Source organism: Adiantum capillus-veneris, chromosome 4 (genome assembly GCF_014529385.1).
Source record: "Adiantum capillus-veneris isolate H3 chromosome 4, ASM1452938v2, whole genome shotgun sequence".
NCBI lineage: Eukaryota > Viridiplantae > Streptophyta > Polypodiopsida > Polypodiales > Pteridaceae > Adiantum > Adiantum capillus-veneris.
The window spans coordinates 46,616,510-46,760,688 of NC_140934.1; the positions used below are offsets into that span (position 1 = coordinate 46,616,510).

At 43.3% G+C, this 144,179-nt stretch overlaps 1 protein-coding gene across 1 annotated transcript; it reads right to left on the minus strand.

Annotated features, from left to right (window-relative positions):
- Nucleotides 1-13,189: 13,189 nt before the first annotated feature.
- Nucleotides 13,190-103,616, minus strand: LOC147459092 (MICOS complex subunit). Its single transcript, XM_086510432.1, has 11 exons — nt 103,374-103,616; nt 69,864-70,712; nt 69,625-69,765; nt 69,373-69,525; nt 69,172-69,249; nt 34,628-34,720; nt 34,390-34,509; nt 34,076-34,153; nt 33,814-33,993; nt 32,648-32,749; nt 13,190-13,919 (listed from the first exon to the last, which is right to left on the minus strand). Exons 1-11 carry the CDS (start codon nt 103,512-103,514, stop codon nt 13,680-13,682), a joined length of 2,175 nt encoding a protein of 724 aa, XP_086366558.1. The 5' UTR covers nt 103,515-103,616; the 3' UTR covers nt 13,190-13,679.
- Between the last annotated feature and the right edge of the window lie 40,563 nt (nt 103,617-144,179).

Below are 144,179 nucleotides of genomic sequence, written 5' to 3' on the forward strand. Positions count from 1 at the left end.
CCTAATCAGTTATCCTAAAGTAATGTAGCCTGCACCTATAAAAGAACACTGAGAGGTCACTAGCGAGACAACACTTGGCAGCACTTGGGATCCAGCACTTGAGAAGGAAACCATGCACACACCCTGACTCCAAGGGTCGCCACACACAAGAGTAGAATCTCCGTCTATATAGGATTTGCCCTACTATAGGTTCTCTCTCTCTCTCTCTCTCTCTCTCTCTCTCTCTCTCTCTCTCTCTCTCTCTCTCTCTCTCTCTCTCTCTCTCTCTCTCTCTCTCTCTCTCTATGGTGTGCAGTATTAGTATTATCTTCATCACTATTTTTGTGTCCTAGTCGTCCAAAGCTAGGTGGTGCCCCCTATTTATTTTCCCATGACGAGTTTGGTGTGCACGGTCCTGGCGGTGAGGCCGTCGGGGTCCGTTTTGCGCTTGCGCTTGCGCTTGTCATTTGGTGCATGCCGTCGACCATGGACAAGTGGTTGCGAGAATTCTCCAATTAGAGAAGGGGGGAGGAAGAAATTGAAGAAGCATTGATCGCCTTCATCAAAGTGCTGCGGTCGGAAAACACTGTCGTCAAGATCCAGGAAGTAAGTCCTCCACCTCGCATCTCTCGCTCTAACCGCAAATCAAGAGCCACGCGAGGGAGGCTGCAGGCTGCTCTCATTGTCGTCATCCACCGTACTCTATCAATGAGTGCCGCAATGCATGACCCCCAAGGAAGAAGAAACACCTGGCCACGCGAGTGCTTCAAGTTCGGAAAGCAGAATCGTGCCTAGGCTGCCAAAAACAAAGGTCATCTGTCATAATAACTAATATCTAATTCTCCTAAATGATTTTCTCATGTTAAAGTGATCATTTGATATGGGGAAGTGCTAGGGGAGAAAAAGCTAGAATATTGGTCAAGCTGGCAGATTGGCCACAATAGGGATCCAAAGGAGGGAAAATAGGGATCCAAAGGAGGGGCCATCTACAAAAGAGCAATGTGCAACAATGGGCTTTAAAGACCCTAAGGTTCAGCCCATTAAGACTTCCAAAATGCTAAGGTTCCAAAATTTAGAGGTTGTGTCCAATGGTCAAAGCTTAATAAAATTGGATGCTTTGTGTGTGTACAAAAAGGCTTCAAAGGTTCCTACATAGGAGGGGGCGAGCCCTGGAAGTAGGGGATGAGAGAGAAACACACACACACACACACACTCAAAAGCTTCCTTTACATAAAGGGAATGGGGGACACATGTCAGCTCCCTAGCCCAGATGCCCACAAGGTGCACTCAAATCCTATTGGATAGCCATGGAGGTGGATTGATAAGAATTAGGCTAGAGTAAATCTAGTTTAATTCATTTAAAAACACTTAATAAAATAACCAATGAGAATTAAGCTCTTTAGAAGACTATTGGACAGTCTCCCAAGGGGTCCAATGAGCATTCAGCAGCCCAATGGCTTGCCTGATTCCTATTGGCCAGGAGACAAAGGGGTCCAATGAGAGTTTAGTTGCATTAATTAATTACCTAAAGCTCTCACAAAAGGGGAAAGGGATACACGTGTCAGAAGGCTATCACTTATGCCTCTGAATTTTCATTGGCTAAGCGTGGAGAGGTCCAATGAGGTGCTAGCAAGAGTAATTAGCAAGAGGGGTCGACCAAGAGAGGGGGGGGGCTGAATTTTACAAGGCATTATTCCACACACACTCACACTAGCTCATGTGTGAAGCAAGAAGACTCTCTCTCTCCTTCTCAAGCTTTAATGGAAAGCTTATCACCTACTCCAAGCTTGTGAGAAGGGAGACCTACACCAACAACTCTTGGCTTTGTGATGAAAATCCAACCAAGAGCCAAGCTTCAATGCATGCTCATCTTCTCTACCATGCTAATTACTAAGCTATGCTATGCTAATGTGAGTAATTATGTGAGGAGATGTACATCTTTCTCGTAAGACTACTCCTTCTTCCTCTCAATCTACTCTCATACCCCGCTAGCTCTCACCATCTTCGAAGGTGTATGAGGTCTTGGGTCTGAGACCGTGAGGGAATTGATGTTGTGTTTTATAATTGTTTTGTCTACTGCTTGAAGCTTCCATCTTCATTGCACTAGCTAGTTATTGAAGGAAAAAGAATCGTATTGTAAAACATCTCCCTTGATGGGGGAAACCTATAATACAAAGCCTTTTCGAGGGGGGACCGGCTCCATGAAAATCCGGTCCTCAATTGTTGTCAATAGCTTAATTTCTCTCTCTTTTGAAGTATTGTTCATGCTTATCTAACTAGGTGTTATGCTTTTTGTTGCTCTCTCCACCCAAACACTCTTGCTATGCTCACTAGAAATCTATTCTAATGAAATGCTCATTATGTTCATGCTATTTTCCGCTACACACAAGTTACTAGGCCATTAAATGTTACATCATCCGAAGCAAAGCAAATTGCCTATCAATTCACGCGACGCATGCGAGTGCTGCTAGCTCACTTCGACAACCCCGAAGCAGAGGTGGTAAGGAGGTTCCCATGTCCTAGAGAGGAGTGGTTTGGCTATTGTCCTTGCTGCTTTGGAGGGCGAGTAGAGGGCCTTTCTCCTCTCCCCGTACAACAGCTCATCATGAAGAAACTGTCTACCACGTGTGAAACCTAGTGGGCCAGAGACAAGCTATAGTCAAATGGTGTGGAGTTCATGCAACGAGCCAACTACGGTAATTACTTGCAACTGCTGCTAGCTAAAAGGCTAGGAGTGATCAAACGCATCACCATCACTTCATACGTGCTAAGCAATGAAAGGAAGGTGGAGCCTATGAAGGGTTATGACCTCCTGTGGATGTGCCGACTTGTCAACACCGGCACGGTAAGGGTGTAAGTAAGTACTCTAGACTCTGTGCATCATGGATAACGAACCAACCACTTTTTTGTTTAGGTTTCTGCAACACATGCACGTAAATATATATGTAGATAAGAAAATCTTTTATCAACAGAAGATTGTGTATCTGTTTGGTGCTGCGGTGCTAGGAGAGATACTTAGCTCCCCAAACCCCATTATCCTCCCCGTATTAGATTACCATCACTCCTTCAATGTTTCCATTTTCATCATGTTTTAATCTATCCACCCAGCCTTGTAAGAAAGCCGCTATAAGCCGCTAAGTCATTTGTGTTTAAGAAAAAAAAAGGTTTGAAAGAAATCTTGGTTTTTTTGCAATGGCAAATGTTTATTTTCCAACCTTCACGGGAAAAGTGGGAAAAGATGCTTCATATTTCCTGGATAATTTTGAAATAGCATGTGTTGTCTCTGGAAGGAATGACGATGCTTCACGTTTACGCATTTTTTCGTTGTTAAGGAAAGTTGAAGCAAGATCATGGTACAATGCCTTGGTGCCAGCCACCAAGGAGAGATGGGATTTTCTACGAACAGCATTCCTAAGGAGTTTTGGAGAAGGCACCACATCCAAGAAGCTATGGCAATTGCTGATGGAGTTGAAGCAAGGAAGTATGGATGAGTATGCAGCATAGGAATCAAAGTTTGTGGATCTATGGGGACAATGGGTTGCATTGCTGAGAGAGGGTGAAGGGGCACCCGATTTCTTAAAGAAAGACCGGTTTGTGGCTGGTTTATGGCCAATTCTTAATGAGAAGGTGAAGGGAAGGTTTCCTGCTACATATGAGGTAGCAATTGAAGTAGCCCGTCTTAAAGATAAGAAGTTGTGTCTACAAGCCATAATTATCGAGGAAAAAGAAACCTGGAAGGGCTCGACCACACCTAGCCGCACTTGCAACAGCCGTCTAGAGGAAATAGCCACAAGAACCGGCGAAAGATCAACAGGACCTGCTCAACCGAATAACCAGCCAGCTAGAGAATCTTTCAATACATCTGGTGCCACAAGTGCATGCACTTATCAGAAACCCAGAGCAAAGAAGAGGGCAGCAAAGATAGAATCAAGACTACCATTGTTACAACTCTGGAGAGAACGGCCATGGCATGTACTACTATCCTCATCCAAGAAGGTAGGACTTCAATAGAGGAGGAAGGCAAAACCACGCAACCAGGGCCGATTCCACCCCTTCTTGAAGCAAGACTGTTCCAAGGCAATCACCACAAGCATCACCTTGGACCTCAAATGGCTTTGAGAGATCCGGAAGTTGAGGACTGGTTGAGAGGTAAGCTTCTCTTTAAAGCTTGTCAAAAGAATTTTGCTCCTTAGCAATCCATGAATACTTAACATTCTTCTTTGTTAAGTCATGTAATGGTCCTACTATTTGAGAAAATTTTGCTATGAAGCGTCTATAGTATGCACACATACCAATAAAGCTTCTTAGCTCATGTAGATTGCTTGGATTAAGCCATGCTTTTATTACCTCTAGTTTTGATGGATCCATACGAATACCAGATAATATGACCTAAATATTGAATCTCTTGAAGGAAAAATTTGTTTTTCTTTTCGTTGAGAAAAAGCTTGTTCTCCCTCAATGCTTGAAAAATTACTTGGAGATGTTGTTTGTGTTCCTCCAAGGACTTGGAGTAGATGATGATATCATCAAAGAACACTCCAGTGAACTTGCGATAGGGTCTAAATATTTTCTCCATCAAACAATTGAATGTGGCTGGTGCATTGGTCAATCCAAAGGGCATGACTAGATATTCATAAAGACCAAACGTTGTACGAAATGCGGTCTTTAGGATATCTTCATACACTATCCTTATTTGATGATAGCCACTTTTAAGGTCAATCCTACTGAAGTAGGTAGAGCCTTGTAGGGAGAGAAGCTAGGCCTCACCATCCCTTTGTCTATCAATTCTAGTACTTGTCTCATGATCTCCTCTTGTTGAGCTTGGGAAACTCGATAAGGAGGCTTGTTAGTCAATGAGCTTCCTGGTAGGAGCTCAATTCGATAGTCATCATCCCCTCGTTTTGGAGGTAAGTCCATAGGGATATCATCGATAAAAACATCTTGGAATTCATTTAAAAAAAGTATACAAGTCTAACTCTTCTTGATTCCTACCATTTTCATTTGATAAATCATTAGCGTCATTGGTGGATTCTTTGACAAAAACGATGTACACATAAATCGAGCTTTTCATTGACTTATCAAAAGCCGGTGAATTTACAAGTGGTATAGTTAGACCAGACTCATTAGCATCTACATACATGCTCTTTCCCCAGTAGGTGAAGTAGATTCGCCTTTCAGGGAACTTCATGTTGGCAGCCATGCGGTTGAACCATGGTGCCCCTAGGATAGCATCCTCATGTTGCAAGAGAAGAGATGAAAAAGTCTTCTTTGTCGACATAGATTTGGACATGAAGCCTCAACTTCCCAATCAAGGGAGTAACAGAGGCTTGCTATCCCTTGAAACCTGTGTAGTATCTCCCATCTCAAAAGCTTGAATGCCCAACTTGGTAGCCAACTCTGTTGATATGAAGTTGTGAGTAGAGCCAGGGTCAAACAAGATGAAGGCATCATGTTCGCTTACCTTTCCCCAATCATAGGAGAGAGGTGATCCTTTGCAATGAGTACCCTCTTTTAGAGCTTCGACCATGGAAGCTCTAGGAGTGTCATTGTGTACATTTCTTTTAGCGCAAGAACGATAACCATGTTCTTGCTCCCACGCTTAAAACACTTATGGTCCTTGTGAAAAGCTTCAAGCTCTTCAGGAGAGAGTTTGTTTTTACCTTTGTAAACTTCCTTCTCTTTGGAATGATTGTTGTTGTTGTTGTTATTCGGATTGCCTTGGGAAGAAGTTTGGACATTTATTTTTTTCCTTTGCATCACTTTTGTCTTTGTTTTCCATGGGCTTGACATTCCATCTAGACCCTTCTTGGAAATTGATGCGGGAAGCAACCATGGTGTGGTGGATTACTTCGGTGATAGAACCAGGCCGTTGGGAGTTGACACATTTGGCCATTTATTCAAGTAATCCCGCACAAAATTGTTACTTTAACTCGGCGAAGTCTATCTTTTGGAAGATAATAGCCTTGAGATGTAAATCCCAAAACTTGTCCACGTATTTGTAAATAGACTCATGGGAGAGAAGCTTCAAACAGCACCATTTGGTAAGTACTTTGTCCCTTGCATCGCTTGCAAGGAATTGCTTCTTGATGGAAACTCGTAGAGTTTTCCATATCTTTGGGGCTTCGTCGTTGCCACGAAGGCTAGCCCACCATTAATGAGCCGATTTTTGGAAGTGCATAGCTACATGGTATAGCTTGAAGGACTCCGTGAATCCCTCGTCTCCAAAGGCCACATCCAATTGTTGGATGAATGTCATACTTTGTAGGTGAGAAAAGAGATACTATTTCCTCCCTCTTTGAATTTCTTGAGCTTTTGTGACCTTCGCCATGCAGGGTATAATTTGTGATGTCCTCCCCCTTGTATTCCCTAGGATAATAGCCATAGCTTTCGTCGAAAGAGGAGGAAGGTGAAGAAGAAGCAGAAGAGGGTTTCTTCCTTTGTTTTCTCTCTTCCCTTTTGGAGTGACGAGGAGAAGGACTGTGAGTTGATCGTTTCCCCTTGGGAGGAGTTGGTGATCATCAAGACCGCCGTCTTCATGGAGCCACATCTTCAGAGGAACTTAGGAATTCATTATTTTCTTGTTCTTTGGATCCCTGCTCTCGTATGGGAGAGAGTCTTCTTTTGGGGGTCTCATCAAGAGGCCTCCTAAACTCTCTCTCCTCTTGGAGAAGAAGGGAAATCCCATAAGCACGAAGCTATTGAGTAACTTCGGCTTGCAAAGTAGGGTTGCCTATAGCTTGTTGCAACATAGTAACAAAATAATTGACAAACATGGGGACATCATCATTAGCACCTTCATGTGCAAAATCAAAGTTATCAATGTTCATTCTACTCTCTTGTTTATTGTCAGCCATGCTAATTATACTTATGCGTTTACTTAGTGTATTCTTTGGCAATTCAAAACCTTAGTTGCTATTCCTCTTAGCCTTTGAAAATGAGCACTTAAGTATCTACGCCCACGGCTCAAATTGGTTAATTATAGAGAGTAGTGGAGTGGGTCTGACATAGCAGAATTGCCGAGAGATAGCTCCTTTCAGACTTCTTATAGCTCAATATCGGTAAAGCCATACGCAAGTCTAAAAAGACCCCATTATTAAGGCCAAAGCTCTTGAGGTGTGCACCATATCCCACATAGTGGGCTCAACAAAACCGATAATAGATCCCAGTTTCACTTACCCTAATATAATTAACAAAATCAATCATTAATAGGCTACTTAAGGACCTCTCTTCTTAAGCAAGAAAAGAGAAACCAAATGCTCTGATACCAATGTAATGAAAATGACCTATGAACTTTGAGAATAACAGAATTAAGAGAATTAGAGTGAGCATTTTTGTGGGACTACTTTGAGAATATAGAGGGTAAACTTAATTGATGATAGCAACATAAACATAGTACTTAATTAACTTGGCATGAACAATACTTTTGCAAGAGAGAGTATTAGAGAACATGACAATAGTTGAGGACCGGATTTACTTGGAGTTGATCCCCCCCTCCAAAAGATGTTTGTATTATAGATTCTCGCATCAACATAGACTTGGTACAATATAATCTTTGTGTTCCTTGTTACCTAGGTGATGCAATGGAGATGGAAAGCTTCATGCATCACGAGCATAACATAAACTTTTGCAAAAAGCATTAATTATCCCAAGCCTCAGTCCCAAAGCCTCAAATACCTTTGAAGGTAGAGAAAGCTAGCGAGGAATGAGGGTAGGGAAGAGGAAGAAGAATCATTCATAGGAGAAAGAAATAGTTCCTCACTTATCATCACTCTTCTTGCTTAGCATAGTAATGAAGATGAAGAAGATGGCAAGCTTAAGCATTAAAGCATGGCTCTTGGTTGGATTTGCATTTCATAGCCAAGAGTGTTGGTGTAGGCTCTCAACTTCTCAACAAGCTTGGAGAAGGAGATGGAGCTCTTGCACTTTGCACTTCACACAATGAGTGTGTGTGTGTGTGGGGGGGGGGGGGGGGGGGGGCAGGGGATATACCCCCTGTCATGCTTGTTCCACCTCTCTCTCTCTCTCTCTCTCTCTCTCTCTCTCTCTCTCTCTCTCTCTCTCTCTCTCTCTCTCTCTCTCTGTATTATTTAATTATATCATTTGGACATGTGTCCTCTTTTTCCTCTTTGAGAGAAAAAACTTAATTATTTATTTTTATGCATTTGAATTCTCATTGGATCCCTTTAAACCCTATCCAATAGGATTCAAGCACATCATGAGGGCCACATGAAGAGGATCTTGACATGTGTCTTTTATGCTTCTTAAGATATCATGTTTGAATTGAACATTGCAAGCACCTTAGTCATTTAAACATAAAAATCATTTATGCCTCTTGAGAGATCATGCTTGAATTGAACACTTCAAGAACCTTAGTCATTCAAGCATGAGAAGCACCTCAAGCTTGGGCAAGATTCTCACAAACACCTTATGCATGAGCACAAATCTGGTGGTTTCTCATCAATCTCAAGCTTCCATCGAAAACTAGCTCACCATAACCAAAAGCTCACTCTTTATAGCACTCCATTTGTCACAAAGCCAAAGCTTTGATACCAATTGTTTGATCGAGTGCAAGAGCAGGAAGAGAGAGTACGAGAGAGAAGAGAGTACGCAGACACAGGTGAGGGTGAGCCTTGCCCTCCTACACAGCACACACAATGTTGAGATAGTGTGTATAGGCTCGTAATGTATTATCTATACAGTTGGATAAAAGAAATTGTAAGCGAGTTAGTGACGGTCAGCCGGACACAGGCCAACAAACCAAACATGACCAAAACATCAAGCATATGTTGCTTCCATATTGTGAAGTTTGTGCCATCAAACTTCTTGATATTGTACTTTTTGTTCTCATAAGATCCAACCATAACTAATAAGAGAAAATGCAAAAGAGTGAGACTAAGAATTTATGATAAAAAAATTATGTAAATTTTGATAGTCTCCTCAATATAGATAACAAAATCTCTTATAAAACTCCGCAAAAACAATGCATAAATTGTAAAAGAGTGCTAACAAGCATCAAGTGGCATATAATGCTCAAAAGAACTATCGCGGTGAAAGATTGGCAACTTGACTTCAAAGCACCTATATCCTTCTATACATATCCTATGGTAAGTCCACAAGTAAGGATCTCCAACATAATCCACCTCACACTGGGGAACTCGGTCCTCAGTGTTTTGTTGCACAAAAAGCTATGCAGACACGACTAGCCATAGTCTTAGAAAAGTTCTTTCGAACTGAGTTTCAGAAATGGTCGAGATTGCCAAAATAAGCCAAAATCAGGTCCACAACGGTGTACAGAGGCAATATCCACAACACAACATACATATGTAGTGAAATCACTGTAAAGTGCAGTGTATGTGCTCGAACGCGGGCACCACCAAGTGTGCACACAAAGATCATAAAACTCAACTCCATGTAGGAGTAAAATGCTCATAACAGAGCTCACAATACACAAACTATGGCAACGTACACATAATCCATACGCACAAAACTCCCATCCGAACCAAATGCCTGTAAACTGTCAAAAAATGTTCACAGATTTTTTGTGTCAAGAGAACCTGAATGTCCCTTTGTGTATAAATGTGTATCAAAGAGCTATCTCAGAGAAGCCATCAATGGCTATGCATACACAATCAGAGAAAAGCAGTCCCTGAAGCCACAAAGAACACACATCAAGGCAAAGAACGCATATTGCAATCCAAAAAAAAAGCTCTTGGAAGTGAATAAAACTGCTACTATAACGGCAATCTGCAACTTGCCTCTCCTTGTCGACAAATTATCCCTGTCTTACTCTCTACAATGCCAGAGTGTCAAAATCTATAGTCGATGTCGCCGAAGTCGATACCAATGCCGGGTGTCACTCCTCTATGAAGGAGGCACCTTACCCATGGATGTTGATATTAGTTGTTGATGTCGACTTTCACCACCGGACAGAAGTGTGTCGCCAATGTCGAATGCCAAGAAAGCCAAAGTCCAGAATTGGAGTGTCTATGTGTGTCCGATGCCGAGGATAGAAATCACCGATGCCTCAAGTGGAGCTGAGAGCCGATGCCGGGAAGTAAGGAAATCAATGCCTTGTTTGCTCTCTCGCCAAGGATGTGTGTGTGTGTGTCGTACTATCCCTCTCTCTTCTCAATCTGCCGTCGGTCGAAATTGTGTATGTGTATGAGTACACACATGCCCTTGCCAAGTTTGAAGCGCTAGTGTAAAAAACTAACCAGCGCTACCCTCCACACTATCTCGCACGGGCGGCTTCAAATGGGATCTACGGTTGAGGTGATTCTGACCGCCAGATGCACATTTGTAAATTCGGGACATTTGGTAAATTCGGGGAGAAAAGTAAATTCGGGTAGGCTTGCAAGTTCGAGGCGCTCCGCACCCATGTCTTGAACCCACGACCTCCCCACTGCGAGCCATGAGCACTAACCACTACACCCGCATGCGTTCGTTGAAATATAGGTGATTCGAGTATGTCATATTGTAAATGTGGGCCGATTAGTAAATTCGGGGCAAATTTGTAAATTCAGGCAGATTAGTAAATTCGAGGCAAATGCCGAATCTGACGGTCCATGATTGGCGCGCCCCGCGTTTTCCTCCTCCACCATTGATCCCATTTGAGCATGCCCGTGTGATATAGTGATGAGGCAGCGCTACTGCTTTCCTCAGAGCTCACACACCAATGTTGCCTTTCAAAAGTCAATAGCACTAACGACTGCTTGCTACTAGCGCTACCCTTTGATGGGTTGCCCTTTGCAAAAATAACAACGCTACTTGGTAACTTTAGATGGCACTAATTAAAGAACACCTCAACTTATGAACTTCACAAAACCATGCCCTGTAGGACTTGTGAACCTTTTCTCTCTTCAACCTTCAGCTCTGATACCACTTGTGAAGGTGCACGAATGCGTGCGTGCCTAGAAGGGGGAGAAGCAAAAGCGCACAATTTTGGTGGAGTTCAGAGTGAGGATAAAGATGTCTCATAGCTCTTTATTTTTTGTATTATCGATGAATAAGTTTGGTTAGTAACTCAGTGGGTGTCCGATCTATTGGCTTGAACCCCAACAATCACAAGCTGTGTTGTTGCCACAAAATAGCCCTACTCTAGCATGTGAAACAATGTTGCCAATTTCAATTTTCAAAAACAAAAAAACAAGAATAGTCATGATACACCTGAGCCAATGGAGATTAGCAAGCTTCAAACCGAAAGATGTGACCATCAATATAATGGAATTGTTTAAATTGACTAAAGGAAAACATCAAGATAAAGGAAGAACTTATGATGGCTAGTGCAATTAAAACAAAGCTGGCATAGTTAACGGCTTTAAGAGCATTTGGGTGGTTCCATGCATGCTCTGTACAAGAGCAAACTACTCGTATCAGCCATGTGCTAACACGCTCTTGCAAATGAAAAACGATCTAAAATTTGTATATCTAAGACCTGATTGGACACAAGATTGTTATCTCTTTCTTTTGTTTGTCAATTTGTAAAGAAATGAAACATTTTGTGCACAAAAATATCCTTTGTTCTGCTTGTGATGCATGAGAAGAAATTATCCAAAACATATCTATGCCACTAAAATGTTGCACTGTCTTAAAATCCAACTTATGCAAATAGATGCAATAAATAGAAAAATTTAAACATGATGTAATGGGTAATGTGCATTTGATACCAATTCATTAATGGGACACGTGTCTTAAAAAGTAGCAACTTATTAAGATCTTTTAAACATAGATCCATCGTATTCTCAATCTGGGTGTGAATTTTTTTTCTACGAATGAGTCCTCAAAGACTCCAATAATTTGCTATTTTTAAACCGATGAAATGCCAATTTTTTTGTCAAATGTATTGAAGGATCCAACATTGCAATGAAAAAGAGTGGAACTCGGCATTTTTTATAACTATACCTCTGGGCTAGATTTGTGGAGGTTAAGGACGCATGTACAGCAATTTTGAGCCCATATTCTAGGTCTAAATTGACCTAGCCTGGTTGTAGTTTTGCATTTTGAAGTATTGGTAGCTTTTTGGGCACCTCCCAAGAGTAGGCCTACTGAAGACCAAAAATGAATTGATTTCCTTTACTTTTTAATACTTTGAAGCACCACTTTAGGGACACATGTCCACTACTAGAAGATGCATGACCTTTGAGGTTTCTTTACTAGGGCTTATTTAACTCGCCAATTTATTTACCTCCCTGGGATAGATAAAGAGTTAGATCATCCAAAATCCTTTAATCTTGATGACTGAATGATAAGGATACTTGGTAAGGTGCACCATATCTTAAAGAAGAGAGAAAAACAAAAGGTCATGTTTAATAGACATATAGCTCATTTGCCTATGGACACATTATGCAAGACCTTTAGTATGCGCTTAAAACAATGGTGACTACATATTTGATTTTTAAGCACATCCATAACATAGCTAATTGACATGGTTTTAGTATTAGCCTATAAGTCACCCACGGAGAAGAATGATTACCAACCTTGATTCTTAACAAGATTTGCCCCCTGATTGTTTTAAAGACGGATTTCCCTTTGTCACTCGCACAACTATTTTGTTTGAATACTTAACATTCTGAGCGCAACCGACTCCCATGGTGATTGAATGAGCATGGCCTAGCCCAAAGAGATTGCGTTATTATGCTGCTTGTCTTCAATCAATTGGCGTATCAACAGACTAGCGCATACAGGACTTAAATCAGCCAATGTAGTACACCGCATGCACAAATAAAGGTAGTAACTGGAATTGTCATTGGACCAAATATTAAATAGTCACACATCATTACTTCATAAGGAAAGATTATGTTAACAAGAAAAAAAGATTATGTCAGTCCTGTTAGAGGCTAAAGAGAACTGGCCTGTGAGGAAAAAACATGTATAGGTGTCATCGAGATGCCAGAAGAATCAAGTCTTCACTGTGTTGTAGCTATGTCGAAGATTGTGGATGAATGTGTGTGGGGTGTACTAGGACACACAGTGGCTGGGAGAGGATAGTACATAGGTCTAGGTCATGGCTAAAAATGTGAGGAAAGCAAGTTGGATGTGAGAGAAAGCTGAACACTCTAGCGTGTGGTACGCAGACTCCAACTTGAGACAAAACGGTGTACATGTGTCCTTGAGGTATCCAGAAAAAAGGAAGAAAGTGATCCTGCTACCAAATGAGAGAGAGAGAGAGAGAGAGAGAGAGAGAGAGAGAGAGAGAGTCCGTTACCGACAGTGAAGGCAAGACACCACTTGTGGCAACTAGCACTCCAATTGGAATGTCCAGGTTGGGTCCCAGCAAGTTGATGGGTTAAATACATACTACAACAAGAGACACTCTACGCCATGAGAGAGAGAGACTTAAAATAGGTCATGTAGGTCAAAATTTCTCAATCTCAACCATGCTAGTAACTTTTATAACATACATGATGCCGAGTAAGCTGGGACAAATAAAATTGGCTTTTGGCTAACCTGACAACCTTTTTAAAGCAAGTGATGTTGAACACTGGCTTGCAACGTGTTGCTAGCACCAAAATTCGTATGAAGAGATATCTTGCGGAAGTGAAGTTTATTCTGTTGATTGCACCAAAATTTATGCGAGGTTGTATGTGAAATTGAGCTGATGTTAACACAGTAAAAGTTCGCCATCTTCAATTGATGACCACATCATTCATGTCCTCCACATACCAAAAGAACTCCTTACGACTTCCAAGTAAACCTACAAACTAAGCCAGACTGGATGCAGACGCGGTTGTGTGCGCATGCAACAACAAGAGCATCTGTTCCATGATTGCTCGCTCTCTTGCACTTTGGATCCAATCTGCCACAAGCCCTTCTGCTTTTGTTCCTTGTACACCCTTCTCCAACAACTCAGCAGCATCTGCAAGCTTTCCATCTGCTAAACGCCGCTGAACTTGACTGATGACTGCAGCCACGCCATCAGAAAATTGTCCACTTTCTTTAACCTGCATGAGAAAAGCATGTTAGCACTTATGAAATAACCATTCTCCTAAACTGTCTTCCAACTCAACCACCACCAAAGCCCTCAAAGCCTATATGCACACATTTATGTGTGTACTATTTCATGCATTGGCACACCCTTCTCTCCAAAGGACGAGAATAGAAAATGTGCCTGATAGTACAAAATATGTAATAGATGGTTTTACAATAGATTCTGTCATCAGCAAATATTGATAGAATGGTGATTTGGTGGGCAGTGGATGCTGCCATGGCAGGTGCGGTTGTAGCCAGATGGAGCGACTCCAACCAGCTAAGGAGATGACGACATGCCAGAAAAGTAGCATAAAAAAGTAAAAACATGCATCCTTTTGAGTGGGGCTGTTGTTGGGTCAAAGCTCACACGACCACTTAAGTCACTGCTCAGTACATCCGTATGGATAAAGATACTCTAATCATGTAGTAAAATGTAGCTATATGGCTTGTGATAAGCCTACACAAATCTTTCCAAAGTTGTCCACCTCTCTCTCATTCCTTCCTTTCAGAATTTCATAGTGGGAACTAGGCCGATAGGGGTAGTAGACGATCATGCTATCTTGTCTTTCACTCTATTACTCCAGTTCAGCACAGCTCCATTGGGAGAGGTCTCCACACATACTTGGTATACCTTCACGTGGGAGACACATCCCGTGTACATTGATGAGATAGACAGGCAGATATGCACTCAGGAGCCAGGACGGCCACTAGATGAGCTCACCCAGATTCTGACAGAGACGCTGGCATACCCCCACAGCCAGCCTACTACACGCAGACGATCTGGTAGCATGCCTCGGAATAGTTGGTATGATGAGGAGTGTAGAGAGACGAGGATCATATTACAGAGAGACGTGCTCATGGGTACTACTACACATAGACAGTCATGGATTACCTTCCCCTGCCTAGTGCGACGAAAGAAGAGGGCTTACCTATCTCAGTTAGAGCGTGATCTGTATCAGCTGTTAGCTGTTTAGTCAGGACTTTAGTGGGGCATGGAGGCTTTTCCATAAGCACTCCCCACCGCCAGCCATCACTTCCACAGGCACATGGGGAGAATATGCTACACCTCTCTATACAGCACCAGGGCAGCCACCTTTGCCTGACCCTCCAGAGGCATGCCCAGAGATGTGTACTTTCTTTATTGCTGAGAGAGTAAGGAAAGCCATTGACAGGATGAAGACGGGAAGAGCACACGATCATGATGGTCTTGTAGCAGAGCACTTCATCCATGCTAGAGATATGCTTGCAGAGCCTCTTGCTATGATGTTTAATAGAGCCATGTATGAGGGTTTTCCCGAGACTTGGAGTATGTCCACGATTGTGCCTATCTTCAAGTCGGGAGATCCTATGCTTCCCGGGAATTACCACACCATCATGGTTGGTCACACTCTGGCTAGGTTATATGCATCAATTCTTGAGCATGAGTTGAGTGGATGGGCAGAGAGAAAGGGCATACAAGAAGCAGGACAGGCAGGGTTCAGGAGAGGTTTCTCCACTCTTGACCAAATTTTGACACTTAGAGCCATTATTGAGGAGGATAGACACCATGGCAGGAGGATTTATTGTAGCTTTGTGGATTTCCGTAAAGCCTTTGATACAGTGCCACGAGCCTCATACGCAGATTGCAGGACATGGGGGATGCCCACAGAGCTGATCTATTGGATCTTAGCTTTATATAGGACAATGGTAGGGTGGGTCCGCACTACTCAGGGCATGATTCACTCCACCATTGGGTGAAGCAGGGATGTCTCCTATCTCCGACTCTCTTTGGAATATATGTAGATGAGTTTTCATATTATGTACAGGCAGAGGGTGATCGAGGTGCACAGCTTGCAGGGACATGGATTCCGTTGCTATTATATGTTGATGATATTGTGTTGATCTCAGACTCTCTAGAGGGGATGCAACGTCATTTGGATACATTGCATGTATTTGCACAGGACAATGGATTGTCTGTGAACCTTGGTAAGACCAAGGTAATGGTGTTTAACACTACAATGCAGAGGGTAAGGAGGTCTACCCCCACTCTTACATATGGTCGAGAGACTGTGGAGTACGCAGATACATACACTTATGGGCATTGGTCCAGTATTTCCTTGAGGCGTGCAACAAATACGAGATTAACCAAAGCCTATGCAACATTGGGGAGACATGAGAGGATATGTTCGCAGGTTCAGTTCTAGGAACCTCAGACAAAGCGTTGGCTCTTTGACACGGAGTGGAGATGGGGCCCTCAGTTGATCATCATAGCAGAGCTTGCAGTACTGATGGATGGAGATGTATGGAGAGGCCCTTGGTGTCTATGATTTCTCAGATGATTAGGGCCAAGGCCTCAGTACCACATGACATTGTTAGGGCGGAGCTCGCTGCTCCTCCATTGGTAGTGGAGGCACTCACTCAATGAGTTTCATTTATGCATAGCACCTGGGCTCTCCCTAGAGACAGATATGCTCGAATAGCACTAGAGTCTTCGCGACAACTGGCATTGCAGGGAGATAGATCATGTTGGTATGCAAAGATGGCATCTTGGTTTCATTTACATGGCTTTGGTATGGATCGGCTATCCCCATTTCAGTACTCTTTGGATGCATCCTCCATCTCCCTTACTAGGCAGAGATTGCCAGGCTCATCAGACAGGACATGATTCAATTGGATACAAAGAGGACATGGATATAGCCTACACATGAGTTGGGTACGAAGATGGCTTTCTATAGAGAACATCTTCTCCAGCTTAGGGAGGATGGTTTTGTGATCAGACCAGTATACATGGATACTCATCTATCCTACGGAATACAATATGCAATTGGTCAGATACGCACATCCTCACATCAACTAGAGATCAAGACATGCAGATTTAGAGTAGTACCCGTTGAGTCTAGGATTTGTTAGTTGTCATATAGAGCCTGAGACAGAGCTACATTACATATGTCGCTGCCTAGTATACTATGAGATACGAGGCTGCTTTCACTGTCTATTCAGAGAGGGTTTTGGACCACTTTCTAGAGTCATGAAATACCAGGATCAGAGATGCCTCGCATTATAATTAACTGGAGATTCGCAGACACACAAAAGACCTCTTGAAGAGGAGCACAATGAGAGAGATCCAGTGACGGCGGCAGATTACAGATTTCTTCAATCACAGACAGAGGAGTTCGAGCAACCTCCACAGCATAGCAGCACCAGAGGCATACAGCTTGATCGGGCGATAGAGTTGGGACGGTCCCTTCGCCCACGAATGAGGGGGCCCTCTCGACATCGACGCAGATTGCGACAGAGGATCCATACCATACTGACGCGACACAGGAGCCGACAAAGTGCTTACCTTGGAGGACATTGAACCTCTATAGCATTTTGGATACTGATGTATATGTACACAATGCTTCTGCTGTCAGAGAGCTCAATTGTATCAGCTCATCCCTTTGTATTCCCTTTGAATCAGCTTTCACCCCGTCCCTACCCACTATTTTCTTTTCAATTCTTTGTACTTTTTGTACCCAGACCTGGTATTAGATTCACCACATGTAACCTTTTGGTCTCATAGGTCATTTTGGCCTTTTGAAGACGTTAATATAACATTTCATTTCATCATCTCTCTCTCTCTCTCTCTCTCTCTCTCTCTCTCTCTCTCTCTCTCTCTCTCTCTCTCTCACAACATGAAGTGTCCCCCCTAAAGAGCTAACTGTCTGGAAGACTCACGAGATAGTCTAGCATATCTGTCTCTACTAGTATCCCACAAGCTGTGCAGAAAGGAGACTGATTTGGTAAGCGCCTCAATCTCCATAGGATTGGCACCTAGCGCTGCTCGAATGATAGCGTGGAGTACGGAGGCTTTGGCTTTGATCAGTCGAGAGATCATAGATACCAAGGGTCTCTCCATACGTCTCCAACCATCCTGGCCTACAGAAGGTCCCCATGTCTGCACCCCATACAACATAGCTAAGGCTACTAAGGTATCAAAGAGCCATAACTTTGTCCGTGGTTCCTGGAACTGAACCTGCGAGCACATCCTCTCCAAGCCTCCCAAGGCCGCAAAAGCTCTAGTCAGTCTAGTCTTTGCTGCTCTCTCCAAAGAAAACATCGGCCCAGTGAAGACAATCCCAAGGTAAGTGTATGCATCTGTATACTCTACAATCTCTTGACCATATGTGAAAGTCGGTACTGATCTCTTGATCCATTGTGGTGTGGTGTTAAACACCATAACTTGGTTTTACCAAGGTTTACAGACAATCCCCTATCCTCTGCAAATTTGTGTAATGCATCCAACTGTCGCTGCATACCCTCTGGTGAGTCAGAGATCAAGACAATATCATCAGCATATAACAACAATGGGATCCACGTCCCTGCCAGTTGGGCACCTCTATCACCCTCTCTGTCAATGTAATCAGACACCTCATCAACATACATACCAAATAAAGTAGGAGACAATGGGCAACCCTGTTTCACCCCAATGGTGGAGTGAACTAAATCAGATATCCCCTCCGGAGTGCATACATGTCCCATCATTGATCTGTATAGAGCCATAATCCCCCACATCAACACTATGGGCACCCCCATCTCCTGCCGTCTACGCATCAATCGAGCTCTCGGTACCATGTCAAATACTTTGCAGAAATCCACAAAGCTACAATAAATCTGTCTCCTATGTGACCTGCCCTCCTCAATGATGGCTCTGAGTGTCAGAATATGATCAAGAGTGGAGAAACCCCTCCTAAAACCGGCCTGTCCCTTTGCTCGTACACCCTCACCCTCTGCCCAATTACTCAACTGCTACTCAAGAATGGATGCATAACCATGCCAATGTGTGCCCAACCATAATAGTGTAAGGTGCAGCGGAAGTGAATGTTGAACTTTGCTCAAGATGAGTGCTCCGAACTGTGCTCAAGGGTTCCTTTTACTTACGGAAGGGAGAGCCTTCCGTTCCTTTAGTGAGAGAGTGCAATGGACACAAACAAAGTGGTGAACACTGTGAATGAAGGTGCATGAGACTGAGAGATAGAGAGAGAAGAGAATACGACACCAGAATGTTGTCAAACCCTCCTCCAAGGGCCCCACTCTCTATGGCGAGAGCGGTCTACTATTGATTGCACAAATCTCTACACTGCTTTGGACTTGCCAACGATGAGGACGACGACAAGACGGGCTGAAATCTGAAAGCACTAATGGCTGAAATCTATAAACCTTTATCTGCTGAATTCTGACTCTATGTCGGTGACGATGTCGATGATGACGATGCGACGATGACGCGCTGAAAACGCAAATACTGAAATCTGCATTTTCCGGGCTGAAACTGCAACTTCAAGGGATCTGACCGTGTGGCGAGGATCTGCTGCGAGAAGGTGAGATCTGCGAGGTTTGGGGGTTCTACTGCGAGTACTGACTGCTGAAAACTGAAAATGCTGAAGTGTCTTGCAGATGCAAAAACGTAGGGCTGAAAATGGTCTTGCTATGAAGAATCTGCTAAAGCTGGGGCTTCTCCTTAGTCTGCTGTCGCCAGGGATCCGCAAGAGCAAAAACGCTGGCTGATCTGGTCCAAAAACGCTAGCTTTCTGCTGTGAAGCAAAAACGCTAGGGCATCTGGGGGTTCTGCTGAGAAGTTGCCTGTTGAGCGAGTGCTCCTGCTGCCTCTTCTGCCAGAAAGTGCTAGCTCTGGTTTGCTTATATATTTCATTAGCGAAATTGCCCTACCTAGTTCCCAACAAAAGTCACTTAAAAACAATAAGTGAAAATGTCAACAATAGGAAAAATAGGTCTATGCACTGTAAAAATAGGGAAAATAGGTCTATGCATTGTAAAAATGCTCCTGATGGAAATCTGATGATCATGTTGTGTGCAACCAGAGGATATGCATCTACTCTAAGTGTCTGGACATGCACGGTCTGCAAACAGACTCACAAAAGTGTCAGATCACTTCCTATTCTAGACTGACTTGACTGAACTGAACCCTGGTTATGATGTAGCTTGTTCACGGACACAGAGGGTTGGATGAGTCGCGTGACATCCCCTCCTTTTCAAAGTGAGGTACTGGTACCGAACTGTATGGCGTGGAGAGAGATCGCCAATAACATCCAGAATGCTGGAAAGGACTCTTCGCCGGCCGACTCCGATGCGTGGGTCGTGCGATACTTGAACTTCATAAAGGTCTGCAATGCCTTCTTCTTTGGGCCGCGCTGAAAGCAACACAAAGTCTTCTGAGGCTCTTCAATGCTTCAACTTCGTCTAGAGTCCTGTGTCTACCTTCTTCAAGAATCTCCGAGAGAAAATCCCTGAAACCACTTTCAACACCAAAACATGAGCGGTATACCATTCCACGTAAAGTGACTGGAAAAATTCTTCTTTCGAAAAAATTGTGCATGCAATGCAAATGAACATAGAGACGGATTGCCAAACCGTTCATCAAACACATGCAAACAATGAGATCGAATCTTTTCTTTCTGATCTAAATCAATCAAATGTTGCAAACACAATGGAAATGTTGTTGCTTGATGCTCAATCTTCCTTGTGCTCTTTCTGAAACTGTATCATGCTAAGGAAGAGACATGGAATGTGACTTCCCTTAATGCATACTTTTCAGCTTGTCATGAGAAACCGCATACATCTGTGCTCATTCATGAGTGAATCGTGCTCAACGTACAATATGACATGCCTAGGAAAAGGGATCACATAAAGATGCTGACTAAAATACAGGAAACGATCACGAATGCAACACTCAAACAATGCGTGCTGACTAATCATTCAAACACATAATACTTCCTGTGGGGGTTCTTTGGACCTAGGCTCGAGAGCCAAGATTGGTTCTTCCTGATTGATCAAATCTTCCTGTGGGGGTTCTTTGGACCTTGACTCGAGAGCCAAAATCGGTTCTTCGTGATTGATTGAATCTGAGATGAGGTTAGCTTCACTAGAAAAAGTATCAACTAACACATCATCCTCGTGAACAATCACATCATCTTCATGTAAATCATCATGCTTGTGAGAAATCACATCTTGATCATGCAAATCATCATGCTCGTGAGAAATCACATCTTGATCATCATGCAAATCATGTGTGTCATGCTTTGGAAAAGAAGAGATGGAGAGAGTCTCCTTCTCTTGATTCTGTTCAAACGGCGCCTGCACAATTGAAAAGAGTCGCAAGAACTCTTTCATGTGTTGGTCGCTCTTGTCTTTTCGTGCTTTGTTCTCGCGATCAAATTCTGCTCGTCTTTCTTTGGCTTCCAAGCGTGCTTGCTCGTGCTCACGATCTATGGCTGCCACTCTTTTTTCGTATTCACGATCTATGGTTGCCCTCCTTTCTTCGTAGGCCTTTCTTTCTGCTTCTCTTTCTGCTTTTCTTTCTTCGTGTTCCAACTTCCTGTCCATAAACATTTGCTTCAACTCCTCCATAGGAGTTAGTGCAATCCTTGGCGTAGATAGGGAAGGGGGAGGGTCTGAAAAACCTCCTTGTAGGGAAAATTCTTCTTCGCCTCTCTCATGCTCATCACCTCCAAGCGAAGTATCCATTCCGCTTCGAGTGATGACCATCCACTGAAGTCGTGGGTTCTTGTGGATTCTTGTGGGTTCTTGTGGTCTTGGGTTCTTAAGTTCACGAAAAACTTGGGTTCTTGTGGATCCTGGGTTCTTAAGTTCACAAGGAACTTGGGTTCTTGGGGGTCTTGGTTCTTGGGGTTCTTGAGGGTCTTGGGGTTCTTGAGTTCTTGCGCTTCATTAGGTTCTTCGTTCGCTTGCAATCTGTGTTAGAGAAGGATCTTCTCTTCACCCGAGTTCTGCTCTTTCTGCGGGCGTACCCCTTGGCAGCCTTGCGCTCACACCAAGGTTGCTTTTTCCCACCTCACATCGATTGGCCGGCCGCTAAATGCGCGGTCCGCTCTCAATGAGTGAAAGGAGGCACAAGGGGAGGCTGGACAAGCCCTTCTTTCTTTGGTGAACACTGTGAATGAAGGTGCATGAGATTGAGAGATAGAGAGAGAAGAGAAAACGACACCAGAATGTTGTCAAACCCTCCTCCAAGGGCCCCACTATCTATGGCGAGAGCGGTCTACTATTGATTGCACAAATCTCTACAATGCTTTGGACTTGCCGACGATGTCAACGACGAGACGGGCTGAATTCTGACTCCATGTCGGTGACGATGTCGATGACGATGATGTGACGACGACGCGCTGAAAACGCAGATGCTGAAATCTGCGTTTTCCGGGTTGAAACTGCAAACTTCGCGGGATCTGACCGTGCGGCGAAGATCTGCTGCGAGAAGGTGAGATTTGCGAGGTTTGGGGGTTCTACTGCGAGTACTGACTGCTGAAAACTGAAAACGCTGATGCTTGTGGGGATTCGGTCGCGAAGATCTGCAAAAACGCTGAAGTGTCTTGCAGATGTAAAAACGCTAGGGCTGAAAATGGTCTTGTTGTGGAGAATCTGCTAAAGCTAGGGCTTCTGCCAGGTCTGCTGTCGCCAGGGATCTGCAAAAGCAAAAACGCTGGCTGATATGGTCCAAAAATGCCAGCTTTCTGCTGTGAAGCAAAAACGCTAGGGTATCTGGGGGTTCTGCTGAGAAGTTGCTTGTTGAGCGAGTGCTCTTGCTGCCTCTTCTGCCAAAAAGTGCTAGCTCTGGTTTGCTTATATATTTCATTAGCAAAATTGCCCTACCTAGTTCCCAACAAAAGTCAATTAAAAATAATAAGTGAAAAATGTCAAAAATAGGGAAAATAGGTCTACGCACTGTAAAAATGCTCCTGATGGGTTCTGATGGAAATCTGATGATCATGTTGTGTGCAACCAAAGGATATGCATCTACTCTAAGCGTCTGGACATGCACGGTCTGCGAACAAACTCACCAAAGTGCCAAATCACTTCCTATTCTATACTAACTTGACTGAACTGAACCCTGGTCATGCTGTAGCTTGTCCACGGACACATAGGGTTGGATGTGTCACGTGACAAATAGTGCGGTAATTCCCAGGCTCTGTAGGATCACCTGCTTTGAAGATAGGCACAATAGTAGACAATCTCCAAGTCTCAGGTAACCCCTCACACATGGCATGATTGAACAACACTGCAAGAACATATCTCTAGCATGTGTAAAGTGCTCTGCTACTAGACCATCATGATCATATGTCCTGCTGGTCCTCGTCCTGTCAATGGCTCTCTTTACCATCTCAATGGTAAAGATGGTAAAGAAGGTGCTGGTGGGTGGACATGGCTCTATAGAATCTGGAAGGGGGTCCTGTCCAAGAACCGTATATAACGATGAGGCATACTGGCGCCACACATCAGGAGAAGTAATCACTAGGGGAGAGGAGTGCTCATGAAAGAATCGCCATGCCTCTCCTGAGTCTCTACTCAAGAACAACTGATACAAGTCTTGCTCCATCTGACCAAGTAAACTCGTTTCTTCCGTCGCACAAGGCGTCGGGGAGCAATCCGAGATTGTCTGTAAGTGATGACTCCTAATAGAAGATCCCTCTGAAGCTGGGCTCTCATCTCTTTGCACTCCTCATCATACCAACTATTATGGGGCATGCTGCCAGAATATCGCCTCCGAAGTGTGTGGGTATGCCTCTGATGCTGCACCATGCAGTGTCTCAGTCAGTAAAGTGGTGCACTCCTCCACTGAGAGGCCAGGACCCCAGCTGTGAGATGGCTATAGATCTCCTCATTTCATTTCAAAAGAGGCTGATTCTATTACTTCAAAATCCCTCAAAACGCCCAAATGGAGCCGATTCTCAGGTCAAGTACATCACTGTTCACATAGCAGGCTTGAAGGTATCAAACAGAAAATTGTAAAATCTAGATACAACTTGGCACATGGCCAAACAGTAAAAATTGAATGCCAAGGTAAGAAAACCTCTCCTGAAGAAAGTAAAAAGGGCCCTGTCAAGCTAACTGGAGAGAGGATAACAGCTATCTCTGAAGGATAGGCACTTCCACCAAAAGCCCAATCAACAACCATAGATCAAGAACCTTAACCACCAAAACTGTGAAAAGTGACAATGAGCAATGCAAGAGCTCAGCGTCGGGCAGCCAATTGGTAAGATCTAATGACGGGGGCAATGGATAAACAAAAGAGATAGAGGAGTCGGTGACGAAGATGAGGGTGAAGAGACAGCTGACATCACCAAGAAACTGCAGGAGGATGTCACGAGGTGGGTAGCAAAGCACTGCATTGGATCGGACAAGGAGCTCTCACCAAGGATAGAGAGCAGTCCACTTGATGAAGGTGGCTCCTGAAGGCCAGAGCTGCGGAGGGAACTCCAAGTAGACAATGTAGGAGGCTTTGACGACGACGACCAGGCATAAATCGGTTGTGGAATGTGGGTAGAACGAGCAAAGAGCAAAGGAGCAACGAGCCCACACCCAACCAAAACAACAACCAACGAGCCACGACAAACCATCAAAGCCAAAACAACAAAACCCCAAAATACCCCAACAAGAATAGGATAAAAGGAAACAGAAACAAAGCAACAGCAACAAAAGCAAACAAAACATTCTCTCTCTACCCACATCATGGGTTTGGACCTCTCTCTCACTGTATTTAGGGTTTCACCACCACTGTTTTGTTGTTTTTAGGGTTCCGTCACTCTTTTGTGCTGTTTTTTAGGTTTCAAAACTGTTTTTTGCTGTTTTCAGGGTTTTGCTACCGTTTGTTCCTGTTTTTTAGGGTTTCAAATATGTTTTTCGCTGTTTTTTAAAATTTTGTCACTGTTTTTTAGGCTTTCAAAAGTGTTTCTTGCTGTTTTTCACGGTTCTCTCGTGTTTTTTTGTTGTTTTTGAGTGGTATGATGAGGAGTACAAAGAGACCAGAGCCCGACTCCAGAGGGAGGTACTTCTAGGAGTCATTACTCAAAGGATTGCCTCTCGGCGTTTGGTACGATGGAAGAAGAGGGCGTTTCTAGCTCGACTAGAGCATGATTCATATCAGTTGTTTTTGAGCCACGATTCAGGCAAGGCATGGAGACTCTTCCATGAGCACTCTCCCCCACTAGTCATCACTTCTACGCAGGTATGGGGTTAGTATGCATCATCCCTCTACACAAGTCTCGGGGTAGCGACCTATTCCAGATCCACCAGAGCCATGCCCACACACACGTGCTTTCTTACCGCTGAGATGATAAAGAAAGCCATTGACAAGATGAAGACCAGGAGGGCATATGATCACGATGGCCTGGTCGTAGAGCATTTCGTACATGCCTGAGATCTGCTTGCAAAGCTTCTAGCAATGAATTATGATGTTCAATTGTGCCATGTGTGAGGGCCTCCCTGATACTTGGAGTTTGTCCACTATCGTACCTATCTTCAAGTCAAGGGATCCTATGGACATAGTCACAAGGGATGCATCTCAAGGAGTGGGGACGGGGGACGGGGTTCAAATGGATTTTTAGTGTAAAAAAAGAGGGTGGGATGGCAAGTGGGGACGGAAAAGTGGGGATGGGAAGCCCAAAAATGGGCGTCCCCTGTGACTATGCCTATGGAGCCTGGGAACTACCGCACTATCATGATTGGACACACATTGGCACGGTTGTACGCATCCATCCTTGAGCAGCAATTGAGTAGATGGGCAGAGAGAGAGGGTGTACAGGCCACTAGGACAGGCAGGTTTTTGGAGAGGTTTCTCTACTCTTGATCATATCCTAAAACTCAGAGCCATTATTGAGAAGGGGAGATCACATGGGAGGCGGCTCTATTGTTGCTTTGTGGATTTCCGCAAAGCCTTCGATACAGTGTCCAAAGTTAGATTGATGTGCAGACTGCAGGAGATGGGGGTACCCAAAGAGTTGATTTGGGGGATCATGGCTCTATACAAGTCAGTAGTGGGGCATGTACGCACTCCAGAGGGAATTTCTGATTTGGTTCACTCCACTATTGGGGTGAAACAGGGCTGCCCACTATCTCCTACACTATTTGACATGTATGTGGATGAGTTTGCTAACTACATTGACAAGGATGGAAATAGCGGAGCACAGTTGGCAGGGACATGGATCCCACTATTGTTATATGCATAATGCTGATAATATTGTGTTGACTTCTGACTCTCCAAAGCGGATGCAGCGTCATTTAGATGCTTTGTTGTGATGTGCACCGGAAGTGAATGATGGTGTAAGCTCAGGATGAGTGAACAATGAGTGCTCAAGGTTCCTTCTACTCTAGAGGAAGGGAGAGCCTTCCTTGCTTAGAGAGAGAATGTGCAATGACCAAAACAGAGTGGAAAGTGTGAGTGCAAAGTGCATGACAGTGCTAGAGAGAGAGAGAGAGAGAGAGAGAGAGAGAAAAGAGACGACCCCAGGGGGTCCCCCCTCCAAGGGCCCCCCTCTCTATTGCTAGAGAGGTATTTGCTTTAGATCGCACAAGGTTTGGTACAATGCTTCTAGATGTTGTAGTCCTTGACGACGACGATGACAACAAAGGCTGAGGGCTGAAAATGAAAAACGCTAGGGCTGAAGCTTGGCTGAAAACTGATCACTGATCTAGGGCTGAATCTACAACTGTGCTGGCGACAACGACGACGACGAGACTATGCAAAAACGCTGGTGGCTGAAATCTGAAAACGCTGGCTGAATCTGATGGCGATGGCTAATTCCAGCGAGGATCTGGTGTAGTAAAGTGGTACTATGCCACGAGGCTAAAGGCTGAATGCTGATGCAAAACGCCAAGGGGCTGATGCTGATTCAAGTTTCTTAAGTCTTAATCATGAGTTTAAGTACTTAATTAAGGATTAGCACCTAGAATCTTGTTAAATTAAGTGCAAGAGGTGGTTCATATGCACTTTGGCAAACAAGGGTTCATGCGGTGGAAAATGCTCATGCTGGGTACTGATAATAATGTAGTTTTTGCTGCTCTCCTCAATAAAAACACCGGTCCACTAAAGACTACCCCAAGATAGGTGTATGCATTTGTATCCTCCATTGTCTCCTGGCCATATGTAAAAGTGGGTGCTAACCTCCTGACCCACTGTGGTGTGGTGTTAAACACCAAGTTAACAAACAGTCCACTATCGTGGGAACATGTGTACAAATGTCACGTGCACATCTAACCCTATGTGCATGTGGACAAGCTGACCTATTTCTAGGGTTTAAGAAGCCTAGAACGTGTTATGGCACTCTAGTGAGCATATACGCAAGCCATGCATGTCCAGGCACTTAGAGTAGCTGCGATTGCACAACCCATGATCCCTAGGATCGAAAAGAGCTTATGCAGCCTTGGGAGAATTCGAGAAGGTGTTAGCAGGTTCAGTTTCACACACCTCGAACAAAGTTGTGGCTTTTTGACACTCTAGTAGCTTCAGCTATGCTTTATAGGGTTCAGATTTGGGGACCCACGGCGGACCACCATGGCAGATTTGGTGGCACTGATGGATGGAGATGTATGGAAAGGCCTCTAATCTCTATGATCTCTCGGATAATTCGGGCTAAGGCCTCAAGGCCACATGAGATTATTCGAGCCGAGCTAGCAACCCTTCCTCTCGTGATCAAGGCCCTTACTAGGTCAGTATCCTTCATGCATAACTTATGGGACCTCCCCAGAGACAGATATGCTCGGCTAGCCCTTGAATCATCTAAACAGCTAGCGCTACAGGGGAACACAACATGCTGGTATGGGCAGATGACATCATGGTTTCAGTCACATGGCTTCAACATGGATAGACTGCCTCCGTTCCAATACTCCTTGGATGCACCCTCCCTATCTCTCACACAGAGAGATATCACTAGACTCAAACGTCATGATTGATTCGGTTAGATACCAGCAGCACATGGATACATCCGACACAGGAGTTGGGTACGAAGATGGCTTTCTATAGAGAGCATCTTCTCCAACCAACAGAAGATGGATGTGTGATCAGACCGACCTATATGGATACTCATTTATCCTATGGGATCCCGCACATCATCGCATCAGCTAGAGATTGGGATTGACAGATTTAGGAGAGTACCAGCAGAGGCCAGGATATGCCAGCTGCGTCATATAGGGCCATAGACAAAGTTACATCACATTTGTCATTGTCCGGTGTACTATGAGATACAACGCCGCTTTCAATGTCTATTTAGAGAGGGCTTTGGACCATTGGCTAGAGTCATGAGATATCAAGATCAGAGATGCCTCCGGTTGTTTTTGCTAGAGCTACGCACACACAGGGAGAGTCTCTTGAGGAGATCAAGCAATGGGAGACACTCACAAAGGGAGATTACTGACAAGGACTCAACAGCCAGATGAGCATGCTTCACAGCAGACTTCAGAGCGCACTTATACCAGAGGTATATTAGTTGACAGAGCCATTGAGCTTGGGAGAGCTAGACGCCCACGTCTACGAGGGTGACCACATCAACGAAGGCTCAGTCAGAGGATCAACACTATTTTAGCACGACATGGAAGACGCCCAGTACGACTATTTACAGAGGCGGACATTGACGAAGCTCTTCAACGATCAATGTAGTAATTTCTCGGACAATGCCCAATGTCGAGCATCCTCAAGCACTGATGATGATGATGATTTTAGTCTTTCATTTTACTTCACTTCATTTTTATTTTTGTGCCCAGACATTGTGTCACGGGACGCGCACCACGTGCCAACAGAAAAGAACAAATTGAACAAACTTAATAACAATTGAACTGAAAGAGAGACACAAATCGGGGAGTGGCGGAGTTCCACCCGAGAGAGCATTGGCCCCAAACCTTGGCGCCCCTTTCGGTATTTCTTAATATTGCTTGAGCTCAGTACATTGCCAATACTCGCGCTCTGCACCTTCACCCAGAAGAATGCCAAAGACTGGGCCCTCTGCACATATTTAAAGGCCCTTGGCCAATGAAAAGCGGTTACATGAAAAGCTTCAAACTCAAAAGCATCACGTCCCAAAAGCACTAGCGCCCAAAAGCTGCCAGTGCATTTAGCAAAAATCCGTACAACTCCCACGTGGCACTACCAACCGAATTTCGAGATTGTCCATACAGTCTGCCATGTCAGCATGTCAACGCGTTTTGCGGGAGTGTCATACAACAACCACGTCATCAGTTCTTTACACATGTATGTGTGTGTGTGTGTGTGTGTGATGTTGGGGGGTGTGAGAGTTGAAAATTCAGGCCTCTGTCGCGTGAGCCTTTGCGCTCTGTTGACACTCTCTGCGCCTACGCCAACAGGTGGGTGTGAATGTGCGTGCGTGTGTGTGTGTAAGAGGCGCGTGAAAATCCTGCTCTGCTGCGTGTATTTCCTGCGCACTGTTGTGCCTGCGCCAGCAAGGGAGGCTGACTGTCAGCGCGCATGGGTGTGTGTGTGGGCAGACTCTGAAGGCGGCCTGCTGTTAGACAGTGCGTGAAGCTCCTGCTGCATCAATTCCCTGCGCACAGCAGCAGCAGCGCGCCTTCCCATTAGTCGCTGCTGACCAGTGCAGTATTGCACAGCAAGACTGTCGGTGACAGTTGCAGAAGGCTTTACACGCCAGCTGGGGTATCGTTCTGCAGGACTGGCAGAGCAGTTTGTATACAGGGTAGTGTCTTAGTCAAGCTCCATCTCTTTCGGCAGAATTCAGGAGATGTATATTGTTGTGGGTTTTGGTTGTTGCTTTCGGTGAAGCATGTACATAGCTGTGGTTCGTATGTTATTTGCAAGGTTTTCTCAACAGTAGACTGCAGAAGTTTCTCGCCAATAGGTTTTGTTTGCAGAAGAGGTTTTCTTTTAATTTATGTTTGACTCACTCTGTGTCTTTAAGTGTCGGAAAGCAATGGAATCCACGTCGGAGGGAGCCTCTGAGATCAAGGCATGCTTGTATGAGGACTTTGAGGAGGCTCGATAGGCATGGAATGGTCAGGCGCCTGCTCTTGAGGTGCGCATTCCGGTGCAGGATCTTATGGACCCAGTTGCGCAGTACGCTATGAATGCGGTTATTCTATTTTTCCCGGGGAAAATGCCTACTGCGCAAGATGTCGGCCAATGGGTCGATTTTCTCCTTAAGCGGCAACTTGTCCGTGGTGTTTACTTTGGGGCGCGTGGATTTTACGAAGTTTTGCTCGCAGATACAGAAGCTCAAAATCTTTTTCTTGAGATGTCTCCCCTCTTTTTTAATACGCAGATGACACATGTTCTCCCGTGGGCACTCACTAAAGACTACCAGACTCTTATTCGTCACAAATACCCCGGTGTGGGTGGAAATTGTGGATTTCCCTCGCACGTGGAGACATTTCCTGCCGTTGTTGGCTGCGTAGCTTGGGAAGGTTGTCTGTCCTCCAAAATTGGATGCGAATACCACAGGTTTTGTATTCTCTCGGACACGGATAAGATTACCCGCGATGGTATTATGGTTGACTCAGGTGATCCATGGGTAGGCAAGCGCCCTTTTAAACTTAAATGGGGAAAATTTGCGAAGTCTTGTTTTCAATGCAGCAAATTTGGTCATATGCAATCCGAATGTCCAGAGCCGGTCCTGCAACCCCCTCCCTCCTTTGTCCACCTCTCTCCCTACTGGAAAACCCACAAGTGAAGCCAAGCAAAGTGGAGTTTCTACTACTAAAGTGGCTTCGACTGTGGACAAAGGGAAAGGCAAGGCACAACAAGTTACTGATCTTGGGACTGGGACTGTTGTTAAAGGCAAAAATGTTGGACCTTCTGAAGTCAATACATGGGTGGTGCCGAAAAAAGCATTGAAGATTCGCACGCCACTTTCTCCTCGTAATTACATTCCTTCTGTAAATGCTAACAAGAATGCATCGTTTAAGCAACTTCCATGCAATGACAATCGCACGTTGATTGATGCATGGGATAAAGCAATGCACTCTTACAAAGATGTACTCCTTGGTGAGGCTTCTACATCGCATGTGAACATTGTGGACACGTTTCTTGCCCTGACTCAGAGGATGAGTCCTCGCACGGATGCAGTGGATGGAGACGTGTCTATGGGCACCTCCACTTGATTTTGAAATTTGTTGCTTTATGTACATATGTTTCCAATGCAAAGTCATATGAAGATCTCTCTGACCAAACTAACTTTTCCAAGGCATCGGGCATCACTAATCTGACTCTCATACAAGTGTGAGAAGTGTCCAAAATGTATAAAACTGCTGGCTTCCATCAGCGTCTGCTCCAGCAAGGTATCATAGACAGTCTACTCCATCCAAGAGAACACATGAAGAGCCAACAATCTAAATCTAATCCTAGGAGCTCTCTCTGGACAAAGAAGGTCGGGCCCCCTCCTGAAGAAAGATTTAAAATGACAACATCAACAAATAGTGGCGCATCCCTCAAGGGGAAGTCTCCACGGAGCACTCACATAGAAATGGTCTGGCAACTTCATGGATAATGGAACATCTGATGGTGAGGCAAAGCCTACTGAATAATCGATCCCTAAATGCCTCCAACTCCTCGTCCTCGTGCTCTACCTGCAAATTCAGCTGCTCTGGATCAACCTCTTGATCATGGCCTTGTAGCCTCTCATCAGGCCTATCTGAAGGCCACTTCCTCCTTAATCCTCTGTATCACTGCCCCTCTATAAACAAGGACAGGCTGCCCCTGACCCACTCTGCCTGCCTGTCTGTCTCTATCCTTGCTGATCACTCTGACCACTCTGCTGTCAACTCTAACCCTCTGATCTCTATCATGCGATCATGCAGCATCCTAATGTTGCTGCAGAACTCCGTTGGGTTTGCTGCGGCTGAGAAGACCTAGTTACTTCGCGACCAGTCTGTCTCTACTGCCGTCCTCTAGAGCAATCCCTCAGCAGATGACCAATCATTTGACATCTAGGGCACGGTTTTGGTCCAACCATAACCAGAATCCTCTGCGAGGACAGCACCGAAAAGTAATAGTATCTGGCAACACCATGGAAGAGATGACAGCCACCTTAATAGATGGGACAAATGTCTTGAGCTGCACTAAAGCGTAAGTCCAAAATAGCCATTGAGTTATAAAAATAGATCATTTGCAAGCAAGGAGCATTTTCATAACATGATAGTACAATAATCGCAAATAAGTGATCATTGCAAAAGAGAACTCTATGAAGAATAGCATCTATCATCTAAAGCAAATGAAAATGTCTTGAAATAACAAACTTCACAAGAGATATCCCAAAAGACAGACTCAAAAGTTGGAACTCGGGGGCTTCCGATGCAACTTTAGGGACATTATCTTTCGGAGAGGAACTCTGCGTCTCAACTCTCTTTGTGCAGGTGATCGCTTCTCGATCTGAAGGTAAATTTAAGCTTGGTTCTTTCAAGTAGCCTTTCATGGACAATGAAAAACAGGAAACCTGCCCACGAGCCTTAAAAGAATGCTAAAATACTCTCCCACATGGATGTCACAAAGCCTCCAAAGGACTCAACTTAGGCACCACCCTCTGTGTTTCTAACATTATTGTCTTGTTGAGGCATAAGGAGGCTTGATATAGAAAAGACTTGTCATAGAAACTTCAAGCTTGCCTATCCAAAACTCATATATAGCTTCCAAGGGAACTGTGACAATACGCTTCCAGCACCAAGTTTATGTACATGCATTTTCCCACTATAGCACAGACCAGTTTGCCTGCATACTGATTATAACAGAGGCTCATTTCAAGAAAATTCCTCTTTTGGCTTTCACTCTGGAGAAAGAAAGTTTGTAGATAGATGACACAATTACGTACTGAGGGCGGTGAAACAAGGTATGAGCACATGAATCCAGCTACTAACATATCACACAGACACTAGGACATGCATCCTTCAAATTGTGATTACAAATGTTGAGAGCTACCTTTAAGGCTGAAACAACTTTGGCAGCTGCATGACTGATAAGCCCCCCCCCTGTTGATGGTATCAATGACAATTCTAGAACTCCATTCTTCAAGCTCTCAAACTGCAAGAGCACAGACTAGATAAGGATCCTTCACAGGACATAAATTGGCCTACAAAGCAGAATGAAGAGCTGTAACAGCAGATTAGAAACAAAGAACAGGAGACCTAACAGGAACACAAAATAGTGTGAATCACAAAAAGAATCCACACCCCCAAATATCAACTAGCTATAAGCAATATCCCCCGGGTCATCCTTCAACTTATTCTTTAAATGCAAAAAGAAAAAGGATGACCATCAATAGAATCTCTTGTCATGGTGCTACATTCCTCTATCCAAGGTAAGACTCTTCAGCATTCCCTCCTTGAAGTGGATAGTTTGTCTTTTACTACTGATTCAAACCATGTGTTGAGAACAGTTTCTCTGTACCGTTCTGTTTGCTGTGTCGATGTGCAGTATTTACCATTCTTATTTCAAGTACAGAAATATAAACCTAAAGAATTTTCCTTTAAACACCTGAGTCTCACATCTTGTAGCTACTGTACTTCTTGATTTTTTGCATCTCTAAAGAGGCCAGATGCTATGGCACATGCTACTTCACGTAAAAATCACAAGGTAGGAAGGAGCCTACTTTTTTGAATGATCAAAACTATTAAACAACAGTTGAAAACTATGTTAAACAGCAGTCAACACCCTGAATGTAATATTATACAACAATTTTCACTGGCTTCGAACGTTTCTTCCGTGCTTGACCCTGAGGGCCTGCCCTAGATGATGGAAATTCCAACAATTGGATCCTATGGCAAAGGCCTGCACATATAGCAAAGACATATATAGTTGCTAATGCAACAAATCCCTTTGTCTTTGCAATAGTCTATTTTTGCTGAGTGTCCCTTTCACCTACTATCATTTTGCACTGATCACAAACAATTTGCATCAATAGAAATTGACTAGTGCCGTTCTTTGTCAAATTAGCCTTTTGTTCAATTGCCAACTATGACATCGAGCTAAATCTGTGATTTGGAACCTACAACCAAAAAAAATTGAGCATCTATCCACAACATTGAACCACCTGAGCCAACTTCAATTGCGAAATCGCTTTGTCCACATGATGACTGAGAACTTGCCTTTTGTTGCAATTGAGAAGGTGTCAAGGTTCCTTCCTTGATGGCATGTTCAGGAAGAGAAGATATAATAGCATCCACAAGAGGATCCGAACCAGCATTTTTGTACGAAGAATAGATCAAATTGACCTCCTTTTCAATTGGAGCTCCTCTTTTCATTGCGTCCTCCAAAGCGAAGGTACCCTGATAAAAACAACATCAAACCTATGTGGGAGCCATATTTTTCTGATTATGGAAACAAAGCACACCTCAAAATTGTAGGTACCACAGCAAGTTTATGAATCGTGTGACTTTGCCGGAACTCATTCGATTGTGTATTGAGTACCATATACAAGGCTTCAAGCTGTAGAAAATGAAAGTACCTGGAGTCACAAGCCTTGTAATAAGAAATGCATAGATGCTGAAAACAGAGTGTTAACCATGAGCTTCCAGCTGAAGCAAGAGGACATGTTCGTATCACAATGCCTATTATATCATGCTCGACACAGAGGCAAAACATGCACAGAAAACATCAAAAGAACACAATTAATACCCTCAATGCTCTTTGTGAGCATCATAAAGCCAGAAGTTGGCACATACTTCTTGTTTGACATTTCTGACATCCTTTATATAGGATAACTTCTCCTCTGCAACAGCTGCTGCTATTTCCGTTTTGGAAAGAAGCTCTGCTTTTTTAAGCTTTAGGTTTGCTTCTTCCTCCTGTCAAAGCAAGTAAAGATTACTATCCTAAACCTCAAGGTTAAAGTTGGCTGAAAACTAATTGAAACATATTCTTAAAACCCAACAATGGCACTTAAATCAATATCTAAAAGCATACCTTATGCTTCAATTCTTCAGAAAGTCTCTCTCTGGCCATTTTTTGCTCCAATTCTAAAGCAGCTGCTGCATTCTCTTTTTCAAGCTCTATTTCCTTCAATAAACACGATGTATCACATCTTCAGACCAAAAAACTGTCACACCACATCTCACAAATCACTTTTCATCCTCTCGACTTGGAATTTGTTCAACAAATGACAGTCATTTCACAATCTGGGACCTAGAGACCTAGGGCAGTGCATTCCTATTTCCCTTGGCAACTACATTCCCAGCTATAAATTTGTTCTTCCCAAGTTAAAGCGTCAGCTGAAGTGTAACATCTCTCATGCAATGAGGCAAGAAAACTGTCGTTAAAATGTGACAGCATCACACACACACACACACTTTTATTTTTTTAGTAAATAAATTTGATTTATCTATCTGTGGGAAACCTCAAAGAGAGGAAAACCCACCAAAAAGATGTACAAGGAAGAACACAACAGTGTTCAGCTGTACAAAATATCTAAAAGCATTCATAAGAAAGCTGATGTATCTCTGCCGTGATATCACCAACATCCAAGGCGAATCGCAGACTGCCGAAGGGAAATCTTGACGAAAGGTAGGGGATATGTATGAATGCGATGGAACATATAGCCATTACGTTGTTGCCACAGGCTCCAGTAGGCCCAAAACCTGACCCACATGAAGAAGGCTGCGAAGCACTGCAACGCCGGTGAGAAGATACCAAAAACCCAAAACCGCTTATGGAAGACCGTCGTGGGAAAACGTAGCCGCATACACGCAGATACCCGACGAAGGAAGTCTCGAGTGACACAGCATCCCACAAGAGGTGACAAACATCCTCCTCGGCAGATAAGCAACGGACACATGATGAGGGGCGAATACGGTGCATCCTAAGAAAGGTACCCACTGAGAGCACACCAAGTAAACACCGCCAAAGAAACAAACGCTCTTTCAATGGCAAACGGCTTTCCCATATTGCAGATATAATCCTGCGCCACCAAATATCTGATTTATGCATGTGCCAAATAGCGTTGCAATGATCAGCAATCCATGGACAAGGCAGAAGAAGAGCATATGCCCGGCCGGCAGAAATATCTTGAAATGGCATTTCCCAAAGCTTCCAGTCAGACAAAGGTGAAACAGGCAAGAAACCTGTCGACATTTGTTGTAATTCTCTCCAAAATTGGCGATAGTGCATGCCCAATCCAAAGCGGCGAGCGGCAAATGGAAACGCCAAAGTGAAACCAGCTACATCCACCACATCCTCAACCACTCGAATGCCACGGCAGGAGAGGAAATACGCCTGGCGAGGCGAGCGGTCAACCAAAGTAAGAGAAAAAGCCCAACTCCAATGAAGGCTCTCCACACGAAGTGAGTTTCCTTCCCTCCGAGCATTCCATGAGAAAGCAAGGTGGAAGAAAGTGGGCATCCAGGAATATGCCCATCCATCTTACCAAATACTGCCTCCCACATGGATGATTGCCAGTAACCAAATGAGGATGTAACCACATGCTGACTCAAGTGTGCAAACATAAGAGTCCAAGGCTGAGATTGTTGCACAAGTGTAGGCAAAAGCATAGCCTTCCTAGCAATGACATGCCTACGCAGGTCCAAAATATTCAAACCACCAAAGCCCTTTGGTGTACAAATTTTTGCCATCGATATCAAGCGCAAACCTTTTTTGTGAGCACGCGTTCACCACAAATGAGACAAAATGGCCGACATGAGAGAATCAAGACAATGACGTGGCCAATGCAACAATGGCAAAAAGAACTGAACATATGCCATGAGGATACTCTGAACAATTCGCAGGCGAACATGTAGCAGCCAAGTAGAAAGCTTCAAGTAATGCAATTTAACATTCAAGCAATTCATAACCCAATCCAATTTCTGCGTGTGAGTAACATTCCATCCAATTGGATAACCCAAATGCCTAGTGATTACATTTGGAAGAAGAATCTCTCCTGGCCACAACAGAGCATGCCAATCACAAGAACGAAGCGGCAGAAGCTTTGATTTACGAAAATTGACTTTAAGACCAGCCGCAATCGCAAACAATTCCAAAGCGTTCATAATCTCTTGAACATCGTTTTGCTGATTGCGGGGCATAAATAGCGAGTCATCTGCATAAGCCTGCCCAATAAAAGTATGACCCGATGGTAGCTGCAAACCATGAAGACGTTGCGCAGAGGTCAAGTGATCAAGATACATCAACAAAGGATGAGAGGCAATTGCATACAGCAAAGCACTAATAGGGCAACCTTGCCTAACCGAACAACCAAGCGGCCATGATTCTGTCAATTCCCCGTCCAAGATTCCCGAAGACGTACTACAATCATACAAGAAATAAACCACATTGGCCAACTTAGGACCAAATCCTAGACATCTCATTGTGGCAGCAATGAAGTCTCAATGCACAGTGTCAAAGGCCTTTTCAATATCAACTTGCATGACCAGCACATCTTGTTGCGTATACTTAGCATACTCCATGCCAATCATAAGATTGGCCAAATTGTCCATGATTTGACGACGAGGAATGAAACCATACTGAGCCTGATGAAGTCCTGTAAACAAATAGTCCTTGATGCGGTGGATCAACATTTTAGCCAAAATCTTGTATATCACCAGCATCAAAGTTATGGGCCGCTGTGAGCGGAATGGAAACACACACAATGCCTCTATAATGACCCGACACACCCTCTTGGGATGATACACACACACACTATGGGGCACCACTCGGCTTACACAATCCACCTGGCCGAGACAGGAAACACATTGATGGAGTGAGAGAAGAGAGACTATCCACTTGCCCACTCCACACAGACACACATACACACACACACACACACACACACGCACAAAAATTCAGCTCAAAAGAGGAGAACTTATGATGTTTAGATACAAATGAGCTTGGGCCAACACCAAGGGGGCAAACAACTCACACAATATGGGTAAAATATGCCAGATACAATCACAAATTGGAGCAGAAGCTTCGCTCATAGGAGAAACTTACACAGCCAAAACAGTAGAAAAACGGTGAGGATTTTGGCAAAATGGACAGCGCCATCGCGTCCGGAACGGCCCAAAACCCCAGTCTACAATGTCAAAGTGCTCAAATCCGACCTCGGATGAGTAGTTTACAGCCAAAACAAGCTCCAAAATGAGCAAAAACACAGTTGCGGCTGTTCCTCCTCTTCTCTCCACTCTTTTTCTGGTCTTCTCTCTGTTTTTTCAATTCCCACACTTAGCTTTATTACTTGGGCACCCTTGGCCTTTTAGTTGACCTCAAACGGACCCCGAACAGGCCAAAAACTGACCTCGCAGTGCATAGTTGTCACCTTTTTGCATCATCCGCACACCTGACACTCAACTTTTTCCAATGATGCATCTCGCCACCACGTGAAGTGGCCCCAAAATATGGTCCTCATGATGACCTTTCTGCATAATTATCACAAGAAAACACCCACGTTGTGTCCGTACTTCTCCACGTGCAAGTATTGACCCCATTCGACCTCCTGACGCCACTAGATGCCATTTGACGCACCTACTTACCTCATGTCGTCGGCCCGCGGATAGCTTCCTCGAGAAGTTTTACGCGCTACCAACTCCTCATTATTATAGGAAAAACACACTGGTACTGGTGATAGTGAAAATCGATGCACTATGTACACATTGTCCTACCTGTACACATGTGGGCCCCACGTAACCACCTAACTCTGGAAAATGGGCAATCCTTTATTTGATGCACCATGCATGGGTATGTACATATGCGCAATCCCTTGCTCAAAAAAACTCCTAACACCGCCAACGAGAGAACTGCTCGCAAAGCGCTTGCTTGGGCAACAACTTAAGTAAGCCCTCTTTCCATGAAATTGGTAGATCCTGTTTTTCCCATGCCACATTTATCATGAAGATAAGGGGTTGTTTAAGAGCATCCCAAAAGGAGAGGAAAAATTCCACAGTAAGTCCGCCCCAACCAAGAGATCTCCACCGGCCCAATGCAAGCAAGGCACCATGCAATTCAAGGACAGAGAAAGGATCCTCAAGGCATTGTGCCTCCTACGAAGACACAAACGGACGAACATAAGAAAGCAACAATTTACGCGCTCGACAAGCTGCCGAAGAAGACTGAGATGGAGCAGCAAACACCTTACGGTAATAACCTCAGCAAGTTCCCGCTTCGAAGAAGTCCAAGCACCCGAGGGAAGCATAACCCATTTAATCGACTGTGAGACTCTTGAATGATACAAATGCTTAAAAAATTTCTTTGAAGCACAACCCTTATCCATAAAAGCCTGTTGACGTGCACGCGTCTGCCACTTAGCAAGCTTCCTCTTATCATTTTGTTGAATACACACTTTAGCTTCACATAACTCCGGCATTTCAGAGCCAGACAGTGGACGGAAATCAGCCAACTGTTGTAATCGTTGACTAACCTGTTTCGCATCAACCGCATTCGCCCGAATACGCTGCATATGCTGCCTACCATAGTCAGAAATCACATTTTGTACTGTCATGACAAAGCGATACCAAGCAGCATCCAAATCAATATGCATTTGAGCCAACAGCGGAGGAATAATATCGGCAATCATGTGACGAAAAGCTTCATGAGTAAGATAGGCATTATTAACATGCAACAAACGATTCCTGTGAAGAGGCCGATCACAAAGAGACTGTCCAAAATACAACGATAGCAAAAGAGGATAATGATCCAATAGCTGCAGAGCATAATCTATCCTCATGTCGCATACAAATTCTGAATACTGTTGCCCATTAAGCAAATACCAACGATCCAATCGTGCTCTGTAAGAGGAATGAGTAGCATGTTGAAAAGTAAAGCCAGAGCCATCAGGATGCAAAGAACGCCATATATCAATCATTTGAGCAGAGGCAACAAGAAGATCCCAGTTATGTTTCTCCGCAAGCAGCATATGCGAATTTCCTGTGGTGCTGTCAAGCAAATCAGGAGTATTATTGAAATCTCCACACAGAAATGCATTCGAGGTCCATGGGTGAGACGAGATTTCTCGCCAAAAAGCAGCTCTTTGCCCAGAGGCCGTATATGCATATGTACCTCCAAATTCATGAACTCAACCATTCAACAAACACTGTACAACCACCCACCGACCATACGGATCATTGTATAACAGAACAGGCTGAAGCTCATGTCGAACCAGCATCAATACACCAGAGAAATCTTTCGAGCCAGCATACGCAATCCAATATCTGGCAAAACAGGAACATTGACCAGCAAACTCGTGCTGATTGTGCTCTTGCAATACAACTATGTCTGCCCTACATGTATATACATAGTGCCAGGTCAGCCGCCATTTGTCAAGGTTGCATAACCCACGCACATTGTATGAGATGCATTTAATATGACTTTGCATTGGAAACATATGTACAAAAAGCAACAAGTATCAAAATCAAGTGGAGGTGCCCATAGACACGTCTCCATCCACTGCATCCGTACGAGGACCCATCCTCTGAGTCAAGGCAGGAAACATTCCACAGTGTTCACATGCGATGTGGAAGCCTCACCAAGGAGTACATCTTTGTAAGAGTGCATCGCTTTGTCCCATGCATCAATCAACGTGCGAGTGTCATTGTAGGAGGGCGCACTGGGTAAAAACGCGCAGGAGCTGTCACACAGGGGCAGCAGTGCATACCCCAACACACACTCACCCTCGCTGGCGAAGGCTGCTACACACACACACACACACACATTGAGAGACATGATTTTTTGTGCACACCCAGTACGCATTGATTCACACACACACACACACACAAAATACATACCATACATACATGTGTGTGTGTGTGTGACAGTTATGTGCAGATATTTTACCAGCCAGAGTACCAAGTAGCATAACCAAGTACTTTTAACTTGTATGCAGTTGACCATAGTGAAAAAATGATTTTTTTGATTTTATTTGCATAGAAAAAAACCTGTGCAACAATTAGTTGTACAGAAATCAGCATGGTGCAAGGAGCAAAACCATAGCGTCACCAACGGTACCACTCATTCTCATATTAGCAGAATGTAAACAATAAACTAAACAAGGCTAAGTGAGGGAAAGTCATCACCCTCACCTTCTTTTAGGTCCGCCAAGAAGATCCCAGAGATTTGCTCGATGCAGGGTTCAAGGCAAGGCGGGCGGCTAGTTAATAGGGAGAGGAAACCCATGATGTTATTACAAAGAGCAGACAAACATAGTCGGTGTATCAGCCAGGCTGCAAAGAAGTATACAGTAAGCACTACTCGCGAATTGGGGGGTCGATGCATAAACTAAGGTTGGCTCTGTGGCTCTGATGCAAAAGCCAGAACAGATGTGTCATAACTACACATGGACCACCCTACAAACAGTGGGAGAGAGCCATTAAAGCGCGACACATCACGCTCTGGAGGGGGGGGATATCATTAAAGGGATTGTACAAACTTATGCCAAGGTAAAAATACCTACTAAAAGTAAGTTTTAAGGTAGTGTTCCCACCAACTGCAAAGTATCGTAGCAGTACAAGCTTGCTTAGGGGTGCATTCTACCTAATCTATACAAACCAAAGAACTATAAGCCGAAAAAGTGTTCGGCTACTTTAAGTGGATGGTCCCACCAACCCAAGCTACCATGTATAACAAGTACCATGAAGGGAGAAGGTGTCGGAAGAGCCAATAGCAACAACGGATGAGTTGGTGTTCAAATATTTAGGACGATAATTCAATAGACAGTGCCACGTTTAAGTACTGTGATTATAAGAGTTTGAGCCAGGAGTATCGAGGTGCAGGCTTCAATAGCCAAAGTCCACCATATAGATTAACTAGACAAGGTGAAATTCACAGAACAGTATAACCATCAGATCACATTATTGCTACCAAAGCAGGGGTGAAGTGTGAGTGAATCTAGGAAGCAATAGCCCAGGCAAAGTAAAGACACCATGTGTGGGTGTGGGTGAGTGTGTGTGAAGAGTGACGAGCTATGTGCCCTGCGTCATGCGTCCTGCGCGAGCAGGTTTGTCGTGCGCCTTGTCACCAGCGTGTGACTACTATCTATCCTTTTTGTTGATTTCTTTCTTATTATTTATTTACTTTCACTTTTTGGAAACACCCCTCGGGAAATCTAACTGCCCTGCATTGCATAGCTAGTGTGGAACTGTTCAAAGGAGTCCAGGCCTAAGGGCAAGAGAGCACTAAGGTTGGACAAGGACTATGGTTAGCCAAAGTCGGGTCATTGACTAGCCAAAGTGGAATCCTTTGCTACAGAGGCTACATTTCAATTATGGGTGTGGCTGCAATGTACAAAGGGGGTCAGATGACCTAGAAAGATACAATGGCAGCATCTCCTAAAATTTAGGGAACTGCTATTTTGGGACTTCAGAATGTGTTTGCGTCATTACCTCCGGAATGACAAGGGGAACATTTTATTACTTTGCCGTGAAGTCAATTGGACAACCGGTTGGGAGATTTTTAGGCGACAACCCCGAAACGGGAAATAGGCTGTAAATGTGCCAAGTGGCACATTTCTGTGCACTTTCCTCATGCATGAAGAAGTGGCGCTGAATTTGAAGGAGGGAGGGGCTCATTTGCAGTTTTTGTCACACGTTAAGAGCTATGGAGTGCTTTCTTTCCCTCTTATGTACAGTGCGGTGCCAGGAGTGATGCCCTGCACGATACGCACTGCCCTCTCTCTCCCCTATGGCAGTATGTTATGCCCCTCTAGTGGGCTTTTCAATTGACCAATGTACAGTTGTGTGGGTTCATGCGCGATTGCCGAGGCAAGAGCCTCTTGCATAGGTACTGGATTAGCTAGCGGCTAATCCCCCCCAGGTACAGGTGATTCGGAGAGGTTTCACGTCCGAAATCTCGTCCAATTCAAAGGGCAAGTAGCCCCACAGGTGCGGGAGCTCGAGGACTTGCTACGGATGCGACCGGCACGCGAAACAGAGCCTGCTGTGTATTTTTGCAGGTTTAGGGTTTTGGCCCTAAACGGACCCTAATACCCCCAGGAGGTTCGGGGACGCGAGAGGACCGCTGTACAGTTGATCTGGCGCATTTTCGGGGCTGAAAACAGAGAATTCAGCGTGCTGCAGATTCTCGCCAGGTTTTGCAAAGTGCCCGTATGCGTCCGGAAAGTCATTCAATGCGTGGGAATACTGACTGTGAAGGGTCCTAGTACAGTTATGCTGCCGAAATCGGGCCGGAACAGTTGAAATTCAGCCAAGCTTGTGCGGGGCAGCTTGTAGAGAACCACAGCGTTTATTCCCTCTTTTAAACAATAAAGAAATACCGAAAGGGGCACCTAAGTTAGGGGCCAATCTGGTGTCGGTCTTCTCATACAGGTGCATTCTAGCAGCCTATATCCCTTTCCCCTTTGTTGTGTCTTGAAAGTACAAGTAAAGTGGGCGACAAATTAGATGGGTGAAAGCAAATAAGGTTTAAGTCTAAGGTCTACCGCCCTTTTTGAAAGTACAGGCCGGTTACATGGTTCCATCGCCGAGATTAAATCACTTTTTCCCATAGAAGTGAGCCTTGGTCAGTTTGGGCTTGAAGACACAGGGGATCATAGACCAGACACAGGGAATTGCAATTATGGCTGATAGACCAGATGATGTGACTGAAGAGGTTTCCTTTTCACAGGGTCGACAGACACATGAAGTGGGTGAGTCTTCAAGACTACCACAGAACGGATGATGATATATTCACGACCCAGTTGGCTACTGCTATGGCTATGTTCACACAAGTAATGCAGAACCTGAGGTTTTTAACCTTTCTGCAACCTCCTCTTCCATCTCAGCAAGTTGGGTAACTGGATCATATTCAAAAGCCTGTTAAGGCTCAAGCACAGGTGATTCCTACTGCAGAGTCAATGGAAACACTTGTACACTTGACGGAGAACATGCAGTCTCCACAACCTGTGCCTAAGGTGCAAGAACAGGTGGCTCAAATGCCAGTCTTTCAAGCTGTACCAGTTCAGTCAGCCACCTTTCAGCAGCCTATAGCTGGTTCTAATGGGCAAGGAAGCAACCTACAGGCTATGCAACAAGTCTTCCCACCACCTTCAGTACACCCTGGCTATTTTGGAGGTGGATCGGTATTCCAGAGCATGGCTGGTCATGCACTTGGAAATCAGTTTTACACGCTAAGAACAGTGTTCGGGGGTGCTCAAACGATGATGCCTAACCCCATGTATGGTGTCACTGGCATGCAACCAAGGTTTCAAAGCCTCAAGGCCAATTTGGGATGCCAGAGGCAAATTTTGGTATGGCTGGAATTATCAATCAACAGCCAAATATGGCATATCCAGGTCAACTTAATAGCGGCCAAGGAACACAGATGAACCCTAACAATGTTCCCATGTTTCAGTCACTTCCATATGACAACTTAACGCCGCTGGAGAAGCCAACTCCGTACAAAGAAGGTGGCAAAGGTGTGACATTCACGACCTTTAAGGCTCTCTCATTCCTCCAGCAGTTTGACAAGGCCTATGCCAGGGGAAACTTTACAGAGGCTTCAAAGGTCTGCAAGGTAGCCACTTTCTTGACAAGGAATGTGGGACAATGGTGGACAACTTTATTGCTGCAAGGACAAGCTCCGTCCACATGGATTTACTTCAAGCAGATTTTTGCAGCAGCATGGTTATCTGATGACTTTGAAGCAGATGTCATGACAGAATGGCACCAACTTAATGCTGCTACTTGCAAGAATCTGGATGACTACAATCGCTCTACTTCCAATAACTTCCTATAGGTTTGTGCCATTGACAGAACAAATTGAAAAATACTGTTGTGGCCTACACAAAGGATTGAGAAAGTATTGCACGAAGACCAAAGTCACTACTTTGATGCAACTCATCGAGGTAGCAAACACTGGCAATGGTTTGCTCAAGGGAGAAGGTTGTGAATTTAATACTGGCGTCAAGGAAGGATCAGCCAAGAAAAATTCAACGAAGAAGTACGTTCCCAAGGAGGTTCCTAAAGCGACTCAGGAGCCAGCCAACGCACGGAAAGACAAAGCTATGGCTGAATCAGAAAAGGGACCAGCAAAGAAATGGAAAAGACGTTTTCCTCGCAACTCAGAAGAGCAAAAGAAGGTCCTGAGGACAGAGAACAAATGCTTTATCTGTGAGCAGCCTGGCCACATTGCTTCGATTGTCCTCAAAAGAAAAGGCCATCTGATTATGAAGACAAGGAGGACAAGAAAGGAAAGAGGCCCATGGCTGGTCTAGTGCCAGATATGGTGGGCGACAAGCCAAATTCAGATGCAAGTGAGCTTTGCAGAGCATGGGGAAAGGTCAGGGATCAAACAGTGCTTATCTTCTTTGATCCAGGTGCCAAAGCCAACTTCATTTCCCCATAATTGGCTTCAAAATTGGGAATCAGACTTGAAGAGATGGGGTATACAACAGAGGCAGGTTTGGCATGTCCTGGCCATACAGAGGCTGTGACACCCATCATTGGAAAGTTGCGCCTACATATCCAGTCCTATGTAGATGCTGAAGAATTTTACATCATGCCACTGGACAGATGTGATGTGTTGCTAGGTATTCCTTTGTTGTTTCGTGTGCAGGGAATCATGGATGCCTACAACAAAAAGATCATTGTACAGAGCAGGGGAAAGACTCACATTCTGGATGTAAAGCTTAAAGGGAAGTCTATTCCCACTATATCAGCTTTTGCTATTACTTCTGTAATGAAAAAGCATCTTTCTGCGTACTTGGTTTTTGCACGTGAAGTGTCAGATTGTGATGAATCAAATTTATCTGTGTTAGATAAGGAAAGGTCAATGTTTTTACAACAATATAGTGACTGTTTTTCCGATTCATTACCGTCTCAATTACCGCCAGAGAGACCCGAGGACCATGCGATAGATTTGGTGCCAAGCAGTAGCCCACCAAATAAGCCTCCGTACAGGGTTAGTGTCACAAAGTGATGACGTGGCGGACAGCAGAAACCCTAATTTCTGCCAGAAACCCTAAAATTCCTGCAAACCCTAATTTTTGCCAAAAACCCTAAATTCCGGAAATCGCGGAGGCGGATTATTAAAAAATATATATATTTTTAATTTTTTTTTGGAAAATGATGAGCGACGCGAATTTTGCTTTTGCTTTTTTTTTATAAAAAAAAAAAGAGAAAAGACTCTCTAAGAGAGAGAGAGAACTGATGCTTTTGATTTTTAAAAGCTTTTGGGGCTCTGCTTTTGGGCATCCCTTGTAACCTTTAAATTAGTGGTGAGGGCCTCACTTCTCAGAGCATCTGGACGCAGAGTCTGAGAGTGAAACCCTAACCGCTCTCTTGTACTTTGATGATTGATTAATACAAAAAGAAATACCGAAAGGGACGCCAGTCTTTGGGGCCAATATCTCTAGGCACGGAACTCCGCCGGGCCAGTGCAAATCTATTGTGATCTGTGAATTGTTTTGAAGTGGTTATTTGGTGCTGTCGCGGTTGATTCTTGACTTGGAGTGTCCAAGTTTGTTACAGTGGTATCAGAGCACGGCCGATTTCTCTTCTACGGGAAATCCGATCCCCGAATTTTTTTTCCGCGGCACCTATGGCTTCAGGCAATGATCAGTCGACTCCCTCTGTATCTGGAGATGCGGGCTGGGATCACAACGAAGATTCAGACAGAGAGTATGGCCCGCCTCGGCCTACTCAGGCGGAGCAAACAGAGATGGAGCGTCGTCAATTGATTGGCGATGCAACAAAGATGATGCTCAATTTTGCCAAGGACCCGAAGATGGTAAAATATATGAACCAGACCTCTTTGAAAGAGCTACAGATGGAGTGGCAGAGAACCACAACACCACTCTCGAAACCCGCTCTCAAGAAACCTTCTGCCTCCAAGATATATACGGAGAAGGAACTGGAGAACGTGGTTGATGCACGGATTGCTCAGCTTTTCGACGTGCAAAAGAAAGGCAAAAAGCACGGCAAAAAGCAGAACAAAGGTACTGACTTCCCGGGATATTTGGGTCGTCAGTCGACATTCGACAAAGCAAAGAAACGGAAGAAGCGTGTTCGATTTGAAGGAGTACCCAGTTCTTCTTCTTCTTCTTCTGACAGTTCTTCTAGCTCCTCGGATTAGAGCGAAGAAGACAGAAAAAAAGCAAAAAGCGAAGCAAGACACAAAGCTTCGGAACGGGCAAGAAAAAGGCAAAGAAGGATACATCTCGCCCAGAGACTGACAGTTCTACTGAGGACTCGTCTACAGACAGCTCAGATTCCGATGACGGAAAGTTTTATGCGAACAAGAAGAATTTTTACAAAGCCAACCAGTATGACTTTCTCGAAGATAACAGCAAGAAAGTCCGAGAGTTTAAGGAAGGTGGCCACTCGATCAAGTTTGATACTTTTCAGGATACTCAGATGCTTCGAAGGCTTTGTCTCTTATACAGCAGTTTGACATCGCTTTCGCGGGAGGACGCTATTCAGAGCACTCCAAGATTCGGAGAGCTGCCTCTTACTCTGAGGGGAATGCTCCTACTTGGTGGTCCACGCTTCTATTAAGCAAGACTGTGCCAGTTACATGGCTGAAATTCAAGAGGCTTTTTATTTCTTCTTGGTTGACTCAAGAGTTTGAGCGAGATATACGAGCTGCTTGGAACCATCTCCGGATGACCAAGAGCGATACAGTGAATTCTTATTGTGAAAGATTCTGGAGCTCTTTTCTACCCGCCTCTTCATTCAAGAAGATCTCGTTCAGAGAACAAATTGAGCGGTTTACCTTGGGTCTACCTACAGAGATCCGAGATCACTGCTTGGAACAGAAGTCAGCTTCTATTCAGGAGTTGATGAGTCATGCGAAGCGGGGCTTTGCCATTCACTCTGGCAGTCTGACCTACCCCACAGATGAGGCCATGACACAACGAGCCAAACAGACTTCTGGGAATGAAAGTAGAATGAAAAAGAGCAACCCAGAGAAAAAAAAAAAGGATGCACGACCTAAGCTTACTCCTGAGGAGAGAGCTCGCTTCATCAGAGAGGGGAAGTGCTTTGGATGCGGGAAACATGGACATATTTCCGCAAAGTGCCCTGATAAGGCACAGAAAGAACAGAATGATAAAGACGACGACAGGTCTGAGAGTTCGAGAGCAGCTGAGGAATGTGGCAGAAAAGGCAGATAGAAAAGCAGAACTGGTACCACATGGCGTGGGACTTGCACCGAATCAAATGAATGAAAGTACAAACTTTGCCGTTTTTTTTTTTGGGGCAAAGTGAAGGATCAGGAAGCTCTTTTGAAGGAGCCAAGGCCAACTTCGTTTCACTTGGAATTGGCGGCTCGATTTGGAACTGCGCCCGACAGACTGACGCCACAGGCGGAGGTAGTTCGACTGGCACCCGGATGGGATGTTGCCATTACACCGAGCATTGACAAACTTCGTTTGCAATGACAGGGGTGTTCAGGGCACGTGAGTGACGTTCTACTCGGGAACCCTTGGTACCACAAGAACTACGCCGTGGTTGACTACCGGGCCGAGAAAGCGACTTTGATAAATGAAGGGCTTAGAGATTGTACTTGATGAACTTCAGTTTTCTTACTCATTCTTTTGGGAGAACTGAACGATGGATAAGGGTTGAATATGTTTTGACTTGAAGAAAAGAACGCCAAGATTTTTTTTCTCCACGCTCATGCCGATTGCTTTTGAGAGGGCCTGAAGATCATACCATTGATCTGATATCTGGAAGCACGCAACCGAATCGGCCACCTTATCGTGTGAGCCGAGTACAGAATGAAAAGATTATGAACTCAGTGAAAGACCTCTTGGAAAAGGGTCTTGTCCAGCTTAGTACTTCACCGTATTGCTCTCCAGTGTTGTTGATTTTGAAGAAAGACAGATCTTGGAGAATGTGCATCGATTATAGCACTCTCAACGAAATCACCATCAAGAACAGATTTCCGATTCCTAGGATCGATGATATACTCGACAGGTTACAGGGATCCTCGTGCTTTAGCAGGATTGACTTGAAGAGTGGATATCATCAGATCAGGATAGCGCCAGGAGATGTCTACAAGACAGCTTTTCGGACGACTTTTGGGTTATTTGAGTTTTTGGTGATGCCTTTTGGCTTAACCAATGCTCCTGCGACATTTAACCGGATGATGGACAGGATTTTTCGAGAGTACAGGCTATTTGTTGGCACTTTCTTTGACGACATCATTGTTTTCTCGAAGAATGAGGCAGAACACAGAGATCATCTGCTTCAAGTCTTTTAGGGATTACGAGATCACAAGTTAGTGATCAATGCTAAGAAAAGTGAATTTTTCCTACTAGAGATACACTTTTTGGGACACATTGTGTCAGCAGCAGGAGTGCGAATGGACCCGGCCAAGATAGAGACTATCCGTGATTGGCCCGATTTGAGGAATGTCCATGAAGTTAGAAGCTTCTTGGGACTGTGTTCGTACTACAGGCAGTTCATACGAAAGTTTGCAAAGGTTGCTTCCCCTTTGCATACCTTGACACAGAAAGGAGTACCTTTTTCGTGGGGACCCACAGAGGTGACTGCCTTTCAGACATTGAAAGAGAAATTGACTACGGGACCTATTTTGACTTTGCCGGACTTGCAGAAGTCATTTGAAGTATTTTGTGATGCTTGTGGTCGTAGTTTGGGTACGGTCTTGATGCAAGAAGGCCATGTCATAGCTTACGAGAGCCGTTTGTTCTCTAGGCCGGAGATGACAGCACAGATCTATGGGAAAGAGCTTTTGGCGGTTATCCACGCTCTTACTCAGTGGCGGCATTACCTACTCGGAGCGGATTTCATTGTCTTTACAGACCATCAGAGTTTGCGCTACTTCTTGTCACAAAAGCAGCTTTCGGAAAAGCAGATGCGGTGGGCGAACATCTTGTCATAGTTTCACTTCCAGATTGTCCATGTGCAGGGACAGAAGAATGTGGTGGCAGATGCTTTGTCTCGGAAACCGTTGGTTCTGGCTATTTCCGCGATACATCATAGGAGCTTCGAGGATATGGTCGATCAGTGTGCCACAGATACAGATTTTGCAGATATTTTCACACGGATACGGGATGGGGAGACAGTAGCTGGATACTCCCTTCGGGAAGGCTACTTGATGAAAAAGACTATGTTGTGCGTCACACAGCCGTTGAGGGAAAAGGTTATGACTGATTGCCACTGTCCACCTTTTACGGGTCACCGCAGCATTGCTACCACCATGAAAGGGGTAGAGAGAGATTTCTTTTGGCGGAGACTGAAGAAGGATGTGGAAGAGTTTGTGCGCAGTTGCTTGGTATGCTAGAAGGTCAAGTTTGACAGGCATAAGGCACAGGGATTGTTACAGCCTTTACCCATACCCACCCACCCGCCCCTGGGAAAATATTGAAATGGATTTCATTTTTTTTTATCTCCCGAGAACACAGAATGATCACGATGATTTTCCGATTACATGGCACGCCTGAGACGATTGTCTCCGACAGAGACCCCAGATTTATGAGTTTGTTTTGGAAGGCAATTTGGGAGAACATTGGGACGCGGTTGCAGTTCTCGTCATCGTTCCACTTGCAGACTGACGGGCAATTTGAGATTGCCAATTCAGTGATTTTAGATTTATTGAAGTCTTGTATCTCGCATCAGAAGACTCAATGGGAAAAGAACTTACCTTTGGTGGAATTTGCCTACAATAACACGATACACTCTTCGACGGGGAAGACGCCATGAGAGATTGTTGAAACTGCTGCGAAGGTTCCATCCTTCCTGAGCACGAAAGATTAGAAATTTGAAGCGGATGAATATTCGCGAGATTTGGATACGGCTTTTGCCAAGGTTCACGAGACTTTACAGAAGTCTCAAGAACGACAGAAAAAGGCAGCGGATCGCCATCGTCGCGACTGGAAACTGAAGGAGGATGATTGGGTGCTCTTACTTTTGAGAAGGCACGCCTAAGAAAAAAAAAAGGGAAAGGAGAGGCTTTTTCCAAAGCTTAGTATGTGATACTACGGACCTTTCCAGATTACTGACAAGATAAATGATGTCTCCTTCCGATTGGACCTGCCAGATACTTGGAGGATTCATAATGCATTGCATGTGAGTCTCTTGAAACCTGTTAAGGGTGATGTGCCTGATGATGGGGAGCCTGATGAGCAACCCAAAGTGGAAGAAAACGAGAAGATCCTTGTTCCTGAACAGATTTTGGCACATAATGATACCAAGAAAGGTAAAGTCCGAAGGCGGTTCTTGGTTTAGTTCAAGAACTTTCCTGCATTTGATGCGAAGTGGATGGAGGAGGAGGACCTAGCAGATACTCCTCGGATTGTGAAACTTTACCTCGATGTTTTGGTTTGGCATAGTCTACTCCAAACGGAACCCAGAACTCAGCTTGGCCGAAGATCTGGTGCAGTGGGATGCACAAGAGGGGAGTTACTCCGCTCCTTTGTCAACAGATGCCTCGATTTTGATACTAAAGTCACTGATGTCTCTTTGAGCTTCAGGGATACTGAGAGCTGACAGTATTCTGCTGGATGACTTTATGAAATGGAATTCCTGATTATGATACTGATTTGTTCTTGACTTCTTGTGAGTGCAGGAACTGATAGCCGAAATGACTGCAGCATTTTGGTCTGATTGATCTCGAATAGACATGGTTGCAATAGGGGTTAGTCAATCGGACATCGATGAGGTCCCGATTGGACCTAGATGTGATTGCTAGCTACATTGCCGATAAATCATGGTCTAAGATCCGAATGAATGTTGAATGTCATGTGATGTCCTGTGATGTCTGGTGATGTCCTGTGATGTCGTGTGATGTGACTGTCGATTTTGTACATGTGCTAGATGTGTGTTCCTAGTACGTAGGTACTAACAGTCAGTGTCTGCTAAGACGGTTTATGGCTTTTGTCGGTTTTGCAGGCGTAATCGCGGTCGATTACAATGCTTTCAAGAGGGGGGTATGTCACAAAGTGATGACGTGGCGGACAGCAGAAACCCTAATTTCTGCCAGAAACCCTAAAATTCCTGCAAACCCTAATTTTTGCCAAAAACCCTAAATTCCGGAAATCGCGGAGGCGGATTATTTTTTTAAAAAAAATTTATTTTTTTTTTTTTTGGAAAATGATGAGCGACGCGAATTTTGCTTTTGCTTTTTTTTTATAAAAAAAAAAGAGAAAAGACTCTCTAAGAGAGAGAGAGAACTGATGCTTTTGATTTTTAAAAGCTTTTGGGGCTCTGCTTTTGGGCATCCCTTGTAACCTTTAAATTAGTGGTGAGGGCCTCACTTCTCAGAGCATCTGGACGCAGAGTCTGAGAGTGAAACCCTAACCGCTCTCTTGTACTTTGATGATTGATTAATACAAAAAGAAATACCGAAAGGGGCGCCAGTCTTTGGGGCCAATATCTCTAGGCACGGAACTCCGCCGGGCCAGTGCAAATCTATTGTGATCTGTGAATTGTTTTGAAGTGGTTATTTGGTGCTGTCGCGGTTGATTCTTGACTTGGAGTGTCCAAGTTTGTTACAGTTAGTGTGGCTTAGCAAAAAGAGATAATGGGCCAAGTACAGGAGCTGTTAGAAAAGGGGCTGATTCAGCCCAGTTCATCTCCATTCTGTTCTCCAGTGTTGGTGCAATAAAATGGCTCATGGCGTATGTGCATCGACTACCGTGCACTGAACAAGAACACCATCAAGAATAGGTTCCCTATACCTAGAATTGATGATATTCTGGACAAATTAGAAGGAGCAGCTATGTTTAGCAGGATAGATCTAAAGAGTGGGTACCATTAGATCCGCATTAGATCAGAGAATGTGCAAAAGACTGCTTTTAGAACAACGTTTGGCCTTTACGAATTTTTAGTGATGCCCTTTGGTCTCACAAATGCTCCTGCTACGTTCACTAGGATGATGGACATAATTTTCCGTCCACACCAGCAATTTGTTGGTACATTCTTTGATGACATGATGGTCTATTCAAAGAATGAAGAGGAGCATAGGCATCACTTGGCCATTGTGTTCAAAGAGCTACGCAGTCATAGGTTGCTCATCAATGCAAAGAACAGTGAATTTTTTCTGGAAGAGATTCACTTTCTGGGACACATTGTCTCAAAGGATGGTGTCAGAATGGATCCTGCTAAAGTTGAAGCAATCAAGTCATGGCCAGATTTGAAGACGGTGCATGATGTCCGAAGTTTCTTGGGACTATGCTCCTATTACAGAAGGTTTATCCGAAATTTCGTTGAGATTGCTTCACCTTTTTATGCTCTTCAAAGAAGGTAGTCACCTTTAGATGGACACAGAAAGAGATTTCAGCTTTTAATCTCTTAAAGGAAAAGATGACTTCAGATCCAGTCATTGTGTTGCCAGATCTTAGGAAGTCATTTGTGGTCCAATGTGACGCCTGCGGTAGTAGCATTGGTGCAGTGCTAATGCAAGATGGCAGGGTAGTAGCCTATGAGAGTAGAATCTTGCAAGGGCCAGAAAAGACTATGCAAGTCTATGAAAAAGAACTGCAGGCCGTGATTCATGCGCTCTTAAGTTGGAAAGACTACCTGCTAGGTGCAGTCTTTGTTGTCCAAACGGACCATCAGACCTTGCGATACTTCTTGACACAGGCAAAGTTATCTGAGAAGCATATGCGATGGGCAAATATCTTGTCTATGTTCCACTTTCAGATTGTGCATGTGGAAGGCAAGAAGAACGTTGTGCCTGATGCCTTGTCAAGGAAGCCACAAATTTCAGCTGTGTCAATTCCTTATCATCATGAACTTGATGATATGAGGGAACAGTATGCAAATGATGAAGATTTTGCAAGGGTCTTCGAGCAACTAATGAATGGACAACGTCATGAACACTATCTTCTCAAAGATGGGTTCATGATGATGCATGGAAGATTGTGTGTCAAAAGCCATTGCGACGCAAAGTTATGGAAGAGAATCATGTCCCACCGTATGCAGGGCATCATGGTATCGATGCTACAGTTAAAGCGGTTGAGACATTCTTCTATTGGCCTACATTGAGAAGAGATGTGGATGCCTTTGTGCGAGAATGCCTAATTTGCCAGAAGGTCAAGTTTGACAGGCAAAAGGCACCAGGGTTATTCCAACCACTACCTATTCCAGATAAACCATGGGAAAGTATTGCTATGGATTTTATCTTTGATCTTCCGAGAACGCAGACAGGAAACGATGGTATTCGGACCATCATTTGCAGATTCAGCAAGCAGGCTCATTTTATTCCTGTCAGGAATAAGATAAAACCAGATCAGATGGCACGCTTGTTTATGAGCAATATTTTCAAGTATAATGGCATGCCACAGTCGATTGTTAACGGCCGTGATCCACGCATGACAAGTTTGTTCTGGAGAGGCTTGTTTGAGAATATGGGCACAACGCTCAAATTCTCTTCGTCATTTCATCCTCAAACAGATGGGCAGTCAGAAGAGGCAAATTCTACTGTCCTAGATCTGCTGAAGTGCTACGTGTCAGAGCATAAAGTAAAGTGGGAGCAATATTTGCCATTGGTGGAGTATGCATACAATAATACAATGCATTCATCAACTGGCAAGACACCTTTTGAGATAGTTGAAGGTGGCAAGAAAGTTCCTCCCATATTACATACAAAGGACAAGATATTTGAAGCAGATAAGTATGTTCAGGACATGGATGAAATGTACAAGAAGGTCAAAGTGGCCTTAGAAAAGACTCAGGCAAAGCAAAAGAAAGCAGCTCATCGTCACCGTCGTGAAGTGGTATATTCACTTGGTGATTGGGTGCTTTTACGCTTTGAAAAGGCAAGGTTAAAGAAGATGAAGGGCAAGGAAAGACTGTTTCCAAAGCTCAGCATGCGTTACTATGGGCCTTTTCAAGTGTGCGACATAATCAGTGATGCTGCATATAGGCTGAAATTTCCTGACAGTTGGAAGATTCACAATGCGTTTCATGTGAGTCTTCTCAGACCCTATGTGGGTGATGTGCCAGAGGATATGCCAGCTGAAGATCAGCCGGAAGTCGAGGAACTTGATGAGATCTTGGTCCTGGAACAGATTTTGGCACATAAAGAAAGAAAAGTAAAAGGCAACGTTGCTAGGCATTACTTGGTAAAGTTCAGAAACTATCCACCAATGGATGCTAAGTGGATGGAAGAAGGTGAACTTGCAGAGTCACCACCTGTGTTATCACTTTACCTTGAAGCCTTCGATTGGCAACCTACCTTGACCCCTTGAGTTTCAAAGCTACATGGATTGTCAGTGTGACAATGGCTTCTGAAAGAAATGATGTACATGGTATTTAAAGTGAGCTCAAATGAAATACCTATTACATGAATCTTAGAGCTATACAGATTGTCAGTTTGGCAATTGCTCTTATGGAATGTCCAAAAGTTTGGTTAGTGCTATAGAAGTGACTATTTCTTGTCAGTTTGTCAAGGATACAGTAGCTTCTATTAGAGGGTACATGTGTAACGGCATTCTTAAACTGTCGGTTTGGGTATTCTCGAAAGTGTTACTCGATCCAACGTGTACTATAAGACAGTGGCAACATGTGTAGCTATCATTTTGTCATTGGAAAGTTAGTGACTCAAAGCAATGGCAGAGCACGAAGCTACCACTATGTCATTGGGACAGGGTTCACACGCAAGCAATACATGTGTCGACGAGGTGTTGAATACACCAAGGTTGACAATGAGCATATATGTGTCGTACATGTGTCGACAGGTGTTGAATACATCAGTGTTGACTGTGAGCATGTACAACATAGATGCAAACGAGGACGTTTGAGATGTCAAGAGGGGGTTATGTCACTAGCATGTGACTACTATCTATCCTTTTTGTTGATTTCTTTCTTATTATTTATTTACTTCCACTTTTTGGAAACACCCCTCGGGAAATCTAATTGCCCTGCATTGCATAGCTAGTGTGGAACTGTTCAGAGGAGTCCAGGCCTGGAACAAGAGAGCACTAAGGTTGGACAAGGACTATGGTTAGCCAAATTGACTAGCCAAAGTGGAATCCTTTGCTACAGAGGCTAAATTTCAATTATGGGTGTGGCTGCAGTGTACAAAGGGGGTCAGATGACCTAGAAAGATACAATGGCAGCATCTCCTAAAATTTAGCGAACTGCTATTTTGGGACCTGAAAATGTGTTTGCGTCATTACCTCCGGAATGACAAGGGGAACATTTTATTACTTTGCCGTGAAGTCAACTGGGCAACCGGTTGGGAGATTTTTAGGCGGCAACCCCGAAACGGGAAATAGGTTGTAAATGTGCCAAGTGGCACATTTCTGTGCACTTTCCTCATACATGAAGAAGTGGCGCTGAATTTGAAGGAGGGAGGGGCTCATTTGTAGTTTTTGTCACAGGTTAAGAGCTATGGAGTGCTTCCTTTCCCTCTTATGTACAGTGCGGTGCCAGGAGTGATGCCCTGCACACTACGCACTTCCCTCTCTCTCCCCTATGGCAGTATGTTATGCCCCTCTAGTGGGCTTTTTAATTGACCAATGTACAATTGTGTGGGTTCATGCACGATTGCCGAGGCAAGAGCCTCTTGCATAGGTACTGGATTAGCTAGCGGCTAATCCCCCACAGGTATAGGTGATTCGGAGAGGTTTCACGTCCGAAATCTAGTCCGATTCAAAGGGCAAGTAGCCCCACAGGTGCGCGAGCTCGAGGTCTTGCTACGGATGCGACCGGCACGCGAAACAGAGCCCGAAACAGTAAATTACAGCCTGCTGTGTATTTTTGCAGGTTTAGGGGTTTTGGCCCTAAACAGACCCTAATACCCCCAGGAGGTTCGAGGACGTGAGGGGACCGCTGTACAGGTGATCTGGTGCATTTTCGGTGCTGAAAACAAAGAATTCAGCGTGCTGCAGATTCTCGCCAGGTTTTGCAAAGTGCCCGTATGCGTCGGGAAAGTCATTCAATGCGTGGGAATACTGACTGTGAAGGGTCCTAGTACAGTTATGCTGTCGAAATCGGGCCGGAACAATTGAAATTCAGCCAAGCTTGTGCGGGGCAGCTTGTAGGGAACCACAGCGTTTATTCCCTCTTTTAAACAATAAAGAAATACCAAAAGGGGCGCCTAAGTTAGGGGCAATCTGGTGTCGGTCTTCTCATACAGGTGCATTCTAGTAGCCTATATCCCTTTCCCCTTTGTTGTGTCTTGAAAGTACAGGTAAAGTGGGCGACAAATTAAATGGGTGAAAGCAAATAAGGTTTAAGTCTAAGGTCTACCTCCCTTTTTGAAAGTACAGGCCGGTTACACGCCTTGCGCGATCTCCTTTGTCGTGCCCCCTAGCGTTCTGCTGATGTCCGCTCTGCCCTCAGCTCTGCACGTGAGAGCATTATTGAAGCCTGCACGTTTCTGCCCTCAGCTTTAAGCGCGGGCGTCGTCCTTTGCTCTACTTTCAGCCCTGCGCAGTCTGATCTCCCCTGTTTTGGTACAGCGTTGTTTCCTTTTCTCGTTTGCTTTGCACTTCGTGTGTGTGTGTGTGTGTGTGTGTGTGTGAGAAGCTCATTTTCTTCTTGCTTTACGGGTGTTCTTGTGTGCAGGCTGGTGTGTGTAGCTACTTTACTTATATATAATAAAACATAAATAAACATTTTAGTTCAAAAGACAACTGGCTTTAGACAAGTGACAATGATAAAATACGAAAACAACTAAGTCTTAGAATTATTTTTGTACATTGCTATAAGAATGAGGTCTAATCCTAGTGTTAAAGTACAATGGTCGATCTAAAATGTATGTTCCATGAAGTGGCAAGAGCCTGGTATGTCAAGGACAGACATTTGCGTTAAGCCAAAAAAATTCCAAGAAAGGATAGAGTCCTTACTTGCATCCATTCAAACAAGACAACAGATATGTTAGCCTTGAATGCGTTTTATAAGTGCCAATGGACTTTATCAGTTCCATGTCCATCTTACAACCTTTTTTAACTTAGAACCAATGTCCAATCATTTACTTCTGTGTTTGAAAAAAGTCTCAAGATGTGAGTTATTTTTTGTTCTTTTAAAACTTGTAGAAAAGGTCATCACTCCTTTAAGATATAGTTATAGATAAGGTTATTACATACCCATTTTTTTAATTCACTTTAAAAATAGCTTATTTAAATAACTAAAATTTTGATTGGAAGGCCATCACCCCTTCCGATCCAAGTGTCATAATCCCTGTTTTTGCTCATAAATCATTTAGTATCTTTTATACCCAAAGTTTTTTGCATGTAAAGGTCTTTTGCCAGAGTTGTTATCCATGTCCATCTTACAATCTTTTTTAGCTTAAAACCAACGTCCAATCATTTACTTCTGTGTTTGAAAAAAAGTCTCAAGATGTGAGTTAGTTTTTGTTCTTTTTAAACTTGTAAAAAGGTCATCACTCCTTTAAGATATAGGTTATAGATAAGGTTATTACATACCCATTTTTTTAATTCACTTTAAAAATAGCTTATTTAAATAACTAAAATTTTGATTGGAAGGCCATCCCCCCTTCCGATCCAAGTGTCATAATCCTTGTTTTTGCTCATAAAGCATTAAGTATCTTTTATACCCAAAGTTTTTTCCATGTAAAGATCTTTTGCCAGAGTCAAACTGTACCAAAAAAACATCAAAAAAACTATGTACCATCCATTCCAAAAAACAAAACAAAAAACTATAATCTGCACGATTAAAACCAGTAAGTCATCATGGTAGGGTGTACCCAAGAGCAAAAATAAACCAAGTCAAGCCTTAAAATCTATATGCTATTGCATCCATGGCACTGGTTGTGTCCGGCGAAAAAAACCTTTTATATATACCTAGATGAATCCAGGATAAGCCCAGATTCACCCATAAAGGAAAGTGCAAGGTATAGACCCATGGTAGTCACCCAACCATCAGCTTCATTATGCATAGTATTGACTAAATACCACGACATCCCCACTAACGTCGTCAGTGCCCAATAGTGGGTGTAGAACTAGGTACTAACATATGCTCCCAAACACAACACCACACACACACACACACACACACATGAGCATACATCAACACAAAGTTCAACGTACTGAGTTTCTGTCATGACTCCGGAGATCAAGGGCAGACTCAGCCATAATGAAACCTAGCACTAAAGAAGCATTAAATCAAAAAAATTAGCACAAAAATGAGGAAGTTGATAGGGCATACGCACCACAAAAGATAGAAAGAATTAGCACAATATCAACTGGTCGTAACTCGGACGAAAACTTCACAATGTGAAGTCAGCATGTCCGCTATACGACTAAAAAATATACCTAGATGAATCCAGGATAAGCCCAGATTCACCCATAAAGGAAAGTGCAAGGTATAGACCCATGGTAGTCACCCACAAGACAATATAACCATCAGCTTCATCATGCATAGTATTGACTAAATACCACAACATCCCCACTAACGTCGTCAGTGCCCAATAGTGGGTGTAGAACTAGGTACTAACATATGCTCCCAAACCCTCCAACTGGGTGAAGAGGAAGGGTTGTTAGAAAGATAGTAGTGCCAAACCCTCCAACTGACAACCAGCTCAGCTCAATCAGATGAGTATTATATATTTAGGCTACACCAGATTTCCGTGCAGCTGAACAGGCAGTTTACTCCACACCGTAAAAAGACATTAGATTAATGTGCAGTAACATAAAAAACCATCCGAATGTTATCATAACCAGGGCCCTACAGGCAAGAAACCAAACATTCATGGTGTTGTAACTCACCTACAGTCACAAACTACTGACGTGTCAAAGCCCTGAAGAAGGGAGTCAACTTGCAGATGTCGGCCGAGGAGCGAGGATTCAATAGGTTGAAATCCCAAGGTTTATGTTTCAGGCGGTAGTTGCCAAGGAAGCTTGTAACAAACTTGGACACTCCAAGTCAAGAATCTACCGCAACAACACCAAATAACCACCTCAAAACAATTCACAGTTCACAATTTATTCGACACTGACCCGGTGGAGTTCTGTGCCTAGAGATATTGGCCCCAAAGACTAGCGTCCCTTTCGGAATTTCTTTTTATATTAATCTAAGTTCAAAGTACAAGAGTGCGGGCAGGCGCTCACACTCAGACTCTGCGTCCAGATGCTCTGAGTTGTGAGTGGCCTACCCACTTATTTAAAGAGTACAAGTGATGCCAAAAGCAGAGCCCCAAAAGCTGGAAATCAAAAGCTCAAAAGATTTTTTTTTTAAATCAAGAGTTTTCTCTTTCTCTCTCTTCTTTATGCTTTTATCAAAATAAAGCAAAAGAGTTTTCTTCTCTTTAGGCTTTAATAAAGCAAGCCCAAAAAGCAAACCCTCCAAAAGCTGTCTCGCAGCCTACTGCTTTCGCCATTTGCGCCGCAAATCACGCAAGTCTGTACAGCTGCCATGTGTCAACAGCTCCAGCCAGCAAATTAGGGTTTCAGTAAAATTAGGGTTTTTGGCAGAATTAGGGTTTCTGGCAGCCACGTCATCACTTTGTGACATACCCCACTCTTAAAAGCATGGTAATCACCCTCGATTACGCCTGCAAAACAGACAAAGGCCATAAACTGTCTTAGCAGACACTGACTATTAGTACCTACGTACTAGGAACACACATCTAGCACATGTACCAATCGACGGTCACATCACACGACATCACAAGACATCACATGACATTCAACATTCATTCGGATCTTAGACCATGATTTATCGGCAATGTAGATAGCAATCGCATCTAGATCCAGTCGGGACCTCATCGATGCCCAATTGACTAACCCCTAGTGCAACCATGTCTATTAGAGATAAGTAGACCAAAATGCTGCAGTCATTTTGTCTATCGGTTCCTACACTTAAAAACAAGTCAAGAACAAATCAGTTTCATATTCCGGAATTCCATTTCATAAAGTCATCCAGCAGAATACTGTCAGCTCTCAGTATCCCTGAAGCTCAAAGAGACATCAGTGACTCTAGTATTCAAAAATCAAGGCATCTGTTGACAAAGGAGCGGAGTACCTCCCCTCTGTGTAAACGCACTGCACAAGATCTCCGGCCAAGCTGAATTCTGGGTTCCATTTGGAGTAGACTATGCTAAACCAAAAGCTTCAAGGTAAAGATTCACATTCCGAGGAATATCTGCTAGGTCTTCCTCCTCCATTCGCTTCGCATCCATTGCGAAGTAGGTCTTGAATTTAACCAAGAACTGTCAGTTTGCTTTTCCTTCTTTCTTTCTTTCCGTGCCAATTTCTGTTCTAGAACGAGTATATGCTCGTTTTCGTCCAATTCGGATTGTTCTGGAATGAGTATATACCACGCCCAAGTAAACTTGGGTTCGTGCGATCGCAACAAGCAAAAAAAAATCCTTGTGGTTCTTGTGGTTCTTTCCTTGAGTAATGCAGAACGCTTCCAAAGCTTTGATACCAATGTAAGGTGCAGCGGAATGAATGTTGTATTTTCTCAAGATTAGTGATCCTTACTGCTCAAGGTTCCTTTTAGTTCTTAGGGAAAGAGAGATCTTTCCGTCTTATAGAGAGTGCTGTGATCACGAACAAAGTGAGTGGATCTTGTGCGTGCAAGTGAATGAGACTGAGAGAAGGAGAGAGAAAAGTTACGACACCGAGAGGTTGTAAAACCCTCCTCCTAAGGCCCCACTCTCGTCGGCGAGAGTGGTCTACTTGATTGCACGAAAGAGGACAATGCGAATGCAATGGACTGATGCAAAGTTGGACTATGCCGATGACGACGATGGTGATGACGACGGTGGCTTCGTGGGCTGAAACTGTGACTGTTCGGGCTGATGTCGTGGCTGGAATTTCCTGGTTTTTGCTGATGCTTTAAGGCTGAAATAAAACGCTGGTTCTTAGGGTTTCTGCTGCGTTTTTTAATAGGCTGCTGCCAGCTGAAAACGCTGATGTTCTGCAACGTTTAAGGGGCTGAACAGAGGTTAAAACGCTAATCTACTTGCAGGTTTAAGGGCTGAATTCTGGCAACCTTTTTGGGCTGAATCCACCAAGGATCTGCAACTGAATGCTGGCGTTAGTGGTTGCCTTGTACTGCTGCCAATGAATAGCAAAAACGCTGAATTTGCTGAGTTCTTGCCCTGGCGTTAGTGATGCTGAAAAACGCTGATGAGGCCCAGAGGGAAAACGCTTGGATTACTGCTCTGCTGGCAATGTTGGCTTGATGAGGAAACGCCAGATGGGGGGAGGTGCAAGCGGAGGATAAAAACGCTCGCTGATGGAGGGTGGCCTCGCCAAGGTGGGAGAGGGTCTTGCTAAGAGAGGGTTGGACACCTGTTGCTTGGGGAAGCCTGCTTTGTCTTTGCTCATCTGCCAATTTGTGCTAACTTGGGTTTGCTTATATATTAACTTACCCAATTTTCCCTACTGAGTACCCAACAAAAGTCACTTAATAAATAAGTGAAAAATGTCAAAAATAGGGAAAAATAGGGAAAAATGGGATAAAGTCATCTAAAAAATCCCCAAACTGACTCTGATGGAATCCGATGGAAATGCTTATGCTTATGCAAGGTGCAACCAGAGGATATGCATCTACACTGAGTGACTAGGCATGCACGGTCTACGAATAGACTCACAAAAGTGCCAAATCACTTCTAATCTAACTCGATTGGACTTGACGGAAACCCTGCTATGGTGTAGCTTGTCCACGGACACATGGGGTTGGGATGTGTCACGTGACATCCATCATCCGGTTAAATGTCGCAGAAGCATTTGTTAAGCCAAAAGACATCACCAAAAACTCAAATAACCCAAAAGTCGTCCGAAAGGCTGTCTTGTAGACATCTCCCAGCGCGATTTGGATCTGATGATATCCACTCTTCAAATCAATCCTGCTAAAGCACAAGGATCCTTGTAATCTGTGGAGTATATCATCGATCCTAGGAATCGGAAATCTGTTCTTGATGGTGATTTTGTTGAGAGCTCTATAATCGATGCACATTCTCCAAGATCCGCCTTTCTTCAAAACCAACAACACTGGAGAGTAATACGGTGAAGTACTAGGCTAGACAAGACTCTTTTCCAAGAGGTCTTTAACTTGGTTCATAATCTCTTCGTTTTGTGCTCGGCTCACACGGTAAGGTGGCCGTTCGGTGGTGTGCTTCCAAGAATCAGATCAATGGTATGATCTTCAGGACGAGCAGGTGATAACTCGCCTGGCAGGCCCTCTGAAAAGCAATCTGCATGAGTGTGGAGAAAATCTTGGCGTTCTTTTGTTCAGGTCAAAACATATTCGACCTTCATCCATCATTCAGTTCTCTCCCAAAAAAATGAGTAAAGAAACTGAAGTTCATCGAGTACAATCTCTGAGCCCTTCAATTGTCAAAGTCGCATTCTCTGCCCGGTAGACAACCGCGGCGTTGTTCTTGTGGTACCAAGGGATTTCGAGTAGAACGTCTCAACCTTCCAAGGCAATTACGTAAAACTCCGCGTGCCCCAAACACCCCTGTCATTGCAAACGAAGTTTGCCAATGCTCGGTGTAATGGCAACATCCCGTCCAGGTGCCACTCGAACTACCTCCGCTTGTGGCCTCACCTTGTCGGGCGTAATTCCAAATCGAGCCGCCAATTCACAAGAAGTTGGCCTTGGCTCCTTCAAAAGAGCTTCCTGATCTTTCCTTTTGCCCTAAAAACAGCAAAGTTGTGCTTTCATTTACTTAATTCGGTTCGGGTCCCACGCAATGTGGTACCAATTCTGCTTTTTATCTGCCTTTTCTCCCCCGTCTCTCAGTTGCTTTAGAACTTTCTGGCCTTTCTTCATCCTGTTCATTCGGTGCCTTGCTAGGGCACTTCGCGGAGATATGCCCAGTTTCCTCGCATTCAAAGCACTTCCCCTCCCTGATGAAGCGAGCTCTCTCTTGAGGAGTAAGCTTGGGTCGTGCATCTTTCTTTTCTAAGTTGCTCTTTCTCTTTCTACTTTCATTTGTCGAAGTCTGTTCAGCTCTTTGTGTCATGATCTCATCGGTGGTGTAAGCCAGACTGCCAGAGTGAATGGCAAAACCCCATTTCGCATGACTCATCAACTCCTAAATGGAAGCTGACTTCTGTTCCAAGCAGTGGTCTCGGATCTCTGTAGGTAGACCCAAGGTAAACCGCTCAATCTGTGAGATCTTCTTAAATGAAGAGGCGGGTAGAAAAGAGCTCCATAATCTCTCTCAATAAGCGTCCACTATATCTTTCTTGGTCATTCGAAGATGGTTCCAAGCAGTTCATATATCACGTTCATACTCTTGCGTCAGCCAAGAAGAAATAAAAAGCTTCTTAAATTTCAACCATTTAGCTGGCCCAGTCTTGTTTAGAAGAAGCGTGGACCACCAAGTTCGAGCATTCCCCTTAAAATAAGAGGCAGCTCTCCGAATCTTGGAGTGCTCTGAGTAGCGTCCTCCCCCGAAAGCGATATCAAACTACTGTATAAAAGACAAAGCCTTCGAAGCATCTTTCTATCTTGCAAAAGTGTCAAATCTAATCGACTGTCCACCTTCCTTAAACTCTCGGACTTCTTGCTTTATATTCCAGAAAGTCATCCTGGTTGGCTTTATAAAAATTCTTCTTGTTCGCATAAAATTTGCCGTCATTGGAGTCTGAACTATCCGTAGATGAGTCCTCTGTAGAACTGTCACTCACTGGGCGAGATTTAGACTTCTTTGCCTTTTTCTTGCCCTTTCCGAAGCGTTGCTTCTTGCTTCGCTTTTTGCCTTTTCGGTCTTCTTCGCTCGAATCAAATGAGCTAGAAGAACTATCAGAAGAAGAAGAAGAAAAAGAACAGGGTACACGCTTCTTCTGTTTCTTTGCCTTTTCAAATGTCGACTGACGACCCAAATAACCCAGGAAGTCGGTGCCTTTCTTCTGCTTTTTGCCGTGCTTTTTAGCTTTGTTCTGCGCGTCAAAAAGCTGAGCAATTCGCGCATCAACCACCTCTTCTAACTCCTCTGTATATTTCTTGTGAGGAGAAGGTTTCTTGAGAGCGGGTTTTGGGGGTGGTGGTGGTTTTCTGCCACTGCATGTACACTTCCAGGAAAGAAGTCTAGCTCATATATTTTGCGGTCCTTCGGTAAATTGAGCATCATCTTTGTTGCATCGCCGATCAATTGACGACGCTCCATCTCTCGACGCTCCGCCTGAGTAGGCCGAGGCGGGCCATACTCCTTGCCGGAATCTTCATTGTGATCCCTTCCCGCATCTCCGGATGCAGAGGGAGTCGACTAATCCTTGCGGGAAGCCATAGGTGCCGTGGAAAAAAGATTTGGGATCGGATTTCCCGTAGAAGAGAAATCAGCTGTGCTCTGATACCACTGTAACAAACTTGGACACTCCAAGTCAAGAATCTACCGCAACAGCACCAAATAACCACTTCAAAACAATTCACAGTTCACAATTTATTCGACACTGGCCCGGTAGTTCCGTGCCTAGAGATATTGGCCCCAAAGACTAACGCCCCTTTCGGTATTTCTTTTTATATTAATCTGAGTTCAAAGTACAAGAGTGCGGGCAGGCGCTCACACTCAGACTCTGCGTCCAAAGATATTGGCCCCAAAGACTGGCGCCCCTTTCGGTCTACTGTTTTGGGTCTGTAATTTAATTATGATGATGAATACACAATAAAGCAGTATCTTCTTTCTCTCAATAATGGTGTTTATTATTCATATGTTTTGCAATTTTGTGACTTAATGAGCAGTTTATTGTCATCTCTTTCCCCTGCAATGTATGTCTCTCTTACTGAATCTCTATTAGGCCTTTAAGCCCCTAACACTTGCTAGAATATTGGTAAGGCTGGCAGACTAGGCCATAGTAGGGATCCAAAGGGGGGCCATCTGTAGAAGAGCAATGTACATGCAATGTGCTCCAAAGACCCTAGGGTGTAGCACATTAAGACTTCCAAAATGCTAAGGTTCCAAAATTCAAAGTGAAAGTCCAAAGGGTTAAAGCTTAGGAATATTGGAGGGTGTGTGTGAAGACCAACTTATTTAAAATGTACAAGGGATGCCAAAAGCAGAGCCCCAAAAGCTGGAAATCAAAATAAGTGGCCTACCCACTTATTTAAAATGTACAAGGGATGCCAAAAGCAGAGCCCCAAAAGCTGGAAATCAAAAGCTCAAAAGCAATAAAAAGCTCAAAATCAAAAAAAAAAAACAAGAGTTTTCTCTTTCTCTCTCTTCCTTATGCTTTTATAAAATAAAGCAAAAGAATTCTTTCTTAGGCTTTAATAAAGCAAGCCCAAAAAGCAAACCCTCCAAAAGCTGCCGCCGCAGCCTGCTGCTTCTGCGATTTCCGCCGCAAATCACGGAGGTCCCTACAGCTACCACGTGTCAGCAGCTCCAGCCATCGAATTAGGGTTTCAACAGAATTAGGGTTTTTGGCGCCACGTCATCACTTTGTGACAAAGCTCCAGTGAGAAAGGGCTATGGAGCCTGATGCTCGCGCATATAACAGAGACAGGCTCTCGAGCGTGAGACAAGGAGTGGGGTGTGAAGTGCACAAATGCCAACAAGTATTAAAGATGTCACATGAACACGCCATGCGCTCCATTTGGGGGGTCGGTTTTAAAATTACCCGTAGTTTTTACCAAAGGAGGTTGGGCGTCCTAGTGAAGGGCCTTATTCCATGGAGATTTAGTGGATGCCCTAAGGGGGAATTCTATACCTTTATTTTTATCAAAAAGGGTCCCGAACTCTGTGAATTGGTATGTATACACATGTTTAAATAGAGTTTCTATTGAGTAGAGGTGATGCCTAGGAAGGTTAGGAACCCACTAGTGGAGTTGTTATTCCGATTCACAAGCTTATCGATCCAATAGCACAATATGCATTGAATGCGGTTATTTTGTTTTTCCCCTTGCAAGATGCCCTCGACACAGGATGTAGGTCAGTGGGTTGATTTTCTGTTAAAAAGACAAGCAATCCGAGGGGTATATTTTGATGCCTGAGGATTTTATGAAGTGTTATTGGCGGACAGGGATGCTCGTTCCCAGTTGTTGGAAATGTCGCCTTGGTTTTTCAATATGCAAATGACGCATGTATTGTCATGGGCGCTTACTAAAGATTATCACAGTTTGATACGACATAGGTGTCCAATTTGGATGGAAATAGTGGGATTTCCGCGTACCTGGAAGAACTTTTTACCTCTTTTGGTTGCTCAATTGGGTAAAGTGATATGCCCCCCAAATTTGGATACCAATTCCAATAGATTTTGTGTGCTCTCGGATACGAATAGACCGACGCCTGCAAGAATCACAATTGACTCTAGTGATGCAGTAGTGGGCAAAAGACCTTTTAAGCTTAAGACCTTTTAAGCTTGAATGGAAAAAATTTGCAGGTGCATGTTTTAGTTGTGGTAAATTTGGTCATGTGCGGTCTGAGTACCCAAAACCTCTCTAGAAACTGCCACCTTCAGTTGTTCCTCCATCTGGAACTCATGCTACCTCTCCCCGCTTCTTCGTCTATGAAGGCAAAGTTAAGGGATTTTAATGGACATGCAATCTCACCAGGATAAAGATAAAGTTAAGCATTTGGCTAATGCACAGGCTACTTCAAGCTACTTCAAAGACTAATACAAAAGGTAAAGCCAAAATAGGTGATTCCATAGATGGTTGGCAGATTCCAAAGAGGGCAACGAAACCTCGTGTTTCACCTGTCTCAAGAAACTATGTACCTGCTTTAGATGGGAGAAGTGGTGGGAGCTATGCATCTACCTCTCATGATCACAAGTCACTCGTTGAAGTGTGGGATAGAGTGGTACACTCATATAAAGATGCTTTGCTTGGTTCCGCATCTGCCTCGTTGCCTATGCATCAACATCCCTCGCAAGGGATGCATATGGAATCTGCATGAGCAGCTTGTTTCTTTAGTTTCACCTTCTCAAACTTGAGTACAACTAACTGATCTATGTGTAAATCTAGGTTTTCTTTCTACTTATCTGCAACTTTGTTATGCTTTTCTTGAGAGCGAGGAATTTCTCTCTTCACTTGCCCATAGGCTGTGTGAAACTCTCGAACAAACTCATCTATTGTGAATATCTTATCCTTAGTTAAAAGGATAGGAGGAAGGGCACCTAAGACTTGAGCAAATTTAACACTACCCAAAGAATGATCTGTGTAAGGAAGTCAAAGACCCTAAGGAGTTAGATTAAGACGCAAAAAAAGCCATGTAATAAGTGTAACGGCAAGTCGCTGCGTTACACATTCCTGTTTTCATTTTTTCAAGCCTTGTAATTTCTGTTTCTGAAAACCGGAAGGGGACATTCTATAATCCTTAGCCAAAAAAAGGGAAGATGTTGTAGCCGAAGTCTTTCCATACGTCAAACTCAGACGGTACGGAAGTACGGAATAAGTACAGATCAGACCCTCCGAGGATTCCATACGTCAGATTTTATACAAAACACTAAAACAGTATACATATGACACGTAAAACCATAGAATGCACTGGAACATCATAGAAACTTTAGAAACTAGCTCAACCAGCAACATTTATCATAGTACATACCAATGACATTCATGACTAAGTCTCAAAGTAGATAGTAGATTCTTTTAACATTGGGAAAGTCCAAAAAACCCAATCATACTTCAATCGGACTTGGACGGGTCTTGTACTATGGTTCCCCAATCGAACGAGTCCAAAAAAAACTATGTTGTAGCGAAATCGATGATTAGATGTAATGAAAAGGATGTTGCAGACTAATTCTTCTTTCCAGACTCGCGGTCTTGTTGCAGATTTTGAAGTGATGAGAACATAAAGTCTTTAAGTGTTGCAGATGAAGTTTGAAAGTTCGAACTCTGTCTGTCTAAATTTCTTTTGCACCCGGCTTTGCAATCTCACTTCTTTGCCTGTCTGTCTGAGGATCATAGGCACAAGAAAAACTGGGCTTTTAGAACAAAGCACGCCAAACGTCTCGAGTCATGCAAGGATCTCTATCACCTTCACACCCAACATACCTTACCTTAGCCCTTCAATAATTGCAAGAAACATAGGTGAAATTGCAGCAAATGGGGTAAGATCAGTAAGAGAGAAGAAGAAAGCTGTCTTGTTGGAGTGGTAACGGTGTGCCATGGTGGGGAGATTGCTACTGCGATGGACAGCAAAGGCTGCCACGATTTTATTTTTTATTTTTATTTTAAATTTATTTTTTTTTTTAATTTTTTTATTTTTTTATTTTTTTTTTGGGGGGGGGGAGAGCATGTCCAAGTGACTACTCATGTAAGGTTTGTGTCACGAAGAAGCCGCATTACTTTCCTCCGTCAGACTGATATGACAAATGAAGACAATCGCATTGAGAGGCCATAGCCTTTGACATATCAGAAGGTTTGAAAGACCGAGGAACATGCATATTCTTGCTTTGACTCTAAAAAAGCATGATGTGTATACTATATGGATGAATCTTCTTGATGCTGTATTTACAATGATCTGTATGTAAGGCCCTAGACTCATGCGCCTGAGTTTACATACTTTTGCACACAGGGCTTGTCCAAAAACTGAAAGTATTTATTACATTATTCTTTCTAAACAGCAACCATCATTTAATTTGTCCTTACCTGAAAAACAGAAATCTTTAATTGCAAAACTGTATTAACTAACCTAACGACAGCACAATAAGCTTCTAGACAACACACTGTACGTGGACTCAAGAATGACAAGGGCCGGCCTACCTTAGCAAGACGACTGGCCTCCTCTGCATACATCACTTCTTTTGCCTGTGCATCCTTCAATTCTCGTTGGAAGGCTTGCTGTATACAATGAGATTAGCTAATGTTAGAGACGTGGCAAAAAACCAAATCAAGTCTCCAGTAGAATTGGATGCAAAAGTCAAAATTGCTGATTTCTGATCCTTTCGTCAAGCCAAAACTAACCTTAAGCCTTTTCTGAGCCTCTGTATAGAGCTGTGCATCAAGTTCAGCCTGCCGTCTTTCGGCGGCATGGACAACTTCTAATAGATCCAAGACATTTTGCACACCCTCTATATGCAACTTGTTCCCAAAATCTTCTCCCTTCGCATCTTCAAACTGCAACATAATTTCTAATATGTCTCATGTAGCTGTAACTCTCATCACAAAAACAAAATTAAAAAAAGAGCCTCAATTCAGAATACACAACTTCACCACCTTGTTGCTACCCCCATGCCTATGAGAATTTAAATCATCTTTATTCTCTATCAACTGTTTGTCGTCTTCTATGGACGTCCTGTGGATTTCACCCAGGTAGTATGCTTCTAATAAGCTAGGTCTTTTTGCTCCACTTGATAGCTGTAAACCACATACAAAGGAGAGACATGATTACAATGCGGCCTTTCTAACTTGGAAAACTGGAGTCGTTCATTCTGATTATGAGATATTGGCACCACCTCATCTCTCCTTTTAGAAGTTCCCAAAGATCGATTGCCTTTGAAATCATCTGACAAAGTTGGCAAATGGTCCTTCACATGGCCAATCACTGGAGAAACCTCATCCTTCAATTCAGCCTCCGAAGTCTTGTCCTCTTCTGTCATTACAGCAGAGATCTTTTCTCGTACATCATCAGATGGAAAAACATTCTGTACCGACATTGATTCTGTTGCATCTGGATAAGCTGATCCATCAGAGGTTTTTTTCAAGAGCTCAGCATCTTGTGTGTGCCCTACTTCTCCCTTGTGAGTTTCCGTTCCAGGTTCAAACGTCACATTTTCAGGTTCCTGATTCTGCATCGGGGTTGAATGCTTTGATTCTTTCAAGACTTGTTTCTTCTCTTCCGTTTCTTGTTTTCCAGGTTCAAACGTCACATTTTCAGGTTTCTGATTCTGCATCGGGGTTGAATGCTTTGAATCTTTCAAGACTTGTTTCTTCTCTTCCGTTTCTTGTTTTCCCTTGGGGGGAATCACAACATCCTTGCCAATTGTTTCCTTGAGATTTTTCAGCAAGACATCTGTGTCCTTTCTCTTGCCCGTATAATAGCTTTTCAGCGAATCCCAAGGGAAAAATGCAAGTAAGCCTACCACTATGGCAAATCCAGCTCCAAGAATCAAGATCTTATTTGACGAGGACTGTTCAGAAGAGTCGCTGCTTTTAGGTTGATCCTGATGAACTTCTTCTCTATGAAGGGGAGTATGACTCTCACTGTTTTGCCCTCGGGAGCTAACAACCTTTTCATGAACACTTGTTCCTTTCCCAGTAGCTTTCCTTGGAGGTAGGGCTTTAGAAAAGAATCTGTTTCCCACCTGCACCAATCAAGTTTCTTCATCAGGCTACAAGGATGTGAACTTACAAGCTATAGAAAGGGTGAAAGAAAGATTGTTACACATGTCTGACAATTGCGAGACATACATTAGCCTAAAAGAAAGAATTTTCTCTTGTGATTGATCATACATATACTATGAACTTCACTTTTAATTCAGGAAAAACTACTCCTTGAAAGTCAATCAGATGAGCAACATATACCTTCAAAAGGTCTGCACATACAAATTATACAAAGGGCTGAAACACTTGCACAAAACAGGCAAAAGAAAAAAGAGTCAAAATTGAACCAAGTAAAAGATTAAGAGACACATATACACCAATAAGAAAAAAATAACAAGTTAAAAATGAATTTTTGTAAAATGATTGGTAAAATACATGAGAGAAGCTTATTCAAGTGAAGTTTGTCTATATTTTACCACAAAGCAATATATCTTCATAAGGTCAAACTTACGAACTATGAGAGGGGATGAAACACTCACAAAAATACAAAAGCAAGGGACACATGAAAACAGATAAAAGGAAAACTAAGTCCCACTTTCTTTGTTACTCCACAAAACTATATGAAACAAACCAATATTCACTTAAAAATGCTTTTGAAAAAGGAATAAGCAAAATAATTCAAAGAAAACTTACTTGATTAAAACTTGAGACAAGTACTCAACTTTAAACTAAGAAGGATAAAACAACTCAAAGACTTAATCCTATTAATCAGATTCCACACAACTTCCAAAGGAACAAATTCTTAAATCCTAATGTAAATACTAGAAATGAATACTACTATGAACCTACCTAGAAGAGGCAAACATAACCAAAGCAGTTCAAAGTTCAAAACTTGGCAATACTCTCTCTCTCTCTCTCTCTCTCTCTCTCTCTCTCTCTCTCTCTCTCGGACTATATCTACTTGAGTTACACAGGTATAGAGACACTTTATTGGGGAGAGCTAGAGAGAGGCAGTCCCAGAGACACATTACAGATTTCTTTTCACTAGATATGGGACAGCCAGAGGAGCAGCCACCACTGCAGAGCTCGTCCCACACTCATTCGACCACTACTGGCACTCTCATCGACCGAGCATTGGAGCTACAGAGATACAGACGACCGCGACTGAGGAGAGGAGCTACACAGCATCGACGGAGACTACAACAGAAGATTCGAGCCATACTCTCTCGACATCCAGAGTGCAGATGAGGATGGATCCTCACCATTTCTTCCATCTTTGTTTCACACACTGTTACATCCAGTTTACCGGGTACCTATTGTATCAGCTGCTACACCCACGTAGTTTTAGATTGTAGTAGTAGTAGTAGTATTTTGTTCCACTTCTAGTTCTTTTCTAGTTCTTTTGTACCCAGACATGGTATTAGATTCACTATTTTGTAACTAATTGGTCTCATAGGTCATTTTGACCTTTTGAAGACGTTAATATAACATTTCATTTCATTTCATTTCTCTCTCTCTCTCTCTCTCTCTCTCTCTCTCTCTCTCTCTCTCTCTCTCTCTCTCTCTCTCTCTCTCTCTCTCGTTTTCGACGCAAGTGGCTCACACCCTCTCTGCTGCTCTTTTTCACATAGTATCAGTCGCCAAGCTTTGGAAATCTGCATCGATCTCCCCTCAAGAGGCTAGCGCTTGCATCCCTGGCACCTTCCATCGCGGGAAATCTGCAAAAAATCAGCCTAGCTTTTTCTGAAGCCCTAGCGTTTTTGCATCCCAAGCCTTGATCTGCAACCCTCTCCCCCAACGCTTCCTCTCTGCAGCCAGATCGCAAAAGCTCAGCCTTGCATTTTTTGCAAGCTGCTAGCGTTTTTGGTGGTCTTGCGTTTTTGACAACTTGCTGCGTTTTCCCTTATAAGCAAAGCTTGTGCCTGGAGAGTTATCTACTACCAGGAACTTGCGGATCTACACCTTGGACAGGTATATACACCCAGTCGGCACCATTTTGGTACTTATTACTTGTTGTTTTTTCTCTGTTTTCAACGACTGAGAAGTGCGAGAACCCCCTCCTCTGACACTCTGCGACGCTCCCATACCGATCGGTGGCGTACAGACACGCTGAAATCTCTATTACAGCAACGTTTTCAGCACCCTTTGCAGCGTTTTTTAGGGCAGACAGCACGCTGAATTTTTACCTTTTGTGCGGTTGATCACTCCCTTGCTTGTCAAGACACCATCCAGTGGTTGTCGGAGCAGTTATCTTGGATTGCTACAACATTGGAGACGGTACTTCGTCGGAAACTTACGATCTTATCGATTTACCTTTGGGACTACTCTTTGAGCACGCAACATGTCGACTCCGAAGCGGAAGGGACAACAACAACAGTCCCAGAAGTGGGCCACTACGTCTTGTAGGACTACGGCCACTTCCACTTCTGCGACTACGTCGGCATCTGCAACGCAACATCCAACCATTATGCCCTCACCCAGTTTGTTGAGGAGAAGAAGTTGGATTTACACAACTATTCTGTGTGGAGGACACAAGTCCGCACAATCATTGCTTACCATCAACTCTGGGAATGATTGAATGATTTCACCCATTCGGCAACACAGACTTCCCTTTCCACCGCCACTCAAGCCCAAATCGACGAGTGGGTGGATCGAGACATATGAGTCTTCACCTTTCTTATGATGAACCTCTCGGACCGCATCACGAAGGAAGTTTCCAAAGAGGAGCATGCACATCCATTGTGGAGACGGATTCTTGACGAGTTTGAGGAGACCTCCTTTGCCATACAGATCGCACTTGAACGGGAGTTGTACAACCTCCAGTTCAAGGATTTCAACTCACTCGATGGGTTGACCCGCTGTCACGTGCGCATCTAACCCTATGTGCATGTGGACAAGCTATCTCAAGTCTAGGGTTCACGTCAGCTTAGGAAGTGTGCTGGCACCTTTGTGAGCTTGTGAGCAGGCCATGCATGTCCAGGCACTTGGATTAATTGCATATCCTCTGATTGCACACATCACGATCATTAGCATGACATTCACTTAGCACTACCCATCATGAGCATTTTACAGAGCATAGAACCCTTTTTCCCAAAATACACATTTTTCACTTAATTATTAATAAGTGACTTTTGTTGAAAAAGAGAGTAGGGCAAATTGCTAAGGCACTATAAAAAAAAACCTAGCGCTAGCATTTTTTAGTAGAAGAGACAAAAGAAGTTACAGCAACTTGCAGTGTTCTCTCCTCAACAAGACCGACAGAAGATAGCCTAGCGTTTTCAGCCAACAGCAGGAGATAGCGTTTTTGGGAGCAGCTCCTCTAGTGTTTTTGCTACATGTCAGCCTGGCAATTTCAGTTTGTAGATCTAGCCTAGCGTTTGCAGATTCCGGCGCCAGATCAGTCCCAGCACATCAGCGTTTTCAGTTTTCAGCACTTGACCACAGCAGATCGAGCCCCCAGCCGGCCTCGCAGATCTCACCTACCCGCAGCAGATCCTGCCGTACCGTCGAGTCAGCTAGCGTTTACGATTTCAGCCCGCTGTTTCTAGATTTTCAGCATCTGCGTTTTCAACGCATCGTCGTCGAGTCGTCGTCATCGCCATCCTCACTGACACAGTGTCAGAGATCAGCAAAACGTCAGCGTTTTGCAGATTTCAGCATTTCAGCCTTAGCGTTTTCAGTTTTTCAGCCCGTCCTTGTCGTCGTCATCATTGTCGCCAACATCGTCGACAAGTCCATTGCATCTAGACCATTGTACCAGATTTGTGCAATTTCTAGCATAGAACTCTCTCGCCATAGAGATAGGGGGCCTTGAAGGAGGGTTTGAGAACCGTCAGGTGTCGTATTATTCTTCTCTCTCTCTCTCTCTCTCTCTCTCTCTCTCTCTCTCTCTCTCTCTCTCTCTGCACCATTCACAATAGCATTCACTTTGTTTGTGATCATTGCATTCTCTCTCTAAAGGAACGGAAGGCTCTCCCTTCCGTAAATAAAAGGAACCCTTGAGCACAGTTCGGAGCACTCATCTTGAGCAATATCAACATTCACTTCCGTTGCACCTTACATTGGTATCAGAGCTTTGGCAGTGTTCTGTATCAGTCAAGGAAAAACCACAAGAAATTTTTTGCTTGTTGCGGTCGCACGTAACCCAAGTCCACTTGGGCGTGTTGATTCCTAATCGTGTTTTTAAAGAGTGACAGGTAATCCAAGAAAGAAGGGCTTGTCTAGCCCCCCCTTGTTCCTCTTTTCACTCATTGAGAGCGGACTGTGCACTTAGCGGCCGGCCAATCAACGTGAGATGGGAAAAAGTAACTTTGGTGTGAGCGCAAGGCCGCCAAGGGGTGCGCCCACAGGGAAGAGTCGAGCTCGGGTAAGAGAAAAGCCTTCTCAAACACCAATTGCAAGCTACATAACCTCAAGAACTCAAGAACCCAAGAACCTCAAGACCCCAAGTTCCTCGAGAACTTAAGTATCCAAGATCTCAATGTATGGTCATCACCTGAAGCGGAATGGATACTTTGCGTGAAGGTGATCAGAGTGGAGGTGATGACGAAGAATTTTCCCAACTAGGAGGATTTTTTTCCGGCCCTCCCCCTTTCCCATCTACGCCACGGGTTGTACCAAATCCTATGGAGGCTTTGGTCAAGTCGATGATGGACATGATGCTACAACAAGAGGCGCAACGCGCCGCCTTGGATCGCGAGCGCGAAGAAAAAAAGGCAGACTTGGACCGCGAGCGCAAAGAAAGAAAGGTAGCCTTGGAGCGTGAGCGTGAGCAAGCACGCTTGGCAACCGAAGAAAGAAAGGCAGCCTTGGAGCGTGAGCCTGAGCAAGCGTGCTTGGCGGCCGAAGAAAGAAAGGCAGCTATGGAGCTTGAGCGTAAGCAAGCACGAAAAGCCCAACGCGTAGCAGCCGAAGAAAGGCGAGCAGCCTTGGAATTAGAGCGGGAGGCACAGAGAGATCAACGCATGCAAGAGTTGGTCCTACAGGTACTCACCTCGAAATCCGAGCCCATCAAAGATGTGGGCAGTTCATCAGGTAGCACAAGTCCAGATGCAGACTCCAACAATCCAATCACTGAGAAGTTGACGTTCAGTAAGTATGACGGTAAGATGGATACTAATGTTATTCATTCTTGGTTGCATCAATCTAATGCTTACCTTGCGACAACTAAGAAAACGGGAAATAGCAAAGTTTTGACGACAGCCATGTATCTTGCCAGTGATGCCATTAATTGGTATCACGCATGGCAAGAGGCACAGTTGGCCGCACACCTAGAGGAAGCCGAAGAAGGCGTGCCCCTTTCCTTCAATAGGGCCGACTTACAAGACAAGCTCAAGGCGCGGTTTATGCCACCTCAGTACTTAGCGCGGTTGAAAGAAGATTGGCACAATCTCAAGCAAAATGGTATGCCAGTCATGTCTTTCTCTCACCGTGTTTTGCAACTCGGCACCCAATTACGCAAATCGGATGATGAGCACAAAGAGGCATTCCTTTTTGGGTTGGACGAGTGTATCAAGTTTGATGTCGAAGGACTTAGCACGGTTGAAAGAAGATTGGCACAATCTCAAGCAAAATGGTATGCCAATCATGTCTTTCTCTCACCGTGTTTTGCAGCTCGGCACCCAATTACGCAAATCGGATGATGAGCGCAAAGAGGCATTCCTTTTTGGGTTGGACAAGTATACCAAGTTTGATGTCGAAGAACTCGATCCCGTGGATCTCTGTCACAAGGCGGGCACCACGTGCCAATAGAAAAGAACAGACTGAACAACTTTAAGCACTTCAAATAACAACTGAACTGAGAGAGAGAGAGAGAGAGAGAGACGACACGCGACACGAAGTGGCGGAATTCCACCCCAGAGAGTATTGGCCCCAAACCTTGGCGCCCCTTTCGGTATTTCTTTATATTGCATCAACACAGTACAAGCCGGTACTCCGGACTCTGCACCTTCGCCAGGAAGCATGCCAGAGAATGAGCCCTAGCCTCATATTTAAAGACCCTTGGCCTAAAAAGCAATTACAGTAAAAAGCCTTTTAAACTCAAAAGCTTCTGGTCCAAAAGCAAAGCCAAAAAACTGCCAACGTAAATCACGAAAATCCGTACAGCCTGCCACGTCATCAGCCAGCGCAACGCGGAAATCCGTACAGCCTCCCACATCATCATGCCAGTGCAATTTTTGGAAATCTGCCACGTTGCCCTTAGGGTTAGGGTTAGGGTTTCTACAGTTTTAGGGTTAGGGTTTCCAAAATTAGGGTTTGCAAGTTTTAGGGTTAGGTTTTCCAGAATTAGGGTTTGAGCAGTTAGGGTTTTTGGCAAAAATTAGGGCATATCTGCAAAACAACTCAAGTTAGCTCAAAAAAATTTCCGAGGGACATTCCGAGGGACAATCAGTTTGCTCTTTTTATCAAGGAGTTAGCTTCTCCTTTCTGCTCTTTTGATCAAGGAGTTAGCTTCTCCTTTCGTCCGGATTGGAACTCTTTATATTCCGGTGTAGTAAAATTAGCCATTACACCCATACCGTACTGACCTTCCACGGGTGTCTTGATGCGCTAAAATTACATACCCAGGCAATCTCATCCAATTAGGATAGTTCAATGGTTGGCACATCACAATGCAACACAAATGCTCACATATGCATATTACAAGACATAGAAACATAAAGCCATCGATGAACACTCCTCCCGCATAACCTAACAAGGTCCGGGCCGAGAGATACTCAACGACTCCCTCATCACTCCTCCCGCATAACCTAAAAAGGTCCGGGCCGGGAGATATAGAGGCCTTTTACAACCAAACGCCCCCCAGACCGCAGCCTGCGTCGTTTGGAGGTGCTGAGAGTAACCACTGCTCAGACTTCTTAATACTCCTCCCGCATAAGCATCCAGGTCCGGGCCGGGAGTCACAACAACAATTATTTTACAAGCATACATCCAAACGCTCCCCAGGCATCGGCCTACGTCGTTCAGAGGTTTTCAAACATACAACGAAACGCTCCCCAGGCATCAGCCTGCGTCGTTCCGAGGTTCAAACAATACCAAAACAATATTTCTCACTTCTCCACCTGGGAGTAAAATCACCAATCATTGAAACCAGTATCAAACCAGAGTCAAACAATTCAAATCGGCACCAAGACAGGTTCAAAATAGATACCATCCATTTCAAACAATACTTTCTCAAACAAAGTTCAAAAGTATCTAACTATAAAACAACTAGAGAGTTCATTCAAGATTTTGTTTGGACAACCGAACTTTGAGGACGACTGGCTTGCCCTTCTGCATCACAGTGATGGTTCGGTTCCGAACTTGGAGAGTTGCATCATTCTTGTCATGCCAAGGCATGCCTAATAGAACGTCACAATTGCCCAACTTCATGATGTGGAAATCAGCTTTTCCATGATAATCTTGAATAGTCACTAGAAGAGCACCAATGAGCAGTACTATTTTCTAAGTTTGCCCTGTGGCTATTGCCCTGTGGATAGCTCAGCTTCAATTTCTCCACCCTCTGCATCATAATCAAAGTGTATCTACTTTAAGAATTCTGGATGGATGAAGTTCTATGTAGCTCCGGGTCAAAGAAAATAAGGGTTTTGAAACCATTGACTTTGCCACAGGATAGACACGTATGGTCACGTACGACGGGTACACGTACGAAGACGTGCAGTACTAATCGAACTAAAAAAATTTAGATGTACGGTGACGTAACGTACGATGCAAAAAAAAATCATGCATCTTACACACTACAAGAGAGACTAAACCAAGAGGTTTTCAAACTAAAAAGTTAGAACATGATAGATCGTATGAGTCATGACATAGACCTTAGTACTTAGTACTAAATACTTGTAACTTAAGTCTTACAAGTTAGAACATGAAAGATCTGTCCATAGACATTGGAAACGGCAATGTCCGAAGAAAGAAGAATCATGATCTCCAAAGTGGTGGTGGCCATAGTAGATACGCTACCCGAGCCTCGCCGCACATAGGTCATGATTGTTTGAGCCAATGCAGCCATTGGGCTCTTGGTCAAATGCAGTCGAGATGCAAAACAATCCCACACCACAAATCGCCCCCGCCGGAAAAACACACACACACACACACACTGGACAAGTCATGTACGAAACGTACGAGTCATACGGTACGGTACGGAACGTACAGACGTCCCGTACGTCGAACGTGGACAACCCTGCTTTGCCATATGCTCGACACAATTCATTTGTACTCTCAACGCGTATGCCATAAATATCAGGAACTAGTCCAATAGCGGGTCTAGCTCTCTTAGCAGGAGGTGGCGCTGGGGTTCTGTTGACCGTTGGTGCAGGCGTCGGCTCCTCTGGTCTATCAGTGCGTTTGGGACAATTAGAATGATTATGCCCTGTTTGAAAGCATCCAAAGCATCGGCCTTCTTGTAGTAAGGTGTCTCGTTGTTGAGGCGTCAAACGAGGCCTTTGCGGTTGATTTTCACGAGACTCTCGAGAATTTGTTCATTGTTGCCGAGAGTTGTGGTTAGTGGCTGGAGATTCTTCCGTGGTAAACTCTAGCTTTCCCTTCATCAGTTTGTAGCCGACTGCGACATGGTCCATAGGTTCTTGCATGGTAGAGACTTGCTTGGATAGACAATATTCCTGCAATGGTGATGGTAGTCCAATGGTGTATCGCTCGCATTGGGCCTCCAAGGGAAGAGATCTAAAGAAGGACATCAGAAGGTACACGTCGAGAAACCTTTGGTTATATTTGTCCATGGTTTCAGTGGCAAGCATTTTCAAGTTGCCCCACTCTGCCAAAATCCGCACTTCAAACATAGAAGTCATGGAACTACGTGCAAAAACTGTCTTGAAAGCTTGCCAGGTCCTTGGAGCATGCGGTTGTGTCGCGATTGAACTCCACCATTGCATAGCATTATCTTTAAGAAATCCCGCTACTCGAGGAATCTTTGATTCTTCTGTATCGTTCCCTAAAGCATAGATGTTGTCGAATTGTTGTAAGAACTGCAATGCTTTCTTGCGATCTTTCACCCCGGAAAAAGTAAAAAATTTGACTGTCATGCCACCATCTTTGAAATCTTTGGGTTGGTTTGGCGCTTATTCCAGGTATGGATAATAAGGGTATCCATATGGGCTCCAACCATTGTAGCCTGGTGGCGGTGGTGGTGGAGGTGGGGGCAATGGCAGTGGCAAAGGCGGTTGCACTGGATCAATGTCAGATGGCTGCACCATATTCCTGAAGACTCCCCCAATCGGGACAGACGGCTGAGAAGGTTGCCGATTGGAAGCTCTCGTACTTTCTGGTGCCAAAGGAGGAGGTACCACCTGGGGCATCAGAGGGGGTAACATGTAGTTCAAAAAGTGTTGAAAACTTTGCAGCATCGAAATATTCTGCTGAGGATGCCACGAAAGAATGTCGTGAAGCTCATTGAGCAGAAATTGCAAATATTCTGTTGAATCCATGAATTCCAAGTATTGGATTCTTAATTGGCTTATGCCTTGTAAGACACTGCAATGAAGAGCCTCCTCATCTGTAAGAGGTTCTCTGTCCTTTGCCCATCAAAGGCATAGTTCACCTGTAATAGAGCTCCATTTGTCTCAGCTTTCTACAACTGTCAATAACATCTCACAGTGTTGGGAGCACACAAATCAGGTGGAAAGTTTGTAGTTGTAGCATCTCGCAATGTGTCCAACAACCACTTCAGTAACTTGAAGAGTTTGCCCCCACTCTTGGGAGCTATTGGTACCTCCTCCTAATCTGCACTATGGTATGAAGCACCATCCGCTGCATATCGAGACTGTGCATCGCTTTCCAGAGCTTGAAGAATGGGAGTCGAAGAAGAGGATTCGTCACTCGTAGGAGAGGTTTTGAGCGGTTCTTGCTGGTCGACCACTGAAGCGGCGGAAGAAGATGCTTGTGTTGTCTGAGAAGCTGTTGGGTAACTCCGAGAATAGGTTTGTATTTGATCCAAGTGAGTTTGAATCGATGCGAGGCTTGTGGAAAGTGCTGCCATCTGCGCTTTAAGAACTGCTATCGGGTCCTCGAATTGGCATTCTCTGTCCCGAGATGTCGGCATGGTTCAGTCTTAGAGGGAATACTGAGAACAAGCTCAAGAAGTGTGTCGTATATATTCAGGTAAAGCCGATGCCGAGGTCTCGCCGAGCTCTGCTTGAAACTGGCCTGTACTTTCAAAAAGGGCGGTAGACCTTAGACTTAAACCTTATTTGCTTTCACCCATTTAATTTGTCGCCCACTTGACCTGTACTTTCAAGACACAACAAAGGGGAAAGGGATACAGGCTGCTAGAATGCACCTGTATGAGAAGACCGACACCAGATTGGCCCCTAACTTAGGCGCCCCTTTCAGTATTTCTTTATTGTTTAAAAGAGGGAATAAACGTTGCAGTTCCCTACAAGCTGCCCCGCACAAGCTTGGCTGAATTTCAACTGCTCCGGCCCGATTTCGGCAACATAACTATACTAGGACCCTTCACAGTCAGTATTCCCACGCATTGAATGACTTTCCCGACGCATATGGGCACTTTGCAAAACCTAGCGAGAATCTGCGGCACGCTGAATTCTCTGTTTTCAGCCCCGAAAAGGCACCAGATCACCTGTACATCGGTCCCCTGAAACCGGCCTCTTCAATCCAAAAAGGGCGGTAGACTTTACTTCAAACCTTGATTTAGCTTTCACCCATTATTAGTCGTCTATTATACCTGCGCTATAGTGACACAAGAGAGGGGAATGGGATACAGATGCTAGAATGCACCTGTATGAGAAGACCGACACCAGATTGGCCCCTAACTTAGGCGCCCCTTTCGGTATTTCTTTATTGTTCAAAAGAGGGAATAAACGTTGTGGTTCTTTCCAAGCTGCCCCGCACAACCTTGGCTGAATTTTGACTGTTTTGGCCTGATTTCAGCAACATAACTGTACTAGAACCCTTCACGGTCAGTATTCCCACGCATTAAATGACTTTCCCGACGCATACGGGCACTTTGCAAAACCTGGCGAGAATCTGCAGCACGCTGAATTCTCTGTTTTCAGCCCTGAAAATGCGCCAGATCGCCTATACAGCGGTCCCCTTTCGTCCCCGAACCTCCTGGGGGTATTAGGGTCCGTTTAGGGCCAAAACCCTAAACCTGCAAAAATACACAGCAGGCTGTAATTTACTGTTTCGGGCTCCGTTTCACGTGCCGGTCGCATCCTTAGCAAGTCCTCGAGCTCCCGCACCTGTAGGGCTACTTGCCCTTTGAATCGGACGAGATTTCTAGCGTGAAACCTCTCCGAATTCACCTGTACCTGCGGGGGATTAGCCGCTAGCTAATCCAGTACCTGTGCAAGACAGAGTTACCGGGGAACGCCCCCTAGCCCTCGTTCCGGCGTTCCGGGGGGCAGTTCCCTTCCCGAACGTTCCGAAACGTCCCGGAACGTCTGACGTTCCGAGTGGCCGGTTCAAACCGGAACGGCCGTTCCAGAACGCCCCCGGAACGTTCCGGAACGCCCCTGGAACGGCCAACGGCTACAAACAAATTTGGCAAAAATTGAAAAAATTGAAGTAAATGTTTGGGCTTCTTTTTGAAGTGTGCAAGGCCTCAAGGACTCATAAAATGCACCCCCCTCCCCCTTTCTCTCCACAAGCTAATCCTCAAGGCTCAAGCTCTCTCCCTCTCACACTCTCAAGATCTCTCCCTAACAAGACTCACTCTCTCAAGGCTCAAGGCTTTCAAGCCTTCAAGCTCTCTTCCTCTCCCTCCCACTCTCTCAAATCTCTCCCTCTCCCTCTCACTCTCTCGAGCCTCTCCCTCTCTCTCTCTCTCTCTCTCTCTCATCATCTAGTCATAGCAAGGTTGAATGGTCTTCAAAACGAGTTTTTTGTGAGTATTAGAGTCAAAGCACTCTAATACTCCTTGTATTTAAACACAAAGAGCTAAAAAATGCACTGTTTGGGTGTTTTTTATACCTCCCGTTCCGCGCCGTTCCCGTTCCGGACCCCAAGCCATTCCCCCGTTCCGCGGGGATCCCGTCGCCGTTCCCGTTCCATGTTCTGGGTAACTATGGTGCAAGAGGCTCTTGCCTCAGCAATCGCGCATGAACCCACACAACTGTACATTGGTCAAATGAAGAGCCCACTAGAGGGGCATAACATACTGCCAAAGGGGAGAGAAAGGGCAGTGCGTAGCGTGCAGGGCATCACTCCTGGCACCGCACTGTGCATAGGAGGGAAAGCAAGCACTCCATAGCTCTTAACCTGTGACAAAAATCAGCAAATGAGCCCTTCTTCCCTTCAAATTCAGCGCGAACTCCTCCTTGCATTGGAAACTGCACCAGAATGTGCCACTCGGCACATTTACAAGCATTTTCCCGTTTCGGGGTTGCCGCCTAAAAATCTCCCAACCGGTTGCCCAGTTGACTTCACGGCAGAGTAAGAAAATGTTCCCCTTGTCATTCCGGAGGTAATGACGCAAACACATTTTCAGGTCCCAAAATAACAGTTCCCTAAATTTTAGGAGATGCTGCCATTGTATCCGACCCTCTTTGTACACTGTGGCCACATCCAGAACTGAAATGTAGCCTCTGTAACAAAGAATTCCAATATGGCTAGTCAATGACCCCACTTGGCTAACCATAGTCCTTGTCCAACTTTAGTGCTCTCTTGCCCTCAAGCCTGGACTCCCTCTGGACAGTTCCACACTAGCTATGCAATGCAGGGCAGGTAGATTTCCCGAGGGGTGTTTCCAAAAAGTGAAAGTAAATAGATAATAAGAAAGAAATCAACAAAAAGGATAGATAGTAGTCACACGCTGGTGACATCCCCTCACGTCCCCGAACCTCCTGGGGGTATTAGGGTCCGTTTAGGGCCAAAACCCTAAACCTGCAAAAATACACAGCAGGCTGTAATTTACTGTTTCGGGCTCCGTTTCCCGTGTCGGTCGCATCCGTAGCAAGTCCTCGAGCTCCCGCACTTGTAGGGCTACTTGCCCTTTGAATCGGACGAGATTTCGGACGTGAAACCTCTCCAAATCACCTGTACCTGCGGGGGATTAGCCGCTAGCTAATCCAATACCTGTGCAAGAGGCTCTCGCCTCGGCAATCGCGCATGAACCCACACAACTGTACATTGGTCAATTGAAGAGCCCACTAGAGGGGCATAACATACTGCCATAGGGGAGAGAGAGAGAGCAGTGCGTAGCGTGCAAGGCATCACTCCTGGCACCGCACTGTACATAAGAGGGAAAGGAAGCACTCCATAGCTCTTAACCTGTGACAAAAACTGCAAATGAGCCCCTCTCTCCTTCAAATTCAGCGCCACTTCTTCATACATGAGGAAAGTGCACAAAAATGTGCCACTTGGCACATTTACAGCCTATTTTCCGTTTCGGGGTTGCCGCCTAAAAATCTCCCGACCGGTTGCCCAGTTCACTTCACGCGGTAGAGTAATAAAATGTTCCCCTTGTCATTCCGGAGGTAATGACGCAAACACATTTTCAGGTCCCAAAATAGCAGTTCCCTAAATTTTAGGAGATGCTGCCATTGTATCTTTCTAGGTCATCTGACCCCGTTTGTACATTGCAGCCACACCCAGAATTGAAATGTAGCCTCTGTAGCAAAGGATTCCACTTTGGCTAGTTAATGACCCCACTTTGGCTAACCATAGTCCTTGTCCAATCTTAGTGCTCTCTTGCCCTCAAGCCTGGACTCCTCTGAACAGTTCCACACTAGCTATGCAATGCAGCGCACTTAGATTTCCCGAGGGGTGCTTCCAAAAAGTGAAAATGAATAAATAATAAGAAAGAAATCAACGAAAAGGATAGATAGTAGTCACACGCTGGTGACACTGCTAGGAAGTCGAAATCCAGGTCCGATGCCTCGAGATTGTCGACCTCGACAACAGGAGGTGTCTCCTTTGGAGCTGGCGACAAAGGTGTAATCCGGAATGAGGATCTCGTTGTGAACTCGCACCAAGGGCTGAAGTGAAATAATATTGTTGATGAGTCAACCCGACACTCGGTAAGGAATAAGCCAAGTGAGGTAGCGGCCCAAAATGAACTTGAAGTGCGGCAATTGAATGGGCTCACAAGTCAGGTATATGTGCCACACCACCCAAGTCTTGAACTGGGTCGCATGGACATGGGTGACGTAGAGCAAGTACTCTTGCAGGGCCGGCACAACATGGGGCACCAAAACGGGTATTGGTGCGGGAATGGGAAATGTACCGCGTGCAGGAGAGAAAAAGCATTGGAGGAGAGAGAGGGTAGCGTGGAAATTTGCTCTACGTTTTTGTTAAACGCTGGCTGGTTTAATGGAACGGGTGTGTCCCTTTAATTAATGTAAGTGGCCAGCCAGTTTGGGCACCCACTTGGGGTTTTTTAATAAAAGAAAAGGCTTTTGTTTTTCTGCTGATGTGGCATTAAGTGATGATGTGGCAAAAAATTTTAAAGGCTGCTTATGCTTGGGCGAAAAAACACAGCCAGCGATCTGTTTTTTTATAAACCCCCCAGCGTCAGTATTCCAGCGTGTATATAGGCAGCGCTTCAGCAATTCAGCCAACGAGGGGTGCGTGAAGAGGTGCGAGCACCGGCTCTCGGCAAAGAGGTGCTTGAAAATTTCAGCCAACAGGTACAGCAGTTTACGTTTCAATACAGCCAGGAGCGCCAAAGGTAATGCCGCTTGGGAAGGGGTGTGAGTACAGGAGAAAAGGGAGGTGCTGGCTGCCAACGCATATGCTCAATTCAACCCAGCATTCAGCCAGCGTTTCATGCGCCAATGGGTAGCAAGAGAAGAGGCACGCTGGAAAGGGGGAAGGGGGAACAAACCTAGCACACTCCAAGCTTGCCTCTCTATAGCCCAGGGATTAACGCGCACCCCTAACCACACATAATCACACACACCAATACACAATCTGCAAACTGCAATTGCATATACTCGCCTTCGAACACCACCAGCTATACACACTCACACATGAGCACTTCAGCATAATCGGCTTGACAGTACACCATCATACACAACCATACCTACACCAAATAAGTAAACACACAATCCCTGGGAGGCGACACAAGCCTCGACCACACACAGAATAGCTCACTCAATCATTCTTTCCCTCCCACTCTGCACACACACATACACAAAACCCGGAGCCAGCGCTACCACAGGGTGGGGCACGAGGCGAGATAGACGAGGTGATTGATGGCAAATTCAACACGGAAAATAATCCCACCGAACTGCGAACTCACTTATCCATAGCACAAAAAAACAATCCTCATACAATGATGGCGGCTTCTCTGATTAATCTCCTTCAAGCCCTTGGCGACCTTCTCTCCTGCTTCACTCTCGGCCTCTCAACATGGCCCTTGGCCACCACCACCTGCCCTGTGTGCAACCCCTCCTTGCAATTACTACCGGCTTCCACGTTGGCAGCTGCAAAAGCCTTCCCTCGGCTCCCTCTGTACTGTACGTCACCCCACCTTATATGATGCAGCACACAGCCCTCCTTTGTGGTGCCTCAACTGCAGCCCTTCTTGCTTGCTCTCGGCTTCTTAACTGCCTGCCATCCCAAACGGCGCCACTTCTCCAACTGCCACCCCTTTTGTGGGACTTCAAAGCCTTCTGCAGACCTTCCCAGCTCTTGTCCTGAGATCAGCCAAAGCCTCTCCAAGACTCTCGGCACTCTGGCCCTGCTCTGGCAACTCTCTCTTTTGTCAACCTGCATCTCTCTCAAGCCCGGTGGCCCTCCTCACTTCATGCAATGCAGCAGCACTGCTTTCTCTTGCCTTTTGCACCTGATGGGCTCACATCACCCAGACGATGGCGGCCTCCCCTCCCTTACTTGCTGCTTGCAGCGTGTATTTTTTCTTGGGCAACCCTTCGTGGCCTTCCCCTTGAGCTCGCGGCTCTCCTTGGTCACTACCTGGCAACCCCGCTGTCATCTGATGCATGGTTTTTTTCAACTGGTGACCTCCCTGTCATTTGTCATGCAGCCCCACCACCTATATCTCCTGCCACCCCTCGATCTTCAAACCGCATGCACATAGCGCCCTCCCCGTGCTCACGGCTTTTCCAACACATGGCGCTCCACCCCTGTATATCCACCACCTTGCAAAATTCCTTTTTTTATCAAGCCCTTTGACTTGGGCCACCTTCCCACGCCATCAATGGGCAATTTGAATCGATTACATTAAAAAACGGATGTTCAGCTTTCTTTTGCACTGCTCGCCTGCTGACACTCTTCTCTTCCTATCTCACTGGACTTTGCACCACACCGAGAGTGATATGACTGCTATGTCACCCACTTTGAGAGTCGCCAAATAACGAACTTCAAGCTCGCAAAAAAGTTTGAACTCGCCCAGCTTTAGCACCCGTTCTACATACACCATGGCACCACCACTTAGGGCTTCAATATGCTAAAATCCCTCCCAATGTAGACCTTTGACCTGTTATGTGTCACATCTGACAGACACATTATCTTAGCACCACGAATGACCTGTACAATGCCACATTTGGCATACACATCCTAGCAGTAGAGTGTCTTGCATGTCCTGCAGACATCTTGATAAGAATCCCATATCATAAACCTCATAGCACCTGTATCCAGCACCCCTTGTCCCGCTCACGACCTTATGATATAAACACTTGCTCCTGTCACCTATGATAGCAAGAAACAATTGCAGTTTCGACTAGAGAGTGTTCCATCTCTGTGTACCTGTCTCTTGGCTGCATCAAATACTTGCTCAATGTCCCTATCATTTGCCTACAAACTACCATGTATGGGCTTCTTGCACTTCCATAGGCCGACCATCTTTAGTTGTACCAATGCCGTCGGGAAGGGGTGCGAGCACGAAGGGGCACGCTTGCTGGCTATGTGGCTATTTGCGCAGAGAGGTGCAAGCAAAATCCAAAGGGTACATCCCCTGAAAGGGCAATAGCAGGACCACCAGCATCGCCTTTCACGAGTATGTGTGCGCGCGCACACACACCTGTGTTCTGTTTTCTGTTTACAGAATTGAGAAAGAAGGTTGAGGTTACCTCATATGCTCGTATGCACATGCGTACCACCTTTCTTCTGCTTCCATGTAACTCCGGGAGAGGGGGGGAGAGGGTAGCGGCAAGGGTAAGAGGCTCACAACCTTTGGGTCTCGGGGAAAAATTTGCTCTGATACCACTGTGAGGATTCTAGGTACTAATCCTTTATTAAGTTCTTAAACTCATGATTAAGACTTAAGAAACTGAACTGAACTCAAAGAAAGACTCAGGAGTCAGAAGACTCTGTGTTTGATTGATTGATGACTTGTTGAAAACTGAGTGCAATAGGCTCCTTATATAGGAGACGAATAGACACAAATGAAAAGACATGTCTCCTGGTGAAGAGACATGACTTTAGGCGTAAAGACACATCCTTTCGGCGAAGAGCTGCAACCATTGGGCGAAGAGTCGCACCTGTAGAGTGAAGGGGTGTGACCAGTCGTCGAAGGAGTGTGGCTTTTGGCGAAGAGGCACGTCTCTTGGGCAAAGGGGTGTGACCCTGCGGAATCTTGATGCTGAAAACTGAAAACGCTGGTGCTTGTGGTGGTTCCGTCGCGATAGATGTGCAAAAACGTTGAGATGCCAGGCTGATGCAAAAACGCTAGGGCTGATTTTGGTTCTGATGCAAAAACACTATGGATCTGCTGCTTCTGCTATGCCAGGGCTGATCTGCAATGCAAAACGCCGGGGCTGGTTCTTGCTGAAAAAGCGCTAGACTTGCATCTGCAAAAACGCTAGGTCTTCTGTTTGGGGGGTCTTGCTTGAGAAGGTGCACTGTTCGATGTCATGTCCCTGCTGCCTCTTCTGCCAGAAAGTGCTAGCGCTAGGTTTTCTTATATACTTGGCTATCAAAATTGCCCTACCTAGTTCCCAACAAAAGTCACTTAAAAATAATAAGTGAAAATTTCCTAAAATAGGGAAAACATGTCTACGCACTGTAAAAATGCCCCTGATGGATTCTAATGGAAATCTGATGATCATGTTGTGTGCAACCAAAGGATATGCATCTAATCTAAGTGCCTGGACATGCACGGTCTGCGAACAGACTCACAAAAGTGCAAGATATGTCACGTGACACATCCAACCCTATGTGTTCATGGACAAGCTACAGTATGACCAGGGTTTAGTTCAGTCAAGTCAGTCTAGAATAGGAAGTGATCTGGCACTTTTGTGAGTCTGTTCGCAGACCGTGCATGTCCAGACACTTAGATTAGATGCATATCCTCTGGTTGCACACAGATTTCCATCATAACCCATCAGGAGCATTTTTACAGTGCATGGACCTATTTTCCCTATTTTTGACATTTTTCAATTATTATTTTTGAGTGACTTTTGTTGGAAAGTAGGTAGGGCAAATTTACTAAGTTTGTATAAGTAGAAACCTAGCCCTAGCACTATTTGGCAGAAGAGCAAGGAGAACACAGGCCAAGAGCAGCAGGTTCCCCCTCTCTTTCTCAAGCAAGACTCCCCCTTCTTGGTGGCGATTTCCCCCAGCAAGAACCGCGACCTACACCACACTTCCCCTGGCGTTTTCAGCCATTAGCCTCATCGCCATAGCCTCAGCAGCATAGCGTTTCCAGATCCAGCAAATTGGCGCGTCAATGAGCAACATGGACCAGCGTTTTTGACAAGCACAGCCAGCGTTTTTCAACAACATATAACCAGCGTTTTTGGCAACAGCAACCTGCGTTTTCGGGCTGCCTCTACGGCGTTTTTGAAGCACCAGATTTCAGCCGAACATAGCATCCTTGGACAGCAGCACCGCACCAGTTTTCAGCAGCGTTTAAAGGACCTGCAGGTAGCGTTTTTGCATCATCAGATTTCAGCATACCTAGTGTTTTTGGACAGCAGTACAACGGCGTTTTTGACGCGCAGCAGAATTCAGCCCTAGACGGAGTCGAAGCATTCAGTTTCAGCCATAGTCCCGTCCTCATCGTCCACACCGACGACATCGATATAGCAAACATTGTAGACGCATTGCATCAGCCATTGTATCAGATTGTGCAATCAATAGTAGACCACTCTCACCATCGAGAGTGGGGCCTTCGGAGGAAAGTTTTACGTCTCTAATGTCGTATTCTTTTCTCTCTCTCTCAGTCTCATGCACCTTCACGCACAGTGTCTATTCACTTTGTTTGTGATCACTTGCACTCTCTCATTAAAGCACGGAAGGCTCTCCCTTCCCAAAGGAAAGGGAACCTTGAGCACAATTCGGAGCACTCATCTTGAGCAAAGTTCAACATTCAATTCCGTTGCACCTTACATTGGTATCAGAGCTTTGGCAGTGTTCTGTATCACTCAAGGAAAGAACCACAGAAAATTTTTTTGCTTGTTGATGTCGCACGTAACTCAAGTCCTCTTGGGCGCGTCAATTCCTAATCGTGTTTTGAAGAGTGACAAGAATCCCAAGAAAGACTGTCCAGCCTCCCCTTGTGCCTCTTTTCACTCATTGAGAGCAGACCGTGCACTTTGCAGCCAGCCAATCGACGTCAAGTGGGAAAAAGCAACCTTGGTGTGAGTGCAAGGCCGCTAAGGGGTGCGCCCGCGGAAAAGAGAAGAACTCGGGTGAAGAGAAGATCCTTCTCTAGCATAGATTGCAAGTGAAAGCAGAACCTCAAGAACTCAAGACCCCCAAGAACCTCAAGACCCCAAGTTCCTCGTGTACTTAAGAACCCAAGACTTCAGTGGATGGTCATCACCCGAAGCGAAATGGATACTTCGCATGGAGGTGGTGAGCGTGGGAGTCGCGAAGAAGAGTTTTCCCCACCAGGAGGTTTTTCCGACCTTCCCCCTTCCCCATCTACGACAATGATTACACTAACTCCTATGGAGGCTTTTAACAAGAGGATGATGGACAGGGAGTTAGAACACAAAGCAAGAAACGCAAAAAGAATGGCAGGCATAGATCGTGAATCCACAAAAAGAAGGGCAGCCATAGATCATGAATACGAAGCACGAATGGAAGCCATAGAGCGTGAGCACGAGCAAGCACGCTTGGAAAGACAAGCAAAATTTGATCGCGAGACTAAAGCAAGAAAAGAAAAGAGCGACCAACACATGAAAGAATTCTTGCGACTCTTTTCTATTGTGCAGGCACAGATGCAAGAGATTCGGAAAAAGGAGACTCTCTCAGTCTATACTTCTCCAAAGCAAGACACCCATGATTTGCATGATAATGATAAGCATAAAGAATTGCATGACAATGACAAGCATGATCATTTGCATGACAATGACAAGCATGAAGAATTGCATGATCAAGATGTGATTTTTCACAAGCATGATGATTTGCATGATGATCAAGATGTGATTTCTCACAAGCATGATGATTTGCATGAAGATGATGTGATTGTTCACAAGGATGATGTGTTAGTTGATACTTTCTCTAGTGAAGCTAACCTCATTGCAGATTCGATCAATCACGAAGAACCGATCTTGGCTCTTGAGTCGAGGTCCACAACACCCTCACAGGCAGATTCAATCAAACACGAAGAACCGATCTTGCCTCTTGAGCCTAGGTCCAAAGAACCCTTACAAGAAGTACTATGTGTTCGAATGATTAGTCAGCACGCATTGTTCGAGTGTTTCATTGTCACGTGACACATCCAACCCTATGTGTCCGTGGACAAGCTACAGCATGACCAGGGTTCAATTCAGTCAAGTCAGTCTAGAATAGGAAGTGATCTGGCACTTTTGTGAGTCTGTTCGCAGACCGTGCATGTCCAGACACTTAGATTAGATGCATATCCTCTGGTTGCACACAACATGAACATCAGATTCCAGTCAGATCCCATTACTAGCATTTTTACAGTGCATAGACCTATTTTCCCTATTTTTGACATTTTTCACTTATTTATTAAGTGACTTTTGTTGGAAAGTAGGTAGGGCAATTTTGCTAAGTTTGTATAAATAGAAACCTAGCGCTAGCATTTTCTGGCAGGAGAGGCAGCAGGAGCACCGCTCAACAGGTAACTTCTCAGCAAGAACCCCGCCGCCCCCATCAGCAAGGCTAGCGTTTTTGCATCTACAAGGACCTAGCGTTTTCTTCTACAGGCAGCCTGGCGATTGTTGCACAGCAGATCAGCCCCGGCAGCAGCAAGACCAACCAAGAAGCCTAGCGTTTTGCATTTGCAGGACAACCAACAACAGCAGGACCAATTTCAGCCCTACCGTTTTTGCATCAGCATAACGTTTTAGAGTTTCACCGCGACGGAACATCAAGAAACCCCAACGTTTTCAGTTTTCAGCCTTTAGCACTCGCAGAAGAAGTCCCAAACCTCGCAGATCTCACCTTCCCGCAGCAGTTCCTCGCCGCACGATGGAATCCATCAAAGTTTGCAGTTTCAGCCCGGGAAACGCAGATTTCAGCATCTGCGTTTTCAACGGGTCGTCGTCGACATCGTCAACGACATAGAGTCAGAATTCGGCAGATAAAGATTTGCAGATTTCAGCCATTAGCATTCTCAGATTTCAGGCCGTCTCGTCGTCGTCCTCATCGTCGTCGGCAAGTCCAAGCATTGTAGAGATTTGTGCAATCATAAGTAGACCGCTCTCGCCATAGAGAGTGGGGCCTTCGGAGGAGGGTTTTACAACGTCTGTGGTGTCGTATTCTCTTCTCTGTCTATCTCTCAGTCTCACGTACCTTCATTCACAGTGTTCATCCACTTTGTTTGTGATCATTTGCACTCTCTCACTAAAGGAACGGAAGGCTCTCCCTTCCATAAGTAAAAAGAACCCTTGAGCACAGTTCGGAGCACTCATCTTGAGCAAAGTTCAACATTCATTTCCGCTGCACCTTACATTCATTCGTGATCGTTTCCTGCATTTTAGTCAACGTCTTTATGTGATACCTTTTCCTGGGCATGACATATTGTACGTTGAGCACGTTTCACTCATGAATGAGCACGGATGTATGCGGATTATTCATGAAAAGATGAAAAGTATGCATTCAAGGAAGTCACATTCCATGTCTCTTCCTTGGCAGGACACACTGGTAGAAAGAGCACATGCAAGTATGAGCACCAAGCATGGGCATTTCCATTGTGACTTGCCATAGTTGATTGATTTAGATCAGGAAGACAAGATTCACTCTCATTGTTTGCGTGTGTGTGGTAAACCGTTTGGCATTCCGTCTTTTTGTTCATCCACATTGCATGCACAGTCTTCGAGAAAGATTAGAATTTTGCCATTCACTTTACATGAAGTAGGTATGTTCATGTTTTTGTGTTGGAAGTGGTTTCAAGAATTTTCAGCCATGGAGATTCTTGAAGAAGGTGGACATACGTCCATAGACAAAGTTAAAGCATTGAAGGAGCTACCAATGACTTTGTGTCGCTTTCAACGCGGCCCAAAGAAGCAAGCGTTGCAGATCTTTATGAAGTTCAAGTATCGCACGACCCACACATCAGAGTGGGCCGACGAAGAGTCCTTTCGAGGATTCCGGATGTTGTTGGCGATCTCCCTCGACGCCATACAGTTCGCTACCAGTACCTCACTTTGAAAAGGAGGGGATGTCACGTGACACATCCAACCCTATGTGTCCGTGGACAAGCTACAACATGACCAGGGTTCAATTCAGTCAAGTCAGTCTAGAATAGGAAGTGATCTGGCACTTTTGTGAGTCTGTTCGCAGACCGTGCATGTCCAGACACTTAGATTAGATGCATATCCTTTGGTTGCACACAGATTTCCATCATAACCCATCAGGAGCATTTTTACAGTGCATAGACCTATTTTCCCTATTTTTGACATTTTTCACTTGTTATTTTTAAGTGACTTTTGTTAGAAAGAAGGTAGGGCAAATTTACTAAGTTTGTATAAGTAGAAACCTAGCACTAGCACTATTTGGCAGAAGAGCAAGGAGAACACAGGCCAAGGGCAGCAGGTTCCCCCTCTCTTTCTCAAGCAAGACTCCCCCTTCTTGGTGGTGATTTCTCCGAGCAAGAACCGCTACCTACACCACACTCCCCTTGGCGTTTTCAGCCATTAGCCTCATCGCCATAGCCTCAGCAGCATAGCGTTTCCAGATCCAACAAATCGGCGCGTCAAATGAGCAGCATGGACCAACATTTTTGACAAGCACGGCCAGCGTTTTTCAACAACATATAACCAGCGTTTTTGGCATTTTTGGGCTCCCTCTACAGCGTTTTTGAAGCACCAGATTTCAGCCGAACATAGCATCCTTGGACAGCAGCACATAGCATCCTTGGACAGCAGCACCGCATCAGTTTTCAGCAGCATACAAAGGACCTGCAGGTGGCGTTTTTGCATCAGCAGATTTCAGCATACCTAGCGTTTTTGAACAGCAGTAAAACAGCGGTTTTGACGCAGCAGAATTCAGCCCTAGACAGAGTCGAAGCATTCAGTTTCAGCCATAGTCCCGTCCTCATCGTCCAAACCGACGACATCGACATAGCAAGCATTGTGATCGCAAGCATCAGCCATTGTATGAGATTGTGCAATCAATAGTAGACCACTCTCGCCATTGAGAGTGGGGACTTCGGAGGAGGGTTTTACGTCTCTGGTGTCGTATTCTTTTCTCTGTCTCTCAATCTCATACACCTTCACGCACAGTGTCTATTCACTTTGTTTGTGATCACTTGCACTCTCTCATTAAAGCACGGAAGGCTCTCCCTTCCCTAAGAAAAGGGAACCTTGAGCACAGTTCGAAGCACTCATCTTGAGCAAAGTTCAGCATTCACTTCCGCTGCACCTTACAAGATCACTTCCTAATCTAACTGAATTGAACCCATGTCATGAAGTAGCTTGTCCACGTACACATAGGGTTAGATGTGCACGTGACATCCCCTCCTTTCAAAGTGAGGTACTGGTACCGAACTGTATGGCGTCGAGGGAGATCGCCAACAGCGTCTGGAATCCGGGGAAGGACTCTTCGCCGGCCCACTGATGCGTGGGTCATGCAATACTTGAACTTCATAAAGGTGTGCAACGCTTGCTTCTTTGGGCCGCGCCGAAAGCGACAAAGTGATATGTGGCTCCTTCAATGCTTCAACTTCGTCTATAGTCATGCGTCTACCTTCTTCAAGAATCTCCGAGGATGAGAATTCCTGAAACCACTTCCAACACAAAAACATGAACATACCCATTCCATGTAAAGTGACTGGAAAAATTCTATTCCTTCGAAAAAACTGTGCATACAATGCAGATGAACAAAGTGACGGAGTGCCAAACCGTTCATCAAACACACGCAAACAAGGGGGTCGAAACTTGTCTTTTTTATCTAAATCAATCAACTGTGACAAAACACAATGGAAATGCCGATGCTTGATGCTTAATCCTTCTTGTGCTCTTTCTAAGACTGTGTCATGCCAAGGAAGAGACATGGAATGTGAATTCCTTGAATGCAAAAATTTCAACTTTTCATGAATAATCCGCATACATTCGTGCTCATTCATGAGTGAATCGTGCTCAACGTACAATATGTCATGCCTATCAAAGGGGATCACGTAAAGACGGTGACTAAAACATAGGAAAGCATCACGAATGAAACACTCGAACAATGCATACTGACTAATCATGCGCATACACAATACTTCCTGTGGGGGTTCTTTGGACCTCGACTCGAGAGCCAAGACCGATTTGTCGTGATTGATCGAATCTTCCTGTGGGGGTTCTGTGGACCTCGACTCGAGAGCCAAGATCAGTTCTTCGTGATTGATCGAATCTATAATGAGCTTAGCTTCGCTAGAAAAAGCATCAACTAAACCATCATCCTTGTGAACAATCACATCTTTTTCCTGCAAATCATCATGCTTGTGAGTAATCACATCTTGATCATGCAAATCATGTGTGTCGTGCTTTGGAAAAGAAGACACTGAGAGAGTCTCCGTTTCCTGATTCTGTTCAAACAACGTCTGCACAATAGAAAAGAGTCGCAAGAACTCTTTCATGGGTTGGTCGCTCTTTTCTTTTCTTGCTTTGTTCTCACGATCAAATTCTACTTGTCTTGCTTTGTGCTCACGATCCAATTCGGCTTGTCTTTCTTTGGCTTCCAAGCATGCTTACTCGCTCTCACGCTCTATGGCTGCCATTCTTTCTTCGCATTCACGTGCTATGGCTGCCATTCTTTCTTCGTATTTACGCTTTATGGCGGCCATTCTTTCGTCGCTTTCTAGCTTCCTGTCCATCATCATCTTGTCGAAAGCCTCCATAGGAGTTAGTGCAATCCTTTGCGTACATGGAGAGGAAGGAGGGTCAAAAAAACCTCCTGGTGGAGAAAATTCTTCTTCACCACCCTCATGCTCATCACCTCCATGCGAAGTATCCATGCCGCTTCGAGTGATGACCACCCACTGAAGTCTTGGGTTCTTAAGTTCACGAGGAACTTGGGTTCTTGTGGGTCTTGGTTCTTGGGTTCTTGAGGTTTTCTTTAGCTTGCAATCTGTGTTAGAGAAGGATCTTCTCTTCACGCGAGCTCTTCTCTTTTCCACGGGCGCACCCCTTGGCGGCCTTGCGCTCACACCAAGGTTGCTTTTTTCCACCTCACGTCGATTGGCCGGCCGCTAAGTGCACGGTCTGCTCTCAATGAGTGAAAAGAGAAACAAGGGGAGGCTCGACAAGCCCTTCTTTCTTGGGTTTCCTGTCACTCTTCAAAAACACGATTAGAAATCGACACGCCCAAGAGGACCTGGGTTACGTGCGACCGCAACAAGCAAAAAAAAAATTTGTGGTTCTTTCCTTGAGTGATACAGAACATTGTCAAAGCTCTAATACCAATGTCGAGTACAGCAGAAGTGAAAGTTGAACTTTGCTCAAGATGAGTGCTCCCAACAGTGCTCAAGGTTCCTTTTACTTGCGAAAGGGAGAGCCTTCCGTTCCTTTAGTGAGAGAGTGCAATGGACACAAACAAAGTGAACACTGTGAATGAAGGTACTGAGACTGAGAGATAGAGAGAGAAAGAATACAACACAGAATATTGTCAAAACCCTCCTCCGAATGCCCCACTCTCTATGGCGAGGGGGGTCTACTATTGATTGCACAAATCTCTACAATGCTTGGACTTGCCGACGATGTCGACAACGATGAGGACGACGACGAGACGGGCTGAAATCTGAAAACGCTAATGGCTGAAATCTGCAAATCTTTATCTACTGAATTCTGACTCTATGTCGATGACGACGGCGATAACGATGATGCAACGACGACGTGCTGAAAACGCAGATGCTGAAATCTGTGTTTTCCGGGCTGAATCTGCAAACTGTGCCGGATTTGACTGTGCGACGAGGATCTGCTGCGGAAAGGTGAGATCTACGAGGTTTGGGGGTTCTACTGTGGAATCTTGATGCTGAAAACTGAAAACGTTGGTGCTTGTGGTGGTTCCGTCGCGATAGATCTGCAAAAACGCTGAGATGCCAGGTTGATGCAAAAACGCTAGGGCTGATTTTGGTTCTGATGCAAAAAACGCTATGGATCTATTGCTTCTGCTATGCCGGGGCTGATCTGCAATGCAAAACGCCATGGCTGGTTCTTGCTGAAAAAACGCTAGGCTTGCATCTGCAAAAACGCTAGGTCTTCTGTTGGGGGGATCTTGCTTGAGAAGGTGCACTGCTGGATGTCAGGTCCTTGCTGGCCAGCGCTAGGTTTTCTTATATACTTGCCTATCAAAATTTCTCTACCTAGTTCCCAACAAAAGTCGCTTAAAAATAATAAGTGGAAAATGGCTAAAATAGGGAAAATAGGTCCATGCACTATCAAAATGCTCCTGATGGGTTCTGATGGAAATCTGATGATCATGTTGTGTGCAACCAGAGGATATGCATCTAATCTAAGTGCCTGGACATGCACGGTCTGCGAACAGACTCACAAAAGTGCCAGATCACTTCCTAATCTAATTGAATTGAACCCATGTCATGAAGTAGCATGTCCACGTACACATAGGGTTAGATGTGCACATGACACAACCTCTGCAAACTTTCTAATGAACCCCCGGTAGTAAGAACATAATCCCAAGAAGCTTCTAACTTCATGGACATTCTTCAAATCGGGCCAATCACGTATAGTGTCAATCTTGGCCGGGTCCATCTGTACTCCTACTACTACTGAGACAATGTGTCCCAAAAAGTGTATCTCCGATAAGAAAAATTCACTCTTCTTGGCATTGATTACTAACTTGTGATCTCGCAATCCTGAAAGACCAGTAGCAGATAGTGTCTATGTTCTGCCGCATTCTTGGAGAAGACTATAATGTCATCAAAGAAAGTGCCAACAAAAGATCTGTACTCTTAAAATCCTATCCATCATTTGGTTAAAAGTCGTTGGAGCATTGGTAAATCCAAAAGGCATCACCATAAATTCATATAAACCGAAGCTCATCCGAAAAGCTGTCTTGTAGACATCTCCTGGCGCGATTCAGATGATGATATCCGCTTTTCAAATCGATCCTGCTAAAACAAGAGGATCCCTGTAATCTGTCAAGAATATCATCGATCCTCGGAATCGAAAATCTAACCTTGATGGTGATTTTATTAGAGCTCTATAATCAATGCACATTCCCCAAGATCCGTCTTTCTTTAAAACCAACAACACCGGAGAGCAGTAGGGTGAAGTACTCGGCTAGATAAGGCCCTTTTCCAAAAGGTCTTTCATTTGGTTCATAATCTCTTCATTCTGGGCTCGGCTCACACGGTAAGGTGGCCGGTTCGGTGGAGTGCTTCGAGGTATCAAATCAATAGTATGATCCTCAGAACGAGATGGTGGCAACTTGCCTGGCAGGCCCTCAGGAAAGCAATTTGCATGAGGGTAGAGAAAACCTTAGCGTTCTTTATCAAGTTCAGACATATTCGTTATGTGTTCATCATTTAACTCTTTCAAATAGATCAAGTATTGGATTTTATTAATTTGGAAACAGCCAAAGCCGATACAATAGGGAGAGACTCGCCCTTCAATTTCACATCAAGTACAATTTTTCGGCCCTTTTCATTTGTCAATGTTGCTTTCTTCGCCCGATAATCGACCACGGCGTTGTTCTTATGGTACCAAGGCACATCACAACCTTCCAAGGGCATTATGTAAAAGTCCTTGTGCTCCAAATACCCCTGACAATGCAACCAAATTGCCAATGATAGATGTAATGGCTATGTCCCGTTTGGGTGCCGCTAGAACTGCCTCTGCTTGTGGTCCCATCCGATCGGGTGTAATCTCGAGCCGCGCCGCCAATTCAGGTGAAATGAAGTTGGCCTTGGCTCCGAAACAAGACCTGCTTTCACCTTGCCTTTTCTGCCATGTTCCTCAGCTCCTCTCGAACTCTCTGGCCTATCTTCATTCTGTTCTTGTTGTGCCTTTTTAGAGCACTTTGCGGAGACGTGCCCATGTTCCTTGCATCCAAAACACTTCCCCTTTTTGTGAGCCAGGGTCGTGAATCCTTGTCTTTCTTTTCTTGAGAACTCTTTCTCTTTCTACTTTCATTCTTAGAAGTCTGTTGGGTTCTGTGAGTCAAGATCTCATCAGTGGGGTAAGTCAAATTGCCCGAATGTATCGCAAAACCCCGTTTCGCATGACCCATCAATTCTTGAAGAATTTGACTTTTGTTCCAAGCAGTAGTCTCGAATCTCTGTAGGAAGTCCGTAGCAAAACCGCTCAATCTGTTCTTTAAACGAGACCTTCTTAAATGAAGAGGCTGGTAGAAAAGAGTTCCACAATCTCTCCCAATAAGCATCCAGAGAATCTCCCTTTGTCATCCGAAGATGATTCCAAGTAGTTCATATATCTCGTTCGTGCTCCCGAGTCAACCAAGAAAGAATAAAAATCCTTTTGAACTTCAACCATTTTACTGGAGCTTCCATCCTCAAAAGAAGGGTGGACCACCATGTTCGAGCATTTCCCTTGAAGAAAGATGTAGCCCTCCTAATCTTGGAGTGCTCTTAAGTAATGCCCTCCAGAGAAAGCTATGTCAAACTGCTGTATGAAGAGCAAAGCCCTCGGAGCATCTCGGAATCCTGAAAAAGAGTCAAACTTAATCGACTGTCCACCTTCTTTGAATTCTTTTACTTTCTTGCTTTTATCTTCGAGGAAGTCATATTGGTTGGCTTTGTAAAAATGCTTCTTCCTTGCATAAAACATATGATCATCGGAGTTCGAACTATCTGAGGATGACTCCTCTGTCAAACTGTCAGAAACTGGGCGAAATCTAGGCTTCTTTGCCTTTTTCTTGCCCTTTCCGAAGCTTTGCTTTTTGCTTCGCTTTTTGCCTTTTCTGTCTTCTTCGCTCGAGTCAGAAGAGCTAGAAGAACTGTCAGAAGAAGAAGAAGAACTGGGTAGTCCTTCAAATCGTACACGCTTCATCTGCTTTCTTGCCGATGCAAAAGAAGATTGACGACCCAAATAACCCGAGAAGTCAGTTCCTTTCTTGTGCTTTTTGTCGTGCTTTTTGGATTTGTTGTTTGCGTCCAAAAGCCAGCTAATCTGTGTCTGAACCACCTCTTGTAATTCTTGCTCTATAAATATCCTCGGAGACGGAGGTTTCTTGATTGCCAGTTTGATGGGTACGGAGTGTATGGTACGTAATCCGTACGTAAGGTACGTACTTCTGTACGGATCGGCCTTTAAGGTACGTGACTAGTACGTAACATTTGTAACAACAAAAAGAATAGTGACTTTAGCCTTTTTCAACCTATACATACTAGGAACTACATAGAGTCTAGACATAGATACTACTTCAAACATCCATTAGATACTGCTTCAAATGTTATCCGTACTTAACTCTTAGAATACATAACTTAGTCAAATTTCAATAGCACTAAACATGAGTCACAATTGCGAAAAGTTAAAACTTAAAACTTCAACATACCATGATACCGGAATCAAAATACATAAAACATCAAGAGTCAAGATTGAGGACTGATTATCAATCCTCATACAAAGATGGATACATCATACTATAGTGACCAGTCTACACTCTACCATCAAAAAGACAGAAAAATGGGAATACACTAAATTGCCCAATGGCAAGATGCCCCTAAAAAAACAAAAAAAACCCAAAAAAAAAAAATGTGAAAGGGGGGAAAAAAAACCGTACACTATCTATCCGTACGTACGGAACCGTACCGTACGGCTGTACCGTACTGTACGTACGGATCCGTTGTGGCCTTCTACCATTGGGTATGCACATTTGCGAGGGATTGCTGAGACAAAAATTTTGCAAATTTTGGATCCTTCGCAATTTTAATCATCTACTTTGTTGCCTCCTCAACCAATCGTCGACGATCCATCTCTTCAATCTCGAACTGAGTAGGCCGAGGTGGGCCGTACTCTTCCTCTGTTTGCTCATGAGAATCTTCTTCGTGATCTCCTCCCGCATTTGCATATGCAGAAGAAGTTGATTGTTTCTTGTTGGAATCCATAAGTGCCACAAGAAAAGGATCGGGTTTTTCGGTAGAAGAGAAATTGGTTGCGCTCTAATAACACTGTAACAAACTTGGACACCCCAAGTCAAGATTCTACCGCGACACAACAGAGATTCACTTCAAAACAGTTCACAATATTGACACGGCCCGGCGTAGTTCCGTGCCTAGAGGTATTGGCCCCAAAGACTAGCACCCCTTTCCGTATTTCTTTTTATATTGATTTGTGTTCAAAGTACAAGAGCGAGCAGGTGCTCACTCTCAGACTCTGCGTCCAGATGCACTTAGAAGTGAGGCCTTGCCCACTTATTTAGGGTACAAGGGATGCCCAAAAGCAGAGCCCCAAAAGCTTTAATTCAAAAGCAATTGTCCCAATAGCTACCCACTAAATCAGCCTGCGCAATTTACGAAAATCTATACGAAATGCCACGTCAGCTCATCAGCGCAAAAAGCAGGTCCGTACAACTGCCACGTATCAGGCTGTCAGCACAAATTGCAGCGCGATTTCCAGGACTGTCCGTACAGTCAACCTCTCGGCGCCATTCCGGGGTCCTTGCCACGTCATCAATTTGTGACAGTTGTAGCAACTGCCTCCACCCACAAGGTCTTCGGTGATCTCAATGCTACAGCATAGTCGGCACCACCTCCAATACAATCATAATCATCTACTCCACTACTACATTCTTTGAGGGTGATCCAATATTTGCAAGCTCCGGCATGATGCTATGGTCCGCGCAAACTGTACAAAAGCCTTGAAGGTAATCTCTTCACCCTTGTCTGCACAAATAGCCTTCAACTTCTTGCTAGACTCCTTCTCCACAAGTGTACGCCAATTCTTGAAGATCTCAAAAGCCTTGTCCTTGTGCTTAAGAAAGACTACACACATATATACCTAGATAAATCCAAGAGCACAAATTCACCTATGAAGGAAAGTGCAGCTATGAGACTCATGGTGACATAAAGTATAGAGCTCCGTCTAAGGACAAATAGCCTCTCTATACTACTTTTGCACGGAGTGCATTGTCCTTGCTTACTCCCAACCTATGCTACTTTTACGCGAAGTGCATTGTCCTTGCTTACTCCCAACATTTGATAAGCTTTCTATCATCTCTTCACAAAAAACACGACGAAGAGCATCAATATTCAAGTGGCCAAACCGATAGTGCCATAGATCACCTATAGGAGACCACGTAACCAAGGACAGATCTCGAAGCTCACTTGTAGGAGACCACGTAACCAAGGACAGATCTCGAAGCTCACTTGTAGGAGTGCCTACGACCGAGGAGAGAGCTCGAAGCTTGTAGAGATTGTGCCCTCTCTAACCTCATTGCCGGAGTCGAGATCCTGAATGGAAACCAAATGCTTCATGAAGACGACCTCCATGCCGAACTTGCACACATCGTGCACCAACATGAGATGGAAGCATAAGAACCCTGGAGGAATGCATAACCTCTCTGCCCTCTCGGATCAACTCCATAGTGCCCTCCCTATAAATATGTATCACCGATTTGTCGCCAATGAAGACAGAACCACACAAAGTTTGTCACATCAAAGGTTCATCAGATTCAAAGTAATTCCTTCTAAAATCTAAGCTCTAATTTTGGTAACAATTGCTAAGTGTTGTGTCATTTTGTCCAAGACAATCCTACACACAAATGACTAACCTCTTTGTCAATCTCTCTTGGCCTCTACGGAAAAGAGAGTCACTCGCGAGAACTCCACCAGATGCTATTGTCTCCAAAAATTGGTAAATAAAGCTTCCAAAAGCCTCCCAAAATTGATAAGTGAAGCTTTTAGAAGCTGAATTTTGCCACCACTACCCTTTTCTAGTCCAGTTGGTCATGGACGATTTTGATAAGTGATCAGTGCCAAATGTGTGCACTATCGCAAAGCCATAGTCCAAGCCCACTCCACGAGAAGCACATGTGGGAAGATCTAAATTATTTCAACTCTACGACAAAAATAGGCAGCCATAATCGTCAAGGGAGAACCTTAAATGCTCAAAGAGAAAGTCACATTGAATTGTTCCTTGTCGTATTGCTCATCAATATGTATGAAGAACCCCAATTTGCAACTGTCTATGCATGGGGAATCCCAACTTTGCAACTCGCATATCTAACTCCTTTGATTGTTCTTTGGTAACAAAAAACTTAAATCTCTCTGCACTCTCACCTTAATTCTTCATATTTGTACTTATAAGCTTGTTCCTGCATTTAAAATGCTCCGGTACTCTCTCTCTCTCTCTCTCTCTCTCTCTCTCTCTCTCTCTGGGTTGCAATACCCTTTATCAACAGTCTGTCATTTCTTTTCTTTTCTTTTTTTTTGGGGGGGGGGGGGATCAGCAAACCTTGTTGAAACAGAAATCTGTAATACGCTGTTGCTGCTGGACGTCAAGGGAGTGCTGACAAGTGCGATGGTGAACTGGAGCGCTAAACGGGAGAGGTCTGCGAATGCGGCGCACGAGCGAGTTCAGCTGGCGATGCGCCATGGCGACGGGTAGTCACTCAGGAAAGCAAATGAGCGCGCCAGTGGCCGCGCCCCGTTTAGGTTCGAACCCCAACGCGGCGGAGAGAGAGAGAGAGAGAGAGAGAGAGAGAGAGATTTGTAACCCTATCAATTCAGCGAATTTCACACACCTACCATTCCCTAGAAAAGAGAAGCTTGAAATATTTTTGAGAGGATGAAGGTTAGTTCCCATGCAAGCCAGGACAATCAGTTTCTCCTTTCACCTTCTACTTCACATCTGCTCCTCTGGACAACAATGCTGATCTTCTCTTGTCGCCTCCCATGGCACTTTGCAGTGCAATTGTCAACGGTCTAGTCCATCATGCTAGAGTTCAAGGGGCTTCTAGTAGGGATGGAGGATGTTGAGGCATGCAGTAGGAGCTTTAAGATTTCACCTCCTAGTCTTACGTGGTTCGTCGACCTCTATCTTTACAACACCAAGTTGAAACCTTTTGGACATAGAGCTTCCGAGAGAGAAAGATGCCCCACTCTATCTACCATACCTCCAATCCAAGAAAGTAGTGAAGCAAGCCGAGATTTTTCATCTCAAACTCCTTAGCTAGGTCTTAGTACTCCAGGTGTGCTCAACGTGGCTACAATCACACGATCGTCCACATAGAGGATAACTAGAGTCACCAATCCTCCCTCACTATAAATATACAAAAGAACATCAAAAGGAGTGTCGTAGGAAGAAGAGTGTTTCTTCTAGTTTTTGCTAATGTTCGTAAGGTTTGTGAGGTTTCTTAGTTTTAAAAGTAGGAAAAATCATTAGTTCCTCATGCCGAATAACCAAAAATGCATTAAAGATAGTTCATTTTTATGTATGGGGTCTTGGGAAGACTGCATGTATGGGTGGATGTAGGTTTTATGTTAGCTACATTCATGAACATAAAAGGAAGGTAAGGTGTACTTCATGAAGTAGAAAAGTGAGGTGTTCAGTCACTTCATAATTTCAAGGCTACGGTTTTAGGGTTAGGGTTGAAAAATAGATAGGGAAGTATATACAATGCTTGAAGCTAGATGGAGAAGAAGAGTGCTCATCCACTTTCATGCAGCTTTTAAAAACACTAATTTATTTGAACATGCGAACTATTCCAACACAAGGGGGAAATAGGGAGAGGTTTGATTGAGCAAAGTAATGGGGAAGAGAGATTGTATTAAAAGGGGTGCCTAACCTGTTTCGACCTCAAAAGGTCTCTAGAGGGAGTCTTGAGAGCAAAATACAATCTAGCCAAAAAGTGGCTTTTATAGGAAAAGGAGGTTGGCTTTGGTTTCTAGACCAAAGCAGGGTTGAGTTTAGTTGGTTGGTTCCAACATTCTCAGTTTAAGAGGGTAAGAGGTACAATGGTGACTTCTTGGAGAGAGATGGTAGGAAGTAAAGGTACTAAAAGAATTGAACAAGCATTTGAAACTTGGCCAAACTATAGTTTCATGTTGAAAGTTCCAAGGACTCCTTGACATATGGTCCATGTACCTTTATAGTTTCAAACTTGCAACACAACAATAATTTAGGTTTATGAGAGGGTAGAATCTGGTAGAGCATTTAAGGTTTGGGTTGACTTGGTAGGGAAAAGGCTTGAATGTATAAACAATTAGAGAATTCACAAAAGTATTTAGGCTTAATGGGTAAGATTATAGAGCTTGTTAGGTTGACCCACTAGTTGATCATATTGGACATGCGAATGTGCAAAGGCTGAAAACTATGCAAACTCAAGAGCTTATGATAGGTTTGCCAGTGTTTAAGATGGCTAATATGCATAAGGTTTGAGAGGCTTTTCGGTGTGGAAAGTAGGAAAACCATCAACTCCTCATCATGACAAGCGAGTAAGTAAAAATGTGTTAATGATAGTTCATTTTTATGTATGGGGTCTTGTGAAGACTGTGTGTATGGGTAGATGTAGGTTTTATGTTAACCACATTGATGACCATAAAAGGAAGGTAAGGTTGTACTTCATGAAGCAGGAAAATTGAGGTGTTTATACACTTTCACAATTTCAAGGCTATGGGTTCAGGGTTAGTGTTTAAAAATAGGCAGGAAAATATATATACTTCCTAATGTTATATGGAGGAGAAGAGTGCTTACCCAATGTTAGGCAGGAAAACATAAACTTCCTAATGTTATATGGAGGAGAAGAGTGCTTACCCAATGATTTTTGTAGTTTCTTGAGAAGGCATGGAATTCATAGACAATTTTTATGCAGCTTTCAAAAGCACTAACTTATTTGAATGTGCAAACCATTCCATCACAAAGGGGAGACAGAGAGAGGTTTGATTGAGCAAAGTAATGGGGAAGGAGAGAGTGTATTAAAAGGGGTACCTAACATGTTTCGACACTCAAAGGGTCTCTTCAAGGAAAAATGCACTCTAGTGAAGAAATGGCTTTTAAAGGAAAGGGACGTTGGCTTTAATTTCTAGACCAAACTAACGTTGAGTTTAGTCAGTTGATTCCAAAATGCTCAATTTAAGAGGGTAAGAGGTACAAAGGTGACATCTTGAAGAGGGATGGTAGGAAAAGGTATTAGAGGAATCAAAGGAGCATTTGTAACTTGGACAAACTATGTTAGAGATCCCAAGGACTCATTGACAAATGGTCCATGTACCTTCTTAGTCTCAAACTTGAAGAGCATCAATAATCTAGAAAATGCTAGATTTTCGAGACGATAGAATCCGTAGAGCATTTAAGGTTTGGGTTGAGTTGGTAGGGAAAGGGCTTGAATGTATAAACGCTTTGAGGATCACAAAACTATTTAGGCTTAATGGGTAAGATAATAGAGCTTGTGGATTGACCCACTGGTTGATCAAATTTAGTTCTTGATCTTTTGCAATGCTTGGAGGCCTTCAAAATTTAATGCTTAATAAGAGGGTGGTTTGGTGTAGAGGATCAATTAAGGGTATGTAATCAGGGTTTGAATTGGCATTGAAGGTGCTTTGCGAGAACCTCCACTAGTGTGAAGATTAAGGTTGGGTGGATATTAGATTAGTAGAGAGAGTGTTAACCCTCACGGACACCCTATCACCTTCGATTGACGTCTTATTATTTATTTGATTGAGTCATGAACTGGGCTTACCGATCCAATAGGTGTGTAGGTGATCTTCGATGAGAGTCGCACCACTTATTTTATTTTTACAATAGTTTTGCAACGACCGGTCACTGTGGGTGCCCATGTCTCTTATAAAAGGTCCATTTGACCAAAAAATCCTCATTCTTTGAGGTGTAAGCTAAGAAGTTCTTTTGTTCCATCTTTGTCTCATTCTCCTTCATGTGCTCATAGGTGTTTGTGTGTGTGTGCGCGCGTGCGTACACGCGCGCACGAGAGAGAGAGAGAGAGAGAGAGAGAGAGAGAGAGAGAGAGAGAGAGAGCATTGGTGGCAGGCAGCATCGGCAACGGCAAGGCAGTTGAGCACGACATCGGCGGTGGCTCCTCCTTCTTCGCAGCACAGGATCCTTCACGATGGAAGCATTGAACGGTGAGTGACACACCATTGTTTCTTTGAGCTTGCTAGGACTGTCTAGTTGTGTGCTTGCAGCCTTTCGAGACCCACACGCAGTGCACATGCAAGTTCCCAGCCTCTGACACATGCGGCAAAGCGCACATTTTTGGCGCCGCTGCCGAGTGCTACCTTGCACCAAGCTTGAGGAGCACTCAGTGCTACCTTTGGAAGCCTTTCTTCCATCTGTTTTCAGTTTTTGTATGAGTTTGTGTAGATCTGGTACGTGGCTGTAATGCGCAGGTTTAGCAGGTTTGTTAGAATCTGTTAGTGTTGAAATGTGCAGGTTTTCTATTAGATTTGCTAAGATCTGTAATGTGTAGGTGTTAGTAGATTTGTTAGCTTGTGTAAATCTGTAATGTGCTCTGTGAGTAGATTGAGTACTCTGTGAGTAGGCAGTTTTGTTATGTTAGTTAGTGTAGACAGTGAGTAGTAGAGTAGACAATGAGAAGGTTGATTGTCTGTGAGTGTGCAATTCTATGTTAGACAGTGTGTGAGCAGAGGTAATTAGTATTGATTAACTGTGTTAGGTGTGTGTTAGCTGTAAGAAGGTTAGACAAAGATACATAGAGTTGTTGTGTGCGCGTGTGAGCTTGGCGCCCACGTGCAACATTATCCACTAGAAAAAAAAATGATTTTTTTAAAAATAAAAAATTAAAACTTAAAAAAAACGCTCGAAATATCTCCTCATTCCTCAATCTTATGATATACTATACACACTACTTTATAAATAAAGACTAGGACCTCAAGTGAAAGGAAGGCATCTGGGACAAGTTCCTCAAGTCCTCTACCATCCCCTTCACACTCACCCTTTGGACTTACTAATTCTAGCCCTCTTCCCACCTAGGAAAATACTATTTTTAGGATTTCGAGGGCTTTACGTAACCGAACCGAGGCTTGTAAACACCTAAAAAACTAGGTGAGCGGCCTTTACGGGCACTCACCAACGCTTATAGAGTGTTGAGGTCACATGCACCTACGCTCTGGTCGTGTGCTAGAGGACGAGCACATAGAGAGTTTCTTCATTTATGTGGGCACTCATTATTCTTCCACCTTGGGCTCTAGGTCCTCAGCGGGAATCCAAGGTAGTACCACTCAGGACCCACATATTGCGTCTAGTGACTCTTCCTCTGACTACAACGTCATGGAAGGTTACCCGATACCTAATCCCGATAGTTCAAGCCAAGACATGCATGCCATGGGCCCACGGTCTGGGCCGAGCGTGCTTAGCCGCTTGAAGGAGTCTTTTAGTAGAGCCACTCGCTCCGAACATGGAGCTAACGATGTGAATGAAGGGGGTGGGGAAATAAATTCACCATTCATGACCAATGTAGACCCCATGCTCTTGGAGAATGTGCATGTGAATCTGCACCCCCCTCAATTTCAGAGCTATTCCCCTCCGAGGTTATATTACCTGATGGTAGAAGCCTGGCCAAAGTGCAAGAGGTTGAGCGATACATCATAGCGGCTAGGGAAAAGGAAATCGAGAGCCTACGCAAGGCAGAGCTTAAGGCAAAGGCTCCTATGTCAACATCCATGCTAGTCGAGCAATCAAGTGCTCCTGAATTAGCGACCATTAAGGGTCAACCCATAGAGAGCCACATTGCATCTAGTTAAAAGGACACCCCTAGCACCTCAATCCTAGATGGAGCATTTCTAAACCAAAATTGGGAGTATGAACTACAAACGGAGACTTTAACCGACCTATACACAGGTCACACCTATCATGTGGGTTGGTTAGATGTCCTACAATCCACAACGGGTGCTACTAGTGTAGAGGCAACAAAGAGTTTGTGATGTCATCCATAGGGTTATTGAGCCGGAGAGGCAGAACAAGGGGATCCACATGCCTTCAACGGGTCTCATGAGATTCTTGGATACAGGAAAGGCTAGGCAACCAACTCTATCGCAAATGGAGGCTCCCTCGGTAAGTCCGATGGATCCTCCATATGTTGTTTTTCCATGGGTCTCAGTACAATCTGAGCCCAAAAGTGATAGCTTTACCTTTCCAAGTTTAGCTCATCTCTCTCTTGATGACACCACGGCTACCATGCCTACCCCAGTGATGGGCATGACAAAAAACACGCCATGGACCTCATTTGTTAGTAAAGCACCACTACATGGTAGCCCAATGCTTGCAACAATACCTACAAGTGTGTATCAATCATATGCACCTATGGATCCTCATGCTCATGTAGCTCCTACCCCTCCCATTGTTTCAACAACTTATGCTCCACAACCACAACATCCAAGCTCGTATTTCAATGGGACCATACCAGCTACCACGTCTGCTATGCCTAGGGCCACAAATATGAAGTTTGGGCCACCATATGGCACGACATTGTACCAAACTTGGAACCCAAGGGCTTCCTATACGCCAAGCCCAATGCCAATACCTACTCCACATGCAGTCCCAAGAGTGCCTATCCCCACTATACCTGCTCACTTAGGTGAATTGGCAAAATTTGCTCAAGCTATCGTCGATTTATTGCTGAAAATATGTGTAACACGCCTGATAGAGAGCCTAGAAGTAAGGCAGTACAAATAGCCAAGCTCACACAAAAATTTAGTGGAGATGGGGATGTGAGAAAGCATATCGAAGTGTTTGAATAAATATGTGATTCCCTAGGAGAACACAATGACTTGCATAAGAGTAATGCTTTAAGCCTGACCTTAAGTGGGAAGGCAGAAGATTGGTATAAAACCCTAAGGGTGGAAGAGAAAACGATTTACCCTACTCTTAGGAGACTGTTCTTGAAAGAGTGCATACAAGAGGGAGTACTTTGGGGTGTAGCATCTCAGCTCCAGAAAGCACAACAAGAGGAAGGGGAGTCAGTGAGAGACTTTATTAGTCGCCTCGAAGCATTTGAATTCTTGTTGTAATCCAAATGAGTGCTCCAATAACTACCAATGTCTTGATAGATTCATTAGGGGACTACGACATGAGGATATCTACAATGGCCTAGTCATTAAAGGTATCACCACTTGGGAAGCAGGTACCACCAATGCGATCCAATTGGAGGATAATTTAATGATTCAAGGAGAAAGAGTGTCTATTGAGCCTAAATCGACTAGCTCACAAGCATCGGGGCATGAGCCAATGACCATAAAGCCTATTGCTAAAGAGCCAAAGATATCTGAGATGACTTTAGCAGATCTCACCAAGGCCATTCAAGAGAGTCTTAGAGACAATCGTGCTCCACAAAACAATCATATGTATCCAAGAAGGGAGCAACAATGGTGCTCAATTTGCTATGGTCCGCATAGTACCGGTGAATGCCCTACTTTTAGAGTAAAATTTAATGGGAATTGCAATGCATGTGGGAGGTATGGTCATCAAGACAAGGATTGCATAGTTTTTAAACGGGTGATGGCCAATAGATCAACCTTAGCATGGATGGATGCACCTCGAGTGCTAGCATTGATGTTGGTACCACCTCTTGAACAAACATCACAACACATGGTCCCTAGGGCCCAACATGTTGCTCAAACAACACCCTTACCACCTCCAGTGCTAGGACCACAACCACCACATCTGAGAATCACTTTTGTGAATCAAGTGGGTTGTGAGTCATCTATTGCTTGTTTGCAAGGCTGTAGGAAGATATAGACCCTAATATTTCCTATGGGATTGATGCACTTTAAGAAAGTCCACAATACTACATGGAGGACTATTGGGGACAAGTCAAACCTGTCTATCAAGTAGCTGCTCTTGCGGCCAGAGGCCAAAATATCAATTACACTGCCAAGAGATCACCTCTTCAATGCTATGAGTGTGGAGGTCCACATCGGGTAGCCGAGTGTCCTATTAGATTATAAAAGAATGCCACACTGATGCAAACCAATCAAGCGAGCACATCTACAATGCCGATACTCATGTGTAATCAATGTGGCATAAATCATTTGATTGCCCAATGTCCTAATAATCCAAATGCGCCAAAGATAACACCATTGAATTTAATTGAGGTTACTGAGGAGCCAACACAAAGTACGCCTGTGGTACCAATAAATGTACTCACACGATCGATGCTCCAAAACCAAAATTATATTCTTGAAGAAAGAGACACAGCATCAATTGCCCAATCCCAGAAGAAGAAGAAAACACGAAGAAAGAGATCGCAAAAAGCAGCAAAGTCAGACCCCATTTCAAAGACCAACATAGGGACTTGTGACGACCCCGTATGTATGAACATCACTAAAGAGGATTCTGATTCAGGTGAAACCATGGAGACTAAAATGACCACTAGTAAAGAAAGAAACAAGGAAGATCGTCACATGAGCCACAATGGCCAGGACCCAAGAAGAAGATAGGAACTTACCCAAACCGAAGATCAAGCGAGTCAAGCAATTGATAGGTTTGGTAGAAGAGACCCAAAGGGGTCTAGAGCCAGCACCTAGGAACATTCAGATTACCGACATTGTGTTCGCTACAACCTCACAAGGTCCATAGACCACTAGCCATACCTAGTGTCATCCAAGAAGAAAGTGACTTTAAGTCATGGGAAAGTGGACGTACTCCCTTCTTGTTGGAGAGAATGTTTACAGAGGGATTACCTGACCCTATCAAAAATATGGAGATCCCATCTTCCCCACGTCAAGGGATTGAAGCCCAAAAGGTGCCGTTAAATATTGCCAAATTGATGGATTTCATGGCTTCAGAAGTTAGAACCACCGTCATGTCCAAACTATATAGAGACCCGAGCTATTCTTAGCTCTTCGAGCTTTCCTAAATAGATAACTAGAAGTCGGGCTACCACAATTTGCACAGATGGATGGGACTAGGGAGATGCCAATGGAGGAGGAACGCTTAGATCCACAACCCAACCTAAATGAGATTTTTGTTAAAATACATGTTAACAAGTTGGGACAATACTTTGAAGGTGATGAATCCAATGCAACCATACCAATCACTACCAAGGGATTAACTCTGAAGGGAATCCTTGATGGTGGCGCTGGGGTTAGCATTGTGACTAAAAATTGGTGGGAAACTATGGGAAGACCTCACCTTGGGACCACAAACATAGTGGTAAAGATGGCCAATGGGACTATTGTTAAACCTATTGGGATGCTAGAAGATCTCAAGATCAAAGTCTTTGGACACAAAATAAGGAATACCTACATTGTTATGGATTTTTCCAAGCACATTATGTCATTTGAGATGATCTTAGGACGTCCTTTCATGAGGGGAGCAAAAATGGTGCATGACTGGTCTAAAAACCATGTCTACTTGCAGTTACAACACTCTGTCATTCGAGTGGATCTTGTAACTAGTCGGGCACATCCTCTAGGAAACAGATTTATAATTGATCATAGATCTAAAACCACAGTTCACTCGGCCCCATTGCAGTATTGTTACACGTGTAAAATGGACTTTGATGTTGGGGAAGATTCTCCTTATATGGATGTTCTACCTGGGATGTCGTACCTTTAAATATGATCGGAGCAATGCATATAGCTTCTGATGATCTACAAGATGGAGGCTTGGCTGACATTGGAACCAATAGCGTCTCAATAGACTATAGACTATAGCCCATACGATTCAAATTCAGAATCATCAATTGAAATTGATTCCGAAGACAAAGAATTTGAGTTAAATCTTGGTGCAAATGTGGAGACAAACGATTTAGGGCCCAGTGTGGTACCCTAGATGACAATCTATCTGGTAGGGGAGAAGACACGAGCGATTCATCTGGTGACTCTTCACTAGAGATCGGCCGTAATTGAAAATTAGACAAGAAGAGTAAAAGAGGTGACAATATCGAGCAAATGTGTGTGCTAGAATAAATGAAAAGAAATCTACCGCGCTTAATTATATAGGGGCATTGATACTCATCGAAAGCTGGTAGATAACTGGGGTGAATACCTTCAAAGTGTTATGTGGTGTAGTCCACAACCCATTGACATCGCATAGCTAGAAGCTATACAGAAACCAAAGTTGAGCCATACCGTAAGGAGATGACAAAATCGAGAGTTAGCTCAACAACAAAAGGAAGCGGAAGAGAAATCACAGTCCATAAAGCAACAAGATGCCACAGACTTACACCCTGCACCTGATCATTTCAAATCCTACACCACAGAGGAATGTAAGGTTATGTATACAAAGGCCCATAACACCTATCGATGGAAGTAATGGAGTCTATGATAGTCCTGCAATAGTTAAGGAAATAGAGTTAGCAGACCCAGGTGAGGAGTCCAAACTTGTTTTCATTGCCCAAGATCCGAGAGAGACTGAGGAGTATGTACTTAAAGAACTTCTCAAGGAATTCAAGGATATATTTGCTTGGACATATCATGATATGAAAGGTGTTCCACCTTCCGTAGTGCAACACATGATCCCCATGAATAGCATGGCTAAACCAGTTTAGCAACGACCCTACCCAATGAATCCTAAGTATGCAAAGATTGTTCAAGAAGAAATTGAAAAGCTTGTGAAATGCAGATTCATATACCCTATTGAACACTCAAAATGAGTGTCTCCAATAGTTATTGTGACGAAAAAGAATGGGAAACTCAGAGTGTGCGCGGATCTCAAGAAGGTCAATGCTACAATTAGGAGGGACCATTACCCCTTGCCATATTCATAACATGTGCTTGAAAGAGTTGCAAGGAAGGAAGCATAGAGCTTTTTAGATGGGTACTCTGGCTAAAATCAAATCACAAATGTGCTAGAGGACCAAGCTAAATTTGATTTTATAACCGAGTTTGGAGTGTTCGCGTTTCGTGTTACGGCTTTTCGCTTAACCAATGCCCTTGCTACCTTTCAAAGATTAATAGACACTGCTTTTGGAGAATATTTGAGGGGAGTTTTACGAAGCTTTCGTAGATGACCTTTGTGTTTATTCTTCTTGGAAAAAACAGCTATCATGTTTACAAAAATTGTTTGAGAAGTGCAGATTGTATCGCATCTCCTTAAACCCTTTCAAATGCCAATTTTGGGTTAAACATGGAGTCATTTCAGGGCATATAGTGTTCAAAAATGGAATTTCCATAGATGAGAGCAAAATTAAAGCCATTGCTGATTTGCCACCACCTACAAACTATAAAGGAGTTCAAAGGTTCATGGGCCATGTTGGTTATTACAGGCGGTTTATTTTAAACTTTGCCAAGATAGCTCGCCTTTGTATAAGCTTCTCATTGAGCTCCGCTAGACCGCGGAATGTGACCATGCTTATGAGTCATTGAAAAGGCCCTTGACAAGCGCTCCCATTCTATGAGTGCCCGACTGGAATGTAATTTTTCATGTGCATATTGATGCATCGAACTTTGCTATTGGGTGTGTTCTAGCTCAACCAGGAGAACATAAATTGGACTACCCCATTATCTTTGTAAGTCGTCAATTAAATGATGTTGAGAGAAACTACACCACTACAAAGCGGAAAGGCTTGGCTATGATTTACACAATAAAGAAATTTCACTATTACCTTCTTGCCAACAAGTTTGTTTTCTATGTGGATCATCAAGCATTGTTGTGTCTAGTAAATAAACCTTGTTCCACAAGAAGAATTAGATGATGGTTGTTAAATCTTCTTGATTTTGATTTTACCATTGTGGTGAGACCCCGTAAAAGACATGTCATGGCGGATCATTTATCTCGCATACCCAATGGTGAAGCCCCTACTGGAATCGATGATGAATTGCCCGATACTTCCCTATTCCTAGTCGAGACCATGCCTGCATGGAGTGAGAAGATTGTGAACTTTTTAGTTAACGATTTTCCATTCAAAGAGCTTCGTAAGGATATAGCTCAAAAACTGTTAAAGGAATGTGAACCTTATTCTCTAATTTCCAGAACTCTCTACAAGCTAGGGAAGGACAATATTCTTAGACGTTGTGTTCGTGAGGATGAGTATTTATACATATTGCAAGAAGTCCACATGGGTATAGCCGAAGGACATTTCTCAGGGGAGCTAACTGCTAGAAGGTTGTTGCAATCAGGCTATACCTTATTCAAGGATGCATTACTTTTTGCAAAAGGGTGTGATGAATGCCAACGTTACAAGATCACACAATGAAAAGATAAAATGCCTTGACATCCTCTTAAAGTGACTGCCACTGACTATGTGACAAAGTGGACAAAATCCAGGGCGACATGCAAGGCTGATGCAAGGTCAACTACCAAGTTTCTCTTTGAGAACGTTATTACAAGATTTGGTTGTCCCTTTGTAATTGTGAGTGGTGACAATGGTACTCATTTTATAAATGGAGTGATAAAGGAACTCACAACAAAATTCATGATAGCTCACTATAAGTCTACACTATATTACCCACAAGCAAATGGCCAAGATGAGAGCATTAACAAGACCTTAATTTCTATCTTGACCAAAAAAGTGGAAGCTCATCGCACAGATTGGGATTTAAAGCTGATATCAGCTCTATGGGCTTATCGTACTTCTTACAAAGTGGCTATTAATTGTACACCATTCAAAATGGTATATGTCCAAGAAGCAGTTATGCCATGGGAGTTTGTAATTCCTAGTCCACGGGTAGCTTCACAAGAAGGTTGGGATGGTAACCCTTTAGTTGAGTGTTTATATATCCTTGAGAGGTTAGATGAAGAAAGGCAATTGGCTGTGCAAAATGCACTTTTGGAGAAAGATACGAGAAAGAAATGGTTTGATCGTCATCTAAAGAACAAAGATATCAATGTTGGTGATAAAGTCCTTATGTATGGAGTGAGAAACAAGAAGAAAAAGTTGAAATATACGAGAAAAGGACCATATAGAGTATGCGAAATCACCCCACAAGGTGCCATTTGTGTGAAAACTCTTGATGGAGTTGAAACCATTGGGTTCCTCAATGGGAGCATTTAAAAGATACTATGATCCTTTAAGTCAAGAGGAGATACGTGCCATCCATAAAAAAAGACAGCCAAGGCACAAACAGAATTGAAGAAGATATAACTCAAGCTGAAGCTAAGGAGCAACAACAACAACGCATAAGACGCCAACAAGAGGCCAACCTTGGAGTTACACATGCATTCCATGTTGAAACAGAGGATGATTTATTGGACTCTGACACACCTCTACAATACCCTATTGAGCTAAATAGCGCCTATGGGAAAGTGCTATATAATGCCTTGTTAGACAGGGTGCTAAATATAATCTATTGTCATATGGGATGTGGTGTGAGTTGAGAAAGCCATCTCTATCTGAGAGTACTCTCCAAGTCAAGGGTGTCAACAAGAAAAAAACTACGATTTTTGGAATTTGGCATACTTCTGTTAGTTATGACAACGGGGTTGTGGCTCAAGACTTTTTGATCATGCCTGTTGGAACTATGGAAGGAAATATAAACCTAGGACGTGCGTGGATGATAGCCACCAAATGCACTATTGATTGGGGGACTGGGAGTGTCACAACGCAGAAACCAACTCTTAGCCCTGCCACTCAAGCCATAGTCCCTGAGATATTGCCTCTTAAACAAATAAAACCCAAAACATTGCATGTCCAGGAGGTTGAACCATATGTCCCTATAGCCCAACTCTCTAGAGCTCCAATTTCTGTAGTTGAAACAAAGCTTGAGACACACAAGACCCATCATAATATAACGAAGAAAACATACAAATGGGTCCCTAAAGCTTCTTTAGCGATAATTTTTTATGCTAAAAAACAGAAGCCTTGTAAGAAACGCCCCACTCGCTCCAAGAAATGTAAGAAAACGTTGCGTTGGATTCCTAAAAGACTATTGGAAGCCCAAGGCTACGATAAAATAAATGACCAAATCTGGGTGCCAAAAAGCAAAATGTGTTCTTACTTGTCACTTGACCCATGTGAGACAAATCCTGTAACGATAAAGCCGATTGAAGATCGCGGGAAGGGAAGGATCACATAACACTATACACATGATTAGGAGCTAGTTTGGGTACCCAAGCGAGAAAGGCTTGTTTCACTGAGCTAAAAAATAGATAAAACAAATGAAGCTTCTTGCTCTTCATGTAGTTCATATACGGAAATAAAAGCTTCGACACAACCTCCACGTACCATTGTACATGTCCATACAAACAAGAAAGAATTTGCACCTCCTGTTGTAAGTTCACCACCTACAACAACGTTGCAAAGAAAATCATGGGAGAGTACCTTACCACCCTTGAAACTAGATGAAATGCCTAGGGCAGTTGAAAACTATTGGTCAAAGTCTTCACCCATAACAATTTGGAACAATTGGTTTCAGAAGGTGATGACATTATTCAAAAAGGTATGATCTACCTAAGGAAGGGGGGAGTGTTTGCTGACATCCATCATTCAGTTGCTCCCCTCTTGACCTTCCTCCCTGACCTCTCAATCTTCCAATCTTAGGGAATGTATATATATAGCCCCATACTCAAGAAAACAAAATTAAAAAATTAAAAGAGCAAGAGTCACCAAACAAAAAGCTTGAAACCTACAAGTTATAGTACATGACCCAAAATCATAAAAACACATTATGCATAAGGATACAACCTTTTTACATGACCCTTATAATATTTGCACTCTAATCATCATCTATCTGTGTGTACGGATATGGCTAGTATGCTAGAGTCATCCACTCCTACCTTGGGTGAGAGGTACCCTCTTTACTTTTCACAAGTGTTTCACATAATCTACCCGGTGCTTGCCTGTGAATGGGATTTGGTAGATACGCTAGCATGTGAGAGGAATTTTGAGGAATTAGAATGGCTAACACGTCTCTTGACAACGACTGATCCATACTTAGTAGAGGACGTCTCTCCGATTGCACAAGCTTACCCTTTTGACCAAGATGATTGTAGACGTCTAGTGACGTTCTTAGTGAACATTTGTGCCTCTAATGATGAGGAAGAGTTACATGATTACACGGATGGCACGTATGGTCTCACCATGATGACTTTGTTTTTCTCGACGATAATGAGGATAGGGGTTTAGACCTGGGTATTCAATATCCTGTTCCCTTGACTCTTTAGGGTGCAAATAATTAGGTTAGGGTTCTTTATGTTGATTGATTGTGTTCAATAAAGGTTGGTGCCTCTTCCCCACTGATGTGCCTCCTAGAGGTATTCCTTGTGTTTTCTAGTGTGTATATGAACGCGTTGCCATTGTTGGGCTTTTGAACTTCATAGAATCTTTCTCTCGTTCACTTTTCAAATCGAGCGTGATCATCAACACAAATAGGTGTTTTTTATCCATTAGCATTACCTCTTGTCTTCTTTTTAGCATCAATGTTTGTTTGCTTTAACTGTGATTGGTAGCATGATATTCAACACATTTGCAAGTATTAAACATTAGATTCAATATAATTTTATGTCATAATCCCTTGTCTAAGTTTCAGAATCAAGCAGTCTGACTAAGCTAGTTTGACCAAGTTAGGAGTTAGAGATCTTCTCTTAATACCATGGGTAATGCCTTCGTAATAATCAATGTTACTTTAGGTTCTTAATCAGATTTAGGTAGCATTGTGTGCAATGTACTAGGGCTTTCTAGTGGGTTTAGTACCTATTGACCTTTAGTGTAAGTATTATAAAGGGAGTTTACTAGTGTGATGAGCTTGGGAAGGAAAACGATGTCATATGGCCCCCCAAAGTTCAAAATTGAAATGCAATGACAAACAAGAAATAAATAAAAATCAAAAGTACCACAATGTAAAATCTTAAGCTGGAAGAGAAATCCCAACTTGATTTGGTACTTCATTCACATGTATTGCCTAAGGTACTAGTGCCCTAGAGGTTCTTAATGTGGGTGCTTTTCCATGAAAAGCAAAAAGCCCAAGGCATACAAAATAAACACACACATCAAAATGGAATCAATGTAAAAAAACTTTGGGGGGTCAAAGGAAAGGGAATAAATCAGGTGATGATTTCATGAGCAATTCCTTTTATTATAGCTTAACTACAAGGTCTTCTAGGTATAGCCTCTAGTCAGCCCTCAAGCATGAAATACTTTGCTCTCAAGATTAAACAACTTAATTGACCGGAGAGAATTGAGAAACTTGCCCATGGTATTAATAGTTGACCTCTAGTTCCTTTTGATCATTAAATTAATGACCCTAGACTTTACAACTGCTTATGCGTTTGATTATATTGTAGTTTAATGTTTTACTACTAACAATTTGTTTTACCAATCAATTTGTGTGCCTTCAACTGCATCTGCTTTTTAATTGTATATGAGAATGCAATTACTGTTCCAATTACAGTTGATTTTGCAGTGAGGCTAAGGACATTCAATCATGGATGCTCTTCCACCTTGACGAACGGGCTTCATCTCAATAGATTTCTAGGATGGAATCTACATCAGGTAGGGGGACATGTTAACCCTCACGGACACTAAATCACCTTCGATGGACGTCTTATTATTTATTTGATTGAGTCATGGACCGGGCTTGTCAGTCCAATAGGTGTGTAGGTGTTGCCGATGAGAGACGCACCGCTTATCTTATTTTTACTGTAGTGTTGTAACGACCGGCCACTGTGGGCACCCATGTGTGAATGGATCAAACTCTTATAAAAGGTCCATTTGACCTAAAAATCCTCATTCTTTGAGGTGTAAGCTAAGAAGTGCTCTTGCTCCATCTCTGTCTCCTTCTCCTTCGTGTACTCACGAGTGTGTTCGTGTACGTATGCTTGAGAGAGAGAGAGAGAGAGAGAGAGAGAGAGAGAGAGAGAGAGAGAGAGAGAGAGAGAGAGCATTGCGGTGGCATCAACGATGACGAGGCGGTTGAGCGCGGCATTGGCGGCGACTCCTTCTTCTTCACAGCACATGATCCTTCACGACGGAAGCATTGAGCGATGAGTGACACACCATTGTTTCTTTGAGCTTGCTAGGACTGTCTAGTTGTGTGCTTGCAGCCTTTCGAAACTCACACATAGTGCACGTGCAAGTTCCCAGCCTTCGACACATGCAGCAAAGCACACAGACAAGGACTACATGTTACAAGGTTTGTGGCTTAATTTACATTGATTAGTTGGGAAGAATGCTCACCCTGATGTCAATGTACTTGAAATGAAAATTTCCAACATATTGCACAAGGGTCAGGAGTTTTTGTAGACATAGATTAGCATGTTGGACATGTGAATGTGCAAAGGCTAAAAACTATGCAAAGGCACGAGCTTATGATAGGTTTGCGAGTGTTTAAGATGGCTAAAATGCATAAGGTTTATAAGGCTTAAGCATCATTTCCTCATGATAAGCAAGCAAGCAAAAATGCATTAACAATAGTCTATTCTTATGTATGGGGTCTTGTGAAGATTGCATGTGTGGGTGGATGTAGGTTTTATGTTAACTACATTGATGACCAGAAAAGGAAGGTAAGGCTATACATCATGAAGTAGAAAAGTGAGTTATTTATTCACTTTCATAATTTCAAGGCTATGGCTTTAGTGTTAGGGTTTAGAAATAGGCAGGGAAATATATACATTGCTTGAATTTAGATGGAGGAGAAGAGTTCTTATCAAATGAATTTTTAGTTTTTTGAGAAAGCATGGTATTCATAAGCAATTTTTATGCAGCTTTCAAAAACACTAACTTATTTGAACGTGAGAACCATTCCAGCATAAGGGGAAAATAGGGAGAGGTTTGATTGAGCAAAGTAATGGGCAAGAGAGATTGTATTAAAAGGGGTGCCAATGTGTTTTGACCTCAAAGGGTCTCTTCAGGGTAAAATACAATCTAGCCAAGAAGTGGCTTTTATAAGAGAAAAAGGTTGGCTTTGGTTTCTAGACCACATTGATGTTGAGTTTAGTTTGTTGATTCCAAAATGCTTAATTTAAGAGAGTGAGAGGCACAAGGGTGACTTCTTGGAGAGAGAGGAATTAAAGGAGCATTTGAAACTTGGGCAAACTATAGTTTGCATATTGAAATTCCCAAGGACTCCTTGACACATGGTCCATGTACCTTTATAGTTTCAAACTTGAAAACCATCAATAATTTAGAAAATGCTAGATTTATGAGAGGGTACAATCATGTAGAGAATTTAAGGTTTAGGCTGAGTTGGTAGGGAAAATACTTGAATGTATAAACACTTACAGGATTCACAAAACTATTTAGGCTTAATGCGAAGATTATAGAGCATGCACATTGACCCATTGGTTGATCAAATTTGGTTGTTGATTCCTTTGCAATGCTTGGAGACCTTCAAAATGTAATGCTAATGGATGATAAGAGGGCGGTTTTGGTGTAAAGGATCACTTAAGGGTATGTGATCAAGATTTGAATTGGTGTTAGGCTAGTAGAAAGAAGGTGGTTTGCAATAAAGAACCTCCACTAGTCTGAAGATTAAGGTTGGCTGGATATTAGTGTTGGGGGTACCATCGTTGCATAGCTCCAGTGACCAACAAAATTATCAATCCGAAGGGATGAGCTACCCGGCTAGGGCATGGAAACATTCACATGATTAGTGAGCTAATCATGGCAACACGAATGGTGACTCTATGAGGTGAGCTTCTCGACCTATGGAGGAGCTAAGCCACAGTGGTTGGCCATCTCCACATCCACTTCCCTTCACCTCCAATCAACCCCATCACACACACTAACGATTGCAAGACGTACACAACACTAATCCTATAATGCAACACACTAATCACAAGCACACACACATAGATCTATCAAGCACCACACTCCAATCAAACCTACATGCACACACAAGCAAAAGAAGGAAATCACATAAAATTAGAGAGGGATTAACCACTAATTAGTTACGATCTAGCTAATCAAAGCATCATTAACGATCACAAGAAGCATGAGAGAATCATAGTGAAAGAGAATTAAGCATTGATTAGTGTTAACCAAGTCACATGAGCAAAGAGAAGCTCAAGGACTCCATAGCCACACACCTCAAGAGCTCTCACCAAAGAGTGGTCTCAACAAATGAGCTTGAGAACCCTAATTTCTTTTACACACTGCCTTATATACCTAGGGTAAAAATATGCAATGTTCGGACGCCCAAGGCCTTTAGGGCTCCACCACTCACTGAATCTGCAACTTAGGCACACTAATTGACCTATTCTTATAGCTTGGAACTCCCATTGAGCCTGTAACACATTAAAAATATAACAATGGCTTGAAATAATTTGAGAATTTACAATACATGGCCATTTTGGAAAATGTAAAAAATGTGTAACTCCAATCTTTAGTGCTTCATTGTATTCATCCTTGATGTGCATTTATGCATCTTCGGTGTTTAGCAGCTTCTATTAACTGACGTCGGCTCAGTTAACATTCCCCCCTTCCGATTTTAATGGCTGTCCTCGGGCACTTTTGAAAAGTGTCCGTGGAGGCTGTGGAAGGTTTGTCTTAATTTGTCATTGAATTTGTTGTTGAGGTTCAATTTGCTGCAGCATCTTTGTTGGTCCGAATATGTCTGATGTGAGAGATGATGTTGCATTTTTACGTTGTAATAACATAAAATGAGGCTACTATTTATTTATGAAAAGTATATACAAGGGAAGTAGAATGATGAGGTTCTAAATTAGGGTCTAATACCTGGATGACCAAAGGGAAAAAACCCACTGAGAAAAAAGTGCCTTTGGGATATGCGCATTACGGGGTACTTATTAGCATTGGAAATATTAATAAAGTACTCAAGGGACTATTTGCTAATAGAGATGGAGTTAAAAAGGCAGCAAATATGAAAGGGTAGCATGATGGAACATTGGTTTGCCTGTTATAGTGCACTCAAGGTGCATAGGTGGAAGCAAAAAAGAGTGTCTAATGCATATGTCCAATGGTGGGACATCCTATTTATGCATACATAGAAATGCATGGAAAATAATATGTTGTGCAAGAAAGATTTTGGGGGGTTCTTCAAAAAGACGGTGTAGCTATAAAAGCATATGATATGGTTTTGCAAGCTAGCACCCCTTTAAGAATGGTTTTTGTTGTTGAGGATATGCACTCTCATCTTACTGTGCATTGTGCGTGAGTGTTGGACTCTATGACACTCCACCAATTGTAAGTTAATACACTTTGACTCTTATGCTCGTCTCATCGAGCATGAGCGACACGACTTAGATATGCTCAACTCTTTCAGCTTGAGCGTAAGCCTAATAACTACGACTCTTAGTACATAGTTTATTATGACTTGAAGCTTTGGGACTAATGATTTGCTCATTTTATGGCTCAGCAGTCCGACTCTGACTATGCCAAGGATTGTTTTTTGCACCTTGAAAACTTGACTTTTTACATTCTTGAGCTTACTACAAACATTTCTTCAAGTAAAAGTAAGCTTGAATCCTCAAAAAGAGGATTAGTGAAGGACCAAGTTGGCATTGAAGGTTTCTTTTGCCATACCTGTTTCATCATCTTCAAATCTACATTCATGTTGGTTGGGTTGTCCTTCTTTGAGTGTGAAGACTCCATTATCTGTTTAATTCTCCAATTAGGCCTGTTGATAGGAGTCTTTGATGTTGTTGTAGGCCTTTGCTCACTGTCCATATTTTGCCTTTGACTCGGTTCATTGGAAGACTTAGGAATCCAAATCTCTTGATGACCTTTGTATCTCCTTTGTTGACTTTGTCGAGCTCTAGGTCTTGTTGAGTTCTTGAAATCTTCATATAGGTCTAGTGTAGTTGCAGTTGGCTTGTGTTTGACTGGTAGCCAAATCTTTGTATAACCTGTGTAGTATCCTTGTCCAAGAGAAACATCCTTTGAGATCCGTTTTTGTTATGTGTCCTCTTGAGAGTTGTGACAGACTTTAGCATCTTTCAATGTTGTTCTCTTGTATACCTGCTTCTTAGGTATCCTAGGATATTTGTCGAGGTTGATACCTTGTGGGACTTCTTTCTTGGGAGGGACTTGATGTTACTTCATATGCTCTAACCTGCGGTTTTGGTACCCATATCTGTTTATTACCTTCATAGTACTCCTATATTTTTAAGCTCCATTGTGATGCTATCCATCCCATGTGTTTGTCTTTCTATGTTGATTTCCCGTCCTTAATCCAAACCGGATGATTGACTTTGACTAAACTGCTTGGAACAAACACTTGCTTTACTATCTTATGATTTCTTGAGTACTTGGGCTAATATACCTTTGATTTGTAGGGTGTCTCCTTAGAGGTTTCAATTGTGTCGGCAATTGACGGAAAATTGACTTGAAGTTTTGAAAGCCCAACTTGTTAGAACAAGCTGTTCCATGAGGGTTCTTTGATGTAGAGACATATGCTGTCACACCTTTCATGCTAATCGGTGGAAGGTCCACTTTAGCTTTACCTTTGTATGCAAGATTTTTCTTTTCTTGTGACTTATGCAACTCTGAATCTAGCATTAACGGTATCTGTAATTGTTGCTTGCTACCTCTTGGAAAAGAGAGTATTAGCATTTTATCTTCTTTGTAGGCCTTGTGTTGGTCTAACCACTAATTTCCAAGGATTATATATGCATGCACGTCTTTTGAAGACTTTACTTGAAACTTTACCTATTCTTCATGATTTTGGATATCAAGAGTAGCAACCATTTCTTTTTTACTTGTAGCCTTACCCATCATTTCTCTATTATCTTATTTTCCCTGAGTGATCTCTAGAATGCTTTGGATGTAAGCGTTCCCACCTCAAGCACATCCCTAGCTTGCCTAAGGTCAAAGGACTTTTAACACTAACCTTTCGAGATCTTTGATGAAGCTAACCCTAAGGTCTTTAAGCTCCATTAGCTAGCCTAGCTCTTTGACAAACCATCTCTCATTTGGACCCCTTTAACCTTGACCCCGTGTTGAGATAGATCCATAAGCACATTTCTATATTCTAACCCTTGTTCTATCCCACATTTGGTTAGATATGCGAAAATCATTTGGGTTGGTTAGATATTAGATTTTATGACACTACCTCTCTCTTGAAATCATAGTGGTCCTCAACTATGAGGTAGAAGAGATAAAGACTTAGTCATTAGTCGATGTTTCTTAGTGGGTAGAGGATCCCTTTTTACTGTACGACACATCCAAGATGGATGAATAATCCATTTGGTACTTAGGAGACGTAGCTGCCGCAAGCATGTCTGCTCTTTAGTCCATTTCATTCTCCCAAAGTAGAGTGACAAATCCTACTTGGTGTTCGAGAGAAGTCATCGTCACAAACATGATATTAAGCATGCATACTATTTAAATTTGTGCACAATAAAAAGAGGATTAGTCGTATACGAAGACAAAAACATTGATCATTTGAAAGAAACGTGTACTTTTGCTTACTCTAATGTAATATTGTAAGCATTGACAAGGTCCATACTATCCTTAAGTTGTATTCCTTGCATCCATCTAACATCTTTAAAAGGATAATTTTTGAACTTAATTAGGTTCATACTATCCTTAAGTTGTATTCCTTGCATCCATCTAACATCTTCAAAAGGATAATTTTTGAACTTAATAAGATATTGTCAGATAATCTTACCATGGCATAGTACCTTGTCTTCATGCCGAAGGATAGCTTCGGATTGTAGCACCTCTTATTGGTCTTCAATTGCTGGAGGGCCTTCAATAATTAGTTCACTTGGGGGATCTCCTTTGTAGGGCTTAAGTAGGCTCACATGAAAAGCATTGTGTGAGCCAATGGTTGGGCAGCTTGAGTTGATAAGCCAGCCCATTGATTGGCTTTAAGATTTGAAAAGGACCATAATATCTTTTTGCTAGTTTAGCATAATAATTTTGATGGCCTGTAGGATTTTTGCCCGTCGTTTGCCTCAATCAAGCCTTAGGAAACTTAAGGAAGACCGAATCATTTTCTTTGAACGTTAAGGCCATTCTGTGCTTGTTAGTAGCAACTTTTTGCCTTTGTTGAGAGATGGATATAGCCTCCTATTGAAACCTAGTAACACAATTATCAACAAACATGGGGGCATCATCATTAGCAGCTTCACGTGCAAAATCAAATTTATCAATGCTCATTCTACTCTCTTGTTTATTGTCAACCATGTAATTAAACTTATGTATAGATTACTTTGTGCTTTGGTACCCTCAAAAACCTTAGTCGCTACTCTTCTTTACCTTTGAAAATTAGTTCTCAAGCAGCCACACCCATGGTTTAGACACTGTTGATTGCAAAGACTAGTGGAGAGGGTCTAACATTGCTTAGTTGATTATGCTTCCCGTCGAGCTTGCTCGTAGCTCAATAATGGTTAAGCCAAAGGCAAGCCCCGAGACGCTCCATTATTAAGACTAAAGTTCCCAACGGTGTACCTCAAACTAAGTCCTTCTCAACCAAGATAATAGATCCATGTTCCACTTACCCTATTGCAATGAATAGGTCCAACCTTTCATGGACAAATTAAGGATCTCTATTCTTAAGCAAGAGAAGAGAAACCAATAGCTCTGATACCAATGTAATGGAAATGGCCTATGAACTTTGAGAATAGCGGAATTAGGAGAATTAGAGTGAGCATTTTTGTGAGACTACTGTGAGAACAAAGAGGGTGAACTTAATTAGTGGTAGCAACATACGATAATTTTTTATTTACCTTGGCATGAACAGTAATTTTGCAAGGGAGAGAGTTTAGAGAACTTGAAAAGAGTTTGGGACCGGATTTATGTGAAGCTGGCCTCCAATAGGCTTTTGTATTATAGATTCTCCCATCAAGAGAGACTTGGTACATTACAATCTTTGTGTTCCTTGTGACCTAGGTGATGCAATGAAGATGGAAAGCTTCATGCATCACAAGCATAACATAGACTTTGTAAAAGCATTAACCATCCCCGGCCTCAGTCCCAAGGCCTCAAACACCTTCAAAAGTGGAGAGAGCTAGCGGGGAATAGGAGAAACATTCATAGGAGAAAGAAATAGTTCCTCAATTTATCATCACTCTTCTTGCTTAGCATACATAATAGCATAGCATGAAGATGAAGAAGATGAAAAGCTTAAGCATTGGAGCATGGCTCTTGGTTGGATTTGCATTCCATAGCCAAGAGTGTTGGTGTAGGATCTCAACTTCTCTACAATCTTGGAGAAGGAGATGGAGCTCTTGCACTTTGCATCTCACACAATGAGAGAGAGAGAGAGAGAGAGAGAGAGAGTGGGAGTATACCCCCCAAGCTAGCCCCCTCCTTGCTTTGGTCATGGAAGCTCATTGGACCCCTGCAAGCCTGTCCAATCACATGCAATGTGCATATCAAGCAAGCATGCTAGCCTTGGGACAAGTGTCCACCTTTCCCCTTTGAGAGAGAGGACTTGATAAATACATACACACTTAGCTAAATTATCATTGGACCCCTTGAGAGGCCAACCAATAGGCTTTAGGCACCTTATGAGGGCAACATGGAGAGGAACTTGACATGTGTACCTGTTGCTTCATTAGGCAAAAATTCACTTGTGTGAGGGTGTGCGTGTTCTCTCTCTGGCTCCTACAATGAGGGCTCGCCCCCCCTTGTGTAGGGATCTGCTTTGACTTTGTTAAACACCTCAATCCCCTCAATCACCTTAGTCATGGAGCACCTTAGCACCTTAGTCATTAAGCCCCTCAAGCACCTTAGTCAGCAACCACGACAAGCACCTCAAGCTTGGGCCGGGTTCCCACCTTAAGCACAACCCTAGCTTTCCTAAGGTCGAAGAACTTTTAACACTAACCTTTGGAGGTCTTTAATGAAGCTAACCCTAAGGTCTTTAAGCTCCATTAGCTAGCCTTGCTCTTTGACAGAGCATCTCTCATTTGGACCCCTTTAACCTTGGTCCCGTGTTAAGATAGATCCATAAGCACGTGTGTGTATTCTAACCCTTGTTCCCATTTATTCTCCCACATTCAATGTTCAATTTAATATGAGAAAATCATTTGGGTTGGTTAGATACTAGGTTTTATGACAAGGAGCACCTCAGATCGTGTGTTTATTGGGATGTGAGCAATGTGAAGGCGATGCCAACCATTGCACAATCTCTCACGAGGAAAATTTCTTTAGCCATATAGACTTTGAAGACTGTCACTACCATGTGGTCCAAGCTCCTTGGAATGTTTGATCAAGATTCTATGATGCGAGCAATCACCCTACTTGGATAGTTATTTTCCATCAAGTTTCCAACCAAAAGTCCCAGGCAATCTTTTCTAATGAAGGAAAACTGTATTCATGATCAACTATCGGCTATGAAAAGCTCATTGATTAGTACTCAGTTAGCTACTTTGGTACTCATGGAATTGCATGAGGAGTATGAAATGGTGTCTAGGACAATATGCTTGCAAATCACGAAGGAAAAACTATAATTTAATGATCTCAGCTCTTTTTTCATGGAAGAGGAAGTCGTGTTAAGCACTCAAGGCAAAAATCAAGTCTCTAGTAAAGGTGTTGAAGCACTTCCTGCTTCAAATTCTAGAAAGAATTATATTGTTCATGGTTGTTACAACTGTGGGAAGCAAGGTCATATGTCTCGAGATTACAGATCCACAAGCAAAGACATAATCTCGACTAAGGCAAAGGCAAGCATGATGAGGAAAGCCGAAGGACACAAGGTTGTATCAGGTGGCAATTGCAACAACTAGATTTAGCTAGGGAGAGGCTTGTGAGTGGCAAAGAGGGGCAAAAAGCTCCTTCAAATGATTTGGACCCATGTATTGGAGTTCAAGTTACCTTGTTTGAACCAATTGATCAAAGTTCAAAGCACATGCATATAGAAAGGAACCAACACAACGTATAAAAACAACTATGGATGAGTGCACCAATCCATTGTTGTTGGTTGGATTATGGATAGGATGTGTTTCAAATTTCATTCTCTAGGAATGTTTGAATGTGATGTGTTCATAGTCGACAAATGGGGATTTGTGGACATGGCACGGTATGAAATTTAATTTTTTGTGAGGCAACCGATGGTCAAGATGAAATTTTTATAAGGTAGAAAGTTGGTGGTAGCATAACTAAGGTGTACCTAGTTTGGGGTCTATGTTGGGGTATCCATGGTAGCTTTTGTATTGACTTGCTCTTCCGACATATGTCCCGTATGAGCTACAGAGAGGGTGTTAAATTTATAGCATCTCAAGTGAGCAACCCAATGTGATCCCAATATTTATTTTACTTATTTGTCAAAGTCTTGGGTAGGGCAAGTTATTGAGAGGGGTACTCAAGGGCCCCTTGGGTACCATATAAGCAACACCCAGTCCCCATTTTATAATCACTAATTCATTGCCCACTTGGTTGGTTCAAATCTCTTTCTCTCTCTCTCTCTCTCTCTCTCTCTCTCTCTCATGTCAAATCTCTATCATCACTATCTCTATCTAGCTTGCTTGTGCCTTTATCCTCTTGAGAGTTCTTGCTTTTTCCTTTGGATTTGCATTCCTAAGCCAAACCAAACGTCTTCTTGCATTTTTAACAACGGATCTCGATCTTGTGGGTGCTGAGGTGGCTAACTCAGCACTCACCTTGCAAGGCTTGCCTTTTCCTTTGTCCTTTTTCAAGCTCATGCATTTGCCCTTTTCTTTGCAATCCCAAGGCAAACCAAGCCTCTTCTCCCTTGACAACCTCAAGAGTTCCAAGACACCTAAGTGGGAATTGGTCAATCTACTTTCCATAGCCCAAGAGTTAGTGTTGCATCTGCTTTATTCATCATCAAATCAAGAAAGTGATTTTTGCACAAGCATTTGAAAAAGCATACCTAGCACACTAGCTAATCCCAAACAACGTTTCAAAAAGCATACCTAACACACAAGCTAACCCACTACAACATTTCAAAACGTTGTTAGTGGAAGCAAAGAAAGAGGTAGCCAATAGGTGGCATCTCAACATGCTATCATTGCTAAGCAATTTAAAGCATTGCAAGCCATGCCCTATTTTTAGGGCAGGGTGTTTCAAAATGATGATTTCAGAGGATCTCCCTGTTGGGCATCTTTCTCAAGCCCTAGATGCCAATTGTCACATCTCGAACTATTGTCAAAATGCTATCCAAAGTCATTTCTCTTGCATTGCCCTTTAGCCTCTAGGTACATCGTTTTAGAACAGTCTTTGTGTTGCCTAGCTTTATGTAGCATTTTGAAATGCAACTACTATTAGCACTAGCAATTGAGGTTGATGGTCCAATTTGCAAATGTTGATGGGGCAATCTTTTCTTTGTTTTTATGCTTGTGTATTGGGAAGTAGAGCGTAGTTGGGGCCTCTCCTTGCTCCTCATATTCATCTTCTTCAACGATGCCACTCCTGCCTTGAGTCAACTAGTTGACTGCTCTCATACCATGTCAGAGTCGACAATGCAGAAGCATAGAGCAATGGGGATAATACAGGAAAGAGGAAAAGAGAGAGAGAGAAGGGGAATACTATTACACCAGCTAATTGGGCAGTGAATTAGTGATTATACAATGAGGGTTGAGTGTTGCTTATATACTAGCCTCGAGGCCCTTAAGTAGCCCCCTTGATAAATTTCCTACCCAAGACTTTGAAAAATAAATAAAATAAAATACCTAAAGCAAAGATATACATTGGGATCACATTGGGCTATTCACTTGAGATGCTCTAACATTCACAAACATTGGTGGTAGCATAGCCAAGGTGTGCCCAATTTGAGGCCTTTGATGGGGTGTCCATGGTAGCTTCTTCATCGACTTAGTCTTCTGTCCACTATAAGTTGCAAAGAGGACAAACATATCATTTACTAAGGGGGTACTTAAGGGCCCCTAGGGTAGTATATAAGTAACACTCAACCCCCATTGTATAGCCACTAATTCATTGCCTAGTTGGTTGGTTCAACTCTCTCTCTCTCTCTCTCTCTCTCTCTCTCTCTCTCTCTCTCTCTCTCTCTCTCTCTCTCATTGCTCTACACTTATGCATGGTCGACTTTGACATGGTATCATGGTTGTGTGCTTATTGATCATGGGGAGGAGAAGCTCGTAAAGAAGAGGTGATGCAAACACATTGATGGCTTCCTTGAGAACTTCATCTATGTGTAGGCCGCTAACTAGGTACTAGGTCGATCTACTACCTTCCATAGCCAATTTGGTTTTGGTCACTCTCCAAGACTAAACCTCTTGCTGAGTGGGAGACAACATGGAGGAACAACTCTAAGGCTCAATGGTTTTTCTCAAGCTTTTCAAACCGCATTGCCTAAATTGTTTTTCATGGGCACATAGCCTTTCTCAAGGCTTGGAGCACCATTCACGTCTCAAAACTTCTTCTCAAGGCCAATGTAGCAAGTTGTGGTTTGGGAGAGGGGGGAGCTCCCTCCTTGCATTTCAAAACACTATGAGGGAGGAGCTCTGTGTCGTTAGCAAAGGAAAAACAACTCGCAGGACCTTGGCACCTCTCTTACATCTCAAAATGTTGGGAGAAATGTGTGTAGCTAGAGGTGCAAGCATTTTCTGATGTTGCAATGCTAACCATTGCCACCCAACCACAAAGAAGCCTCATGTGTGTGCAATTTGAAATGCATAGAGAATAGGGTGTTGATGGAGCCGACACTTGATTGCCTTTCAAAATGCCACCCTTATAAGTGACATCACCAAACTCCTCCAAAAAACCCTAGCCACAAAAAATCCTCTGGCCAAGTGGATGCTTCCACAACTAGATTCAACCAGGGAGAGGCTTGTGAGTGGCACAAAGGGGCAAACAATGCTTCCTACAAATGATTTTGACCCATGTGTTGGAGTTCAAGTTATCAGTGTTTGAACCCATGGGTTGGAGTTCAATGCATGTGCATGTGGAAAGGAACCAATGCAACATATAAAAACACAATGGATGTGTGCACCAATCCATTGTTGTTGGCTGGAATATGGCCAGAATGTGTTTCAAAGTTCATTATCTAGGAAAGTTTGGATGTAATGTGTTCATAGTTCACAAATGGGGATTCTTGAACATTGTGTGGTCTACATTTCAATTGTGGATTCTTGAAAATTTTGTGAGGCAATTGGTGCTCAAGATGGCACTCTTCTCAAGTGACACGTTTATAGTAGGAAATCCAAGCTGTATTTAGCAGATAATTGTTGTTGGGGTGTCCGTGGTAGCTTCTTCATCAATCTGTTCTTCCTACATATGTCCACACTATGGACTGCAAAGAAGGTGTTAAAGTTATAGCATCTCAGGTGAATAGCTCAATGTGATCCCAATATTTATTTTGATTTTGGGTATTTATTTTATTTATTTGTCAAAGTCTTGGGGGTAGGGAAATTTATTAAGGAGGGTACTTAAGGCCTCCAAAGCTAGTATATAAGGAGCACCCAAGTTCCCATTGTATGTCACTAATTCAATGTCCAATTGGTTGGTTCAACTCTCTCTCTCTCTCTCTCTCTCTCTCTCTCTCTCTCTCTCTCTCTCTCTCCCCCCCCCCCCCCCCCCCCCCAGTTGTTGTAGACATAGATATTTGGCATTAATGTATTGGGCATTTGCACAAGGAAAAAGGTTCTCACCCTTGATGTTGTTCTACATGAAATGGAAACTACCAATGGTTTTTGCAAGGGTCAACAGTTGTTGTAGACATAGATATTTGGCATTAATGTATTGGGCATGCAAATGTGAAAAGGCTAAAAACTATGCAAAGTCAAGAGCTTATGATATGTTTGCCAGTGTTTAAAATGGCTAATATGCAACATAAGGTTTGTGACGCTTGTCAATTTCAAAAGTAGGAAAAAACATCATTTCCTCATGACAACCAAGTACAATGTGCATAAGAAAGTATGGGCATGCAAATATACAAAGGCTGAAAACTATGTAAATCCAAGAGCTTATGATAGGTTTGCTAAGTGTTTAAGATGGCTAATATGCATAATCTTGGTGAGGCTTGTCAGTTTGAAAGTAGGAAAATGCATCATTTTCTCATGACAACCAAGTAAGCAAAAATGTGTCAGAGACAGCTCATTCTTATGTATGGGGTCTTGGAAAGGCTGCATGTATGGATGGATGTAGGTTTTATGTTACATTCTTAGTTCATTCCTATGTATGGGGTCTTGGAAAGGTTTTATGTATGGGCATATGTAGGTTCTCACCCTTGATGTTGATCTACATGAAATGGAAACTACCAATAGTTTTTGCAAGGGTCAATAGTTGTTGTGGACATAGATATTTGGCATTAATGTATTGGGCATGCAAATGTGAAAAGCTTAAAAACTATGCAAAGTCAAGAGCTTATGATATGTTTGCTAGTGTTTAAAATGGCTAATATGCATAAGGTTTGTGATGCTTGTCAATTTCACAAGTAGGAAAAAACATCATTTCCTCATGACAACCAAATAAGCAAAAATGTGCATAAGAAAGTATCGGGCATGCAAATATACAAAGGCTGAAATCTATGTAAATCCAAGAGCTTATGATAGGTTTGTTAAGTGTTTAAGATGGCTAATATGCATAATATTGGTGAGGCTTGTCAATTTGAAAGTAGGAAAATGCAGCATTTCCTCATGACAACCAAGGAAGCAAAAATGTGTCAGAGATAGCTCATTCTTATGTATGGGGTCTTGGAAAGGCTGCATGTATGGATGGATGTAGGTTTTATGTTAGCTACATTCTTAGTTCATTCTTATGTATGGGGTCTTGGAAAGGTTTTATGTATGGGCATATGTAGGTTTTATGTTAGCTACATTGATGACCATAAAAGGAAGGTAAGGGTGTACTTCACGAAGTAGAAAAGTGAGGAAATTCTTTCACTTTTAGAATTTTCAGGCTATGATTTCACGGTTGTGGTTGAAAATAGCTGGGGAAATATGTACAATGCCTCAATTTAGATGGAGGAGAAGAGTGCTTATCCAATGAGTTTAATGATTTTTGAGAAAGCATGAAATTCACAAGTAATTTTTATGTAGCTATACTCCATAGCAAAATGGTGTTGCTGATGGGAAGAGTAGGCACATTATTGAAGCCCCAAGGGGAATGATGAGTGAGAAGAATATGCCTCATTGTTATCTGTTGAGACAATTTCTATGGTTTTATACATTACACAAATACTTGTTCAATAGCACGCTACTTGGCCTATTTTTTATATACCGAGCCTCTTGCAACAATACAAAGACACGGCCAGCAAGATGGGATCAAGTGCCTATGGCTTCCACATTGAAGGCGACCTTGTCACCATGGAGGGAAGGGTTTGGAAAATTGCAGTGAAGAGCGTGAAGGTGACAATGCAATAGGAAAGTTAGACAAAGGAGTTCCTTATAGAGACAGTAGCATCCATAGGGCATGCTAGCCACGAGAATGTGGTTTGCCTCAAGGGATTTTGCTAGAAGGATTTGGAGAGTCTCCTTGTATACTCCTCATGCATAGCCTTGTACTCTAACCCCCTATTCACATAATATATTTTTGCCAAATTAGAACCTGCATACAAGAAATCAATCCCATGCCTATTTTTGTGTTGAGTGAATATGTAGAGTAATGAGAATATTAACCAAAAGTGTAATTAATTGATGAGTCTATGTCTATGCATCTTTAGCATTCAAATGTGCCTGCTCACAATAGTAGGCAAACCAACTCTCGTAGAAAAACTGCTACAACTTGCTCTTACATTGTAACCATGCATTGTGCAAATGCCCTTTGCAATAAGGAGATGCTACATCATGTATGCCCAAAGGTGATTTTCCTCATCTAATTTGTCTTCAAGAGACAACATGAAAAGTGGGTACTTTTCCCCATCCAATTTGTCCTTAGGAGACAACATGCAATGCACACATTGTGAGGCCAAGGGCCAATGGGAAACCCACATGGGGACCTACCTATAAGTACATGCAGGGATGGCTAGGTGGAGCATGGGTTTCCCTTCCCTTTGGCCTCTCACTAGTATTAGACATTAACTTAGGGCTGCATGCTTTTTGAGGCTAGCATGCATGCAAAGGACATGGTGAAGGAAGCCATAGAGAAGATGTAGTAGGTCTCGATACGGTAGTTGTGTGTAACAACCCTATATTGTGACACTTTGCATCTACAAGAGGAAATTTAGAGAGGATATGGGTTTTTCCTTACTCTAATGGATTATTGGCACTTGTTCTTTGGTCATTGGTGAACAATGCTTGAGCTTTTGGCTTTACAAAGGGCTTTTGGGACATTAATTTGGGGTCTTGACTTGGGTGTAAGCCTTGGAGGGAATTGGAGACGGATAATGCGCTTACTCAAGAAACGTTAAGGGTTTGAGATCTTGTGAATTGCATCGGCAGTAAATGTTAAAGTGCAAACCAAGTGGGTGGATGAACAAGGATCTTTTTGCTTTAAAGTGTCGCTTGGAGAGTTTAGGTTGACACTCGCTAGTCAAGAAAAGCAGTCAAGTTGGCTTATTTTTTTCACAAGGTTACCTAGAGGTTCTCCTTTCCAAACTGAAATTTTGATAGGGTTTGGCAATGCCCTGGTTGATATGCATACTAAATGTGATTCATTTGTCAAATCACGGGAGTTCTTGGCGACACCTTGGTCAATAAGTACGCCTAATGTGATGCACTTCAGAAAGGAAAAAGAAAAGTGCTTGAGGAGATTCATGTCTAGGATAAAGATGCTAATATGGGAATTAAGAATTTACACCAATATTGTTAGCCAAGGGATGTTGAAAAAAGATGTTGTGCTTGGCAATGCTTTGCTCAATATATGAGCCAACTTTGGTGGCCACCAAAAGGAAATGGACACTTGGACCTAATCAATGGATGGCCATTAAGTAAAAGATAGTACTATAATGTGAAAAAGGAAGCACAAGTATGGCAATGAACGGAGGAGAACGTAAGAGATTTTTTGGATGCACCAATGGCTACAGTGCTCGATTGTCATCAATATAGAAGTGGGATTTCATCTACAAGACATGGCAATTCAATTTGGCACTATTCCTGGTGGATTTGGTGTTGTTCAAGAGGACCTATTATGTTGTTTGGTGGTGCTTCCATGGGCCATTCAAACCCGACCCTCCACTCTTTTTAGAGAAACCTCAAAAGGATCTATAAGGGGGGATTTTTAGCAACAAAAAAGGTGGGAAAAAAGTACGGGACACGAGCAACAATGAACAATTTTATTTACGAGTAGAAAATTAGAGTTCGTAGTGTGGAAGGTAGGGAAAGAAGAAAGTTTTTGGAGCAAGAAGAGGACATAACGAGCAGATTTTAGAGCTTTGAATAGTGTGCATGTTTTTGGGAAGGTGAAAGGTAGTGAAGAAGTGATTGCTTTTTGGCAAGATGAGACTGAAGGGTGAGATATCATCTCTCTCTTCCTCAAGATGCGTTTAGTGATTGAGCATTGGAAGGATGTTTTTTAATGAAGGATAACACAAGGCAAAGAGGTAAGAATGCCTACAAAGGAGAAGAAAATTGTGTGCCCTTTCTCGTGTTCTCTCTCTACGTCAATGGAAACATTCACTATTCATTGCTCTCAAATAAGAAGGAGATACAAGATAATAGTGTGTGTTTTAATTTATTATTATTTTTGTACCATGTCTCAGGTTTTAGGTGTCAATCTAAATCTTGATTCTAGTGTGCAATTATTTAGTGTTGCTTGCGTCATGTACCTTCTCTCTCTCTCTTATCTCTCTTGTGTATCATTTATATCTCTCCATTAACTACACCACTCAAATCTCTATGTTAGGAATTAATGAGTAGCTGATTCCGTAGCTAACTACAAATTAGAGTGGTGTAGTTAATGGAGAGATGTAAATCATACGAGAGAGAGAGAGAGAGAGAGAGAGAGAGAGAGAGAGAGAGAGAGAGAGAGAGAGAGAGAGAGAGAGAGAGAGAGAGAGAGAGAGAGAGAGAGAGAGAGATACGTGGTTCACCCAAGTGTGGGCTATGTCCATGGGAAAGCATCCATTTAATGATTTTGCACATCAAGTTGAAGTAAGCTACAAAGGAATTAGAAATCCTTTGAAACCCTTTATAGACCTCTTGCCTAATTCTCTCACTGCCTTGCTCACTTCTTCTTGCTTCACTCTATTTCACCCCACATACCTTTCATGTGTAGAAGAGGCTTCCTTTTATTGGCAAAAAGAGCCTCTATGGGTTGCCCTGTCTCTCTTGTTTATGATTTATATCTCTCCATTAACTACACCACTCAAATCTCTATGTTAGGAATTAATGAGTAGCTGATTCCGTAGCTAAATACAAATTAGAGTGGTGTAGTTAATGGAGAGATGTAAATCATGAGAGAGAGAGAGAGAGAGAGAGAGAGAGAGAGAGAGAGAGAGAGAGAGAGAGAGATACGTGGTTCACCCAAGTGTGGGCTATGTCCATGGGAAAGCATCCACTTAATGATTTTGCACATCAAGTTGAAGTAAGCTACAAAGGAATTAGAAATCCTTTGAAACCCTTTATAGACCTCTTGCCTAATTCTCTCACTGCCTTGCTCACTTCTTCTTGCTTCACTCTATTTCACCCCACATACCTTTCATGTGTAGAAGAGGCTTCCTTTTATTGGCAAAAAGAGCCTCTATGGGTTGCCCTATCTCATGAGAGGACACCATCCATGTGCCCATATGTAGCCTCCCTTGTGTAGACAAGTCCAAGTAAAACTCAGCCATTGGCTATTGAATGTCAACAATCGGCTGTTAAATTTCTTTGGTGAACTTGATGCAAAATGAGCAGGGTGGAAAACTTTGACAGGGAAGATGGATATGCCACAAGAGGTAGCCATGCAACAATTTGTTGATTTTATGTAGCAATAGCAGGTTACTCATCAACAACATACTGAATTGCTGCTAATGAATTAAAATTTTGATACATATTTGGAGAACAAGAATTAAGAAAATCTACAACATATGAAGTAAGCAGATTTGAAGCGTACTATAGAGCAAATTTGAAGCGTACTATAGAGCAAATTTTCTTAAATGATCAAAGTCACCAATGAGAAAAAGAGAATTTGAGGAGCCAAAAACTAGAAGCAAGAGATGATGCGGTATTTAGCTCTTCCTGCTACCATATATGTGGTAGTGATGTGTGTGAACACACTTAGGATTGCCGATGCAATTTTCCCCTCATTAAGAGGTTTATTCCCCCGTGCATTGCATATGTGCCCATCACTCTAGGGCTAACTTATCTTTCCATTTTGTGCACTAAGCAATATACTCTCTGTTGTGTGCCTTGAACTTCTTCATATTCTCCAAGTTGTGTGTGTGTGTGTGTGTGTTTCCCTGTAACCCTAATTCTAACAATCGGTATCAAAGCAGGATGCATCCCCCTGAGCATAGTCGTGAGTGTTGCTAGCACCTGCCTGTTGAAATTAGGGTTGAAGGAAAACACACACAACTTGGAGAAGACAAAGGAAGCTGAAAGTCACGAAGTAAACGTAATTGCCAAGGACAGAGTTTGCAATGGGCCCACAAACATCACTATGCACAAGCTACAACTTGCATGTGGCCCTAACTGAACCATTCTTTGGAAACTTTGAACGTTGAATCTTACCCAACATAGAGCCTTCACAAACATGTTTGATAGGTGCTTCAAGATGCCGCAAAGAAGCAACCATATCAAATTTTTGCAACCACAACAAACTGGCAAAATTCAGATGCCCAAAACATGCATGCCAAAGTTTTGCAGCTGAAACAGCCTTAGAATTTATAACTGCATTTGCAAAATTCTACCCCCACTTGTCATACAAAGTGACCTTATACTCCATGACATAAAATGCCAAATGCAATAATTTCATCATCGAAATTGAGATCATGTACTATACATTTGTCATCCACAAGTTTGACTACAAGTCAAAGTCTAGCAAGTGCAGATACAGACTAAAGATTTTTCTTGATCCCAGGTACATACAATGCATCAACAAGTATGAAAGAACTAACATTTGCAAGGTAAGCACAATCTTTACAACTGTCTAAACTGGATAAGAGGCATTGTGGCACAAGTGGTAGTATTCCCATGAGGGATAGACTCAAGAGAGGTAAACAAATCAAGATGTGAGGTAATGTGCTTTGTAGCACCACTGTCAAAATACCACACATGTGAATCTATGGTAATTGATATGCATGCATCATGGACAACGGATCAGAAGTACACTCTGCACTAAAAGCCCACTCTGCATGTACGTCAGCATCACAATATCCTTTTACAAAGTCTCTACAATAGCTGCACTTGTATTGGACCCTGTAGTTGATCTAGCCTCTTTCTTTTTAGCCTCTTTTGCCTTCAATTTTGGACACTACTTGATCAAGTGCTCATTAGCTTTACAATAATGGCAACACATCTTCTTTTTGCCCTTATCACCAAAATTCCCAGACAAAGTGTTGCCAATAGAAGCATTATGAATAGAAGATTTTCCACATGCAAAAGAACAATGAGAAGCGATTACATTAGTGTTACCACCTTTTCTTTGAGCAACAATAAAAGCCTACTCAACTGCACACTGTTTAGCGTCGTTTTTTTGGAAAGTAACTCTTGCAATAGAAATGTACATAATGCATCAAACTTGACAACTTCTAGATTTCCTTAGGTCATAAGTCTCCAAGTACTAGCAAAAGTCTACAAAAATGACCACCAGCAAAAATAAGTTGCTTATTTATATTCTTGACACTAGCGAGGAAAGTGTCCAAGTCATATTCCTCATGCATAATCTTCGACTCTAGCTCTTTATGCAACAATGCAATTTTTGCCTCATTGCGACTTGCATAAAGATCAGCCAAAATATCCCAAGCTTGTTTTGGATATTTTGTTGAACGAATGTGAGGAGTAATAGTGTGCTTCACAGACAACACAATTCATGCATGAGCATGCACATCTCTTACATCTCAATGAGCTTGACAATTATAACATCAGCAATCCTTGCAGCAAAAACCCACAGCATCCTCAACATCGCCTATATCCACACAACGAGGACATACATCAGTGCCCTGCACAATGTTCCAAACTCCCTTTGACACAAGAACATGTTTCATCATTTAAGCCCACGTAGGGTAATTGTCCCCATCCAATCTGTCCTCGACAACAAACATCTTGAACACATCTATGATGTTGTTAGCCATGGCGAATGCATGCACCTGATGTGAAAACTACCCAAAAAGAGAAGAAGCAAAGAGGGAACAACATGTGCTATATAGCACAAACCGTAGAAGACATTAAGGGACTTGTTATCCAAAAAATGGCACTGACAAAAAATTTGCACAAATTGACAAAATTGTATGTGCAACACTGTTTGTAGTGGAAACGGAGGCCAAAACGAACCCGAATAAAAAATTTGAGTTGACCCCGCTCTATGAGCTATCTAGAAGTATTTGTCGACCTACTGACACTCACCAAAGCTCACAAAAATATGAGAAAGTGAGTAGGCATGTACTGGCCACGTTGACAATTAAGCTTGGGAGGATGCAACCTGCTCTAATACTAATTGTTGGAATTAGGGTTGTAAAAACATACACAGCTTGGAGAAGACGCAGGAAGCTCAAGGAACACAACATAGAGTGTATTACTTAGCGTGCAATGGAAAGATAAGATATCCCTAGAGTGATGGACATATATACAATGCAAGAGGGGAAAAATCTCCTAATGAGGGAAAAAATACCCCGGTGGTCCTAACTGTGTTCACACACATCACTACCACATATATATGGTAACACCCCATGTTCACTTTATTCAATTTGGGTGAGCATTGGTGAGTGTCAATAGATTGAATAATACTTGAAGCATGCTCAATGATCACGGTGTGCTCAAAATTATGATTCAGGCTCATTTCAACCTCCGTTTCGATAGAGGCAGTCCTGCAATCCTTTTGTGAAAACTTTCTATCAGTGCAATTTTTTGCATAATAGGTCCCTTACAGTATTCTTTGGGTTGTGCTTTATAGCATAGTCTAGTCCTACTTTGTTTTCCCTCTTTCAGGGTAGTTCTCACTTCAGGTTCACCATGGTTAACAACAACACAAATGTCTTCAAGATGTTTGTTGTTGAAGATAAATTGGATGGGGATAACTACTCAATGTGGGCATACATGATGACACATGTTCTTGTGTCAAAGGGAAACTGGAATTTTTGTAAGGCATTGATATGCATCCATCTTCTGTGGATATAGGCTCTATTGAGGTTGTTGCAGCATCTGGTGGTAGGTCTTTGCTACTAGAGTTGTTTTGCCTACGGATGAGAAGTCTTTTTGGGATGCTTAAGATGTGCAAGCTCATGCATTGATTGCATTATCTATAGAGCACACTATTACTCCTCATATTTGCTCGGCTAAATCAGCAAAACAGGCTTGGGATATTTTGGCTAGTCTTTATGCAAGTCGCAACGAGGAAAAAATTGCATTGCTATGTAAATAGCTAGAGTCAAAGATTATGCAAGAGGAAGATGACATGGAAACTTTCCTTATTGGCATCAAGGATATTAATGAGAAACTCATTTCTCGAGGCGAAGTCATTCTTGACGGTTCACTTGTGCAGATTGTTCCTGATGCATTGCCAAATTCTTACCAGAATTTTGCTAGTACTTGGAAACTTATGACCCAACAAAATCCTCAAGCTATCAAATTTGATGCATTATTCACATTGTTGTTGCAAGAGTCAGTTCCAAGAAAGAACGAGGCTAAACAACGTGCAGTTGAACAAGTTTTTGTTGCTACTCAAAGAAAAGGTGGTAACACAAATGTAATCACTTCTCATGGTTCTTCGATGAGTAGCAAACCAATTTTTCCTAATCCTTTTGCTTATAGCACCCTGCCTGGAAATTTTGGTGAAAAGGGCAAAAAGAAGATGCACTGCTATTATTACAAGATAATGATAACTTGATAAAGCAAAGTCCTAAATTGAAGGCAAAAGAGGCTAGGAAGAAAGAGACCAGTTCCACTACAAGTGAAACTATTGTAGAATCTTATAGGAAAGGAAATTTTGATGTTGATGTGTTGGAGAGTGGGCATTTTGTGCGTAGTGTACTTATGATCCTTCTATCCATGATGCATGTATATCAATTGCTAAAGATTCACATGTGTATATAAGTTGCTATAGATTCACATGTGTGGTACTTTGATAGTGGTGCTACAAAGCACATTACTTCACATAGTGACTTGTTTACCTCTCTCGAGAGTGTCCCTCATGGTAATACCATCACTTGTGCTAACAATACCTCTTATCCGGTCAAGGGAGTAAGAAAAACTATGCTACCTCCTACAAATGGAAATTCTTTCACATTTGTTGATGCACTATATGTACCAGGGATAAAACAGAACCTTTTGTCTATATTTGCACTTGCAAGACTTCGTCTTGTTGTAAAATTTGTGGATGACAGATGTACAATTCATGATCTCATTTTTGGTGATGAAATAGTTGCATCTGGCATTTTGTGTCATGGGTTGTATAAGCTCACTTTGTATGACAAGTGTGGGCAGAGTTTTGCAAATACAGTTGTGGATTCAAAGGCTGTTTGAGATGCAAAACTTTGGCATGCACGTTTTGGGCATTTGAGTTTTTGCCAGCTTGCTATGTTTGCAAAAATCTAATATGGTTGCTTTCTTGCCACCCTTTGAAGCACCTTTGAAGCATGTTTGTGAAGGATGTATTATGGGTAAGATGGAGCACTCAAAATTTCCAAAGGATGGTTCAATAAGGGCTACATTTAGGTTGCAACTTGTGCATAGTGATGCTTGTGGCCATATGAAAACTCCATCATTAGGCAATGACCTATACTTCATGAGTTTCATTGATCCAGGCATGCATGGGTGTATCCACTTAAAGCTAAGTCCGAAGTGTTCGTGTGCTTCAAGCCATTTTTGGCTATGGCTAAAAATGTCGAGCTAACTGTACTATGGGCACCCTCTATTTTGATCGGGGGGGGGGTTATATGTCTCATGAAATGGTGTTGCTAATTAAAAAATAGGTCGCTTACAGAGATGGCACAATGTACGATCAACAGTCAAGCTTTGCCACATTTGTTTTGGCTTGAGGCTATTGTGTGCTACTTACGTACTTAACAAGTGTTCTATGAAATCTTTGCACTATTTGACTCCTCATGAATCATGGCATGATAAGAAGCCATCTATTGATCACATCCTCGTTGTTGGTTGTTTAGCTTATGCTTTGGTACCACAAATGTAGTGCAAAAATTTAGATGACAAGGTTGTTAAGTGCTTTTTTTTAACAGTACTAAAAGAAAAGGTTATATGTTATACCATCTGCAAACAAAATGTATGTTGGTTTCACGAGATGTTGTGTTTATGGAAGATTATGTTCAACCTTTGTTATCATGTACCAGAGATAGTAATGTAACCTCATAGGACATTTATGACACTTTTTGTTGCCTCTTTTTAATGGTGGTAACTTGAATGTAAATTCCAATGAGCCAAATGTATAGCCTATTTGGGTTTTTGAAAATGTTATGTATCAACCTATTACTAATGCAGATGTACAAGATGTACTTGAGGAAATTGGATGCACCTATGTCCAGTCATACTGGTTCAGGTTCTTGCCATGCATCTTATGCATCAAATTGTTATGCTTTGGATATTTCTAGTTTATGTGATGAGGAAGAACCTCTTTTTCTTTATGAATCACAGAATTGAAAAAATTGGATGGCTGCCATGCAATCAAAATATGATGTTATAGAAAATGACACATGACTTTATGTGATTTGCCTCATGGAAAAAAGGCCATTGTTACAAAGTGGGTTACAAGTTGAAATGCAAGTCAGATGGTTAATTGATCGCGACAAGGCTAGATTTGTTGCAAAATGTTATACACAACAAAAAGGCATTGATTATCAAGAGACTTTTGCTCCCACTTGGCATATGACTATTGTTTTTTTTCTATGTGAATTGACAACTCACTTTGGATGAGATGTACATCAATCAGGCATTGTTACTGCTGTCTTGAGTGGTGATATATTTGAGGAAGTTTATGTAGATGTTACTAATGCAGATATACAAGATGTACTTGAGGAAATCGGATGCACCTATGTCCAGTCATACTGGTTCAGGTTCTTGCCATGCATCATATGCATCAAATTGTTATGCTTTGGCTATTTCTAGTTTATGTGATGAGGAAGAACCTCTTTTTCTTTATGAATCACAAAATTGGATGGCTGCCATGCAATCAAAATATGATGTTATAGAAAATGACACATGACTTTATGTGATTTTCCTCATGGCAAAAAGGCCATTGTTACAAAGTGGGTTACAAGTTGAAATGCAAGTCAGATGGTTAATTGATCGCTACAAGGCTAGATTTGTTGCAAAATGTTATACACAACAAAAAGGATTTTAATTATCAAGAGACTTTTGCTCCCACTTGACATATGACTACTGTTTTTTTTCTATGTGAATTGACAACTCACTTTGGATGAGATGTACATCAATCAGGCATTGTTACTGCTTTCTTGAGTGGTGATATATTTGAGGAAGTTTATGTAATGCAACCTCATGGTTTTGTCAAGAAAGGACAAGAAGATAAAGTGTGCAAATGTAAGAAATTCT

Coding starts and splice junctions, on each gene's coding strand:
- LOC147459092 (XM_086510432.1), bottom strand. CDS start 103,514: ATGGCGCATCGCCAGCTGAACTCGCTCGTGCGCCGCATTCGCAGACCT. Junction 69,766..69,863: donor CTTCTAAAAGGAGAGATGAG/GTGGTGCCAATA, acceptor TGTGGTTTACAG/CTATCAAGTGGAGCAAAAAG. Junction 69,250..69,372: donor AGGCTCAGAAAAGGCTTAAG/GTTAGTTTTGGC, acceptor CATTGTATACAG/CAAGCCTTCCAACGAGAATT.